This window comes from Rhinoraja longicauda, chromosome 7, assembly GCF_053455715.1.
Source record: "Rhinoraja longicauda isolate Sanriku21f chromosome 7, sRhiLon1.1, whole genome shotgun sequence".
NCBI lineage: Eukaryota > Metazoa > Chordata > Chondrichthyes > Rajiformes > Arhynchobatidae > Rhinoraja > Rhinoraja longicauda.
In genome coordinates, this window is record NC_135959.1 from 7119002 (window position 1) to 7263180 (window position 144179).

General features: G+C 48.4%; 1 protein-coding gene across 1 annotated transcript; it reads left to right on the forward strand.

Moving 5' to 3' along the window:
- Positions 1-1957: 1957 nt before the first annotated feature.
- mxra5a (matrix-remodelling associated 5a) lies at positions 1958-119950 on the forward strand. The gene is made up of 13 exons (XM_078402922.1): positions 1958-2165; positions 3044-3127; positions 16183-16237; positions 34650-34729; positions 58779-58888; positions 84909-85303; positions 87802-87931; positions 96824-97214; positions 100554-102293; positions 102450-103280; positions 103644-105968; positions 113323-114214; positions 118024-119950. The coding sequence occupies exons 1-13, from the start codon at positions 1958-1960 to the stop codon at positions 119948-119950; spliced, it is 9168 nt and encodes a 3055-aa protein (XP_078259048.1).
- Positions 119951-144179: the final 24229 nt, after the last annotated feature.

A 144179-nucleotide genomic window follows, 5' to 3' on the forward strand; every position in this document is an offset into this window, starting at 1 on the left:
ATTCTCAATCAGTACCCCGTTCCTGCCTTCTCCCCATACCCCCCTGACTCCGCTATCCTTAAGAGCTCTATCTAGCTCTCTCTTGAATGCATTCAGAGAATTGGCCTCCACAGCCTTCTGAGGCAGAGAATTCCACAGATTCACAACTCTCTGACTGAAAAAGTTTTTCCGCATCTCAGTTCTAAATGGCCTACCCCTTATTCTTAAACTGTGGCCCCTTGTTCTGGACTCCCCCAACATTGGGAACATGTTTCCTGCCTCTAACATGTCCAACCCCTTAATAATCTTATACGTTTCGATAAGATCTCCTCTCATCCTTCTAAATTCCAGTGTATACAAGCCTAGTCGCTCCAGTCTTTCAACATTCGACAGTCCCGCCATTCCGGGAATTAACCTAGTAAACCTTTGCTGCACGCCCTCAATAGCAAGAATATCCTTCCTCAAATTTGGAGACCAAAACTGCACACAGTACTCCAGTACTCAATATACTGTAAATGGCTCGATTGTAATCATGTATTGTCTTACCACTGACTAGTTCGATCACAACAAAAGCTTTTTGCTGGGCCTCAGTACATCTGACAATAAACTAAACTGTGTCTGAAACTCAAACTGAAGTCACTGAAGTGGTGTCCATTTTCTCTCCAACTGCACCAGCAATATTCAACAGACCCTCCAAGAAATTCCGGTGCAATTTCAAAACACAGCTAAAATAATAAACAAAATATAAAATTCGTCGCGGAAAATGGCGTAAAATTGGTGCCATTAAAATGGACGTCCCGATGCGCAATCCTTCTGTTTCTCTCCATTGGCTTCATTGCCATCGTAACATACCCCCACATGTTGTTTTGTTTAGAGATGTTTCGAGATACAGCATGGAAGCAGGCCCTTCGGCCCACCTAGTCCCTGCCGACCTGTTGACACTATTCAGTTATTTACTGGTATGGTACGGGCAGCACGGTGGCCCAGCGGTAGAGTTGCTTCCTTACAGCGCCAGAGATCCAGGTTCGATCCTGACCATGGGACTACTCTGTATGAAGTTTGTACGTTCTCCCTGTGACCTGGGTGGGTTTTCTCCAAGATCTTCGGTTTCCTCCCACACTCCAAAGACGTACAGGTTTGTAGGTTGATTGCCTTGGTATAAATGTAAAATTGTCCCCCGTGTGTGTAGAATAGTGTTAGCGTGCGGGGATCGCTGGTCGGTGCGGACTCGGTGGGTCGAAGGGCCTGTTTCTGCGCTGTATCTCCACACTAAACTGAAAACGAAAACATCGTACGTTAATACGCTTTTACACTGCTAGGATTTTACTACAATCTTTGCACCCTTCTGTTGTTTTGTCTCAATGATACTTTAATAGTTCAATGGTACTTTATTGTTATATGTACTGAGGAACAGTGAAATTCATTTTTTGCACACAGTTCAGTAAAACATAGTATACATAAGCACATTTGTGATTCAGCACAAGTGAATTGAAATACAACACTAAGATAGTATATCAGAGTCGCCAGGATTGGCACCATGTTCAAGCCCCAGTTGTTTAGTTTAGTTTAGAGATACAGCGTGGAAACAGGCCCTTCGGCCCACCGAGCCCGCGCCGATCCGTGATTACACACACACACACACACACACACACACACACACACACACACACACATACACACACACACACACACACACACACACACACACACACACACACACACACACACACACACACACACACACACACACACACACACACACACACACACACACACACACACACACACACACGGATACCAAGCCAATTAACCTACAAACCCATACGTCTTTGGAGCGTGGGAGGAAGCCAGAGCACCCGGAGAAAACCCACGCAGGTCACAGGGAGAACGTACAAACTCTGTACAGACAAGCACCCGTAGTCGGGATGGAACCCGGGTCTCTGGCGCTGTACGGCAGCAACTCTACCACTGCGCCACCATGCCGCTCAAAGCGCTTGTTCTGAGCATAGAGTGCTTCATCCTGGCCATGAAGGCCCGCTGGGCTGGCGGCACTGCGGGGTTGACCAGGCCAAGCGAAGCCATCGGTGTCCTCTACTCCATGCCACCACAGGTCGCGTCTAGTCCGCGCGCGCGGTTTCGTGGAGTGGCGCCCAGTCCAGCCGAGCCCCAGGCTGCTGTTGAGTTCAGTTCGGTTTAATTGATTACCACTTGTACAACGAAAGGTTTTTGTTCCATGCTAACCGGTCTGCGGAAACGCAGTACATGATTCCAATCAAGCCGTCCACCGTGTATACAGTAGATACATGATAAGGGAATAAGGTTTACCCAACATTGCATTTATTGTTGTGTTTATCGTGACTGTGTGCACACTGTTTACTCTGTGAGCATCGTGTTGTGAGTTTAGTTTAGTTTAGTTTAGAGATACAGCGCGGAAGCAGGTCCTTCGATCCACCGAGTCCGCGCCGACCAGCGATCCCCGCACATTAACACTATCCTACACTCACCAGGGACAACTTACTCTAATACCAAGCCAATTAACCTACATACCTGTACGTCTTTGGAGTGTGGGAGGAAACCGAAGATCTCGGAGAAACCCACGCGGGTCACGGGGAGAACGTACAGACAGCACCCGTAGTCGGGATCGAACCCGGGTCTCCGGCGCTGCAAGCGCTGTAAGGCAGCAACTCTACCGCTGCGCCACCGTGCCGCCTCCATTAACGTGAGCTGACAATTGCAGACGAAATCTCAAGTGGAGGAATGTACTGGAGTGTCTTCATCAGAACAAATCTCCTCACGCTGGCAATTGAATTGACTTAATGGCGGAACATTCAGAACGACACATTTTGTTCAGTGGACTGACGGAATTATTTCTCGCCGAAAATTAGCAGGTGCCAACATCTTGTGGACATTTCTTTCAGCTATAAAAATCATGTCGCAAGTTTAAGTGTTGCAGCTGCCTTTGAATGGGATTACAGAAAGAGTTTTTTAAAATAGAAACGATCTACACCAAGAAGAGAAATAGCGACGTATATAGTGATAAAACTTAAAAATCTGGCATCCAAAGGTTTTTACCCGGATGTGGTGAACATCACCGGCTACGCTTGGTCAGGCCAACCCTGCAATGCCGTCAGGACAACAGACCCCCATGGTCAGAGCAAGATCCCTGCACTTACAACTGGGACTGTCATAGAGTCATAGAGTGATACAGTGCGGAAACAGGCCCTTCGGCCCAACTCGCCCACACCGGCCAACAATGTCCCAGCTACCCTACTCCCACTTGACTGCGCTTGGTCCATAACCTTCCAAACCTGTCCTATCCATGTACCTGTCCAACTGTTTCTTAAACGTTGGGGTAGTCCCAGCCTCAACTACCTCCTCTGGCAGCTTGTTCCATACACCCACCACCCTCTGTGTGAAAAAGTTACCCCTTGGATTCCTATTAAATCTTTTCCCCTTCACCTTGAACCTATGGTCCTCTGGTCCTCGATTCCCCTACTCTGGGTAAAAGACTCTGTGCATCTACCCGATCTATTCCTCTCATGATTTTGTACACCTCTATTAGATTCCCCCTCAGCTTGTTCCATACACCCACTCCCCTCTGTGTGAAAAAGTTACCCCATTCGGATTCCTATTAAATCTTTTCCCCTTCACCCTGAACCTATGGTCCTCTGGTCCTCTATTCCCCTACTCTGTGTAAATGACTCTGTGCATCTACCCGATCTATTCCTCTCATGATTTTGTATAGTGATAAAACTTAAAAGACTTGAAAATGGCGCCAAACTGGCGACTCTGTAGAGTGTGTGGGAAGGAACTGCAGATGCTGGTTTAAACCGAAGATAGACGCAAAATGCTGGAGTAACTCAGCGGGACAGGCAGCATCTCTGTCAAAAAGGAATATCATTGTTTCAATGGTTCAATGGTCCTTTATTGTCAAGTGCACTGAGGTACAGTGAAATTTGATTTATCATATAATCACACAAAAAAAGCAACAAGATACAAAACTTCATGAACAGCCACCACAATGGCGTGTGAGAATCCCCTGGGCACACAGCTTAAGCAGAGACCCACAGCCATCAGTTCAATGTCCGGGCCACACACACGCGTGATGTGACCGGAATTGTACCGGCCGCCGTCACTCTCTCTGCAGTCCCTGTCCGCCCGAACAGTCAGAAAGTCATCCGCACTCGCACTAGACTCCGGGATGTCCTCACGGACAATAGACAATAGGTGCATGAGGAGGCCATTCGGCCCTTCGAGCCAGCACCGCCATTCAATGTGATTGTGGCTGATCATTCTCAATCAGTACCCCGTTCCTGCCTTCTCCCCATACCCCCTGACTCCGCTATCCTTAAGAGCTCTATCTAGCTCTCTCTTGAATGCATTCAGAGAATTGGCCTCCACTGCCTTCTGAGGCAGAGAATTCCACAGATTTACCACTCTCTGACTGAAAAGGTTTTTCCTCATCTCCGTTCTAAATGGCCTACCCCTTATTCTTAAACTGTGGCCCCTTGTTCTGGACTCCCCCAACATTGGGAACATGTTTCCTTCCTAACGTGTCCAACCCCTTAATAATCTTATACGTTTCGATAAGATCTCCTCTCATCCTTCTAAATTCCAGTGTGTACAAGCCTAGTCGCTCCAGTCTTTCAACATATGACAGTCCCGCCATTCCGTGAAATAACCTAGTAAACCTACGCTGCACGCCCTCAATAGCAAGAATAGCCATGTCCCCGCAAAATACCGAGATCACTGCGCTCACGGCACTCCCTCCGAGTCCTCACCAGCGCCGGCCGCATGGCCATCTTGTTTTTCGGCGACCTCACATCCCCCCATTGTGATGGAAGGCAAATAACTTAAACCTTCTCTCTCCTGAAGAAAGGTCTCGACCCGAAATGTCACCTATTCCTTATCTCCAGAGATGCTGTATACTGACCCAGTGTCCTACTATTATACACGTGCATTGTATCTCATATGATTATTTAAGATGTAAGTGCCTCTGTATAGTGATACTTGTACTGAGCTTTAGTTTAGAGATACAGCGCGGAAACAGGCCCTTTGGCCCACCGGGTCCGTGCCAACAAGCGATCCCCGCACATTTTTTTAGATTTAGATTTTAGATTTAGAGATACAGCGCGGAAACAGGCCCTTCGGCCCACCGAGTCCGCACCGCCCAGCGATCCCCGCACATTGACACTATACTATTGTGGATGATCAGCCATGATCATAATGAATGGCGGTGCTGGCTCGAAGGGCCAAATGGCCTCCTCCTGCACCTATTTTCTATGTTTCTGTTTTAAGATAGACATAAAATGCTGGAGTATCTCAGCAGGACAGGCAGCATCTCTGGAGAGGAGGACTGGGTGACGTTTCCAGAGATGCTGTCTGTCCCGCTGAGTTACTCCAACATTTTGTGCCTATCTTCGGTTAAAACCGGCATCTGCTGTTCTTTAGGAAAATAACTGCAGATGCTGGTACAAATCGAAGGTATCACAAAATGCTGGAGTAACTCAGCAGGTAAGGCAGCATCTCAGGAGAGAAGGAATGGATGACTGAAGGGTCTCGACCCGAAACGTCAAAGAAGGGTCTCGACCCGAAACGTCACCCATTCCTTCTCTCCTGAGATGCTGCCTGACCTGCTGAGTTACTCCAGCATTTTGCGATACCTTCTGCTGTTCTTCACCTTAATTACGCAAAGTCAGTGGAAGAATGGAGTTTAAAATGTTGATTGTGCATCAATGAGATTCTAAATAGCCTGAGAAACTGAAGCCAAGCATGATTGAAGCAAGCAAATGAAATCTAATGAATCATCAAGAAATTACACATTTTATAAGGAAAAGGTACAAAATAATGAATTTCAGTGACTGTGGTTGGATTTGAACCCCATGCCACAAGATTATTCATTTAGTTCAGTTTTCAAGATACAGCGTGGAAACAGGCCCTTCGGTCCACCGAGTCCACGCCGACCAGCGATCCCCGCACACTAACACTAACACTACACACACTAGGGACAATTTACAATTAAATCAAGCCACCTAACCTTCAAACATGTACGTCTTTGGAGTGTGGGAGGAAACTGGAGATCCCGGAGAAAACCCTCGCAGGTCACATTGCCGACATTTTGTGTCCATCTTTGTCCATGGGTCCTCAAACTGTGGAGCATCCTGGACAATAAGGCTCACCCCCTCCGTGACACACTGGTCAACCTGAGGAGCACCTTCAGCAACAGACTGGTCCCACCAAGATGCAGCACAGAACGCCACAGGAGATCCTTCTTCCCTGTGGCTATCAAACTGTACAACTTCCCCCTCACTGCTGTCGTGGGGTAGACTGAGTCTAAGACTGACTCCCCTCCCCAACCCCCCCCCCCCCCCCCCTACCCCCCCCCCCCCAATCTTTGCACATCCCCCAAGCCTTTCCACTCGCCACTTTCATTTCATGTTTCATGTTTGATGACTGTTGGCAGATCAATTTTCATCCTGGGATAAATAAAGTTCTATCGTATTGTATCATATCGTGAATGAATGAATGAATGAATGAATGGATGAATGAATGAATGAATGAATGAATGAATGAATGAATGAATGAATGAATGAATGAATGAATGAATGAATGAATGATACTTTATTGCCACATGTACCTAGATCTGTATGGAGTTTGTACGTTCACCCTGTGACCATGTGGGTTTTCTCTGGGTGCTTCGGTTTCCTCCCACACTCCAAAGACATACAAGTTCGCAGGTGATGTAGGAAGGAACTGCAGATGCTGGAGTACCCGAAGATAGACACAAAATGCAGGAGTAACTCAGCGGGACAGGTAGCATCTCTGGAGAGCATATCTCGGTCAGCATATGCAAGTTGGGCCGAAGAGCCTGTTTGCATACTGTGTGATTCTATCAATTTGTAACTCTAACTGGCAACATCGTTCTGCGGAATGAATTCCTCCTGTTACACCCTATGACTTCTCCATTCCAGTTTGAGAAATTAATCTTTCCCAAAGCCCTCAAAGCTCCGCCATAATCTTCTGCTAGGGAGACGGTAAAAAAAATGATCAAAATGTTGGCAAAATTGCATTTCAGCTGTTTAAATTCTGACACAATAATTTAACTTTTCTTCTGTGGTTAGACTGGATGTTGATGAAGCATCTGTGGTTTAAGGTGACTATGTGAGTTATAATATTGCCCATTATTTATATGAGGTAAGGTGTTTAGGTTGGATGTAGTCCAAGGTAAATTTAAACTTCTAACTCCAAGCAATATTAGTATTAGCTTGGGTAGATAAGAGAAATAAGGAGTGGTTGGAACTGAGGGCCATATTAGGGCGGCACGGTGGCGCAGCGGTAGAGTTGCTGCCTTACAGCGCTTGCATCGCCAGAGACCTGGGTTCGATCCCGACCATGGGTGCTTGTCTGTACGGAGTTTGTACGTTCTCCCCGTGACTGCGTGGGTTCTCTCCAAGATTTCCGGTTTCCTCCCACACTCCAAAGGCGCAAAGGTCAGTAGGCTAATTGGCTTGGCATAAGTGTAAATTGTCCCTAGTGTGTATGTGTGTAGGATAGTGTTAATGTGCGGGGATCGCTGGTCGTTGTGGACTCGGTGGGCCGAAGGACCTGTTTCTGTGCTGTATCTGTAAACTAAACTTATCTAAACTACTCCTGATTCTCTTACTCCATCTCTAAAGACAGAAGCAAAGCAATGGGTGACTATTTTAGCAACACAAGTAGATACAATGGCAGAGAAGGTATAAGACAAACTTACTCATCCGTGAAGAATTTCTTTAGCCAAAGGTTGGTGATTCTGTGGAATTCATTGCCACGGAGGTCAAGACATCGGGTATTTTGAAACAGATATTGATAGGGTCTTGATTAGCAAGCCCTTCAAAGGTTATCGGGAGAATGCAGAAGAATGGGGTTGGGAAGGCGAAAGATAGATCAGCCATGATCGAATGGCGGAGGAGACTCGATGGGACGAATGGCCCGGTGCGGCTCGGCCGCTGGACTTAACATCGCCCGGTGCGGCCGCGGGACGTTTCAGTGCCCGGCGCGGCTTGGCCGCTGGACTTAACATCGCCCGGTGTGGCCGCGGGACGTTTCGGTGCCCGGGGCGGCTCGGCCGCGGAGCCTTCCATCCCCTTGCGGGGGCTGTGCGTGTCGTTTGCCTCGGTAGGGGTCGAGCTGCCTGTCCGTGGGTGCGGGGGGAAGAGAGGGGAAGTTTTGTTGCCTCCATCACAGTGAGGGGGTGTTTGGAGTCACTGTGATGGATGTTTGTGTTGGGGTCGGGTGTCCTGTGTTCTTTTCTTTTTTGCTGTGTTTTGTGTGACTGCTGAAATTTCGTTCGGTGTAAAAAGCCGAGTGACAATAAAGTGTTGTTATGTTATGTTATGTTATGTTATTCTGCTCCTCTGTCTTATGGTCCTGTCAGGAGTGTGAAGGAATATTCTCCACTTGCCTGGATGGGTGCAGTTTCAACAACACCCAAGAAACTCAACAGTAGAAAAGGCACAGACACATCATGCTGGAGTAACTCAGCGGGATCGGCAGCATCTCTGGAGAGGAGGAACGGGTGGCGTTTTGGGTCGAGACCCTTCTTCAGACTGAGAGTCAAGGGAGAGGGAGATACATAGATAAGGAAGTGTGAGGTGTGAAGACAGGACGAAGCGGATAGAGATCAAGGAAAATATAGAATAGATCATTGTTATCTGGGAGAAGGTACGACAAATCATACAGAGATAAAATGTACTAGGGGACAGTCAGACTGTTTGGAGAACTGACTGGGAAGGGGAGGGGATGGAGAGAGAGGGAAAGCTCTCTGAATGCATTCAAGAGAGAGCTGGATAGAGCTCTTAAGGATAGCGGAGTCAGGGGGTATGGGGAGAAGGCAGGAACGGGGTACTGATTGAGAATGATCAGCCATGATCACATTGAATGGCGCTGCTGGCTCGAAGTGCCGAATGGCCTCCTCCTGCACCTATTGTCAATTGCCTATTGAAAGCAAGGGTTACTTGAAGTTAGAGAGCCCAACGTTCATACCGCTGGAATGTAAGCTGCCCAAGTGAAATATGAGGTGCTGTTCCTGCAATTTGCACTGGGCCTCACTCTGACAATGGAGGAGGCCCAGGACAGAAAAGACAGTGTACAGAGTTTGTACATTTACCCAGTGACCGCATGGGCTTTCTCTGGGTGCTTTGGTTTCCTCCCACACTCCAAAGACGTACAGGTTTGTAGGTGATGTAGGAAGGAACTGCAGATGCTGGAGAAACCGAAGACAGACACAAAATGCTGGAGTAATTCAGCGGGACAGGTAGCATCTCCGGAGCGAGGGAATGGGTGATGTTTCGGGCCGAGCCTGAAGAAGGGTCTCGACCCGAAATGTCACCCGTTCCTTCCCTCCAGAGATGCTGCCTTTCCCACTGAGTTACTCCAACATTTTGTGTCTATCTTTAGGTTTTGTGGATCAATTGGCTTCTATAAATTGTAAATTGCCCCATGTGTGTAAGATAGTGCTAGTGTACGTGGTGATCGCTGGACTCGGTGGGCCGAAGGGCCTGTTTCCACGCTGTATCTCTGAAGTCTAAAGTCTATAGGCTTTGGACACATCCTTGAAACCTTGAGTTACCTAATACTCCAATATTGCTGAGATTGCTGAGGGATTACTTGGAAAATATATTAACGATATTTGCTCTGCAGTTAATTATAGTTTAGGGGACCTACAGTATATTTTGATGTTATTTACAAGCTTTCCTCTGTAGCTTTTATTACTTCTGCTCGACTCGTAATGAAATTTGAGACTTACTATTCATTCCATTATATCCTTTACCTATTTGATCACTCCTTTTAACAATTTTATGCCGTGAGAAATATCTTAAAGCATTTCAGCCAAAGAGTTTCTTTGAAGTCGAGTTAGACACAAAAAAAGCTGGAGCAACTCAGCGGGTCAGGCAGCATCTCTGGAGAGAAGGAATGGGTGACGTTTCGGGTCGAGCCACGTCTTCAGACCGAGAGTCAGGGGAAAGGGAAATGAGAGATTTAGACGGTGATATAGAGAGCTATAGAACAAATTAGACCAAGTGGACTCGTTGGGCCCAAACCTCTCCCGCATTGGTTCAGCACCCTCTCCTCCCCCTCCCCCCTCCCCCTGACTCTCCCCCCACCCTCCCCTTCCCCCTCCTCCTCCCCTCCTCTCATTCCCACCTCCCCTCCTCCCCCTCCCCCCTCCTCCCCCTCCCACCTCCTCCCCCTCCCCCCTCCTCCCCCTCCCACACTTTATGACTCTTTAACTATGACTCTATGACATCTCCTTTAAACTTTACCCTCTGAAGTTATAGGTAGAGTTAGGGAGTTATTTCACAACATGCTGGAGTAACTCAGCGGGTCAGGTAGTATATCTGGAGAGAAGGAATGGGTGATGTTTCGGGTCGAGACACTTCTTCAGACTGATGTTAGGGGAGGGGCGGGACAAAGACAGAATGTAGTCGGAGACAGGAAGACTAGTGGGAGAACTGGGAAGGAGGAGGGAATAGAGAGGGAAAGCAGGGACTATCTGAAGTTAGAGATGTCAACGTTCATACCGCTGGAGTGTAAACTGCCCAAGCGAAATATGAGGTGCTGTTCCTCCAATTTGCGCTGGGCCTCACTCTGACAATGGAGGAGGACCAGGTCAGGAAGGTCAGATTGGAAATGGGAGGGGGAGTTGAAGTGCTGAACCACCGGGAGATCAGGTAGGTTAAGACGGACTGATCATCTGCAGTTTTTTTCCTACACCTCTGAGCTTATGACCTCTAGTCGTTGACATTTCAACCCTGAGCAAATTTGCTCAGGTTTCATTATTTATTCTATCTATACATTGCATAATTTTATATCTTTCAATCAGGTCTCCCCTCATCCTCTGCTGGTCTGGAGGAAACAATCCATGTTTGTCCAAACTCTCCTCAGAGATAGTGCCCTCCAATCCAGACATCATTCTGGTAAACCTCTCTTCTGCACCCTCTCCAAAGCCTCCACATCTTTCCAGCAACGGGCCGACCAGAACTGCACATAGTACTCCAAATGCGGCCCAACCAAAGATCTCCCGGTTGCCGAACACTTTAATTCTCCTTCCCATTCCAACATTGACCTTTCTGTCCTGGGCCTCCTCCATTGTCAGAGTGAGGCTAATCCCAAATTGGAGGAACAGCATCTCATATTTCGATTGGGCAGCCCAGTGGTATGAATATTAATTTCTCTAACTTCAAGTAACCCCGGCATTCCCTCTCTCTCTCTCTCTATCTCTATCCCTCCCCCACCCAAGTCGCACCAGCTTCTCGTTTTCACCCAACAAACAACTAACAATGGCCTGTTTCCTTCATCATCGTTACTTTTTTGCACATCTTTCATTGTTCTTTATCCCGCTACATCACCGTCTATATCTCTTGTTTCCCTTCTCCCCAAAGATGCAGCCTGTCCCGCTGAGTTACTCCAGCACTTTGTGTCTTTCTTCGGTTTAAACCAACGTCTGCAGTTCCTTCCTACACGTGCATGCAGCGTAGGTTTACTAGGTTAATTCACGGAATGGCGGGACTGTCATATGTTGAAAGACTGGAGTGGCTAAGCTTGTATACACTGGAATTTAGAAGGATGAGAGGGGATCTTATCGAAACGTATAAGATTATTAAGGGGTTGGACACGTTAGAGGCAGGAAACATGTTCCCAATGTTGGGGGAGTCCAGAACCAGGGGTCACAGTTTAAGAATAAGGGGTAGGCCATTTAGAACTGAGATGAGGAAAAACCTTTTCAGTCAGAGAGTTGTCAATCTATGGAATTCTTTGCCTCAGAAGGCAGTGGAGGCCAATTCTCTGAATGCATTCAAGAGAGAACTAGATAGAGCTCTTAAGGATAGCGGAGTCAGGGGGTATGGGGAGAAGGCAGGAACGGGGTACTGATTGAGAATGATCAGCCATGATCACATTGAATGGTGGTCCTGGAATTAACCTAGTAAACCTACGCTGCACGCCCTCAATAGCAAGAATTCTTTCCGACACACAAGTAAAGAATGTACACAGGTAATGATAAATGCATGCTTGTCAAAGATATTTCTTTTAAGCTCCACATAGAAAACGATAAATGATTTAAAATACTATGGTCAAAATTATGTGTAAATTTGGTTTCCTAACTTTGTTTTTTCTTTGATCCTTTCCCAATGACAATACTAATATTGAATTTCTTACATCCGGTTATTTCCTGGTGCGCCAGGGAATATTTTGTCAGAGTGCCAGAAAAATAGTTAGGAGGAATGCACAGGGTCTTTTACCCAGAGAAGCGGAATCAGGAACCAAAGCTCATGGGTTTAAGGTGAGAGGGGAAAGACTTAATAGGAACCAGAGGGGCAACCTTTTTCTTACAGGGGATGGTGACTATATGGAGTGAGCTGCCAGAGGAGGTAGTTGAGGCAGGTGCTATGACAGGATTTCAAAGACATTTGGACAGGTACACGGATAGGAAAGATTGAGAGGGATTAGTGCCAAATGTGGGCAGGTGAGACTAATATAGATGGGGTGTTTAGGAAGGAACTGCAGATGCTGGTTTAAACCGAAGATAGACACAAAACGTTGGAGTAACTCAGATTCTCAGACAGCATCTCGTGAGAAAAGGAATAGGTGACGTTTCGGGTCGAGACCCTTCCCCCGAAACGTCGCTGTTCCTTTCCTCCAGAGATGCTGTCTGACCCGTTGAGTTACTCCAGCTTTTTTTGCGTCGAACATATAATAATAATAATAATAATAATGCATTTTATTTATATAGCGCTTTTCATATACTCAAAGACGCTTTACAGAGATTTAGAGAACATAGGGAAATGAATAAATAGATAAATAAGTAAATAAATAAACGAACAGAGAAAGGAGACAGAAGGTGAGGAGACCTTCAGTGGTTGAAGGCAGTACTGAACAGGTGAGACTTCAGTGATGTTTTGAATGTGGTGAGTGTGGAGGAGTCTCTAACGGTTTGGGGTAGTGAGTTCCATAGGGTGGGAGCAGCGATGGAGAAAGCCCTGTCCCCCCAGGATCTGAGTTTGGTCCGGATGTGGGGGGATAGGAGATCCATAGATGGGGTATCTTGGTTGTCATGGGCAAGTTAGACTGAAGTGGCCTGTTTCCATGCTGTACGACTCTATGTGACTACATATAAGTGTACTCGTTGAATGTTCTCTAGATTTATGTTCAAGCAGACAACTCAATCCACCCGTGAAGGTTGCCTTCACGCCAAAACTGGCTCTGCATTTTGCTCGTCCGCATTCTTTGAAGTATGCCCCATGCTTAAACTGCGCACCTCCGTTTCTCTGTCTCCCCTCTTTCCATCTTTAATATCCTCCAAAAAATGTAACTCAGGGCGGCACGGTGGCGCAGCGGTAGAGTTCGGGGCCATCGAGTCCGCGCTGACCATTGATCACCTGTTCACGCTGGCTCTATTCTACACACGGGGACAATTTGCAGAACCCAATTATCCTAAAGTCTGCATGTCTTTGGGATGAAGGAGGAAATCAGAGCACCCGGAGAAAACCCACGTGGTCTCAGGTGAGAACGTACAAACTCCGTACAGATAGTACCAGTAGTCAGGATTGGACCCGGGTTTCTGGCGCTGTAAGGCAGCAACTCTACCGCTGCGCCACTGTGCGGCCCCAAAGTATCTCTCTAGTTAACACGGTTTGTTTTGATACCTTTGAGGTCGGCAGATTTGGATTTATCTGCAGTGTTACCTCAATAAAGTCTGCATAATTCTGAGAAGAGTGGGTAAGACAAAATATTATGTGTAGGAAGGAATTGCAGATGCTGGTGGAAACCGAATAGAGACACAAAATGCTGGAGTAACTCAGCGGGTCAGGCCGCATCTCTGGAGAGAAGGAATGGGTGACGTTTCGGGTCGAGACCCTTCTTCAGACTGATGTCATGGGGGCGGGACAAAGGGAGAGAAGGAATGGGTGGCATTTCCACCCAACATACGGCCATCGTTACTTTTTTGCATGCCTTTCATTCATTGTTCTTTATCTCTCTGCATCGTCGTCTATACCTCTGGCTTCCCTTTTCCCTAACTAGTCCGAAGAAGGGCCTCGACCCGAAACGTCACCCATTCCTTCTGTCCAGAGACGATGCCTGTCCTGCCCAGTTACTCCAACATTTTGTGTCTATCTTCAGACAAAATATAAGATGGTTTAACTGAATGGCGGAGGAAGTTTAAAAGGCTGAATGAGCTTTTATCTGATTTCATTCCATTCATTACCATTGTCCAATATTTATCTGGCAGCACCAGACGAGTGATTTAACGTCATTTTGTTTGTGCTCTCTGTTTTCGAGAACAATCTAAAGCGATCCAATGCTCCCACAAACAGTGAAACTTTCTCTCCTTCGCTATCCAGAAATTGCCAGAGGAAATCATCTATTTCGGTGACAATCGGACATAACTTCGCTCGGGCAACTTACATCCCAGTGCTATGAATATTGATTTCTCTAACTTCAAGTAACCTTTGCGACTCTCTCCCTCTCTCCGTCCCTCCCCTCACCCTAGCGTCAAAGTCGTCTTGTTGAGTCTCATTGTCTGAAACTCATTTTCACCTTGCCCAAACCTAACAATGGTTTTCACCTAGGCCACACCTAACAATGGCCTGTCTCCTTTATCATCGTTACTCTTTTGCACATCTTTCACTCATTTGTTCTATATCTTTCTACATCAACGTCTATATCTCTCGTTTCCCTTTCCCCTGACTCTCAGTCTGAAGAAGGGTCTCGACCCGAAACCTCAGAAGGCAGTGGAGGCCAATTCTCTGAATGCATTCAAGAGAGAGCTAGATAGAGCTCTTAAGGATAGCGGAGTCAGGGGGTATGGGGAGAAGGCAGAAACGGGGTACTGATTGAGAATGATCAGCCATGGATAGCGGTGCTGGCTTGAAGGGCCGAATGGCCTCGTCCTGCACCTATTGTCTATTGTCTATCACAATGAATGCCGGTGCTGGCTCGAAGGGCCGAATGGCCTCCTCCTGCACCTATTTTCTATGTTTCTATGTTTCTATGTCACCTATTCCCTTTCTCCAGAGATGCTGCCTGACCCACTGAGTTACTCCAGCTTTTTGTCATAAGGTCATAAGTGATAGGAATGTCTATCGTCGGTATAAACCAGCATCTGCACTTCCTTCACACACATTTCATAATGACCTCCTTGTTACGAACTCCCCAATGAAACCTCCAGAGTTTTCTTTTGAACCTTCACTAGTTCCCTTGGTGGCAATCCCACCTCTGAGATGGATTAACATTCCCATTAGCTGACCATATGGGTCATAGAGTCTTAGAGTGATGCAGTGTCGAAACAGGCCTTTCAGCCCAACTTGCCCACACCGGCCAACATGTCCCAGCTGCACTAGTCCCACCTGCCTGCATTTGGTCCATATCCCCCCAAACCTTTCTTTCCATTTCTGACTTGCATCCTCAACAATATATCGAATCACAATTTCCATACTTAATAATAATAATAATAATAATGCATTTTATTTATATAGCGCTTTTCATATACTCAAAGACGCTTTACAGAGATTTAGAGAACATAGGGAAATGAATAAATAGATAAATAAGTAAATAAGTAAATAAGTAAATGAACAGAGAAAGGAGACAGAAGGTGAGGTGACCTTCAGTGGTTGAAGGCAGTACTGAACAGGTGAGACTTCAGCGATGTTTTGAATGTGGTGAGTGTGGAGGAGTCTCTAACGGTTTGGGGTAGTGAGTTCCATAGGGTGGGAGCAGCGATGGAGAAAGCCCTGTCCCCCCAGGATCTGAGTTTGGTCCGGATGTGGGGGGTTAGGAGATTGGCAGCAGCAGAGCGGAGGGTGCAGGTGGGAGTGTGCCTGTGGAGGAGGTCGGTCAGGTAGGATGGGGCCAGGTTATGGAGGGCTTTGTAGGTTATGAGGAGGATTTTGTACTGGATTCTCTGGGGGATGGGGTGCCAGTGGAGTTTGTAAAGGACGGGGTGATATGGTCACGGATCGGGGAGTGGGTGAGTAGACGGGCAGCGGAGTTTTGAATGTATTGAATGACTTGTCCAATAAACCATTTTATTGACTCTCATCCTGTGCATGTGTGACCCAGACTCATAGAGAAGCTCTCATCTGGTGCCAATGTTCCATTGAATGGAAACCCTCATCTGGCACCTCTTCATACCCACATGTTAATCATTCAGTAATTGGATCCTAGGATTGTTACCTAAGAAGCTGGCCATTTGGCCCATCGAGTCGATGCTAGCTCCAAGGTAAGCTTGGATCCCATCGCCCCCTGCAAATCATGCTTTCTCAAGTGCTCATCTAATTGGCATTTGGATTTGGCGCTGTTGTCCAGCTGGAAAGGGTGCAGGGAAGATTTACGACGATGTTGCCAGGACTCGAGGACCTAAACTCATGCCGATATCTCACACCCTCCAGAAATCAACTTGGGCTTTGCTATCGGCAATGCATCTCAATGTGGTGGAACGTTTGATGGGGGAGGACTCTCTCCCCAATGTATCACACTGTCTCCAATTCCACATCAGGTTCCAAGATCTTCTGCTTCATTAAACTCAGCAGGGGAGGCGTGCGTTTGTCCATGTTAACAGATGTTGCTTGAAACAGCCACATCCTGAAGGACCCACGTATATCACCATTCCCTTTGTGGGTGGAGATTTCCCGTTTAACTTAATTACCTTTGTGTCCCTTATCGCCTTAGATTTCGGATAAACCGTTCCCGTTAAGAGACTCCTGTTTTTATTCTGCTCCCCAAACCCATCGTTTGGTATCTATCTTGTTCATAATGGGATTGGGAACACCCACCTTGATAAGGCACAGTGGCGCAGCGGTAGTGTTGCTGCCTTACAGCGCTTGCAGCGTCAGAGACCCAGGTTCAATCCCAACTAGGGGCGCTTGTCTGTACGGGGTTTGCACGTTCTCCCCGTGACCTGCGTGCGTTTTCTCCGAGAACTTCGGTTTCCTCCCACACTCCAAAGACGTACAGGTATGTAGGTTAATTGGCTCGGTATAAATGTAAAAATTGTCCCAAGCGTAGGGTGGTGTTAATGTGCTATGTTCGCTGGACGGTGCGGACTCAGTGGGCCAAAGGGCCTGTTTCCGTGCTGTATTTCTAAACTAAACTAAACTAAACTAAACTAAACTAAACTAAACTAAACTAAACTAAACTAAACTAAACTAAACTATAGACAATAGGCAATAGACAATAGGTGCAGGAGTAGACCATTCGGCCCTTCTCGCAACATTTTTGCAGTTGTGGTGACAATATATATTTTTTAATTCCAGATTTATCTAATCACATGAATTTATATGGCTCACGGTGAGATTCGAACTCACAATTCTTGTTTAATGGTCTAGAACTCTGGCTCCCAGTCCAGAAACTCCCCTGACATCAGTCTGAAGAAGGGTCTCAAACCAAAACGTCACCCATTCCTTCTCTCCTGAGATGTTGCCTGACTCGCTGAGTTACTCCAGCATTTTGTGTCTAACTTCCAGAAACTTGACCGCGGCGCTACCATCCTCCTGTATAACTTCAAACTTTATATACGTTGTTCAAAACAGGCAACCTTGCCCACTGATAGCCTCTCTGTGTTAATGATATGGAGATACGACATGAATTGATTGAACAATACAGCATGGAAACAAGCCCCTCAGCCCAGTTTAGTTTAGTTTAGAGATACAGCCTGGAAACAGGCCCTTCGGCCTATAGGGTCCCAGCCGACCAGCGATCCCTGCTCATTAACACTATCCTACACTCACTGTGGACAGTTTTTACATTTTACATTTATCAAGCCAATTTACCTTGCGAACCTGTACGTCTTTGGAGTGTGGGAGGAAACCGAAGATCTCAGAGAAAACCCACGCAGGTCATGGGGAGAACGTACAAACTCCTAATGAGTCCACGCTGGCCAGTGAGCACCCATTCGTACTAGTTCTACGTCATCCCATTTCCGCATGCACTCTCTACACAGTCGGGACAATTTACAGAGACCGTCTAACCTCCAAACCCGCACGTCTTTAGGATGTGGGAGGAATCCAGAGCACCAGGAGATAATCCCACGCAGTCACAGGGAGAACGTACAAACCCCACACAGGCTGCACCCATGGTCAGGATCAAACCCGGGCCTCTGGTGCCGTGAGAGACACACTGGCTCTACCTGCCTGCTGCACCACTGTGCTGCCAAGAGACTACAGAGCCTAAAATAAGGTTCCGATATATTTTCAAAAAGAAAGGGGTACTGATTGAGAATGTTCAGCCATGATCACATTGAATGGCGGTGCTGGCTCGAAGGGCCGAATGGCCTCCTCCTGCACCTATTGTCTATTGTCTATTGTCTATTGAATGGCAGGGTAGACTTGTTGGGCTGAATGGCCTAATTCTGCTCCTATCACTTATGAACTTATTAAATGAACTATGCCCATAGGCTCAATACCTTTGCTTCTTTAAGTGGTACAAGCTTACCGCCAAAGTATTTTTAGCAAATTGTTACAATTGATGCACATAGCTTCCCAGCCCAGCAATGGGGAAAATATATCTTTAATAGAAAATAAAACTGCTGGAGAAACTCAGCGGGTCAGGCAGCATCCGTGAAGGGAAATGACTCGATGATGTTTCAGGTCGGAACCTTATTTTAGGCTCTGTAGTCTCTTGGCAGCACAGTGGTGCAGCAGGCAGGTAGAGCCAGTGTGTCTGTCACGGCACCAGAGGCCCGGGTTTGATCCTGACCATGGGTGCAGCCTGTGTGGGGTTTGTACGTTCTCCCTGTGACTGCGTGGGATTATCTCCTGGTGCTCTGGATTCCTCCCACATCCTAAAGACGTGCGGGTTTGGAGGTTAGATGGTCTCTGTAAATTGTCCCGACTGTGTAGAGAGTGCATGCGGAAATGGGATGACGTAGAACTAGTACGAATGGGTGCTCACTGGCCAGCGTGGACTCATTAGGAGTTTGTACGTTCTCCCCGTGACCTGCGTGGGTTTTCTCCGAGATCTTCGGTTTCCTCCCACACTCCAAAGACGTACAGGTTCACAAGGTAAATTGGCTTGATAAATGCAAAATGTAAAAATTGTCCCTAGTGGGTGTAGGATATTGTTAATGCGCGGGGATCGCTGGGCGGCGCGGACGCAATGGGCCGAAGGGCCTGTTTCCAGGCTGTATCTCTAAACTAAACTAAGCTGAACTAAACTGGGCTGAGGGGCTTGTTTCCATGCTGTATTGTTCAATCAATTCATGTTGTGTCTCCATATCATTAACACAGAGAGGCTATCAGTGGGCAAGGTTGCCTGTTTTGAACAACGTATATAAAGTTTGAAGTTATACAGGAGGATGGTAGCGCCGCGGTCAAGTTTCTGGAAGTTAGACACAAAATGCTGGAGTAACTCAGCGAGTCAGGCAGCATCTCAGGAGAGAAGGAATGGGTGATGTTTTGGTTTGAGACCCTTCTTCAGACTGATGTCAGGGGAGTTTCTGGACTGGGAGCCAGAGTTCTAGACCATTAAACAAGAATTGTGAGTTTGAATCTCACCGTGAGCCATATAAATTCATGTGATTAGATAAATGTGGAATTTGAAAAAAAAAATCTTTGTCACCACAACTGCAAAAATGTTGTGAAAACCCACCTGACTCATTAATGTCTTTCCAGGGAAGCCAATTTGTCGACAATCCTGGCCTATATATAATTCCAGACCCACCAACATGTTTGGCTTCTAATTCACGGGTAATTGAGAGTGGGCCATAAGGTGCGGCACGGTGGCGCAGCGGTAGAGTTGCTGCCTTACAGCGCTTGCAGCGCCGGAGACCCGGGTTCGTTATCGACTACGGGCGCCGTCTGTACGGAGTTTTGTACGTTCTCCCCGTGACCTGCGTGGGTTTTCTCCGAGATCTTCGGTTTCCTCCCACACTCCAAAGGCGTACAGGTTTATAGGTTAATTGGCTTGGTAAATGCAGAAATTGCCCGGAGTGAGTTGGATAGTGTTAACATGCGGGGATCGCAGGTTGGCGCGGACCCGGTGGGCCGAAGGGCTTGGTTCCGCGCTGTATCTCTAAACTAAACTAAATCGCTGGGTTGCCCAGTCACAAATTAACCAATAATATAAATATTAATTTGAAAATCAAGCTTGATTTTAAGCTTACCTGTAAATCTGTAGTCTGGCGTCATTTGCTTACGCATTGTGCCATTGGATGTGGCCATTCTGTCCATCAGGTGCATCATCATATCATATCATATATATACAGCGCGGAAACAGGCCTTTTCGGCCCACCAAGTCCGCGCCGCCCAGCGATCCCCGTACATTAACACTATCCTACACCCACTAGGGACGATTTTTACATTTACCCAGTCAATTAACCTCATACCTGCTAGGCCAATTCTCTGAATGCATTCAAGAGAGAGCTAGATAGAGCTCTTAAGGATAGCGGAGTCAGGAGGTATGGGGAGAAGGCAGGAACGGGGTACTGATTGAGAATGATCAGCCATGATCACATTGAATGGCGGTGCTGGCTCGAAGGGCCAAATGGCCTCCTCCTGCACCTATTGTCTATTGTCTATTGTCTATACCAGCATGCTAGATACCAGCAAAGCAAACCCATTATCCGTATGTGTGGGAAGGAACTACAGATGCTGTTCTAAACTGAAGATGGACAAAAAATGTTGGAGTAACTCAGCGAGACAGAGAGAACCTCTGGAGAGAAGGAATGGGTGATGTTTCAAGTCAACAGAAGGGTCTTGACCCGAAATGCCACTAATCCCATCTATCCAGAGATGCTGTCTGTCCCGCTGAGTTACTCCAGCATTTTGTGTTCATCTCCCATTATCCAAGAGCTCTTCCCTGAATCCCCCCATAGCTCTGAAAATCATTTGTTCATCGTTTACATTACTTTAGAGATATGTTGTGGAAACAGGCTCTCTGGCCCACCGAATCCGTGCCAACCAGCGACCCCCCCCCGTATACTAGTCCTATTCTATGCACTAGGGGCAATTTACAGAAGCCAATTAACCTACAAACCTGCACATCTTTGGAGTGCGGGAGGAAACCGAAGATCTCGGAGAAAACCCACGCAGGTCACGGGGAGAACGTACGAACGCCATACAGACAGCACCCGTAGTCGGGATCGAACCTGGGTCTCTGACGCTGCAAGTGCTGTAAGGCAGCAACTCTACCACTGTGCCACCGTGCCTTCCTCAGGACGGAACCCTGATCTCTGGCGCTATGAGGCCGTAGCTCTACCACTGTGGTACTGTACCGACACTGTGGCTTATATTTCTGCATCCCAAACATGTAGCACAGTATTCAGTCAAAGAGTCATGAAGTTATCCATGCCCAAACCGAGCGACCCCCATCTAAGCTCGTCCTATTTGTCCACATTTGGCCCTTATTCCTTCAGATTGATTGATTGAGACCGAGGAAGGGTCCCGGCCTGAGACGTCACCTCTCTGTGTTCTCCTGACATGCAGCCTGGCACACTGAGTTACTCCTGCATTATGTGTCTTCAATTGTGGTAGGAAGGAACTGCAGATGCTGGTTTAAACCCCATAGACACAAAATGCTGGGGGAACTTGACTGAAGAAGGGTCTCGACCCGAAACGTCACCCATTCCTTCTCTCCAGAGATGCTGCCCGTCCCGCTGAGTTACTCCAGCATTTTGTGGCTATCTTCCGTGTCTTCAATTGATTGATTGAGATTGTTATTGAGATGACAACGCCTGAATTTTTTCACGTATAAAGCCCTAAATGGACATTCCCCCCCCACATCAAAAATCTTCTAACCCCCCTCTCTAACTCCAGGTCCCTCAGGTCGGCCGACTTGGGGCTACTCACTATCCTGCGGTCTAGGCTTAAGCTCAGGGGTGACCGCGCTTTTGCGGTTGCAGCTCCTAGACTGTGGAACAGCATCCCTCTCCCCATCAGAACTGCCCCCTCCATCGACTCCTTTAAGTCCAGGCTAAAAACCTATTTCTACTCCCTAGCGTTTGAGGCTCATTGAGGAGGCGCTGTGAACTGTTTGTGTGCTACTGTATGTTTCATTTATTTCCTTAGTACCTAATCAGATGTACAGCACTTTGGTCAACGTGGGTTGTTTTTAAATGTGCTATACAAATAAAATTGACTTGACTTGACTTGAATTAAACACTTGATTTTTATATTTCTTACAAAATAGAGCCTTTATCTAACACCACTAGAATATGGACAAGATTGGTTCCTGACAAGACACTTACTGTCAGTTTAAATATACTTTGGGATATGTTTCAAAGGAAAACAATTTCTAAACAAGGACGCGGAGGTGTGAGCTATAGGGAGAGGTTGAGCAGGCTGGGACGCCATTCCTTGGAGCGCAGGAGGATGAGGGGTGATCTTATAGTGGTATACAAAATTATGAGGAATCGATCGGGTAGATGCAGAGTCTCTTGCCCACAGTAGGGGAATCGAGAACCAGAGGACTTAGGTTTAAGGTGAGGGGAGGTGGGGGAAAGATTTAATAGCAACCTGAGAGGGTACAGAGGAGATTTACTAGAATGTTGCCTGGGTTTCAGCACTTAAGCTACAGAGAGAGGTTGAACAGGTTGGGTCTTTATTCTTTGGAGCGTAGAAGGTTGAGGGGGGATTTGATAGAGGTTTTTAAAATTTTAAGAGGGACGGACACAGTTGACGTGGGTAGGCTTTTCCCTTTGAGAGTGGGGAAGATTCCAACAAGGGGACATAACTTCAGAATTAAGGGACAAAAGTTTAGGGGTAACATGAGGGGTAACTTCTTTACTCAGAGGGTGGTGGCTGTGTGGAATGAGCTTCCGGTGGAAGTGGTGGAGGCAGGCTCGATTTTATTATTTAAGAATAAATTGGATAGGTATATGGATGGGAGGGGATTGGAGAGTTATGGTCTGAGACCAGGTAGATGAGACTAGGTCAGAGAAAGTGGTCGGCGTGGACTGGTAGGGCCGAACGGGCCTGTTTCCGTGCTGTAATTGTTATATGGTTATATGGTTATATGAGAGGTAACATTTTCACACAAAGGTTGGAGGGTGGATGGAACGGGCTGCCGGAGGAGGTATTCGAGGCAGGTACTATCACAATTTTTGAGAAACAATGTTTGGACAGGTACATGGATAGGACAGGTTTAGTGGGACATGGGCAAATGCAGGCAGGTGGGACTAGTGCAGATGGGGCATACTGGCCGGTGTGAGCAAGTTGGGCCAAAGGACCTGTTTCCACGTTGAAAGACTCTAAGACCCTATAACTCTAGAAATGAAAATGAACTGGATGACTTAGATTTTCGCAGATGTTACATTAATTTTATTATGTGTTTGGTCTGATGAAATAACAGAAATGTTTAATAAAAGCAACTTTATTATCTCAATAGCCAATATGCTGTGGACAAGTGCAATCGTAAAAAAGACTTGTGTTGTGGGAATTATATTAGTTTAATTTTGTTTAGTTTACAGATACAGCAAGGGAACAGGCCCTTCGGCCCAACGAGTCCACACTGACCAGCGATCCCCGCACATTAACACTATCCTGCACATACTCTAGGAACAATTTACATTTATACCAAGCCAATTTACCTACACACCTGTGTTTAGAGTGGGGGAGGAAACCGAAGAACTCAGAGAAGACCCATGCAGGTCACAGGGAGAACGTGCAAACTCTGCACAGACAGCACCCGTAGTCGGGATCGAACACGGGTCTCTGGCGCTGCAAGCGTTTAAGGCAGCAACGCGACTGTTTGATTGGCAGATATTTACTTTAGTTTAGTTTAGTTTAGAGATACAGTACAGAAACAAGCCCTTCTACCCACTAATTCCACACCGACCAGCGATCCGGGCACATTAACACAATCCTACACTGGGGGACAATTTGTTTACATTTATACCAAGCCAATTAACATACAAATACTGGATCTGTATTGGGTCAATGGATCTTATCGAAACGTGTAAGATTATTAAGGGGTTGGACACGTTAGAGGCAGGAAACATGTTCCCAATGTTGGGGGATTCCAGAACAAGGGTCCACAGTTTAAGAATAAGGGGTAGGCCATTTAGAACGGAGATGAGGAAAAACCTTTTTCAGTCAGAGAGTTGTGAATCTGTGGAATTCTCTGCCTCAGAAGGCAGTGGAGGCCAATTCTCTGAATGCATTCAAGAGAGAGCTAGATAGAGCTCTTAAGGATAGCGGAGTCAGGGGGTATGGGGAGAAGGCAGGAACGGGGTACTGATTGAGAATGATCAGCCGTGATCACATTGAATGGCGGTGCTGGCTCGAAGGGCCTAATGGCCTCCTCCTGCACCTATTGTAAATTGGCTTCAGTAAAATTGTCCCTAGGGTGTAGGATAGAACCAATTTATGGGTGTCTCTAAACTAAGTTAAACTAAAACTAAATTTGTGCACAGATGTCGCTCAATGGGCCAATATTCTGGCTGCTAATCTATTAATTTAATGACTAATCTAGCACACATCAGCTTGTTTTAGCCTCTGCGCTGGCAGCCAGGCACTCCTGCACTGACTCACCACACACTGAGTTTGCCTTGAAGCTAATCTTTAAAATCCGTCTTCAAATCAATCTCCAGATTCGGGGACAGTTTCTTCCCAGCTGTTATCGGGCAGCTGAATCATCAAGAGACAATAGACAATAGACAATAGGTGCAGGAGGAGGCCATTCGGCCCTTCGAGCCAGCACCGCCATTCAATGTGATCATGGCTGATCATTCTCAATCAGTAACCCGTTCCCGCCTTCTCCCCATACCCCCTGACTCTGCTATCCTTAAGAGCTCTATCTAGCTTTCTCTTGGAGGCGTATTCCCAATCACGTTGTACCCCTGGGTACAATGACAATAAAGATATATTGTATTGTATTGTATTGAATGCATTCAGAGAATTGGCCTCCACTGCCTTCTGAGGCAGAGAATTCCACAGATTTACAACTCTCTGACTGAAAAAGTTTTTCCTCATTTCCGTTCTAAATGGCCTACCCCTTATTCTTAAACTGTGGCCCCATGTTCTGGACACCCCCAACATTGGGAACATGTTTCCTGCCTCTAACGTGTCCAACCCCTTAATAATCTTATACGTTTCGATAAGATCCCCTCTCGTCCTTCTAAATTCCAGTGTGTACAAGCCTAGTCGCTCCAGTCTTTCAACATATGACAGTCCAGCCATTCCGGAATTAACCTAGTAAACCTACGCTGCACGCCCTCAACAGCAAGAATATCCTTCCTCAAATTTGGAGACCAAACCTGCACATAGTACTCCAGGTGCGGTCTCACCAGGGCCCTGTACAACTGCAGAAGGACCTCTTGTCTCCTATACTCAACTCCTCTTGTTATGAAGGCTAACATTCCATTGGCTTTCTTCACTTTCATCCTACCACAACCAGACAGCAATGCTGAACTACTATCAACCTCTTTGGTGACCCTGGGGCTATCCTTGATCGGACCTTAATGGCTTTACCTTTGACTAAATGTTATTCCCTTATCATGTATCTGATAAGCAGCTCGATTGTAATCATGCATTGTCTTTCTGCTGACTGGTTAGCATGCAACAAATGCTTTTCACTGTACCTCAGTACATGTAACAATAAACTAAACTGAAACTGAACAGTTTCATCCCAACAACTATAAGGCTTATGAACACTACAAACACCAATGACCTTATTTATGGATCAAAAGCAGGCAGGTGGGATCGATGTAGCTGGGACATGTTGGCCGGTGTGGGCAAGTTGGGCCGAAGGGCCTGTTTCCACGATGTATGATTCTGTCTCTATAACAACAGCCTGACGTTCGTGTTCCTGCTGCCCGAGTGGTCCAGCGAGCCAATGAGATCAGGCATGATCACTTTGAATGGCGGTAGTGGTTCGAAGGGCTGAATGGCCTACTCCTGCACCTATTGTCTATTGTCTATTGTCTATTGAGATCACGTTCACTGGCGATCGGTTGTAGCGGTAACTGGCTTGAAGTGGGTCATAAGGTCATAAGCTCATAAGGGATAGGAGTAGAATTAGGCCATTCGGCCCATCAAGTCTACCCCACCATTCGGCCCATCAAGTCTACCCCACCATTCAATCATGGGTGATCTATCTCTCGCTCCTAACCCCATTCTCCTGCCTTCCCCCCACAACCTCTGTCACCCTTACTAAATCAAGAATCTATCTATCTCTGCCTTAAAAATATCCATTGACTTGGCCTCCACAAAGAATTCCACAGATTCACCGCCCTCTGACTAAAGAAATTGCTCCTCACCTCCTTCCTAAAAGAACGTCCTTTAATTCTTCCAGGCTGTGACCTCTGGTCCTAGACTCTCCCACATCCACTGGAAACATCCTCTCCACATCCACTCTGTCCAAGCCTTTCACTATTCTGTATGTTTCAATGATGTCCCCCCTCATTGTTGCCAGGCCATTACTGAGGCGGGAATAGATTTGTGTCATAACCAACCCCTTGGCTCCATCAGAATGGAAATGACTGCGACGATCGGCAGTGACCGAGCTATGCCACCTTGCTATCCTTGGGCGCCAGAATCATGGATGGCCTTTTAAAGAAGGGTGGGTTTCTCCAGAAGGCAATAGTGAGAGCAGCTAAAGACATCTGCTGAAACTCCAGCCAGTTGGTCCACACGGGTTTCACGAAACATAGAAACATAGAAACATCGAAAATAGGTGCAGGAGAAGGCCATTCAGCCTTTCGAGCCAGCACTGACATTCAATGTGATCATGGCTGATCATCCAGAATCAGTACCTCGTTCTTGCTTTCTCCTCATATCCCTTGATTCCGTTAGACCTAAGCGCTATATCCAACTCTCTCTTGAAAACGTCCAGTGAATCGGCCTCCACTGCCTTCGGCGGCAGAGAATTTCACAGATTCACAACTCTCTGGGTGAAGAAGTTTCTCCTCATCGCAGTCCTAAATGGCCTACCCCTTATTCTTAAACTGTGACCCTCCCTGGTTCTGGACTTCCCCCCAACATAGGGGACATTTTTCCTACATCCAGCCTGTCCAATTCCTTAAGAACGCCAGGTACACCATCATGGTCAGACGCACTCTTTAAGATGCACTTGCATTATCTCCGCAGAGAGCCGCAAATGTGCAAATGTGTGGTTGTACACACCAGCGCCTTCGGATGCATTTTACCAGGATGCATCACAGCTTGGTGTAGGAACAGCTCCATCCAAGACCGCAAAAAGTCGCATCCAATTGTGGACGCAGCCCAGACCATCACACGAACCAACCTCCCTTCCATTGACTCCATCTACACCTCACGCTGCCTCGGCAAGGCCAGCAGCATAATCAAGGACCAGTCACACCCTGGCCACTCCCTCTTCTCCCCTCTCCCATCGGGCAAGAGGTACAGAAGTGTGAAAACACACACCTCCAGATTCAGGGACAGTTTCTTCCCAGCTGTTATCAGGCAACTGAACCATCCTACCACAACCAGAGAGCAGTCCTGAACTAGTATAAGAAGATAACTACAGATGCTGGTACAAATCGAAGGTTTTTATTCACAAAATGCTTGAGTAACTCAGCAGGTCAGGCAGCATCTCGGGAGAGAAGGAATGGGTGACGTTTCGGGTCGAGACCCTCCGCCCGAAACGTCACCCATTCCTTCTCTCCCGAGATGCTGCCTGACCTGCTGAGTTACTCCAGCATTTTGTGAATAAAAGCAGTCCTGAACTATTATCTACCTCCCAGGTGACCCTCGGACTATCTTTGATCAGACTTTATTGGCTTTATCTTGCTCTAAACATTATTCCCTTATCATGTATTCGGACAATGTGAATGGCTCGATTTATAATCATGTATCGTTTTTCCGCTGACTGGTTAGTGCACAACAATGGCTTTTCACTGTACCTCGGTACACGTGACTCTTAACTAAACTAAAGTAAACACTCCAAAGTCCATGAGCATAATCAACTAGAAACATAATGGCAGTCACTGCCAATCCATGAGTTAATGGATAGACACAAAAAGCTGGAGTAACTCAGTACTTCAGACAGCATCTCTGGAGAAAAGCAATAAATGACGTTTTGGGCGGAGGCTCTTCTTCAGTCATCAGTCTGAAGAAGGGTCTTGACCCGAAACGTCACCCATCCCTTTTCTCCAGAGATACTCCCTGACCCACTGAGTTACTCCAGCTTTTTGTGTCCATCTTCGGCTTAAACTAGCATCTGCAGTTCCTTCCCACACACGAGCTGGTGGAGTTATGTGTTGTGGTCAGACCTCCGAAATATAAAATGGCTAATGTTCTGGCAAACCATCAAAATGACAGATGATTCTTAGCAGCAATGAAATAATTACTTTTACTGAATATAGGTTCAGCGGGGTCATTTCATTTAATGGGCTCAGGAATTATTTTCCAATTAAATATGATATATGTAACTATCAAGTCAGTAGTATAACTCATTTTATTTTCTTTCTTGGAAGAGGACCAGAACAATATCGACGAAAAGAGGTTTATTCAATGCCTCCAGCCCACATCTGGGCAAGATAAAAGGAAAGCTTGAAGTCTAAGGGCTTGAGAGACTCAATGTAGCACTCTGAGTGTGAGACGCTGAGGAGACATTGTCAGTAGAGTCTCCCACTCGCATCCAAACGCACCTTCCCAGGTCGACACACGTGCTAGCACTTACATTAGCACTGCGAAGACGTAATCACCAGGCGAATTGGATAAATGGATTTCCTTTAACCCCTGGGACCTTAGCGAGTCTAGATTAAATGGGTTATGAATCAGAAACCTTGGAATCAGAGTTATGCCATTAATTATTCGGAAAGGAATGGAATAAGCATTCACCATTGCCTGTAATGGGGTGGGAGTTGCTTTACATCCTCGTCGTTCACCCTCAGTAGTTCTACGGTCCTGGCAACATTTGCAGCAAAGCGTCAACTACTGAAGCTCCAATTGCCACTTTTGACTGCTGTAGTTGACATACGAAAGAAGAAGAAAGGAGAATTGCTTGTAATCCTGCACATTACATTATAACTCCAGAGTTGCCCAAATGTTCCAGTTGAGCTCATTGTCACGTGTTTTTATAAGATCCCCTCTCATCCTTCGAAATTCCAGTGAATACAAGCCCAGTCGATCGAATCTTTCATCGTCTAGATAGAGCTCTTAAAGATAGCGGAGTCAGGGGGGTATGGGGAGAAGGCAGGAACGGGATGCAGTGAAAAGCTTTTGCTGCGCGCTAACCCAGTCAGCAGAAAGACAATACATGATTACGACCGGGCCATTCACAGTGTGTAGATACATGATAAGGGAATGACGTTTAGTGCAAGGTAAAGCCAGCAAAGTCCGATCAAGGGTAGTCCGAGGGTCAATATTTTTTCACAAGGGTTACTATACTTTCACGTCACGTCACTTCAAGAGTCATGTGTGTTTAATTGACATATGATAGACAATGGACAATAGACAATAGGTGCAGGAGTAGGCCATTAGGCCTTTCGAGCCAGCACCACCATTCAATGTGATCATGGCTGATCATTCACAATCAGTATCCCGTTTCTGCCTTCTCCCCATACCCCCTGACTCCGGTATATTTAAGAGATCTATCTAGATGACAAAGAATGGATCAACTGGGCTTGTATTCACTGGAATTTCGAAGGATGAGAGGGGATCTTATAAAAACATGTGACATTCTTAAGGGATTGGACAGGCTAGATGCAGGAAAAATGTTCCCGATGTTGGGGGAGTCCTGAACCAGGGGTCACAGTGTAAGAATAGGCCATTTAGGACTGAGATGAGGAAAAACCTTTTCACCCAGAGAGTGGTGAATCTGTGGAATTCTCTGCCACAGAAAACAGTGGAGGCCGATTCACTGGATGTTTTCAAGAGAGAGTTAGATTTAGCTCAGGGCTAATGGAATCAAGGGATATGGGAAAAAAGCAGGAATGTGTGAGGAGACCGGAGAAGCCCGTAGAAAACCCACGCGGTCACAGGGAGAATGTACAAACTCTGTGCAGACAGGACCCGTGGTCAGGATCGAACACGGATCTCTGACGCGAGAAGGCAGTAACTCTACCGCTGCGTCACTGTGCTGCCCCCAGCTTAATGGTTGTTGAGAAGAGGCTGTTCTAGAACTTGGGGGTAACAGTTTTCAGATTCCTATACCTTCTTCCCGATGGCAGGAGTGAAATGTGTGTGTGTGTGTGTGTGGCCAGGGTGGTGTGGGCCTCTGATGATGCTGGCTGCCTTTTTGAGGCAGCGCCTCCTGTAAATCCCTTTGATGGTGGAGAGGTCAGACCCTGTGATGGACCGGGCAGTGTCCACCACCACTTTCCGTCATCTCCTCCGTTGCTGGCCGTTCTTTGACTTAATTGCAAAGGATTCACTTTCTTGTGTATGAGCGAGTCTGTCAGAAGGTTGGTTAGGGTCACAGATGCAGAGATTCAAGTTTTGTCACGTTGCCTTCCCTCAGCTTTGTGTTCGCCAATTTTCTTTTACCCTTTCAAGTATTCAATCAGAACCTGTCCCATTCTCGGCTGCTCTGAGCTATAAGAAACCCGTACAAGCTTCCAGGGGCCTGGGGGCTTTTTTTATCAAAGTACTACTGGAGTGTAATTCTGAACATTGCAAGCCATTTCATTTGCAGCACACATAAAGCCATTCTACCCAACTAGAATATAGAACAGTACAGGAAAGGAACAGCCTTTTGGCCCACAAAGTCAGTGCCGAACATGATACAAAGGTGAATAATGTCACAAAATCATAAGGAATAGGAGTAGAATTGGGCCATTCTGCCCATCAGGTCTACTCGGCCATTCAATCATGGCTGATCTATCTCTCCCTCCCAACCCCATTCTCCTACCTTCTCCCGATAACCTCTGACACCCGTACTAATCAAGAATCTATCTACCTCTGCCTTAAATATATCCACCGACTTGGCCTCCACAGCCTTCTGTGGCAAAGAATTCCACTGATTCACCACCCTCTGACTAAAGAAATTTCTCCTCATCTCTCTAAAAGATCGACCTTTAATTCTGAGGCTGTGACCTCTGGTCTTGGACTCTCCCACTAGTGGAAACATCCTCTCCACATCCACTCTATCCAAGCCTTTCACTATTCTGTATGTTTCAATGAGGGTCCCCCTCATTGATTTCATCTGCTTGGGTGTGCGTGGTCCACATCTCTCCAATCCCTGCAGATCCATGAGCCCATCTAAAACCCTCTTAAACGCCACAATCTTTTTAACACTTCACTTTTTTATCTCTCGTTTATTTTATTCTTTGCCGTGTACTATGTTGTGCTGCTGCAAGTAAGAATCTCAATGTTCTATCTGGGACATGTGACAATAAAACACTGAAGAGAGACACATATTGCTGGAGTAACTCAGCGGGACAGGCAGCATCTCCGGAGAGAAGGAATGGGTGACGTTTCAGGTCGAGACCCTTCTTCAGACAATAAAACCCTCTTGACTCTTTGACTCTTGATATTTCATGATTAATATCAGCGTCACTCTGATTTGCTGTGTGTGGAAAATAAATATTTCAAAATAAATTAAAAGGCTGCGAAAAATTTTCAATTGCCAAGTTAACATAAGATAGGTACTTTGATCAAAATGTAATGACAGATGCCATTGACCACCACGTAAATGAAGGGCGGTACAGTGGAACAGCTGGTAGAGCTGCTGCCTCACAGCGCCAGAGAACCAGGTTCAATCCTGACCTCGGGTGCTGAATAGGAGTAGAATTAGGCCATTCGGTCCATCAGATTTTTTTTTAGATTTAGAGATACAGCGCGGAAACAGGCCCTTCGGGCCACCGAGTCCGCGCCGCCCAGCGATCCCCGCAATCCCCGCACTATCCTACACACACTAGGGACAATTTTTACATTTACCCAGTCAATTAACCTACATACCTGTACGCCTTTGGAGTGTGGGAGGAAACCGAAGATCTCGGAGAAAACCCATGCAGGTCACGGGGAGAACGTACAAACTCCGTACAGACGGCGCCCGTAGTCAGGATCGAACCTGAGTCTCCGGCGCTGCATTCGCTGTAAGGCAGCAACTCTACCGCTGCGCCACCGTGCCGCCCTTTACTCCGCCATTCAATCATGACTGATCTATCTTTCCCTCCTAACCCCATTCTCCCGCCTTCTCCCCATAACCTCCGACACCCGTACTAATCAAGAACTGCTTTAAAAATATCCAATGATGTGGCCACCACAGACATCTGTGGCAATGATTTCCACAGATTCACCACCCTCTGACGAAAGAAATTCCTCCTCATCTCCTTTCCAAAGAGATGTCCTTTTATTCTGAGGCTGTGGCCTCTGGTCCTAAACTTTCCTACTAGTGGAAACATCCTCTTCACATCCGCTCTATCCAGGCCTTGGTAAGTTTCAAAAATTAAAATTGGGTATAATAATTCTCACTATAAAACAGATTGATCCCTGGGATGGCAGGACGTTCATATGAAGAAAGACTGGATAGACTCGGCTTGTACTCGCTGGAATTTAGAAGATTGAGGGGGGATCTTATAGAAACTTACAAAATTCTTAAGGGGTTGGACAGGCTAGATGCAGGAAGATTGTTCCCGATGTTGGGGAAGTCCAGAACAAAGGGTCACAGTTTAAGGATAAGGGGGAAGTCTCTTAGGACTGAGATGAGAAAGTTTTTTTTCACACAGAGAGTGGTGAATCTGTGGAATTCTCTGCCACAGAAGGTAGTTGAGGCCAGTTCATTGGCTATATTTAAGAGGGAGTTGGATGTGGCCCTTGTGGCTAAAGGGATCAGGCTGTATGGAGAGAAGGCAGGTACAGGTTACTGAGTTGGATGATCAGCCATGATCATATTGAATGGCGGTGCAGGCTCGAAGGGCCGAATGGCCTACTCCTGCACCTATTTTCTATGTTTCTATGTTTAAAAAAACGAAGTCTAAAGAAGGTTTATGACCCGATACGTCACCTCTTCCTTTTCTCCAGAAATGCTACCTGACCCACTGAGTTTTTGTTTTAATTTTCGAGAACCAGCGCAGAACACAGGCTCATCGAGTCCACACTGACCAGCCTTCCCCGCACACTAACACTATCCTACACAGACTAGGAACAATTTACAATCTTACCAAGCCAATTAATCTGCAAACCGGCACGTCTTTGGAGTGTGGGAGGAAACCGGAGATCCTGGAGAAAACCCACTCAGGTCACGGGCAGAACGTACAAATGCCGTGCAGACGGCACCTGTAGTTAGAGTCGAACCTGGGTCCTTGGTGTTGTAAGGCAACGACTCTACCGCTGCGCCACCGTGCCGCCCATTTACTCCACCATTTTGTGTCTATCTTCCGTATCTTCTTTTGTGTCTCCCTCTGCAGTTCCTTCCTACTCTTAGAAAAAAATATTTGCTTGCCCAGTATATTTCTGGAGTTTAGAAGGATGAGAGGGAACCTCATTGAAGCTTACCGATTAGTGAAAGGCTTAGATAGAGTGGATGTGGAGAGGATGTTTCTACGAGTGGGAGAGTCTGGGGCTGTGGATCGCCTCAGATTGAAAGGACGTTTCTTTAGGAAGGAGATGAGGAGGAATTTCTTTCGTCAGAGGGTGGTGAATCTGAGGAATTCGTTGCCACAGAATGTTGTGAAGGCCAGGTCAATGGATATTTTTAAGGCAGATTGATAACTTCTTGATTAGTTCGGGTGTCAGGGGTTTTGGGGAGAAGGCAGGAGAATGGGGTTAGGAGGGAGAGATAGATCAGGCATGATTAAATGGTGGATTAGACTCGATGAGCTGAATAGCCTAATTCTGCTCCTATCACTTATGATCTTATATAGTTCAGTCCATAGTTATGGGAGGCACGGTGGCGCAACGGTAGAGTTGCTGCCTTACAGCGAATGCAGTGCCGGAGACCTGGGTTTGTTCCCGACTAGGGGTGCTGTCTGTGTGGAGTTTGCATGTTCTCCCCCTTGACCTGTGTGGGTTTTCTTCGGTTTCCTCCCACACTCCAAAGACGTACAGGTTTGTAGGTTAATTGGCTTGGCAAATGTTAAAAAAAATGTTCCTAGTGGGTATTAATAATAATAATAATAATATATTCCTTTATTCGTCCCACACCGGGGAAATTTACAGTGTTACAGCAGCAAAGTGGATAGAAAGAGAGCAAGAGATCATTCATTATAAATAAAAGATTCATAAATTGTCATCAGTTTTCTGTGTGTTCTTAGCTGTTATTGTTGACGTGTCTGCTGGGAGCAGTGCTGGTTGTGCAGTCTCACAGCAGCGGGAAGCAAGGACCTCCTATATCTCTCCTTCACACTTGGGGTGAAGGAGTCTGTCACTGAAGGAGCTACTCAGTGCAGTGACAGTGTCTGCATGGGGTGGGAGTCGTTGTCCAGCAGCGATAGTGTTAATATGTGGGGATCGCTGGTCAGCCCGGACCCGGTGGGCCGAAGGGCCTGTTTCCGCGCCTTTATCTCTAAACCAAACATTGAACATTATATCAAAATTGAAGAAAGTGAAATATTGTGGCTACAGGCAGAATTTTCTGGTTGTTTTTTTATGGGGACTTTAAGCTCGTACATCGCATGGAAAATACCATTCACCCCCATTAAATTCTTTCCACTGTTTTAAGATAATATGGATTGGTACGGGCTTTCAAATGCATGTGTGCCCACTTCTGCCTCCTTCAACCTACCAGAGGTTAACAGGGCTGTTGTACCGAACATCAAAAAATCCTCTTGTGCTTTGAATGATTGCCAACAGGAGTCTCGGAGTGTATTTTGAATTGATATCAGAGTTAACCAAGAGCAATAGATCAAAGAACGAAATACTTCGGAAATTTGGTACCAATCCAAATCTTTGCAAAACTCCTTAAATAGATCCATGGCAGATGGGGAATCCGAAAGGTAAATTTTTTCCCCCTCCTTTCACTGATTCATTTTATAGACTATGATGTTCAGAAAAAAATCACAGGCAGTGGCTTGTGAATCCAACTGGGTCTCTTGCGAGCACATTTCCGCGGCTTTCTTCAACTGACAGCTTAACAGGATGAAATCCAGGTGAGAGGGGAAAGATTCAGTGGGAAGTTAAGGCTAAGGGAGCTTCACTCTGAGGGTGGTGGGGAGAATGGAACCTCTGGCCTCTCTGTTCCATTATGTTGGTGTCCTTGTGCAGGTTTGTAGGTCGATTGTCCTCTGTAAGTTGCTGCAAATTGTGTAAGAAATGATCAGCCATGATCAGATTGAATGGCAGTGCTGGCTCGAAGGGCCGAATGGCCTCCTCCTGCACCTATTGTCTATTGTCTATTGAAATGTGGGATAACATAACTAGGGCGGTCACGGTGGCGCAGCGGTGGAGTTGCTGCCTTACGGCGAACACAGCGCCGGACACTCGGGTTCAATCCCGACTACCGGTGCTGCTGCCTGTACGGAGTTTGTACGTTCTCCCCGTGACCTGCGTGGGTTTTCTCCGAGATCTTCAGTTTCCTCCCACACTCCAAAGACGTACAGGTTTGTAGGTTAATTGGCTTGGTAAATGTAAAAAAGAATTGTCCCTAGTGGGTATAGGATAGTGTTAATGTGCGGGGATCGCTGGTCGGCATGGACCCGGTGGGCCGAAGGGCCTGTTTCCACGCTGTATCCCTAAACTAAACTAAATGAAACTAGTGTGAACCGGCAATCAATGGTCGGCATAGACTTAGTGGGCTTAAGGCCTTATTTCTATGCTGTATCTCTAACCTTAAACTAAATGTTGACAGGAATATTGAAGAAATATTGGTCTAAAATCACCAGTGAAAACAAATTTTCCTATGCTTAAATTGTGTCCATTAATCATGATTATGACAGGGTTAGGTTCACCCCACTTACAAGTGTGTGATGAACTAATTGGTATATTTCAGAGAATTATGTTTAATGTTTTCCACTGCTCTCCACCTATTCCCCAGAACCTTTTTCACATCGTGGGTGGTGGGCATATGAAATGAGTTGCCAAAGGAGGTCGACACAAAATGCTGGAGCAACTCAGCGGGTCAGGCAGCATCTCTGGGGAAGAGGAACTGGTGACATTTCTGGTCGAAACCCTTCATCAGACTGAGAGCCAAAGGAGTTAGTTGAGGTAGGTACTATAACTTTAACTCCTCCTCCTTATTCTCACACCGACTTTTCTGTCCTGGGCCTCCTCCACTGTCAGAGTGAGACCCAGTACAAATTGGTGGAACAGCACCTCATATTTCGCTTGGCTAGCTTACATCCCAACGATATGAATATTGACTTCTCAAACTTCAAGTAACCCTTGCTTTCCCTCTCTCTCCATCCCTCCCACTTCCCAGTTCTCCGACCAGTCTGACTGTCCCCGATTACATTTAATCTCTGTTTCCTTTGTTGTCATCTTCTCCTAGCTAACAATGATCTATTCTACATTTTCCTTGATTTCCAACTCTTTTGATGTCTCATTTTCGCTCCTTACCTTTCCTTATCTCTGTGCCTTCCTGTGCCTTCCTGCACCCTTCTTTATCTCTGTGTCTTCCTCCTTGCTGACTCTCGGTCTGCAGAAGGGTCTCGACCTGAAACGTCACCCATTCCTTCTCTCCAGAGATGCTGCCTGTCAATAGACAATAGACAATAGACAAAAGGTGCAGGAGGAGGCCATTCGGCCCTTCGAGCCAGCACCGCCATTCAATGTGATCATGGCTGATCATTCTCAATCAGTACCCCGTTCCTGCCTTCTCCCCATATCCCCTGACTCCACTATCCTTAAGAGCTCTATCTAGCTCTCTCTTGAATGCATTCAGAGAATTGGCCTCCACTGCCTTCTGAGGCAGAGAATTCCACAGATTCACAACTCTCTGACTGATCCTCATCTCAGTTCTAAATGGCCCACCCCTTATTCATAAACTGTGGCCCCTTGTTCTGGACTCCCCCATCATTGGGAACATGTTTCTTGCCTCTAACGTGTCCAACCCCTTAATCATCTTATACGTTTCGATAAGATCCCCTCTCATCCTTCTAAATTCCAGTGAATACAAGCTTAGTCGCTCCAGTCTTTCAACGTATGACAGTCCCGCCATTCCGGGAATTAACTTAGTAAACCTACGCTGCACGCCCTCAATAGCAAGAATATCCTTCCTAAACAGCACACAGTACTCCAGGTGCGGTCTCATTAGGCTCAGTCACTCCAGCATTTTGTGTCTATCTTGTGTCCATGACTGTGGTGCTAAACTTGGTAAAAAAATGAAGGTCAGCGAATTGTAAAATATTCAAACTGTGGGCACACGTACGTAAACAATCATTTGCCAGAACAATTGCAAAAAATATCCTCCTTAATATTGTGGCCAAAGAATTCAATGCCAGCCACTTAGAGGTATACAGAGTCCTAGAGCTTGGAAACAGACCCTTCAGCCCAACTTTCCCACGCCAACCAAGATGTCCTTATTCTAAGAATAAAGGGGAGGCCATTTAGAACTGAGGTGAGAAAAAACTTTTTCGCCCGGAGAGTTGTGAATTTGTGGAATTCTCTGCCACAGAAGGCAGGGGAGGCCAATTCACTGGATGAATTTAAAACAGAGTTAGATAGAGGTCTAGGGGCTAGTGGAATCAAGGGATATGGCGAGAAGGCAGGCACGGGTTACTGATTGTGGATGATCAGCCATGATCACAATGAATGGCGGTGCTGGCTCGAAGGGCCGAATGGCCTCCTCCTGCACCTATTTTCTGTTTCTATGTCTCATCTACACTACTCCCATCTGCCTGCATTTGGTCCATATCACTCTAAAACTTTCCTATCCACGTACATGTCCATATGTCTTTTAAATGCTGTATCAACTTGCATCTGGCAGCTCGTTCCATACACCCACCACCCTTAGTGTGAAAAAGTTGCTCCTCAGGTTCCTATTAAATCTTTCCTCTCTCACCTTAAACCTATGTCCTCTGGTTCTTGATAACACTACTCTTGGTAAAAGACTTCCCTCGTGATCTTCTAACCCCTCTATTAGATCACCCCTCAGCCTCCTGCGCTCCAAGTTTTATAAAATCATCGACTGCTTCATCAATCTCTCCCTATACCTCAGGCCCTCGAGTCCTGGCAATGTGCCTGTAAATCTTCTCTGCACTCATTCCAGTTTAATAAAATCATTCCCACAGCAGGGTGACCAAAGCTGTTTTTTTTTTTCGGGATAGAGTATTGGTCAATAGACAATAGACAATAGACAATAGACAATAGGTGCAGGAGGAGGCCATTCGGCCCTTCGAGCCAGCACCGCCATTCAATGTGATCATGGCTGATCATTCTCAATCAGTACCCCGTTCCTGCCTTCTCCCCATACCCCCTGACTCCGCTATCCTTAAGAGCTCTTCGGCGGCACGGTGGCGCAACGGTAGAGTTGCTGCTTTACAGCGAATGCAGCGCCGGAGACTCAGGTTCGATCCTGACTACGGGTGCTGTACTGTAAGGAGTTTGTACGTTCTCCCCGTGACCTGCGTGGGTTTTCTCCGATATCTTCGGTTTCCTCCCACACTCCAAAGACGTACAGGTATGTAGGTTAATTGACTGGGTAAATGTAAAAATTGTCCCTAGTGTGTAGGATAGTGTTAATGTGCGGGGATCGCTGGGCGGCGCGGACTTGGTGGGCCGAAAAGGCCTGTTTCCGCGCTGTATCTGAAATATGAAAAAATATATATATATGTTGACCCATGAATGCTGAAATTCATGTTCATATGTTCATAAGTTCTAGGAGCAGAATAAGGCCATTTGGCCCATCAAGTCTACTCCACCATTCAATTATGGCTGATCTATCATTCCCTCTCAACTCCATTCTCCTGCCTTCGCCCCAATAACTCCTGACAACGGTACTAATCAAGAATCTGTCAATCTTTGCCTCAACAATACCCATTGACAGCCTGCACAGCCGTATGTAGCGATGAATTCCACAGATTCACCACCCTTTGACTAAAGAAATTCCTTCTTATCTCCTTTCTAAAGGTGCATCCTGATGCTATGACCTCTGGTTCTAGACTCTCCCACTAGTCGAAAGGTCGCAGAGAAGATTAACGAGAATGTTGCCAGGACTTGAAGATCTGATCCATATGGAGAGGTTGAGTAGGCTGGGATTCTATTCGTTGGAGCACAGGAGGATGAGGGGTGATCTTGTAGAGGTGTATAAAATCATGAGAGGAATAGATCGGGTGGATGCATAGTTGCCCGGAGTAGGGGATTCGAGAATCAGAGGACATGGATTTAAGGTGAGGAGGAAAACATGTAGTAAGAATCTGAGGGGCAACTTTTTCACACAAAGGGTAGTTGGTGTATGGAACGAACTGCCCAAAGAGATGGTTGAGGCAGGGACTATCGCAAGGTTAAAGAAACATTTAGACAGGTACATGGATAGGACAGGTTTAGAGGAATATGGGCCAAACACAGGTCAAGTCAAGTCAAGTCAATTTATTTGTATAGCACATTTAAAAACAACCCACGTTGACCAAAGTGCTGCACATCTGACCAGGAAAAAAAAAGAAACATACAGTGGCAGGCAGCCAAACACAACGGCGCGGCCATCTTGAACAAAATGTTAATTCAATCACCCACAGTCCAACAATAAAAGCACTAAACAGGCACCCAAAATTACCCAACCCCAAAAACCCCCCAAAACACAGTCCAACAATAAAAGCATTAAATAGGCATTCAAATCACACACCCCAAAACCCCCAAAAACACAGTCCAACAATAAAAGCATCAAACAGGCACTCAAACCACCCAACCCCAAAAACACACAAAAAAAGAAACATCCATCAAAGAAACATCCATCACAGTGAGTCTCCTCCAGTCCTCTCTCTCCTCACTGTGATGGAAGGCCACAATGTCTTTCCCTTCTCCCGCTGTGCCTCGCTCGCAGCCAGGTTGTTGTGGTTGCAGGCCGCACCGGACGGTCCACAGCGGGCCGAGCCCAAGGCGCGTCGCGTCGCAGCCGCTCCCGCAGCCTCCGAAGACGGCCGGCTCCGCCGATGATAAGTCCGATCCGGGGCGGGCGAACACGCTGCTGCCGCTGTTGTTGCACGTCGGGGCGGTCGTGGCTCCCAACATTGAAGCCCCCGCCCAGCAGAGAAATATCCCGCGGCCATCCTAGGCCGCGCCGGACGGTGAAATGTCCGCGCCCCATGGGACTGGTTGGTATGGGCAAGTTGGGCCAAAGGGTCAGTTTCCAAGCTATATGACTCTATGTCTCTTGTGGAAACATCCTCTCCACATCCACTCTATCCAGGCCTTTCACTACTCGGTAAGTTTCAATGAGGTCCCCCCCTCTCATCCTGCTAAACTCCAGCGGGTACAGGCCCAGCGCTGTGAATTGCTATGTTCTCACAAGACATCAAGACATACTTCCCCTTTCCAAGTGTAGACCCGAGGTTCCATCCCGACTACGGGTGCCGTCTGTACTGAGTTTGTACGTTCTCCCCGTGACCTGCGTGGGTTTTCTCCGAGATCTTCGGTTTCCTCCCACACTCCAAAAGACGTACAGGTCTGTAAGTTAATTGGCTTGGTATGAATGTAGAAATTGTCCCTAGATTTTTAGATTTAGATTTAGAGATACAGCGCGGAAACAGGCCCTTCGGCCCACCGAGTCCGTGCCGCCCAGCGATCCCCGCACACTAACACTATCCTACACACACTAGGGACAATTTTTTACATTTGCCCAGTCAATTAACCTACATACCTGTACGTCTTTGGAGTGTGGGAGGAAACCGGAGATCTCGGAGAAAACCCACGCAGGTCACGGGGAGAACGTACAAACTCCGTACAGACGGTGCCCGTAGTCAGGATCGAACCCGAGTCTCCGGCGCTGCATTCGCTGTAAGGCAGCAACTCTACCGTTGTGCCACCGTGCCGCCACCGTTGAGCCTGCGCCAGCCAGCGATCACCCTGATACTACCCGAGAGTCAGAGGAAAGGGAAATGAGAGATGTAGAAGTTAAAATGGAACAAAGGAATCAAAGGTGTACAAAAAGCAACGATGATCAAGGGAAAGTGGAGCCCATAATGGTCAATAGACAATAGCAGGAGTAGTCAGGATCGAACCCGAGTTTCCGGCGCTGCATTCGCTGTAAGGCAGTAACTCTACCGCTGCGCCACTGTGCCGCCCTAGTGGGTGTAGGACAGTGTTAATGTGCGGGGATCGCTGGTCGGCGAGGACCCGGTGGGCCTGTTACCGCTCTGTACCTCTGAACCCGAGGTTCACAGCTGTGCTCAGCTTGGGCCGGAGCTGGATGAAGGCCCAGGAGAGATCAGTAGGTGTGAGGAACATCTCAATGTTTTCACTGATAAACCTGCCAAACAGTGAGCAGAGCTGTAGAGCTTCCTGCGTGCAGCAAACCGGCAGCAACGTGGTACCAGCTGGACATCTCCTCATCTGTAACCATGTTCTTGACACCCAATCCAAAGGAACATGTGTGGAACAACCGCAATAAATAAAAACGCATTAACCAAACAGTTTCAAGGCAGGAAACCTTTCCCAAAAACGAATACTATCGGGTGCAGACACAAAAAGCTGGGGTAACTCAGCGGGTCAGGCAGCATCTCCACACCTGGAGTACTGTGTGGTGTTTTGGTCTCCAAATTTGAGGAAGGAGATTCTTGCTGTTGAGGGCGTGCAGCGTAGGTTTACTAGGTTAATTCCAGGAATGGCGGGACTGTCGTATGTTGAAAGACTGGAGCGACTAGGCTTGTATACACTGGAATTTAGAAGGACGAGAGGGGATCTTATAGAAACGTATAAGATTATTAAGGGGTTGGACACGTTAGAGGCAGGAAACATGTTCCCAATGCTGGGGGAGTCCAGAACCAGGGGCCACAGTTTAAGAATAAGGGGTAGGCCATTTAGAATGGAGGTAAGGAAAAGCTTTTTCAGTCAGAGAGTTGTAAATCTGTGGAATTCTCTGCCTCAGAAGGCAGTGGAGGCCAATTCTCTGAATGCATTCAAGAGAGAGCTGGATCGAGCTCTTAAGGATAGCGGAGTCAGGGGGTATGGGGAGAAGGCAGGAACGGGGTACTGATTGAGAATGATCAGCCATGATCACATTGAATGGCGGTGCTGGCTCGAAGGGCCGAATGGCCTCCTCCTGCACCTATTGTCTATTGTCTATTGAACGGCGCATGACGTTTCGGGTCGAGACACTTCTTCAGACGGAGAGTCAGGGGAAAGGGAAACAAGAGATTATAGACGATGATATAGAGAGATATGGAACAAATGCCCTCTGTGGCAGAGAATTCCACAAATTCACAACTCTCTGGGTGAAAAGTTTTTTTTCTCATCTCAGTTTTAAATGGCCTCCCCTTTATTCCTAGACTGTGGGCCCCTGGTTCTGGACTCCCCCTCACTGGGACATTCCGTTTCAAGCAATGCCATAAAGCGGGTAGGCGAGGAGCGGTGTGGATTGAGGGGAGAGATTCCCCAGGGTGAACACTCCAGTTCACAGTTACCCAATCGTTTAACAAGATAGGTACAAATGCACGAAAGATTAACATGCAAATACTTGCTTCTGTCTTAAGTCGTTCCTTTTGCAAATAGTTTGGTGGAGCCACAAACCCATTTATAATAATCCTGGTTAACATTTCCATTAAACTTAACAGAGACAGGAGTTCAACGCATCAACAGATGAGGCGGTGACAGGAAGGAGATGGATTGCCAGAATTGGAAGACTGCTGAGATCACAGAGAGTCATAGAGTGATACAGCGTGGAAACAGGCCCTTCGGCCCAACTCGCCCGCACCGGTCAACATGTCGGCGGCACGGTGGCGCAGCGGTAGAGTTGCTGCCTTACAGCGAATACAGCGCTAGAGACTCAGGTTCGATCCTGACTACGGGCGCCGTCTGTACGGAGTTTGTACGTTCTGCCTGTGACCTGCGTGGGTTTTTTCCGAGATCTTCGGTTTCCTCCCACACTCTAAAGACATACAGGTATGTAGGTTAATTGACTGGGTAAATATAAAAATTGTCCCTAGTGGGTGTAGGATAGTGTTAATGTGCGGGGATCGCTGGGCAGCGTGGACTAGGTGGGCCGAAGGGCCTGTTTCCGCGCTGTATCTCTAAATGAAAAAAAAAATGTCCCAGCTACACTTGTCCCACCTGCCCATGTTTGACCCATATCCCTCCAAGCGTGTCCTGTACATGTACCTGTCTAACTGTTTCTGAAAAGTTGGGATGATCCCAGCCTCAACTACCTCCTCTGGCAGCTCGTTCCATACACCCACCACCCTTTGCGTGAAAAAGTTGCCCTTCAGATTCCTATTAAATCTTTTCCCCTTCACCTTAAACCTATGTACTCTGGTCCTTGATTCACCTACTCTGGGCAAGAGACTCTGTGCATCTACCGGTTTATTCCTCTCATAATTTTGTAAACCTCTATAAGATCACCCCTCACCCTCCTGCGCTCCAAGGAATAGAGTCCCAGCCCTACTCAACCAGTCCCTATAGCTCAGACCTTCCAGTCCTGGCAACATCCACGTAAATCTTCTCTGAACCCTTTCCAGCTTGACAATATCTTTCCTATAACATGGTGCCCAGAACTGAACACAATAATCTAAATGCGGCCTCACCAATGTCTTATCCAACTGCAACATGACATTCCAACCTTTAAAGAGTAGCGATGTTTAATTTGGTTTAGTTGAGATTAGATTAGTTTATTGTCACGTGTACCGAGGTACAGTGAAAGGCTTTTGTTGTGTGCTAACCAGTCAGTAGATAGGAGTTCTGGACTGCTCTCTGCTTGTGGTAGGATGGTTCAGTTGCCTGATAACAGCTGGGAAGAAACTGTCCCTGAATCTGGAGGTGTGCGTTTTCACACTTCTGTACCTTTTGCCCGATGGAGGAGGGGGGAAGAGTAAGTGGCCGGGGTGCGATTGGTCCTTGAATATGCTGCTGGCCTTCAAGATTCAAGATTCAAGATTCAAGATATCTTTATTTGTCATCCTTTTGGACGAAATTTCGTCACCCACAGTCCAATAATAAAAGCAATAAAACAAACAAATTACACAACCCCACCCAACGCACAAAAAAAGAAACATCCATCACAGTGAGTCTCCTCCAGTCCCCTCCTCACTGTGATGGAAGGCCACAATGTCTTTTCCCTTCCCCTGCCGTCTTCTCCCGCGGCCAGGCTGTTGTCGTTGCCACGTTCCAGGCCGCGCCGGATGGTGAAAGGTCCGCAGCGGGCCGACCCAAGCCGCGCGATCCGGGGCGGGCGAACACGCTGTCGCTGCCGCTGTTGCTGCACATCTGGGCGGTCGTGGCTCCGGACATTGAAGCCCCCGTCAAGCAAAGAAAAATCCCGCGGCCTTTTTCAGGCCGCGCCGGACGGTGAAATGTCCGCGGCGAGCCGACCCAAGCCCCACGATCCGGGGCGGGCGAACACGCTGCCGCTGCCGGAGCTCCCGATGTCGGCATCCACGCGGCCCGAGCCTAAGGCGAATCGCAGCCGCTCCCGCAGCCTCCGAGGAAGGCCGGCTCCGCTGATGGTGAGTCCGGTCCGCGGGCTCTGCGAACCGGAGCCCTGGAGGCAGCCAGCTCCAGGAGTTGGGCCGATGGTAGGCCGCAGCAGGAACGGAGACAACACCCAGAAAACAAAGGTCAGGTCTCCGTTCGGAAGGGACACATCTACAATTTTACAGTTCCCCCCCTCCCCCCCACATACACACATAGTACACAAACACAAAAACACCACATCACAACTACAATTAAGACAAAAAAACCCCAACAAAACACAGAGACAAATGGACCGCAGGTAAGCCGCAGCTGCTAGGGCAGCACCGCCATTTTGGGAGTGGTGCCGAGGCAGCGTGAGGTGTAGATGGAGCCAATGGAAGGGAGGTTGGTTCGTGTGATGGTCTGGGCTGCGTCCGCAACTCTCTGCAATTACTTGCAGTGTTGGATGGAGCTGTTCCCAAAACATGCTTTGATGCTTCCCGATGAAATGTTTTCTATGATGATGTTTCTATGATGATGTTATAACTCTGTTATAGGGCACAGATCCAGGGGTGGGAGCTGCTTTATGTCCTCGTCATCCACCCTGGGTAGTTCTACGGAACTGGCAAAATTTTGCAGCAAAGCGTCAACTATGGTACTCTGAAGCACCAATTGCCACTTTTGAATGTTGTAGTTGACATACGAAAGAAAGAAAGCACAGATCCAAAATTTTTAATGTGTGTGGGAAAGAACTACGGATGCTGGTTTAAATCGAAGGTAGTCACAAAATGCTGGAGTAACTCAGCGGGACAGGCAGCATCTCTGGAGAGAAGGAATGGGCGACGTTTCGGGTCGAGACCCTTCTTCAGACTCCCTCCAAAATTTTGTGTCACTCCAAAGATGTACAGGTATGTAGGTTAATTGGCTGGGCAAATGTAAAAAAAAAACATTGTCCCTAGTGTGTGTAGGATAGTGTTAATGTGCGGGGATCGCTGGGCGGCGCTGACCCGGTGGGCCGAAGGGCCTGTTTCCGCGCTGTATCTCTAAATCTAAATCTAAATCTAAAATGTGTAATGTTAAACTCTCCATAGTTTCGAAGCATGAGACATAATCTCATGAATCTCATGTGGGCTGATGGGCCTGTTCCTGGGCTGTACTGTTGTGTGTTCCATTAGATGACATAGCTGTGTGGTAAGAGGGAACAGAATTTGAGGGTGGCACAGTGGCGCAACGGTAGAGTTGCTGCCTTCACAGCGCCGGTGACCCGGGTTCAATCCTGACCTTGCCTGCTGTCTGTACAGAGTTTGCGCATTCTCCCTGTAAGCACGTAGGTTTCCTCTGGGTACTCTGCCCACATTCCAAGATGTGTATAAAATCGTGAGAGGAATAGATCGGGTAGATGCACAGAGTCTCTTGCCCAGAGTAGGGGAATCGAGGACCAGAGGACATAGGTTCCTCTGGCGAAGGGGAAAAGATTTAATAGGAAACTGAGGGGTAACTTTTTCACGCAAAGGGTGGTGGGTGTATGGAACGAGCTGCCAGAGGAGGTAGTCGAGGCTGGGACTGTAGCAACGTTTAAGAAACAGTTAGACAGTTAGGTACATCGATAGGACAGGTTAGGAGGGATATGGACCAAGCGCAGGCAGGTGGAACTAGTGTAGCTGGGACATTTTGGCTGGTGTGGGCAAGTTGGGCTGAATGGTCTGTTTCCACACTGTATCACTCTATGACTCTATGGCACTATGTGGAGAGGACATAGGTTTAAGATGAAGGGGGATAGATTTAAAAGGAACCTGGGGGGGGTAACTTTTTCACACCAATGATGCTGGGTGTATGGAATGCACTGCCGGAGGGGGAAGTTAAGGCAGGTACTATCACAACGATTAAGAAATATTTCGAAAGGTACATGGATAGGAGAGGTTTAGGTGGATATGGGCCAAACGCAGGCGGGTGGGACTAGTGTAGATGGGACACAATGGGTGGTGTTACCACACTGTAAGTCTCCATGCCTCAATGATTCTAAGTTTTGTAAGTTAATTGGCTTCTGTAAATTGTTCCCCAGTGTGTAAGGTAGATCTGGTTACAGTTTACAGTTTAGTTTATTGTCATGTGTACCGAGGTACAGTGAAAAGCTTTTGTTGAGTGCTATCCAGTCAGCAGAAAGACAACACATGATTACGGAGTTTGTACGTTCTCCCCGTGACCTGCGTGGGTTTTCTCCGAGATCTTCGGTTTCCTCCCACACTCCAAAGACGTACAGGTATGTAGGTTAATTGACTGGGTAAATGTTAAAAAAAAATTAAAATTGTCCCTAGTGTGTGTAGGATAGTGTTAGTGTGCGGGGATCGCTGGGCGGCGCGGACCCGGTGGGCAGAAGTGTCTGTTTCCGCGCTGTATCTCTAAATCTAACAAATAATCAATCGAGCCATAGATACATGATCAGAGAATAACGTTTAGTGTAAGTTAAAGCCAGCAAAGTCCGATCAAGGATAGTCCGAGGGCCAACAATGAGGTAGATAGTAGTTCAGGACTGGTTGTGTACGGGGGAGCGTTGGTTAGGGGTGCCAACTATCTCACTCCCAAATACGGGACAAGGTGACGTCACTGCCCCGCGTCCCATGTGACCTCATCCAGCCAGCGGCCACGTGCTCCCACTCCACCAATGGCAGGCCGGGAGGCGGGTTGCAACGCAACCTCTGTTAGGTGGCGCCTGGGCCTCTGGACCTAGACTGTCCGGAGCTAAAATATCGGAAACCTAGAGTGTCGGGACGTAAACTGTCGGGACCTACAGCATCCGGGCCTACAGCGTCCGGGCCTACAGCATCCGGGCCTACAGCGTCCGGGCCTACAGCACTCCCCCGGGCCTACAGCATCCGGGCCTACAGCATCCGGGCCTACAGCGTCCGGGCCTACAGCACTCCCCCGGGCCTACAGCACTCCCCCGGGCCTACAGCATCCGGGCCTACAGCATCCGGGCCTACAGTGTCCGGACCTACAGCGCCCCCCGGGCCTACAGCATCCGAGCCTACAGCATCCGGGCCTACAGCGTCCGGGTCTACAGCGCCCCCCCGGGCCTAATACGGAGCAAGGACAGTCCCGAATGGAACAAACCAATTTAGCCCAAAATACGGGATGTCCCGGCTAATACGGGACAGTTGGCAACCCTGTTGGTGGTTGGCACGGACTCGGTGGGCCAAAAGATCTTGTAGGAGCCATTTATGCTTAATTCGGTTATTATCATTGTGTTATGGCTATGTTTTAATATTTCTAGTTTATGTCCTTTTTGCCGGCTTGTGGGTGTGACTTAATGCGTAATGGGGCATGTCTAGATGGGAGGAGCCTAGCGTGTCGACAGAGCTTGTGGGTCAGTTTAGACTCGGAGGATGGTGAGCATACAGTTCTTTACCACGCGCTCGTACCATGTGCTCGCACCGGTTATATTTGTAAGAACCACACGGTAATAACTGCAAGATTTCTAGATATTGTTAGAAGAAGAAACCGTTGATAAAGTAGGGAAACTGATGAATTACTCTATGATTTGTGCTACTTTAATAAAACCAATCAATGAAGAAAAGAAGTTTGGAAGGTTCGTTTTGTCCTATCAGGGTGCGACGTGTGCGTAAGCTATAACTACATTTCATCCCCGAGAAGTAATGGCTATCGAAGTGGGATTTCGAGATGGTATAGAAACTGCCATTACAAACCTGCTTCCACGTTCTATCTCTAAAACCAAAACTAACATTCAAAGGGGATGGGCAGGGCTAGTTCTTTACACAGAGAGTGGTGGATGAAGTCAAAGGACGTAGCCAATGGTTAGCCGAACAGAAAATGGTGATTAAGTAGTGCACGAGTGAAAAGTTTCAAGAAATCTTAAAACGTTTAACCAAACCACGGAGAGAGAATGTTATTCGATGAAAACCATAAAGGGTAGAGTGCATCTATTATCGAATCCCCTAAACTACTGTAAACTTCGCATAATGCGGCCTCTGGCAATGAGAGCTGCTTTCATTAAAGTCGTATTTGTTTAACAATCCCAGCGGGAGACATGTACGCGGCAAAATGTCCCCTTGGGATGCACGCAGCTCCAGAAACGTTCCAATCAACGCATGCGGAGGGGAAGTCTTTACAAATAATATCCTCATTCGGGAAACAATGAACAGAAACACCAGTGAAGGTGGGAACTACTCCCACGGGAGAGGAGGGGTTGCACATTTTGAGAAATCCCATCTTTGCACAGAGCACACGCAAACTGGCGCAGCGGTAGAGTTGCTGCCTTACAGCGCCAAAGACCTGGGATCGATGCTGACTGCAGGGCTGTCTGTACGGAGTCAGTACGTTCTCCCTGTGACCTCGTGCGTTTTCTCCGGGTGCTTCGGGTTTCCTCCCGCACTCCAAAGACGTGCAGGTTTGTAGGCTACTTGGCTTGGTATAAGTGTTAACTGTCCCCGGTGTGTGTAGGATAATGTTAATGTGCGGGGATCGCTGGTCGGTGCGGACTCGGTGGGACGAAAGGGCCTGTTTCCGCGCTGTACCTCTAAACTAAACTGCAACAAGATAGCACGGCGGCGTAGAGGTAGAGTTGCTGCCTCATAGCGCCAGAGACCCAGGTTCGATCCGGACTACGGGTGCTCATAGAGTCCCACTGCACAGAAAGAGGCCCTTCGGCCCATCGTGTCCGCGCTGCCCGTTACCAAACACAGTCTAATTTTAATCCCATTTTCCCGCATTTGGACCGTAGCCCTGAATGTTGTAGCATTTCAAGTGCCCATCCAAATGCCTCTTAAACGTTGTGAGTGTTCCCGCCTCCACCACCACCCCAGGCAGTGAGTTCCAGACTCCAACCACTCTCTGGGTGAAAAAGTTCTTTCTCACATCCCCCCGAAACCTCCCTCCCCTTACCCTGTATCTATGTCCCCTCGTTGTTGAACCTTCCACCAGTGGAAGAAGTTCCCCGCCATCTACCTTATCTATGCCCCTCATGATCTTGTACACCTCGATCATGTCCCCTCTCAGCCTTCTCTGCTCCAGGGAAAACAACCCCAGTCTACCCAGTCTCTCCTCATAGCCGAGGCCCTTCATCCCTGGCAGCATCCTGGTGAATCTCCTCTGCACCCTCTCCAAAGCTATCACATCCTTTCTATAATGTGGTGACCAGAACATTGGGTGCTGTCTGCACGGGATTTGTACGTTCTCCCTGTGACCACGTGGGTTTTCTCCGGGTGCTCCGGTTTCCTCCCACACTCCAAAGACGTGCAGGGTTTGTAGGATTAATTGGCTTCTGTAAATTGTAAATTGTCACCAGTGTGTAGGGATAGAACTGGTGAGGGGATGATCGCTGGGTGGCACGGACCCGGTGGGCCAAAGTGCCCGTTTCCATGCTGCATCTCCAAGCTAAAGCCAAAGGAAGTGAACCAGAGGAGAAATTATGGTAGACAAGAAATGTACAAAAATAAACTTAAGTGGGAGGCATGCAGTAACATGTGTCAACTCCTTAATTTGTCAAATTCCACAAGAAGTGCCAACAAATGAGTCAAAGTTCCTCTCCAGGGCAAAGCAGCCCTGTTGCTCGGCACACCACCCAGCAAGCTAAACATTTATCCCCTCTGCTTCTAGCATAGTATGTAGCGTTTACAGAACCAACTGCAACGACTCACCAAGTCCGCATGCAATTGGGAACAGCTCCATCCAAGTCCGCAAGAAATTGCAGCGAATTGTGGACATAGAAACATAGAAACATAGAAAATAGGTGCAGCAGTAGGCCATTCGGCCCTTCGAGCCTGCACCGCCATTCAATATGATCATGGCTGATCATCCAGCTCAGTAACCTGTACCTGCCTTCTCTCCATACCCCCTGATCCCTTTAGCCACAAGGGCCACATCTAACTCCCTCTTAAATATAGCCAATGAACTGGTCTCAACTACCTTCTGTGGCAGAGAATTCTGGACGCAGCCCAGACCTTCACACAAACCAACCTCCTTTCCATTGACTGCATCTACACCTCACGCTGCCTCGGCAAGGCCAGCAGCATCATCAAGGACGAGTCGCACCCTGCCCACTCCCACTTCCCCCCTCCCCATCGGGAAAGAGGTATACAAGTGTGAAAACGCATAATTCCAGATTCAAGGACAGTTTCTTCCCAGCTGTTATCAGGCAACTGAACCATCCTACCACAACTAGAGAGCAGTGCTCACCTATCATCTGCCTCATTGGTGACCGTTGGACTATCCTTGAACAGACATCACTGGCTTCACCTTGCACTAGACGTTATTCCCTTATCATCTATCTGTACTCTGTGAATGGCTCGATTGTAATCATGTGTTGTCTTTCCACTGACTGTCGGCACGCAATCGAAAGCTTTTCACTGTACCTCAGTACACGTGACAATAAACTATACTGAACTGAACTGAAAGTCTCCTACAACCTCCCCAGCCAAGCGCACAAACCACCACCAAGGCAGTCGAGGCCACCAGTGTTTATGGAGACAGGACGACTGTTTGGCCAACCTCACCTTTCACTCAATAGACAATAGACAATAGGTGCAGGAGGAGGCCATTCGGCCCTTCAAGCCAGCACCACCATTCAATGTGATCATGGCTGATCATTCTCAATCAGTACCCCGTTCCTGCCTTCTCCCCATACCCCCTGACTCCGCTATCCTTAAGAGCTCTATCTAACTCTCTCTTGAATGCATTCAGAGAATTGGCCTCCACTGCCTTCTGAGGCAGAGAATTCCACAGATTCACAACTCACTGACTGAAAAAGTTTTTCCTCATCTCAGTTCTAAATGGCCTACCCCTTATTCTTAAACTGTGGCCCCTTGTTCTGGACCCCCCCCAACATTGGGAACATGTTTCCTGCCTCTAGCGCGTCCAACCCCATGTACAAGTTTCCAGATGACACCTCCGTGGTGGGCTGGATCGCCGAATGATGATGAGACGGACTGCAAGGAGATAGAGGACTTGGTAACACAGTGTACACAGAATGCTCGAGTAACTCAGCGGGACAGGCAGCATCTCTGGAGAGAAGGGACGGGTGACGTTTCGGGTCGAGACCCTCCTTTGGTGTCAAGGCAACAACATCTCCCCCAAGGTCAGCAATTGTTGTTTATCTCTCTACATCATCGTCTGTATCTCTCGTTTCCCTTATCCCTAACCAGTCCGAAGAAGGGTCTCGACCCGTTCCTTCTCTCCAGAGACGTTGCCTGTCCCGCTGAGTTACTCCAGCACTTTGTATCCTTTTGTGTATTAATCAGCATATGCAGTTCCTTGTTTCTAGTAGTTTGAGACTTGTTATTACTAGTTGGCGCTAGTTATCAACTTCAGGACTTATCAACTTGGGGGGTATGTTGTCGGGCGGCTGAGTGTCGTATCGGTAGAGTTGCTGCCGTACAGCACCAGAGACCCGGGTTTGATCCTGACTACGGGTGCTGTCTGTACGGAGTTTGTACGTTCTCCCCGTGACTGTGTGGGTCTTCTCCGGGGCACAGGTTACTGATTGCGGATGATCAGCCGTGATCACAATGAATGAAGGGCCAAATGGCCTCCTCCTACACCTATTTTCTATGTTTCTATGTGACACACACCAGGGACAAATTTACACACAATAGACAAAAGGTGCAGGAGGAGGCCATTCGGCCCTTCGAGCCAGCACCGCCATTCATTGTGATCATGGCTGATCATCCGCAATTTACACACACAACAAGCCAATTCGCCTGCATACCTGAACGTTTTTGGAGTGTGGGAGGAAACCGAAGATCTTGGAGAAAACCTATGCGGTCACGGGGAGAAACTCGGTACAGACTGCACCCGTGGTCGGGATCGAACCCGGATCTACGCCGTTGCAAGCGCTGGATGGCAACATCTCTACCGCTGTGCCACCGCGACCGCCCTGGTGATCGATGGTCGGCGTGGACTCAGTGCACCTAAGGGCATGTTTCCCTGCTGTATCTTTACACTAAAGTAATCTAAACTAAACTGATTGCTGCTTGCTTGGTCTTAACCAGAGGAAGCTAGTCATATAATTTAATTACAGCCATGCTGGGTAATGTACCTGATTGACAGTGATATAATGCTGATCATTTATATATGTTTACACAGTGTACATTACTGTTTTAAGACTAATTGACCTAAACTTTTCAGATCAATCAAGAGGCGATCTCATGGTAACTCTGCTAGATTCAGTTGAACAAGACAACTGTGGGCAGTGACAAGAAACTGTAAAAATAAACCACAAAGTCAAAATCATGCAAGGCAGCTAGCAAGAGTTTATTATTTCTAACTGAAACAGGAGTTAGTAAAATTTATTGTTTTAATAGCACACATTTCTTGTTATTGCTACTACCTGCATTTGCTTCTGTTGTTTAATAGGGTCTAACGTAAAAACATTCTCTGGATTGGGCGGCACGGTGGCGCAGCGGTAGAGTTGCTGCCTTACAATGCTTATGGCACCAGAGACCCGGGTTCGATCCTGGCTACGGGTGCTGTCTGTTCAGTGTGGAAACAGGCTCTTCAGTCCAACTCGCCCACACCGGCCAACATGTCCCAGCTACACGAGTCTCACCTGTCCGCGTTTGCCTCATATCCCTCCAAGCCTGTCCTATCCATGTACCTGTCTAACTGTTTCGGGATAGTCCCTGCCCCAAATACTTCCTCTGGCAGTTCGTCCCATACACCCACCACCCTTTGTGTCAAAACGTTACCCCTCAGATTCCTACTAAATCTTTTCCCCTTCACCTTAAACCGATGTCCTCTGGTGCTTGATTCACCTACTCTGGGCAAGAGACTGTGCATCCACCCGATCTAGTCCTCTCTTGATTTCATACACCTCTACAAGTCACGTCAAGTCAGGACAATTTTATTTGTATAGCACATTTAAAAACAACCCACGTTGACCAAAGTGCTGTACATCAGTTCAGGTACTAAGAAACGAACATACAATGCAACACAAACATAACAGCACATACATAAACAGTTCACAGCCCCCCCTCAGAGGGCCTCAAACGCTAGGGAGTGGAAATAGGTTTTGAGCCTGGACTTAAAGGAGTCGATAGAGGGGGCAGTTCTAATGGGGAGAGGGATGCTGTTCCACAGTCTAGGAGCTGCAACCGCAAAAGCGCGGTCACCCCTGAGTTTAAGCCTAGACCGCGGGATAGTGAGTAGCCCCAAGTCGGCCGACCTGAGGGACCTGGAGATAGAGTGGTGGGTTAGAAGATTTTTGATATGGGGGGGGGGGGGCAGCCCGTTTGGGGCTTTGTACGTGAATAGGAGGAGCTTGAAGTTGATTCTGTACTGTACTGGGAGCCAGTGGAGAGAGGCCAGATTCGGGGTGATGTGGTCCCTTTTACGGGTACCCGTCAGGAGTATCGCTGCGACGTTTTGGACCAATTGCCATTGCAAGATCACCCCTCATCCTCCTGCGCACCAAGGAATAGAGTTCCAGCCTGCTCAACCTCTCCCGAAATGTCAGCCCCTCTAGTCCTGGCAACATCCTCGTCTGAAGAAGGGTCTCGGCCCGAAACGTCACCCGCTCCTTCTCTCCAGAGATGCTGCCTGTCCCGCTGAGTTGCTCCGGCATTTTGCGTCTATCTTTGGTTTGAACCAGCGTCTGCAGTTCCTTCATACACACATCCTCGTAAATCTTCTCTGCACCTTTTCCAGGCTGGGCAACATCTTTCCTATAACATCTCCTGGGGAAAAAAGGAGCAGCAATCAAAACAGTTGCATTGAATCAACTTTTGGAAAGTCCAAGTAAAACTCCAGGCACAAGAAAGTGAATGTAAACACTGAGCAGGATTGACTGAGGTTTTGGACACATGGGGGGAGACTAGTTCTGGTATGCAGACTGTGACCACAGCACATTCAGAATAAATTGTCCTCCTTTTTATGGTTGTCTCCCCACAATGGCTTTATTCAATCTTTGCTTTCTTTTCCAACATAATTCATTTCATTATGCTTCTGCTCCCTGGTGAGCCTGAGTAGTTTTCACAGCAGTAAGTCGTTTAAAGGAAACAATTGGAGAACCTGGTAGCTACCACACTTTAGCATTAACCCCTGCACTATAACAGTGTGATCAAACTCTTCTTGGGAAAGATTTAAACCCCTGTCCCATTTAGGAGATTGTTTAGGCGACTAGGCTGTCCCCAGACGATCGCCGGGGTGTCGCCTGTACGGCCGTGAGTCATCTCCAAAGAGTCGTAGCGTTTTTTCCGGTCGCCGCTGGATTTTGAGATGTTTAACAATTTTCGGCGACAGTGGGTTTGACGCCAATGATCGTAGCACGACGTCTCCTGACGTAGGCGCTGTCGTAGGTTGTCGCCAGGTTGGCGCCAGGTGACGTAGTTTGTCGCCGGTGCTGACTTCGGTGAATTCCATTGGTGACTACCTACGTCAGGGCGGCACGGTAGCGGAGCGGTAGAGTTGCTGCCTTACAGCGAATGCAGCGCCGGAGACCCGGGTTCGATCCTGACTACGGGCGCCGCCTGTATGGAGTTTGTACGTTCTCCCCGTGACCTGCGTGGGTTTTCTCCGAGATCTTCGGTTTCCTCCCACACTCCAAAGACGTACAGGTATGTAGGTTAATTGACTGGGTAAATGTAAAAATTGTCCCTAGTGTGTGTAGGATAGTGTTAACGTGCGGGGATCGCTGGGCGGCGTGGACTCGGTGGGCCGAAGGGCCTGTTTCCGCGCTGTATCTCTAAATCTAAAAATCTAAAAAATCTGCGTCAACCGGCGACAGGTACCGGCGTCAAAACCGGAGGCCAGAAAGACGTGAATTGTCTTCAGTTGTCGCCGACAGGGTCGTAGCTTGTCGTAGCTCGTCGCGGGTAGACGTAGGTTAACTTCGGTTGTCGTAGGTTGCCACCTGTGTGGTCGTGGGTTATCGTAGGTGCGGTCGTAGGTGGACGTCCTAGGTCGCGACGATTGGGTCGCCGGTTGTCGGTAGCTTGACGTCGACTAGGTGGTAGGTTGTTGTAGCTTGTCATGGACATTGTCGTGGGGTGGGGGGTCCAGTCGCCGGTTTTTCGGCAAACTGCTATGACTATGACAGTCGCCGGCAGTCGCCTAAAAAAAATCGCCCAAGTGCGACAGGCCCCTTAGAGCCTCGCTCCATCCCAAAGAGTTGTGAACATTGCCCAGTCCATCACTGGTGCTGACCTCCCCACCATCGAAAGGATCTACAGGAGTCTCTGCATCAAAAAGGCAGCCAGCGTCATCAGAGACCCACACACCACCCTGGCCACACTTTCATTTCACCCCTGCTATCAGGAGGAAGGTACAGGAGCTTGAACACTGTAACGTCCAGGTTCAGAAACAGCTTCTTCCCTACAGCCATCAGGCTATTAAACACTACAACCTCCAAATAAGCTCTGAACTGCATAGAGTATTGTTATTATTGCACCATTATTGTTTGTTTGTTTTTTGTGTGTATATATATATATATGTGTGATCCGTATAGATGTGTATGTGTATATATATATTTACACACTGAACTTTCTTTTCCTCATTTATATTGTTTAGAGTGTACTATGTTTACATGTTCTGCTGTGCTGCTGCATGTAAGAATTTCATTGTTCTATCATGGGACGTATGACAATAAAATACTCTTGACTCTTGAACTTCAAAAAAGTTCAAATAACTTCAAAAAAGAGGAGTTGAGTATAGGAGCAAAGAGGTCCTTCTGCAGTTGTACAGGGCCCTAGTGAGACCGCACCTGGAGTACTGTGTGCAGTTTTGGTCTCCAAATTTGAGGAAGGATATTCTTGCTATTGAGGGCGTGCAGCGTAGGTTTACTAGGTTAATTCCCGGAATGGCGGGACTGTCATATGTTGGAAGACTAGACTAGAGCGATTAGGCTTGTATACACTGGAATTTAGAAGGATGAGAGAGGATCTTATCGAAACGTATAAGATTATTAAGGGGTTGGACATGTTAGAGGCAGGAAACATGTTCCCAATGTTGGGTGAGTCCAGAACCAGGGGCCACAGTTTAAGAATAAGGGGTAGGCCATTTAGAACTGAGATGAGGAAAAACTTTTTCAGACAGAGAGTTGTGAATCTGTGGAATTCTCTGCCTCAGAAGGCAGTGGAGGGCAATTCTCTGAATGCATTCAAGAGAGAGCGAGATAGAGCTCTTAAGGATAGCGGAGTCAGGGGGTACGGGGAGAAGGCAGGAACGGGGTACTGATTGAGAATGATCAGCCATGATCACATTGAATGGCGGTGCTGGCTCGAAGGGCCGAATGGCCTCCTCCTGCACCTATTGTCTATTGTCTATTGTCTAAAAAGAAGTGCTGGAGTAATTCAGCGGGTCAGGTATCGCCCCTGGAGAACGTGCATAGGTAACATTTAGAGTCATGGCCCTTCTGATCGTAGTATGGATAAAGAAAGAAAGAAGAGAGAGATGAGACCAGGACAATGTCTGGCAATTGATAGATGGATAAAGGTGGGTGAGGGGAGGGGGGGGGGGGGGGGGGTTTGAATGGGAGATGGTGGGACAAAGGCAAGAGTGCAGCGACAATGGCACAGCGGTAGAGTTGCCTTACAACGCCAGAGACCCCAACTACGGGTGCTGTCTGTACGGAGTTTGTGGGTCGAAACATATATGATTAATAAGGGGTTAGACACGTTAGAGGCAGGAAACATGTTCCCAATGTTGGGGGAGTCCAGAACCAGGGGCCACACTTCAAGAATAAGGGGTAGGCCATTTAGAACGGAGATGAGGAAAAACCTTTTCAGTCAGAGAGTTGTAAATCTGTGGAATTCACTGCCTCAGAAGGCAGTGGAGGCCAATTCTCTGAATGCATTCAAGAGAGAGCTGGATAGAGCTCTTAAGGATAGCGGAGTCAGGGGGTACGGGGAGAAGGCAGGAACGGGGTACTGATTGTGGATGATCAGCCATGATCACATTGAATGGTGGTGCTGGCTCGAAAGGCTGAATGGCCTCCTCCTGCACCTATTGTCTATTGTCTATTGTCTATCCTGAGATGCTGCCTGACCCGCTGAGTTACTCCAGCATTGTGTGTCTACCTTTGTTTTAATAGCTCAGCTGTCTTGTCCATCCCCTCAGCCCTGTGCGGGAAGGAACTGCAGATGCTGGTTTAAACCGAAGATAGACACAAAATGCTGGAGTAACTCAGCAGGACAGGCAGCATCTCTGGAGGGAAGGACTGGGTGACGTTTCGAGTCGAGAGACCCGTCTTCAGACTAGACTTTGGGTCGAGACCCTTCTTCAGACTTCAGTCTTCAGTCTGAAGAAGGGTCTCGACTCAAAACGTCACCCAATTCATTCCTTCTCTCCAGAGATGCTGCCTGTCCCGCTGAGTTACTCCTGTATTTTGTGTCTATCTCTTCACCCTTATCTGTTGCACTTGAACATGGTGTTGATCGTATAGATAGATGTACAGTATTGGGTGGAACAAGAGATGTGGAATGGTGCAAAGAGCACGTAAAGCACAGATAAAAGCAACTTTGGGAAGTTGCACTGCGAGGTCGCTACGCCTACTTTGAAGAAGTTCCCCTCCTCTCTCCGACTAGAGTTCTTCAACACCTCTCTCTCTCTCTCTCTCTCTCTCGCTGTTCCCCCTCTGTGTGATTCCTCTTGGTCTCACGCTTTAAATGCTTGTCTGTACACTTTCCACACCTCTCGTGTCCCTCTCCCCTGACTCTCAGCCTGAAGGAATGGCCTCTCACCCCGAAACGCCACCCATTCCTTCTCTCCAAGACTTGATGGATAGACTCCAGTCTATAAGGCAGACACAGAATGCTGGAGTAACTCAGCGGCTCAGGCAGTATCTCGGGAGACCCGTCGCCCATTCATTCCCCACCCCTTCTCTCCAGAGATGCTGCCTGACCCGCTGAGTTACGCCAGCATCTGAAGAAGGGTCTCGACCCGAAACGTCACCCATTCCTTCTCTCCAGAGATGCTGCCTGTCCCGCTGAGTTACTCCAGCATTTTTGTGTCTACCTTCGATTTAAACCGGCGTCTGCAGTTCCTTAAGTTCCAACACACTCTGCCTAGCGAAGGCGAGTTGCACGCTTTGCTCCACGGTGTGTGTGTTGTGTGTGTGTGTGTGTGTGTGTGTGTGTGTGTGTCTCCACCCACACACACTACAGGGAGGTCTGTACGTGTAATATAACGCTGCCCACCCCCCTCCCTCCCCTTCTGCAGCGACCAATTCTTTCCCCCTTGAGCCAACCCAGGCTGGAGGGTGTATGCACAACTCCAGCCCACACCCACCCCCTTTAGCAGCCGAACACTCCCCCTTGTCTAACAGCCTCCCCGAACCCCTCTCTCTGCCTGTTTCTACTCTGTCTTGCAAAGGCAGCGACGCAGATGCACAGAAACCCGCTTGACACACACACACACACACACCACTCTGCCTCTTACAAAAAGTTGAGTTTGCCAGCTGCCGCGTGTCTCCCCTGCTCCACCTCGCTCTGTTCACAACAGCACCGACCACTTGCAACATACGACCAACTCTCTTTGACGAAGCAACAAAAAGCCCTGCCGTTTCTGCCGCTTTGAATCTAAACGGGGGCGGCGAAGTTCTGTGCATCGAGGTATGTCCAGCGCCGGTCCACATCCGACAGGTTAATGATTCTCTTTCACCAGTTGTATACAAAAACATTGACTCCGAACTGACACAGTCGCATCTTCGCACACAGCTGCCAACTGGACATCCCACCAGGTAAACGACACCTTTGTTTTGTTCCCCCGTTTCTTTAGGCGTTGCAATGTTAAATGTCGCTTCTAAACATTTCAAACTATTTCTAGATTATTTTAAATTGGGTTTCCTTTCACATTTTGACCTATCTATTGGAAGTGTCACAAAATGCTGGAGTAACTCAGCGGGACAGGCAGCATCTCAGGGTAGAAGGAGTGGGTGACTTTTCGGGTCCAGACCCTGTGTAGAACATAACTTTACAACATATTGAGTTTATTATTGGAATGCTTTCGTCTGCACTCTGACCTATCGATCTGCAACGATCTATCGTCGTTGATTTTTGTTGTTGTTGCATATCTTTCATTCATTGTTCTTTATCTCTCCACATCCTCGTCTGTAATCTCCCCTCTCCCCTTTATCCCTGACCAGTCCGAAGAAGGGTCTCGACCCGAAACGTCACCCATTCCTTCTCTCCAGAGATGCTGCCTGTCCCGCTGAGTTGCTCCAGCATTTTGTGTCTATCTTCGATTCTATAACACAACTGTGTTACATATTAACGTGGACACAACTTTACAAACTGTTGAAGTGTTTATTATTAAGATTTTATATTTTGACCTGTCGATCTATAACTAGGTTGCAGATTAACGCGGAACATAACTTTTCAAACTTATTGAAGTGCTTACTATTTTTAAAAATGCTTTCATTTAAAATTTGACATATGGATCTATAACTATGTTACATATTAACATGAGCATAACCTTTCAAACTAGTATTGAACCTGGAGTACTGTGTGCAGTTTTGGTCTCCAAATTTGAGGAAGGATATTCTTGCTATTGAGGGCGTGCAGCGTAGGTTTACAAGGTTAATTCCCGGAATGGAGGGACTGTCATATGTTGAAAGACTGGAGCGACTAGGTTTGTATACACTGGAATTTAGAAGGATGAGAGGGGATCTTATCGAAACGTATAAAATTATTAAGGAGTTGGACACGTAAGAGGCAGGAAACATGTTCCCAATGTTGGGGGAGTCCAGAACCAGGGGCCACAGTTTAAGAATAAGGGGTAGGCCATTTAGAACTGAGATGAGGAAAAACTTTTTTAGTCAGAGAGTTGTGAATCTGTGGAATTCTCTGCCTCAGAGGGCAGTGGAGGCCAATTCTCTGAATACATTCAAGAGAGAGCTAGATAGAGCTCTTAAGGATAGCGGAGTCAGGGGGTATGGGGAGAAGGCAGGAACGGGGTACTGATTGAGAATGATCAGCCATGATCACATTGAATGGCGGTGCTGGCTCGAAGGGCCGAATGGCCTCCTCCTGCACCTATTGTCTATTGTCTATTATTAAAAATGCTGCCGTTTACATTTTACATTTTTGAACTATCGATCTGTAACTAGGTCGCAAATCAATATGATCATAACATTGCATTCAGTCTGAAGAAGGGTCTCGACCTGAAACGTCACCCATTCCTTCTCTCCTGAGATGCTGCCTGACCCGCTGAGTTACTCTAGCATTTTGTGAATAAATACCTTCGATTTGTACCAGCATCTGCAGTTATTTTCTTACATAACATTGCAAACCATTGTTTAGGATTAAAAATGCTCTTATTTACATTCTGACCCATCTATGTATAATTATGTGGTATATTGAGAACATAATACTATTTCAAAGTATTGTGTGTTTTTTTTCTTTTAAAATGATTTTGAACACGATTTGACCTATCTATTTATAAGATATATTATTAATCAAGATAAAAAGATATCTATCTAGTCTGAAGAAGGGTCTCGACCCGAAACGTCACCCATTCCTTCTCTCCAGAGATGCTGCCTGACCCGCTGAGTTACTCCAGCATGTTGTGTCTACCTTAGGTTTAAGCCTGCATCTGCAGTTCATTCCTGTACATATTTAGAACTGGCGTGGTATGTTCGCGAGAATAAGGCTTGAAATCTCTGCAATAATGCGTAAATGTTGCAAATATCTTCACGTGGGGAATCGCAAGAGCACCGCTTGGATGGCAGGAGAAAAGAGTTTGCCCCTTAAAGAAACGGGCTGGGAATTTCACACGTTAACCAAGGGGGAGAGAAGCAATTTCTTCTCTTGAGTGTGCGTGTGTGTGAGTAATGGGAATCATCTGTCCTCTTTGAACAACTATCGACGGGCTGGGGTGGAAACAAAAAAACAAAATCGCCCAGGACACATCGGCAAGTCAAGTCTCTGAACACTTGCAACTTCTCGTTTAAACCAATATTGGTGCATGAGAACCCATACCCCCAGCTGAATTTAGCTCCTGGACTTTGCCCTGCCTCACTCACTCGTCATTAGACAGTGGAGGCCAATTCTCTGAATGCATTCAAGAGAGAGCTGGATAGAGCTCTTAAGGATAGCGGAGTCAGGGGGTATGGGGAGAAGGCAGGAATGGGTTACTGATTGAGAATGATCAGCCATGATCACATTGAATGGTGGTGCTGGCACGAAGGGCTGAATGGCCTCCTCCGGCACCTATTGTCTATTGTCTATTGGGAAGAAACTGCCCCTGAATCTGGAGGTGTGCGTTTTCACACTTCTATACCTTTTGCCCGATGGGAGAGGGGAGACGAGGGAGTGGAGTGGCCGGGGTGCGACTGGTCCTTGGTTATGCTGCTGGCCTTGCCGAGGCAGCGTGAGGTGCAGATGGAGTCAATGGAAGGGAGGTTGGTTTATGTGATGGTCCGGGTTGCGTCCACAATTCGCTGCAATTTCTTGCGGTCTTGGACGGAGCTGTTCCCAAAACCGTGCTGTGATGCAGTTGTTTTTCTCTGATACCTATGTGGGCTACAAATATTTGCACGTAGATTTTATTTAAAGCGTTTGCATGAGAGTGTTCTGGCAGGCAGACTCTCCAAACCACCTAAGAAGATAATGCAATCAACATGCAAACTGAGCAGAGTAGTGAAAAACATTCAGAGAAGAGAGAGTACAAGAATATTAGATTTAAGCACCTTTCAGACCCTGAAATCAAGGATAATCAGCATAATCAAGGACGAGTCGCACCCTGGCCACTACCTCTTCTCCCCTCTCCCACCAGGCAAAAGGTATAGAAGTGTGAAAACGCACACCTCCAGATTCAGGGACAGTTTCTTCCCAGCTGTTATCAGGCAGCTGAACCATCCTACCACCAACACGAGCACGGTCCTGAACTACTATCTGCCTCATTGGTGACCGTCAATAGACAATAGATAATAGACAATAGGTGCAGGAGGAGGCCATTCGGCCCTTTGAGCCAGCACCGCCATTCAATGTGATCATGGCTGATCATTCTCAATCAGTACCCCGTTCCTGCCTTCTCCCCATACCCCCTGACTCCGCTATCCTTAAGAGCTCTATCTAGCTCTCTCTTGAATGCATTCAGAGAATTGGTCTCCACTGCCTTCTGAGGCAGAGAATTCCGTCGGACTATCTTTGATTGGACTTTACTGGGTTTATCTTGCACTAAGCTTTATTCCCTTGCCGTGTATTTGAACACTGTAAACGGCTCGATTGGAATTGTATGTTGTCTATCCGCTGACTGGTTAGCACGCAACAAAAGCTTTTCACTGTACCCCGGCACACGTGACAATAAACTAAACTTAATTAAACTAAACTACACTAAAGATCACTACTCTTTATAGGTTGGGAGGTCATGTTGCAGTTGTATGACATTGGTGAGGCTGCAGTTAGAGTATTGTGTTCAGTTCTGGGCACCATGTTATAGGACTATCCTTTGCTGGCTTTACATTGCACCAAACGTTATTCCCTTATCATGTATCTATACACCGTAAATGGAATGATTGTAACCATGTGCTGTCTTTCCGCTGACTGGTTAGCACGCAACAAAAGCTTTTCACTGTACCTCGGTACACGTGACAATAAACTAAACTGAAACGGAACGGAACTGCTCGTTAACCTGCCCTTGGTACAAGTGTCTCAAAATCCAACCCCCTCTCAGTTTGTGTGGGAAGGAACTGCAGATGCTGGTTTACACCGAAGATGGTTATACATGTATAGAAACATAGAAACATAGAAAATAGGTGCAGGAGTAGGCCATTCGGCCCTTTGAGCCTGCACCGCCATTCAATATGATCATGGCTGATCATCCAGCTCAGTAACCTGTACCTGCCTTCTCTCCACACCCCCTGATCCCTTTAGCCACAAGGGCCACATCTAACTCCCTCTTAAATATAGCCAAGGAACTGGCCTCAACTACCTTCTGCGGCAGAGAATTCCACAGACTCGCCACTCTCTGTGTGAAGAAATGTTTTCTCATCTCGGTCCTAAAAGACTTCCCCCTTATCTTTAAGCTGTGACCCCTGTTTCTGGACTTCCCCAACATCGGGAACAATCTTCCCGCATCTAGCCTCTCCAACCCCTTAAGAATTTTATATGTTTCAATAAGATCCCCCCTCAGTCTTCTAAATTCCCGTGTATAGGATGGAACTGCAGATGCTGGTTTACACCGAAGATGGACACAAAACGCTGGAGTAACTCAGCGGGACAGGCAGCATCTCCGGATAGAAAGAATGGGTGGTGTTTCGGATCGGGACACTTATTCTCCGCACGGAGTCACAATGTGGGAAGAAACCGCACATTGGTATATCTGGTCCAGGGATTGGTGTGCGGGGCAACCAGTCAGTAATTTCACCAGCAGACAGAGACCTCTAAAAAGAACGCCCTCTAAATTGACACAAAGTGCTGGAGTAACTCAGCGGGTCAGGCAGCATCTCTGGAGAGAAGGTGTGGGCGACGTTTCGGGTCGAGACCCTTCTTCAGACTTTTGACCCGAAGCGTCCCCTATTCCTTCTCCCCTGACCCACTGAGTTACCCCAGCTCTTTGTGCCTATCTTCCGTTTAAACCAGCGTCTGCAGTTCCTTTCTATGTAATCAAGAACGAGTCACTCCCTCTTCTCGCCTCTCCCATCGGGCAAAAGGTATAGAAGTGTGAAAATGCACACCTCCAGATTCAGGGACACCTTCTTCTCAGGTGATACCAGGCAACTGTAGCATACTATCAACAACTAGAGAGCAGTATAAGATTATTAAGGGGTTGGACACGTTAGAGGCAGGAAACATGTTCCCAATGTTGGGGGGAGTCCAGAACAAGGGGCCACAGTTTAAGAATAAGGGGTAGGCCATTTAGAACTGAGATGAGGAAAAACTTTTTCAGTCAGAGAGTTGTGAATCTGTGCAATTCTCTGCCTCAGAAGGCAGTGGAGGCCAATTCTCTGAATGCATTCAAGAGAGAGCTGGATAGAGCTCTTAAAGATAGCGGAGTCAGGGGGTATGGGGAGAAGGCAGGAACGGGGTACTGATTGAGAATGATCAGCCATGATCACATTGAATGGCGGTGCTGGCTCGAAGGGCCGAATGGCCTCCTCCTGCACCTCTTGTCTATTGTCTTACATCAAGCACCCTTGGACTATTTTGATCGGAGTTTATTTTACCTTGCACCAAACATTAGTCTAGTTATTCCCGTTACCATGTACCTGTACACTGTGGGTGGTTCCATTGTAATCATGTATTGTCTTTCTGCCGACTGGTTAGCACGCAATAAAAGCTTTTCCCTGCACCTCAAAATTCGAACTCATCTCCAGAGAAAAAGGACGGGTGATTTCTCAGGTGAGGACCCTTCTTGAAGTAAGTTGAAGTAGGGTCCTGACCCAAAACGTCACCCATCCTTTTCCTCCAGAGATGCTGCCCGAACTGCTGATTTACTGTAGCACTTTGTGTCTTTGGTTTTAACCAGCATTTCCTTGTTTCTGCCTTCTAAAGACATATCCTTTCAATTTGTGGCTGAAGGCCGTGGGAACTGAAGGTAGGAATGGATAAACCGTAATAAAAATGAACTGCAGATGCTGGTTTACACCAAAGACAGACACAAAGTGCTGGATTAACTCAGCGGGTCAGGCAGCATTTCTGGAGAACATGGATAGGTGATGTTTCAGATCGGGACCCTTCTTCCTTGACTCTGAAGAAGGGTCTTGACCCGAAACGTCACATCTTCCTTTTCTCCGGAGATGCTGCCTGGCCCGCTGAGTTAATCCAGCTTTCCGTGTCTGTCTTCGATGTAAACCAGCATCTGCAGTTCATTCTTACCCATTTTGTCTGCTCTACAAGGATATCTCCTCAAGATGTGCCTACTTTGGAGAAGTTCTCCTCCTCTCTCCGACGAGAGTTCTGCCACACTCTCTCTCTCGTTGCTCTCCCCTCTGTGATTCCTCCTGCTCTCCGAATCTGCCACCACGTTTTAACCCAGACTCACTACCACAGCCACATGTGTTTTCTGGGTGCCTGCGCCTCCATCTTCTGTCTCAGGAAGGAGTCTGAAGAAGGGTCTCGACCCGAAAGGACACCCATTCCTTTTCTCCAGAGATGCTGCCTGACCCGCTGAGTTACTTTCCTGTGTCTCCCTTCGCTGGAATTTAGAAGATTGAGGGGGGATCTTATAGAAACTTACAAAATTCTTAAGGGGTTGGACAGGCTAGATGCAGGAAGATTGTTCCCGATGTTGGGGAAGTCCAGAACAAGGGGTCACAGTTTAAGGATAAGGGGGAAGACTTTTAGGACCGAGATGAGAAAGTTTTTTTTCACACAGAGTGGTGAATCTGTGGAATTCTCTGCCACAGAAGGGAGTTGAGGCCAGTTCATTGGCTATATTTAAGAGGGAGTTAGATGTGGCCCTTGTGGCTAAAGAGATCAGGTGGTATGGAGAGAAGGCAGGTACAGGATACTGAGTTGGATGATCAGCCATGATCATATTGAATGGCGGTGCAGGCTCGAAGGGCCGAATAGCCTACTCCTGCACCTATTTTCTATGTTTCTTCAGACGGAACCATTGAGAAAGCGCTGCATTGCAGTTTCTATAAAGGCCCGACTTAAGCACAGAACAGTGAACCACACACACACACACACACACACACACACACACACACACACACAAGCGGCACGGTGACGCAGTGGTAGAGTTGCTGCCTTACAGCGCCAGAGACCCCAGATTTCGATCCTGACTACGGGTGCTGTCTGTATGGAATTAAATGAATGAATATGTTTATTGGCCAAGTATGTGCACGTACAAGGAATGTGCCTTGGTGCTCCGCTCACAAATGACAACACAAACATACAGTTAACAATTAAGAATAAAGCATAAACACATCAAAACAATAAGGATACAACATTACGGTCTAAACATGTGGGTGAAAATAAACCAGAGCAAAAAAGAGACTACAGCCTTTGGTTATTGAGTAGAACGACCACTGACAGGCGAAGTGAATAACATTGATTATCTTGTTACAATGGCACCTGCCAAGGGGTGGGATATGTTAGGCAGCAAGTGAACAGTCAGTTCTTGAAGTTGACGTGTTGGATGCAGGAGAAATGGGCAGGAGTAAAGACCTGAGCGACTTTGACAAGGGCCAAATTGTTATGGCCAGACGACTGGGTCAGAGCACCTCTGAAACGGCAAGGCTTGTGGGGTGCTCCCGGTCAGCAGTGGTGAGTACCCACTGACAGTGGTCCGAGGAGGGCCAAACCACAAACCGGCAACAGACAGGGTGTTGGGCGCCCAAGGCTCATCGATGTGCGAGGGCAACGAAGGCTATCCCGTCTGGTCCGAACCGACAGAAGGTCTACTGTGGCACAAGTCACAGAAAATTTTAATGGTGGTCACGGGAGGAATGTGTCATAATACACAGTGCATCGCACCCTGCTGCGTATGGGGCTGCACACGGAGGACCAACAGCATATTAGGCAGGTGGTCATAATGTTTTGGCTCATCAGTTTATAATGTTTTGGCTGATCGGCGTATAGGTCTTCAATTAGTCTGAAGAAGGGTCTCGACCCAAAACGTCACCTCTCCATGTTCTCCAGAGATGCTGAGTTACTCCAGCATTTTGTATCTTTTTTTGTAAACCAACATCTGCAGTTCTTTTTGTCTCCATCTCAAAATGCATCTTAGCCCTCAGACAGCACAGTAGACGCATAAATATTAAGGCCAGAAGTATACTGGAGGAATTTCATCTGAAAGGAGGATTTGATTTATTTGGTGTACACCGGGATAGATTTGGCAGGGCAGGGAGATCTCAGAGGAGATTGTACTGGAGCAGGTCACAAAGGTAGAAGAGGAGAGAACAGCTATTTTGAGATATATATAGTATAAGAAAATAACTGCAGATGCTGGTACAAATCGAAGGTATTTATTCACAAAATGCTGGAGTAACTCAGCAGGTCAGGCAGCATCTCGGGAGAGAAGGAATGGGTGACGTTTCGGGTCGAGACCCTTCTTCAGACTGATGTCAGGGGGGGGGGCGTGATAAAGGAAGGATATAGGTGGAGACAGGAAGATAGAGGGAGATCTGGGAAGGAGGAGGGGAAGAGAGGGACAGAGGAACTATCTAAAGTTGGAGAAGTCGATGTTCATACCACTGGGCCGCAAGCTGCCCAGGCAAAATGTGAGGTGCTGTTCCTCCAATTTCTGGTGGGCCTCACTATGGCACTGGAGGAGGCCCATGACAGAAAGGTCAGACTGGCAATGGCATCTATTTTGAGATGCTACATAAATGAGCTACACACAGTGAAAACTTTATTATCTGCATTTTACTAGGTGGTGCACTCTAATTTACTTTTAAGACTTTAGATTTTACTCTAGACTTTAGAGATACAGCACGGAAACAGGCCCTTCAGCCCACCAAGTCCACCTCGACCGGCGATCGCCCCATACACCATCACAGGGAGAACGTACAAACTCCGTGCAGACAGCACCCGTAGTCAGGATCCAACCCGGGTGTCTGGCGCTTTGAGGCAACAACACTGCTGCTGTGCCACCGAGTTAGTAGAGCTAGGTTGCCCGGAACTCAACACTTTAGCTCTCAGCCAAAACCTAACCATTATGTTGACATGAGGAACTGCAGACGCTGGAATCTTGAGCAAAGCACAAAGTGCTGGAGGAACTCAGCGCGGCATCTGTGGAGAGAATGAACAGACGACGTTTCGGGTCGGGGCCTTTCTTCAGATTCAGCCATGATCATATTGAATGGCGGTGTTAGCTCGAAGGGCCAAATGGCTTACTCCTGTACCTATCTTTTTTTCTAAAATGGGTTCTGAAGAAAGGACCCAACTCAGTCTGAAGAAATGTCTCGACCCGAAACGTCAGCCATTCCTTCTCTCCAGAGATGATGCCAGTCCCGCTTGAGTTATTACAGCTTTTTGTGTCTATCTCCAGTTTAAACCAGCATCTGTAGTTCCTTCCTACTCAAGACTCCACCTGTCCCGCTGAGTTCCTCCAGTACTTTGTCTTTTCTTTTAACCATTATGTCATTGTTCCAAGTGACATAAGGATGACATTTGGGCATAGGTAAGAATAGTTCATTGGAACACAAAATATCCGTACAATAAAAGAGTCAAATGTTGAACTTTGAGGAGTTTGTCCATTTTCATAATAAATCTTGACATCCGACATATGGTTAACATGTGATGAGCGTTTGACAGCACTGGGCCTGTACTTGCTGGGGTTTAGAAGGGTAAGGGGGGGGACCTCATTGAAACTTACCGAATAGTGAAAGGCCTGGATAGAGTAGATGAGGAGAGGATGTTTCTACTAGTGGGAGAGTCTAGGACCAGAGAGCATAGCATCGGAATTAAAGGACTTAGCTTTGGAAAGGAGATCAGGAGGAAATTCTTTCGTCAGAGGGTGGTGAATCCGTGGAATTCATTGCCACAGGCGACTGTGGAGGCCAAGACAGTGGATATTTTTAAGGCGGAGATTGATAGATTCTTGATTAGCAGATTAATACGGGTGTCAGGGGTTATGGGGTGAAGGCCGGAGAATGGGGTTGAGAGGGAGAGATAGATCAGCAATGATTGAATGGCGGAGTAGACTTGATGGGCCGAATGGCCTAATCCTGCTCCTATAACCTGTGAACTTCATGAACTCATGAACTCTACCACTGCACCACTGTGCGGCCCTATCCATATTCTCCAGAGATGCTCCTAGAACTTAACTTGACACGGGATAGCAATGGAAATGCAAGGCATTTTGCGATACCAAGCAAACGGCCATGAATGCAGAAATGTCTGTCCTTTTGTTATGACTGCAAGAGTTCATGTTAGTTCAGAATTTCGCTTTGATGTTTAGGTTTATTGCTGCCACATGTACTGAGGTATAGTGAAAAGCTTTGTTTTGCATGCTATCCATACAGATCAGATATAATATACATAGGTACAATCAGTTCAAACTCAAGTACAATAGGTAGAGCAAAGGGGGAGATACAGAGTACAGAATCTACACCGATCAGCCAAGACATTATGACCACCGACAGGCCAAGTGAATAACATTGATTATCTTGTTACAATGGCACCTGTCAAGGAGTGGGGTATATTAGGCAGCAAGTGAACAGTCAGTTCTTGAAGTTAATGTGTTGGATGCAAGAGAAATGGACAGGAGTAAAGACCTGAGCGACTTTGACAAGGGCCAAATTGTTATGGCCAGACGACTGGGTCAGAGCATCTCTGAAACTGCAAGGCTTGTGGGGTGCTCCCGGTCAGCAGTGGTGAGTACCTACCGACAGTGGTCCGAGGAGGGACAAACCACAAACCGGCGACAGACAGGGTGTTGGGCGCCCAAGGCTCATCGACGCGCGAGGGCAACGAAGGCTATCCCGTCTGGTCCGAACCGACAGAAGGTCGACTGTGGCACAAGTCACAGAAAGTTTTAATGGTGGTCACGGGAGGAATGTGTCACAATACACAGTGCATCGCACCCTGCTGCGTATGGGGCTGCACACGGAGGACCAACAGCATATTAGGCAGGTGGTCATAATGTTCTGGCTAATCAGTGTAGTTTTCAGTAACCCATCAGTTCCGTAGACAATGTCCAATGTCCTCAAAGGGTTGGAGATGAATTTGAACTGTACATGCGCTGCCAAAGTTACAAAGCACCCCGGCTTCTCCTTTTGTTCTCTCCCCCCCCCCCCCCCCCCATTGTCCAATGTTCTTCCCCCCCCTACATGACGGTCCCTCCATGACGGATCCCCCATTGTCCTCCCCCTGCCCCACGACGGTCCCTCCATGCCAGGTCCTCCATTGCTTCCCTCCCCCCACCACTCTCGGCGATCCCTCCATGTTGGGTCCTCTGTTGCTCCCCCCCCCCCCCCCCCACCTCACGACGGTCCACCCATGCTCTCGTCGATCGCGGGTCGACCCGCGAGGCATTGTCGACTCCGCGAGGCCTCACCGCCGCCCAACTCCCCACCGCCGCGAGGCTTGATCGCTGCCGATGCCCCACTTCACGCGTCCGTCCTCGTCCGTCGGTCGGCACCACCGTTAGCCGCCACGCCGACCTCCCCACGCCCCCCCTGAGGCCTCCGCATTGCCGACCCAGCCCCCCGGGCGCGGGATCTGTCGGCCGTCCTGCCAACACGGGTTCCGACCCGCGCGGCTCCCCTGACCGGGGAGGCCCCAGCCGGGCTCTGACCCAGGTTTCCCCACGGCAATCCGGGAGGCATCACCACCGCGGCCCCTCAATAAACGCCACCGGCCGCGTTCCCAGTCCGCAGCTCCGGCCCGGCGGGAAGCCTTCTGGCCGCGCAGCCCAGCGAGACGTGAACAGTTGCCCCTCAGATTCTTATTAAATCTCTCATCCAAAGCCTGTGCCAATAGACAATAGACAATAGGTGCAGGAGGAGGCCATTCGGCCCTTTGAGTCAGCACCGCCATTCAATGTGATCATGGCTGATCATTCTCAATCAGTACCCCGTTCCTGCCTTCTCCCCATACCCCCTGACTCTGCTATCCTTAAGAGCTCTATCTAACTCTCTCTTGAATGCATTCAGAGAATTGGCCTCCACTGCCTTCTGAGGCAGAGAATTCCACAGATTCACAACTCTCTGACTGAAAAAGTTTTTCCTCATCTCAGTCTTAAATGGCCGACCCCTTATTCATAAACTGTGGCCTCTTGTTCTGGACTCCCCCAACATTGGGAACATGTTTCCTGCCTCTAACGTGTCCAACCCCTTAATAATCTTATACGTTTCGATAAGATCTCCTCTCATCCTTCTAAATCCCACTGTATACAAGCCTAGTCGCTCCAGTCTTCCAACATATGACAGTCCCGCCATTTGGTTCTTTATTCTTTACACATCCCTACAACATTATCCCACATCCTTCTGCGCTCCAAAGAATATAGTCCTAGCCTGGACAGCCTCTACCTATAGCTCATGCCTTTACATTCAGGCAGAACATCATCATAAATCTTCCCTGCACTCTTTCCAGCTTAACAACATCTTGCCTATAGCAGAGTGACTAAAAGTGAACACAGTGCTTCAAATGCTGCCTCGATACTTATCTTCACAAATTCTAGGAGCGGAATGAAGCCATTCATCAAGTCTACTCCGCCATTCATTCAGAGAAACATAGAAAATAGGTGCAGGAATAGGCCATTCGGCCCTTCGAGCTAACACCACCATTCAATATGATCAGGAATTCTCTGCCTCAGAAGGCAGTGGAGGCCAATTCTCTGAATGCATTCAAGAAAGAGCTAGATAGAGCTCTTAAGGATAGCGGAGTCAGGGGGTATGGGGAGAAGGCAGGAACGGGGTACTGATTGAGAATGATCAGCCATGATCACATTGAATGGTGGTGCTGGCTCGAAGGGCCGAATGGCCTCCTCCTGCACCTATTGTCTATTGATCATGACTGATCATCAAAAATCAGTACCCCGTTCCTCATTTTTCCCCCATATCCCCTGATTCCGTTAGCCCTAAGAGCTAAATGTAACTCTCTCTTGAAAACATTCAGTGAATTGGTCTCCACTGCCTTCTGTGGCAGAGAATTTGGTGACAATCTATAGCTGAGATTCTGTCCACAATGAGTTAAGATCTACTTCTACACCTTAGAGACAAAAAGCTGGAGTAACTCAGTGGGACAGGCAGCATCACTGGAGAGAGGGAATGGGTGACCTTTCCGGTCGAGACCCTTCTTCAGACCCGTCTCGACCCGAAACATCACCCATTCCTTCTCTCCAGACATGCTGCCTGTCCCGCTGAGTGACTCCAGCTTTTTGTGTCTATCTTCAGGTTTAAACCAGCATCAGCAGTTCCTTCCGACACATTTCTCTCCACAGCTTCATGTACATTAGTTCATTAATATCCATTACCTCAGGATTTGCCAAGCATGCTTTTAAAATCTCTCTTAGGGACTGCTGCAAAACAGGGAGTGAGAAATACCATGGAGCTAAATTCAGTCAACCAACGAAATTACTATCTGGAGACCATCAATCATTTCAAATCAGAAGTAAAATACTTCACATACTTCACTTGTACTTCTGCGAAGTTAGTATAGTGCATTCAATATGTAGGAACAAGGAACTGCAGAGGGCGGCACGTTGGCGCAGCGGTAGAGTTGCTGCCTTACAGCGCTTGCAGCTCCCGAGGCCCGGGTTCGATCCCGACTACGGGTGCCGTCTGTACGGAGTTTGTACGTTCTCCCCGTGACCTGCGTGGGTTTTCGCCGAGATCTTCGGTTTCCTCCCACCCTCTAAAGACGTTCAGGTTTGTAGGTTAGTTGGCTTCGTATAAATGTAAATTGTCCCTAGTGTGTGTATGATAGTGTTAATGTGCGGGGATCGCTGGATGATGTTGTAGGGTCGGCCTGGCCAAGCATAGGCATGGTGTCTGAAGTCTGACGAAGGGACTCAATCTGAAACGTCACCCATTGTTTCCCTCCAGAGGTGTTGCCTGTCCCGCTGAGGTACAGCATTTTGTGTCTATCTTCGGTTTAAACCAGCACCTGCAGTTCCTTCTTGCACATATTGTTATACACTGTTCTGCATAATGTACAAATTGACCTAATTGGATCACTAAACTATAGAGATGAAGAACGGTGTGCAGTCCAATTGGAGCCCTAGAGTTGTGCAGCACTGAAACAGGCCCTTCGGCCCTTCTTGTCCATGCCAACCAAGTTGGCATACTGGGCTAGTCCCATTTGCCTGTATTTGGCCCATAGCCCGCTAAGCTCTTCCTTTCCATTCTTCCTTCCTATCGATGTGTGGCATGGTGGTGCAGCAGCAGAGTTGCTGCCTTACAGCGAATGCAGCGCCGGAGACCCGGGTTCGATCCTGACTACGGGTGCTGTCTGTGCGGAGTTTGTACGTTCTCCCCGTGACCTGCGTGGGTTTTTTCCAAGATCTTCGGTTTCCTCCCACACTCCAAAGACGTGCAGGTTTGTAGGTGAATTGGCTTGGTAAATGTAAAAATTGTCCCTAGTGGGTGTAGATTAATGTTATTGTGCGGGGATCGCTGGTCGGCGCGGACCCGGTGGTCCGAAAGGGCCTGTTTCCGCGCTGTATCTCTAAACTAAACGAAACTAAACTAAACATTGCTATTCTTCATTCAGTGGAACCTGCAACCATGGAAGATATCTACCCTGTAAAATCATACAGAACAGAAGAAGGCCATTCGCCCCATCGTACCCGTGCCTGCTAGTCCCACACTTCCCACTCGTTCTTTGTTCTGCAAATGTTTCCTTTTCAAGGTAACCTCTTCCTGAGTGTTGCTACTCAATATGCTCCCCCCTCTCTTTCAGGCTACGCATTCCATGTCAATTCAACACACTGCATTAAAAGTAAACTCCTCTCCCATCTGGATTTTTCGTCAGGGGTGCCTGTGAAAGACAAAATGCATAACCTTTCAACGTTTCCAGCAATCTTTGGGTATAAATCTCCCTCAGATCCTTCGCTCAGTCCGCCTAGACCTACCTGATCTCCCAGTTGCTAAACACTTTAATTCTCCTTCCCATTCCCACACTGACCTTTCTGTCCTAGGTCTCACTTGTCACAGTGAGGCGAAACTCAATTTGGAGGAACAGCATCTCATATTTCACTTGGGAAGCTTGCAGGCCAGTGGTATGAATATTGATTTCTCTAACTTCAAGTAACCCCTGGCATTCCCTCTCTCTCCATCCCTCCCCCATCCAAGTCGTTTTCAACCAACGAACAGGGCGGCTCGGTGACGCAGTGGTAGAGTTGAAGCCTCGCAGCGCCAGAGACCCAGGTTCGATCACGACCACTGCTGCTGTCTGTTCGGAGTTTGTACGTTCTCCCCGTGACCTGCGTGGGTTTTCTCAGGGTGCTCCGGTTTCCTCCCACACTCCAAAGACGTCCAGGTTTGTCGGGCAATTGGCTTGGTATAATTGTAAATTCTCTCTAGTGTGTGTAGGATAGTGTTAGTGTGCAGGGATCGCTGGTCGGTCGAAGGGCCTGTTGCCGCGCTGTATCGCCGAAGATACACTCTCCTTACACTGAGGAAGGGTCCCGGCCCAAAACATCACCTAGTTCCTTTTCTCCAGAGATGCTGCCTGACCCGCTGAGTTACTTCAGCACTTTGTGTCTATCAGTCGGAGATTTTTCGAAGTTGTTTAAACAAGTTTGACGGGTGGGTTGGACAGCTGCTTTTCATAAATGGTTCCTTTGCCAATGATTGATGGAGACAGTGCCATATCCTGGCTACGTTTGTCGTGTTTGGCTCCAGCGTCATCTATTATGTTGGTCGTTGAAGGGCCCAAACCAGCCTCCTGTGGAATCTGTGGAATTCTTTGCCACAGAAGGCTGTGGAGGCCAAGTCAGTGGATACTTTTAAGGCAGTGATAGACAGATTCTTGATTAGTACGGGTGTCAGAGGTTACGGGGAGAAGGCAGGAGAATGGGGTTGGGAGGGAGAGATAGATCAGCCATGATTGAATGGCGGAGTAGACTTAGTGGGCCGAATTCTACTTATGATCTTATGATAACCAGAGTGCAGAATAGAATGTTGCAACATTATTTGTTTAGTTTAGTTTGGAGATACAGCACGGATACAAGCCCTTCGGCCCACCGGGTCCGCGCCGACCAGCGATCCCCGCACACTAACACCATCCTACACCACACTGGGCACAATTTTACACTTATACCAAGCCAATTAACCTACAAACCTGCGTGTCTTTGGAGAGTGGGTGGAAACCGGAGATCTCGGAGAAAACCCACGCAGGTCATGGGGAGAACGTACAAACTCCTTACAAGCAAGCACCCCTAGACGGGATCGAACCCGGTGGGGTGGGGGGAGGGGGAGGTTCTCTCTCACTGTAAGGCAGCAACTCTAGTGCTGCACCTCCATGCCTTTCCTACACTTATCGTTACATACTATATACATAAGTACATTGGATAATGCGAAAGAAAAAAACGGAGTGAAATATATTGTGTAGGAAGGAACTGCAGATGCTGGTTTACACAGAGGGTAGAAACAAAACGCTGGAGTTGCTCAGCGGGTCAGACAACATCTCAGGAGAAAAGGAATAGGTGAAGTTTTGGGTCGAGACCCTTCTGCAGACTGGCACTACTCATGCTTTGTTCCCATAGAATCCAATGCATTTCTAATGCTTGTAACACAGCGTTGTAAAGCGGAGAGCAGGGAATGATATAGTTGATGTACTGTATCGAAAAACAGAAAAATAAATACTAGAAAATGCAACAATTAGTATCTGAATGAAGACTAGATCAATGGGCATCGGTGGAGTTGCAGCCTTACAGCGTCAGAGAACCGGGTACGATCCTGACTACGGGCGCTGTCTGTACGGAGTTTGGACGTTCTCACCGTGACCTGCTTGGGTTTTTCTCTGAGATCTTCAGTTTCCTCCCACACTCCAAATACGTACAGGTTTGTAGGTTAATTGGCCGACCCAAGCCCCACGATCTGGGGCGGGCGAATAACATTGATTATCTTGTTACAATGGCACCTGTCAAGGGGACGTGTTGGGCCAAAGGGCCTGTTTCCGTACTGTATGATTCTATGCTTTTATTTACTTGCTGAGATGCTTCTTAAACATTCAGCTCTCTGCACAGGTCGAATCTCTTATCCTCCATTACCACATTAGAACGCCAGAGGAGATCCTGTGGCCATCAAACTGTACAACTCCTCCCCCTTCTGTCATGGGGTAGACTGACTCCTCCTCCTCCCCAATCTTGGCACACCCTTCCAAACCCTGGACTTTCCACTCGTCACTTTAATTTCACGTTTCACGTACCTTGTTGTGTTTTATGGCTGTGGCAGACCAATCTGAGACCGCACCTGGAGCACTGTGTGCAGTTTTGGTCTCCAAATTTGAGGAAGGATATTCTTGTTATTGAGGGCGTGCAGCGTAGGTTTACTAGGTTAATTCCCGGAATGGCGGGACTGTCGTATGTTGAAAGACTGGAGCGACTAGGCTTGTATACACTGGAATTTAGAAGGATGAGAGGGGATCTTATCGAAAGGTATAAAATTATTAAGGGGTTGGACACGTTAGAGGCAGGAAACATGTTCCCAATGTTGGGAGAATCGAGAACCAGGGGCCACAGTTTAAAAATAAGGGGTAGGCCATGTAGAACTGAGATGAGGAAAAACTTTTTCAGTCAGAGAGTTGTGAATCTGTGGAATTCTCTGCCTCAGAAGGCAGTGGAGGCCAATTCTCTGAATGCATTCAAGAGAGAGCTAGATAGAGCTGTTAAGGATAGCGGAGTCAGGGGGTAAGGGGAGAAGGCAGGAACGGGGTACTGATTGGGAATGATCAGACATGATCACATTGAATGGCGGTGCTGGCTCGAAGTGCCGAATGGCCTCGTCCTGCACCTATTGTCTAATGTCTATTGTCTATCTCCCTCCTGGGATGAATAAAGTTTTATCGTATCGTATAATGGGCCTTAAAGGCCTGTTCCACTTAGGTGACTTTTTAGGCGACTGTCGACGACTGTCAGAGTCGTAGCAGGTGGCAGAAAAACCGGCGACTGGACCCCAAGACAATGTCTACAAGAAACTACATCAACCTACCACCTAGTCGACGTCAAGCTACGGCAAGCTACCGACAACCGGCGACCCAATCGTCGCGAGTAGGACGTCCACCTACGATCGCACCTACGACAACCCACGACCACGCAGACGACAACCTACGAAGACCGTAGTCAACCTACGTCTACCAGCGACAAGCTACGACAAGCTACGACCCTGTCGCCGGTTGACGTGGGCCGTCGCCAATGGAATTCACCAAAGTCGGCACCGGCGACAACCTAACACAGCACCCACGTCAGGAGACGTCAAGCTACCATCATTGGCGTCAAACCAACAGTTGCCTAAACATTTCAAAATCCAGCGGCGACCGGAAAGACGCTACGACTCTTTGGAGACGACTCACGGCCGTACAGGCGACACCCCAACGACCGTGTGGCGACGGCCTAGTCACCTGTAGTCGCCTAAACAATCGCCTGAGTGGGACAGGGGCTTTAGCAAACTGAACCAATTCACCATGCCGCTCAGCCAAAGCCAACAGATCGGTAAATGTAGATATCCCAACACTGAAACATAGTGTCTGTAGAAGGGTCCCGACCCAAAACGTCATGGTCGGCAAAGTGGCGCAGTGGTTGAGTTGCTGCCTCACAGCGTAGAGACCCAGGTTCAATCCTGATTACGGGTGCTGTCCACTTGGAATGTGTACCTTTCTCCCTGTGACAGCGCAGGTTTTCTCCGGGTGCTCCGGTTTCCTCCCATGTTCCAAAGACGTGCAGGTTTGTAGGTTAATTGTCGTCAGTGTATTGACCCTAGTGCATAGGATACAGCTAATGTAAGGGGTGTTCGTTGATCGACGTGGACACGATGGGCCGATGGGCCTCTTTCTACGCTGTAATTCTAAAGTCTATAAATTTGAATTGAAAATCACCTATCCGTGTTCTCTAGAGATGCTGTCTGACCCGCTGCCATCGGACATTGGAACTGTTGAGAATCTCAATTACACGCCCTGGGTACTGATGAATAATATCTTAATTCAGACTTCTGCATCCAAATACTTTGATTGGATTATTACTACGATTACTCCAAAATAACTGACCCGTTACTAAATTACTATTGAATAATCACAAACAGATTTCTATTCTTCTCCGTTGCACATGCAACTGATTTTTTTCCAAATGTCTTTTCTTTATTGGACTTGCACAGCCAGAATCTTGGGCAGACTTTAATTTATGTTCCTGAGATGTTGCAGATCTGTATTGAGAAAGTTACTTCGTAGGTTCATAGGTTCTAGGAGCAGAGGTAGGCCATTCGTCAAGTCAAGTCAAGTCACTTTGGCCCACCGAGTCCGCGCCGACCAGCGATCCCCGCACACTAACACTGTCCTACACACACACAAGGGATAATTTACAATTATACCAAGCCAATTAGCCTACAAGCCTGTTCGTCTCTTGGAGTGTGGGGGGAAACTGGAGAAAACCCATGCGTTCACGGGGAGAATGTACAACCTCTGTACAGCCAAGCACCCATGGTCAGGCTCGAACCCGGGTCTCTGGCGCTGCAAGGCAGCAAATCTACCGCTGCGCCACTGTGCCGCACAAACATTACATCAATATCTATTTCCCAATAAGGGCGGCACGGTAGCGCATCGGTAGAGTTGCTGCTTTACAGCGAATGCAGCGCCGGAGACTCAGGTTCGATCCTGGCTACGGGTGCTGCACTGTAAGGAGCTTGTACGTTCTCCCCGTGACCTGCGTGGGTTTTCTCCGAGATCTTCGGTTTCCTCCCACACTCCAAAGACGTACAGGTATGTAGGTTAATTGGCTTGGCAAATGTAAAAATTGTCCCTAGTGGGTGTAGGATAGTGTTAATGTGCGGGGATCGCTGGGCGGCACGGACTTGGTGGGCCGAAAAGCTTGGTGGGCTGTATATATATGATATGATATGATAATAATAAATGGCACTACTTTGAAATGAAGAGTGAAAATCTATGTACTAAAACTCTCGTTTGTTTGTTTGTTTGTTTGTTCCTGAACTACAGCCAAAACGGTACACGATAGCGCGACAATTTTAGGCCCACCGTACTCACCGTCGTCCCTTTGGTGCTAATGGAAGAAGTTTCATTGAAATCAGTGTTATATTTTGAAAGTTTTTCTCATTTTAAAGTTTAAATCTATCTCCTAGGGAGGGAGGTGGGAGGGAGGGAGGGGGGTGGAAGGGTGGGAGGAGGGAGGGAGGACAATTATGGTTAGGGATGGAGTGGGCGGGAGGGGAAGGGGGGTAGGGGAAGGGGAGGGGGGGTGAGGGGGAGGGGGATGGAGGGAGGGGGGGAGGGAGGGAGGGGGAAGGGGAGGGGAGGGGGAGGGGGGGTGAGGGGGAGAGGGAGGGAGGGGGAAGGGGAGGGGAGGGGGAGGGGGTGGGGAGGAGGGAGGGGGGAGGGGGAATGGGAGGGGGTGGGGAGGGGGTGGGGAGGAGGGAGGGGGAGGGGAGGGGGAGGGGGAGAGGAGAGGGTGTTGCACCAATGCAGAAGAGGTTTACGCCCAACAAGTCCATTTGGTCTAGTTTCCGATAAAAATCAGAGTAAAGGGCCTGGAGGTTGTCATCCTTCATTAGTGGTGTCAGAGCCAAAGTAGTAATAAGGTAGCAAACTATTTCAGAGAGTAATATTTCCTGAATGGATTTGGCAGAGACTCCGCTGAGAAAGTTAGTTTAAAAATTAGGACATTGGAACTGTTGAGAATCTCAATTACACGCCCTGGGTACTGATGAATAATATCTTAATTCAGACTTCTGCATCCAAATACTTTGATTGGATTATTACTACGATTATTCCAAAATAACTGACCCGTTACTAAATTACTATTGAATAATCACAAACAGATTTCTATTCTTCTCCGTTGCACATGCAACTGATTTTTTTCCAAATGTCTTCTCTTTATTGGACTTGCACAGCCAGAATCTTGGGCAGACTTTAATTTATGTTCCTGAGATGTTGCAGATCTGTATTGAGAAAGTTACTTCGTAGGTTCATAGGTTCTAGGAGCAGAGGTAGGCCATTCGTCAAGTCAAGTCAAGTCATTTATTTGTCACAAACACATAAATGTGCAGTGAAATGAAAGATTACCCACAGTCCAACAACAAGAGCAATAAAAATAAGCAATAACACACACAATCAAACAAAATGAACCAGAAAAAAACATCCATCACAGTGAGTCTCCTCCAGTCACCTCCTCACTGTGATGGAAGGCCAGAATGTATTTTCTCTTCCCCTGCCGCCTTCTCCCGCGGTCAGGCTGTTGTAGTTACCATGTTCCAGGCCACGCCGGACGGTGAAAGGTCCACAGCGGGCCGACCCAAGCCCCGCGTTCCGGGGCGGGCGAAGACGCCGCCGCTGCCGCTGCACGTCGGGGCGGTCGGGGCTCCCGACATCGAAGCCCCCGCCGGGCAGAAAAAATCCCATCCCAGTCTACTCCGCCATTCAATCACGGCTGATCTGTCTTTCCCTAATCAACCCCCATTCTCCTGCATTCACCCCATAACTCCTAATCAAGGGACACCTTTAGAATTGGACAGATGACGTTTCGAGTCTGGACTCTTCTTTAGACTGCTGAATTAGATGTGAGAAAGCTGATTAAGAGAGGTGAATGGAATGGGTAGTGTTTGCCTCCCGCCTTCCCCTCATGTACTTGTACCAATTTTCTCCCGTCTAGTTTAGTTTAGTTCAGTTTAGGTTACTGTCACGTGCCCTGAGGTACTATCAAGTCAGTGGAAATTGTCATTTCGTGCTATCAAGTCAGTGGAAATACTATACATAGTTACAATCGAGCTGTCCACAGTGTACATCTACAGGATAACGGGAATAAAGCTTAGTCCAAGATAAAGTCCGGTAAAGTCCGATTAAAGATAGTCCGAAGGTCTCCAACAAGGTAGATGGTAGCTCAGAACTGCTCTCTAGTGGATGATAGGATGGTGATGGTACATTTCCCTGATAACAGCTGGGAAGGAACTGTTCCTGAATCTGGCCTTCCATCACAGTGAGGAGGTGACTGGAGGAGACTCACTGTGATGGATGTTTCATTTTGTTTGATTGTGTGTGTTATTGCTTATTTTGTATTGCTCTTGTTGTTGGACTGTGGGCAATCTTTCATTTCACTGCACATTGACTTGACTTGACTTGGAGGTATGCGTTATCACACTGCTGTACCTCTTGCCCGATGGCAGCGGGTCAAAGAGGAAGTGTCCCAGGGTGAGACCCATCCTTGATTATGCTGCTGGTCTTGCTAAGGCAGCGTGAAGTGTAGATGGAGTCAATGGAAGGGAGGTTGGTTTGAATGATGGTCTAGACTGCGTCCACAATTCTCTGCAATTTCTTGCGACCTTGGGAAGGGTCTCAACCTTCTTCTTCTTCTTGCGTTTGAGGCGGCAGAAGTTATGAAGCTGCTTCTCCTTCTGCTGTCTCTGTTTGTTGTCGTTCGCCTGACTGAGGTCAGTTGACAGGGCTCACCACGGGGGAGGTCGACAATGTGAGCCTCGGTCTCAACCTGAATTGGCACCTGTCCATTTAACCTCCGCGGGGAGCCTCCTGAGTTCTTCCACCGCTTTGGTTTTTTGCTCAGGGTTCCAACATCTTCATTAGAAACATAGAAACAAAGAAAACGTATAAGATTATTAAGGGGTTGGACATGTTAGAGGCAGGAAACATGTTCCCAATGTTGAGGGAGTCCAGAACAAGGGGCCACAGTTTAGGAATAAGGGGTAGGCCATTTAGAACTGAGATGAGGAAAAACTTTTTCAGTCAGAGAGTTGTGAATCTGTGGAATTCTCTGCCTCAGAAGGCAGTGGAGGCCAATTCAAGAGAGAGCTGGATAGAACTCTTAAGGAGAGCGGAGTCAGGGGGTATGGGGAGAAGGCAGGAACGGGGTACTGATTGACAATGATCAGCCATGATCACATTGAATGGCAGTGCTGGCTCGAAGGGCCGAATGGCTTCCTCCTGCACCTATTGTGTATTGTCTATTGTCTAAAATAGGTGCAGGAGGAGGCCATTTGGTCCTTCGAGCCAGCACCACCATTCATTGTGATTATGGCTGATCATCCACAATCAGTAACCCGTGCCTGCCTTCTCCCCATATCCCTTGATTCCGCTAGCCCCTAGAGCTCTATCTAACTCTCTTTTAAATTCATCCAGTGAATTGGCCTCCACTGCCTTCGGTGGCAGAGAATTCCACAAATTCACAACTCTCTGGGTGAAAAAGTTTTTTCTCATCTCAGTTTTAAATGGCTTCCCCTTTATTCTTAGACTGTGGCCCCTGGTTCTGGGCTCCCCCAACATTGGGAAGATTTTTCTTGCATCTAGCTTGTCCAGTCCTTTTATAATTTTATACGTTTCTATAAGATCCCCTCTCATCCTTCTAATCTCCAGTGAATACAAGCCCAGCCTCTCCAATCTTTCCTCATATGACGGCCCAGCCATCCCGGGGATTAATCACGTGAACCTACGCTGCACTGCCTCAATCGCAAGGATGTCCTTCCTCAAATTAGGAGACCACAACGTCACGCAATACTCCAGACTGCACACAATTCTCCTGTGTATCCTACAGTATTGCTCGTACTGCTAGGTTAGCCATTATTCCATGTAACATGCAGTATAACATTCTGCTGCTGAGGCCAAACCACATCCCAAACATGCCACAAGCTGTCATATGTACAAGCAGGCAGCAATGGCACAGTGTGGGCAGCACGGTGGCGCAGTGGTGGAGTTGCTGCCTTACAGCGCTTACAACGCCAGAGACCTGGGTTTGACCCCGACTACGGGTTCTGTCGGTACAGAGTTTGTTCGTTCTCCCCGTGACCTGCGTGGGATTTCTCCGGGTGCTCCGGTTTCCTCCCACACTCCAAAGACGTGGAGGTTTATAGGTTAATTGACTTGGTATAAATGTATAAAGTGTCCCTAGTGTGTGCAGGACAGTGTTTTGTGCTCAGGGATCGCTGGTCAGTTCGGTGGGCCGAAGGGCCTGTTTCCACGCTGTAACCCTGAACTAAACTAAAATGAACCGACGTTAGTGGCTATCATGGCACCTTCAATCAAAACAAGCAAGAGAGAAAAGAGAGAAGGAGGTCAGAGAGTAAAACAATGAAACAGAGATAATGAGAAGGTAAAAAAGAGAGAGACAACGGATTGCCATGGTGAAAGTTGTACTAGCAAGGCAAGATCACAGCAATTGGCCCTGACCTTACTCTCTTATCCCTTCTAGAACTTCCCTACCCATTCATTCAAGAGTCCTTTGCAATTTCTCCTGTATTCGCTTCCCCTTTAACTCCATCTTCATATTCCCAATTTGTCAACCCCTCCCCCCCACCACTTAGTTTAAACCCACACGTGTAGCACTAGCAAACCTGCCTGCCAGAATGTTGGTCCCCCTGCTGTTAAGGTGCAACCCGTCCCTTTTGTACAGGTCACCCCTACCCCAGAAGAGATCCCAGTGGTCTAGAAATCTAAATCCCTGCTCCCTGCACCAGCCCCTCAGCCATACATTCATATCCCCGATCTCTCTAAGCCTGCCCTCACCAGCACGAGGTACAGGTAGCAGTCCAGAGACAACCACCTTTGACGTCCTACTTTTCAGTCTTCTTCCTAACTCTCTAAACTCACGTCGCAGTATCTCCTTCCTCTTCCTCCCGACATCGTTCGTGCCCACGTGCACAACTACTTCCGGTTGATCGCCTTCCCTCGCTAGGATGTTCTGAAGCCGCCCCGTGATGTCTTGAACCCTGGCACCAGGGAGGCAACAGACCATCCTCGAGTCCCGGCTGTCGCCACAGAATCTACTGTCCGTACCTCGGACAATGGAGTCACCCACTACTATGGCTAGATAGAGCTCTTAAGGATAGCGGAGTTAGGGGGTTTGGGGAGAAGGCAGGAACGGGGTACTGATTGTGAATGATCAGCCATGATCACATTGAATGGCGGTGCTGGCTCGAAGGGCCGAATGGCCTCCTCCTGCACCTATTGTCTACTGTCTATAGCGTTGCTGCCTTACAGCGCCATAGAACCAGTTTTGATCCTGACCGCGGGTGCTGTCTGTACAGAGTTTGCACATACTTCCCTGCGACCGCGTGGGTTTTCTCCGGGTGCTCCGGTTTCCTCCCACATTCTGAAGACGTGCTGCTTTGTAGGTCGATTGTAAATTGCCCTGTAAATTGTCATTCGTGTGTAGGATAGAATTAGTGTACAGGTGATCGCTGGTCAGCACGCACTCGGTGGGCCGAAGGGCTTGTTTCCACGCTCCATCTCTAAAACTAAAATTTTTAAAAATCTTAAGTAATGAAATCATCTACAAACTAAAACTCTCGTTCGTTTGTTTGTCTGTTTGTTCCTGAACCAATGCTAAAACGGTACACGACAGCGCGACAATTCTAGGCCCACCTTACTCACCGTCCTCCCTTTGGTGCTAATGGAAGACGTTTCATTGAAATCGGTGTTATATTTTTTAAGTTATTCACATTTTAAAGTTTAAATCTATCTTCGAGGGAGGGAGGGGGGAGGGAAGGGGGGAAGGGGGAGGAGGGAGGATAAGGGAGGTTGAGGGGGATGGAGTGAGGGGGAGAAGGGGAGGAGGGGAAGGGGAGGGGATGGGAGGGGGAGGGGGGTGGAGGGAGGGGGAGGGGGAGGGAAGGGGTTGGGAGCAAGGGGGGAGATGGGGGAGGGGGGACTGGGGGAGGGGAGGGTGCTGCCCCAATGCAGGAGTGGTTTGGGCCCAACGGGTCCACTTGGTCTAGTAATTTCCAGTGCTTATTTCAGTGCTTATGAGAGCTTTTGATGTGGAAGAACATTGAGCGTTGATCAGTGGATTTTATTCACAAAATGCTGGGGTAACTCAGCAGGTCAGGCAGCATCTCGGGAGAGAAGGAATGGGTGACGTTTCGGGTCGAGACCCTTCATCAGTCTGAAGAAGGGTCTCGACCCGAAAGGTCACCCATTCCTTCTCTCCCGAGATGCTGCCTGACCTGCTGAGTTACTCCAGCATTTTGTGAATAAGTACCTTCGATTTGTACCAGCATCTGCAGTTAATCTTCTTATACTACTTGTTGATCAGTGGATAAATGGTTTCTTCTTTCTCTCTCAACAGAATGAGCCGGAATTGTATGTAACACTTTTGAAAAGCATCCGTCTTGTCGAAGCGCTCGTCGTTTGCCAGAGTTACAACACCCACAACACAGATAAATTTCCGGAGGAAAGCTTGGTAGAGTGTCCTCCGCTCGAGGAGCTTACAACATCCAACGCCGTACCTCGTTCTGCCCTCCGCACCAAAGGAAGGGCAAAGATGTTTGAGGCGTCATTCCACATGGTCCCTGTGGTAACTCTCCCCATGGTACTGATGTTGTCCCTGAGATATCCAAGCCTCACCCTCTCTTGTCCACAACCCTGCGCCTGTTACTTCTCCACTGAAGTCCACTGCACCTTTCGATCTCTGACAGCTGTGCCATCAGGAATACCAAAGATGGTGGAGAGGATCAATTTTGGGTGAGCACTTGGTTCCATCATCAGCGTGATTTCTTAAATCCACAAGGCATGCTTACTCCATAGCTGGAGTATCTACTAAGCAACATGTATTTTTTAATTCTGCAGGCCAAAGTATATAAGATCATGAAAGGAATAGCAGCAGGTCAATGCACGAAGTCAAAAATGTCAAAAGTGTTTATTGTCATATGTCCCGAAACAGAGCAATTAAATTATTATTTACAGCAGATCAATAGATGTATAAACATAATACTCTGTAAAACCTACAATAAACAACAAAAACCGTTCTGTATAGACTGTAATCAACCTCCAAATAAGCTCTGAACAACAAACAACAAGAAAGGTTCTGTATATATATATATATATAAGAACCTTTTTTGTTGTTTATAGTTCAAGATCGTTCCGAGTCAGCATGGATTTACGAAGGGGAAATCGTGCTTGACTAATCTTCTGGAATGTTTTGAGGATGTAACTAGGAAAATGGACAGGGGAGAGCCGGTGGATGTAGTGTACCTTGACTTTCAGAAAGCCTTCGACAAGGTCCCACATAGGAGATTAGTGGGCAAAATTAGAGCACATGGTATTGGGGGTAGGGTACTGACATGGATAGAAAATTGGTTGGCAGACAGGAAGCAACGAGTGGGGATAAATGGGTCCCTTTCAGAATGGCAGGCAGTGACTAGTGGGGTACCGCAAGGCACGGTGCTGGGACCGCAGCTATTTACAATATACATTAATGACTTGGATGAAGGGATTAAAAGTACCATTAGCAAATTTGCAGATGACACAAAGCTGGGTGGCAGTGTGAATTGTGAGGACGATGCTATGAGGTTGCAGGGTGACTTGGACAGTCTGTGTGAGTGGGCAGATGCAGTTTAATGTGGATAAATGTGAGGTTATCCACTTTGGTGGTAAGAATAGGAAGGCAGATTATTATCTGAATGGTGTCAAGTTAGGAAAAGGGGACGTACAAAGAGATCTGGGTGTCCTAGTGCATCAGTCACTGAAAGGAAGCATGCAGGTACAGCAGGCAGTGAAGAAAGCCAATGGAAGGTTGGCCTTCATAACAAGAGGAGTTGAGTATAGGAGCAAACAGGTCCTTCTGCAGTTGTACAGGGCCCTAGTGAGACCGCACCTGGAGTACTGTGTGCAGTTTTGGTCTCCACATTTGAGGAAGGACATTCTTTCTATTGAGGGCGTGCAGCGTAGGTTCACTAGGTTAATTCCCGGAATGGTGGAATTATCGTATGTTGAAAGACTGGAGCGACTAGGCTTGTATACACTGGAATTTAGAAGGATGAGAGGAGATCTTATTGAAACATATAAGATTATTAAGGGACTGGACACGTTAGAGGCAGGAAACATGTTTCCAATGTTGGGGGAGTCCAGAACCAGGGGCCACAGTTTAAGAATAAGGGGTAGGCCATTTAGAACGGGGATGAGGAAAAACCTTTTCAGTCAGAGAGTTGTAAATTTGTGGAATTCTCTGCCTCAGAAGGCAGTGGAGGCCAATTTTCTGAATGCTTTCAAGAGAGAGCTAGATAGAGCTCTTAAGGATAGCGGAGTCAGGGGGTATGGGGAGAAGGCAGGAACGGGATACTGATTGAGAATGATCAGCCATGATCACGTTGAATGGCGGTGCTGGCTCGAAGGGCCGAATGGCCTACTCCTGCACCTATTGCCTATTGTCTATTCAAGATTCAAGATCAATTTATTGTCACATGTACTAATTAAGGTACTGTGAAATATGAGTTACCATACAGTCACACTATGTGAAAAGCAACAAGACGCACAGCCACATAAAGTCAAATTTAACATTAAACATCCACCACAGCAGATTCCACATTCCTCACTGTGATGGAAGGTAATAAAGTTCAACCATCTTCCTCTTTGTTCACCCGCGGTCGGGGCTGTGGAACCGTCCGCAGTCGCCGCTGCCGACGGTCCGAGCCTTCGCGCCGGGATGATCGAAACTCCCCGCGTCGGGACGGTTTAAACTCTCTCCGCGGCATGGAGCTCCCGAGTCGGCCTCTACTTACCAGAGACCACGGGCTTCACGATGTTAAAGTCCACAGGCCCCGCTTGTGAGCTTATTTGGAGGTGGTGGTGTTTAATAGCCTGCTGGTTGTAGGGAAGAAGCTGCCCCTGAACCTGGACGTTACAGTTTTCAACTTATGGACAACAAATGTCAATTGTCCCTAATGTGTGTAGAATAGTGCCAGTGTGCGGGGATCGCCGGTCAGCGCGGACTCGATGGGCCGAAGGGCCCGTTTCCGCGCTGTATCTCCAAACTAAACTAAACCAAAAGAAGAGAGAGTGAGATCTTTGACTTCCATAAAGCTCATAAGGAATAGGAGTAGAATTAGGCCATTCGGCCCATCAAGTCTACTCCGCCATTCAATCGTGGGATGATCTATCTCTCCCTCCTACCCCTGTAAAGCACTGCATTAGTCGGCTCTTCTAAGTGGATCATGGGAGTGATATTCTTCTGTGTTGTGCAGCTTCAACAACATACAGAGTGTGCGTAAGGAATTCTTCGAAGGTCTGCAGCGACTGGAACTATTGATGCTTCACGGCAATGACATCCAAAATCTTCCAGATAAAGTCTTCAAAAACCTGAGTTCACTGCAGGTAGTGCCTGGTTCTTGGTACATTCTTCATATCGTATAAGCTGTTTAAAACTGCATTTATGTTTTCTTTTGCAAAAGAATGAATGCAAGGTATAACGATGAGCTTTTGACGGCACTGGGCCTGTACTCGCTGGAGTTTAGACGGGTGAGGGGAGACCTCGTTGAAACTTACCGAACGGTGAAAGGCCCGGATAGGGTGAACATGGAGAGGATTTTTTCCACCAGTGGGAGAGTCTAGGACCAGTGGGAACAGCCTCACAATAGAAAGCGAATGGTATGTTGGAGAAAGTGGATGATGGTATGTTGGCATTCATAGCAAGAGGATTTGAGTTTAGGAGCAGGGAGGTTCTACTGCAGTTGTACAGGGCATTGGTGAGACCGCACCTGGAGTATTGTGTGCAGTTTTGGTCTCCTAATCTGAGGAAAGACTTTCTTGCCTTAGAGGGAGTACAGAGAAGGTTCACCAGATTGATCCCTGGGATGGCGGGACTTTCATATGAAGAAAGACTGGATAGACTAGGCTTGTACTCGCTGGAATTTAGAAGACTGAGGGGGGATCTTATAGAAACATATAAAATTCTTAAGGGGTTGGAGAGGCTAGATGCGGGAAGATTGTTCCCGATGTTGGGGGAGTCCAGAACCAGGGGTCACAGCTTAAGGATAAGGGGGAAGTCTTTTAGGACCGAGATTAGAAAACATTTCTTCACACAGAAAGTGGTGAGTCTGTGGAATTCTCTGCCACAGAAGATAGTTGAGGCCAGTTCATTGGCTATATTTAAGAGGGAGTTAGATGTGGCCTTTGTGGCTAAAGGGATCAGGGGGTATGGAGAGAAGGCAGGTACAGGTTACTGAGCTGGATGATCAGCCATGATCATATTGAATGGCGGTGCAGGCTCGAAGGGCCGAATGGCCTACTCCTGCACCTATTTTCTATGTTTCTATGTTTCTAAAACGACTTACCTTTAGAAAGGAGATGAAGGGGAATTTCTTTAGTCAGAGGGTGGTGTGGTATCGGTGGAATTCATTGCCACAGACGCCTGTGGAGGCCAAGTCATTGGGTATTTTTAAAGCGGAGGTTGACTGATTATTGACCAGATTTTAGACTTAAGAGACTTTAGAGACACAGCGCAGATACAGACCCTTTGGCCTACCAAGTCCATGCCGACCAGCGATCACCCCGCACACTAACACTATCCTACTCACTAGGGACAATTTGCAATTGGACTTTACCGGACTTTATCAGGCACGAACTGTTATTCCCCCTATCATGGTTCTGTACACAGTGGATGGCTCAATTGTAATCATGTATAGAAACATAGAAAATAGGTGCAGGAGTAGGCCATTCGGCCCTTCGAGCCAGCGCCGCCATTCAATATGACCATGGCTGATCATCTAAAATCAGTGCCCCGTTCCTGCTTTTCCCCCATATCCCTTCATTCCGTTAGCCCTAAGAGCTAAATCTAACTCTCTCTTGAAAACATCATATATAGTTTTTCCACTGACTGGTTAGCACGCAACAAAAGCTTTTCTCTGTACCTCGGTACACGTGGCAATAAACTAAACTAAACTAAACTAAACTGAAAAGGTTTTTACTCATATTCTTCCTGTATCTTCTGTGCAGAATGTTAAATCAGTTTATCCTGCTCATAGCTAAAGGGCACCGATTACCTCTATTTAACGATTTTATTCACCTCCATCAAATCTCCTTTCAAACGTCTGTGCTCCAAAGTAAACAACCCTAGCTTCTTTGATTTAACCCTGAGACTAAAATTGTTCAGTCTTCTAACCAATTTAGTCATAGAAACATAGAAACATAGAAAATAGGTGCAGGAGTAGGCCATTCGGCCCTTCGAGCCTGCACCGCCATTCAATGTGATCATGGCTGATCATCCAACTCAGTATCCCGTACCTGCCTTCTCTCCATACCCCCTGATCCCTTTAGCCACAAGGGCCACATCTAATTCCATCTTAAATATAGCCAATGAACTGGCCTCAACTACCTTCTGTGGCAGAGAATTCCACAGACTCACCACTCTCTGTGTGAAAAAAAACGTTCTCATCTCGGTCTTAAAAGACTTCCCCCTTATCCTTAAACTGTGACCCCTTGTTCTGGACTTCCCCATCATAGGGAACAATCTTCCTGCATCTAGCCTGTCCAACCCCTTAAGAATTTTGTAAGTTTCTATAAGATCCCCCCTCAAACTTCTAAATCCCAGCGAGTACAAGCCGAGTCTATCAAGTCTTTCTTCATATGAAAGTCCTGCCATCCCAGGAATCAATCTGGTGAACCTTCTCTTTACTCCCTCTATGGCATCTTTTACTGTTCCCTTTCCAGGACCTTCATGTCCTTCTTCAAGTTAAGTTTAGCTCTTAAGTTCATCAGTGATAGGAGCAGAATTAGGCCGTTGTCTACTCAGCCATTCAATCATGGCTGATTTATCTCTACCTCGTAACCCCATTCTCCTGCCTTCTCCCCATAACCTCTGACACCCATACTAATCAAGAATCTATCTATCTCTGCCTTAAAAATATCAACTGACTTGGCCTCCACAGTCTTCTGTGGCAATGAATTCCACAAATTCATCACCCACTGACGAAAGAAATTCCTCCCTCATCTCCTTCCCAAAGGAACGTCCTTTAATTCTGAGGCTGTGACCTCTGGTCCTAGACTCTCCCACTGGTGAGAACATTCTCTCCACATCCACTCTATCAAGCTGTCAGTTTGAAATATTAAAAAAAATATTAAGCCACAAATCATCAAAGCTTGCTCATTATTTCTCTTGCGAAATGGTGATAAAACCTTTTCTGACACTGGAATGACTTGCTAGGCCTCTGCAAACGGGTGGTTACGTCAACCACTTTAAGAGACTGGGTAAAGTTGACAGAACATCTTGACTTACGAACATTAGACTTTAGACTTTAGAGAAACAGCGCGGAAACAGGCCCTTCACTCCATGCCAACACTAGCACTATCCTACACACCAGGGCTAAATTACAATTTACAGAAGCCAATTAACCCACAAACCTTTACGTCTTTGGAGTGTGGGGAGTAAACTGCAGCATCTGGAGAAAACCCACACGGTCACTTGCTGGGTGGAATTTGTGGAATTCTCTACCACGGAGGGCAGTGGAGGCCAATTCACCGGGTGAATTTAAAAGAGAGTTAGATAGAGCTCTAGGGGCTAGCGGATTCAAGGGATAAGGATAAGGGGGAAGTCATTTAGGACCGAGATGAGAACGTTTTTTTTCACACAGAGAGTGGTGAATCTGTGGAATTCTCTGCCACAGAAGGTAAATTTAGTTGAGGCCAGTTCATTGGCTATATTTAAGAGGGAGTTAGATGTGGCCCTTGTGGCTAAAGGGATCAGGGGGTATGGAGAGAAGGCAGGTACGGGATACTGAGTTGGATGATCAGACATGATCATATTGAATGGCGGTGCAGGCTCGAAGGGCCGAATGGCCTACTCCTGCACCTATTGTCTATGTTTTCTATGTTTCTATGATATGGGGAGAAGGCAGGCACGGGTTACTGATTGTGGATGATCAGCAATGATCACAATGAATGGTGGTGCTGGCTCGAAGGGCCAAATAGCCTCCTCCTGCACCTATTGTCTACGTTTCTGTGTTTCTATGGTCACGAGGAAAAAGGTGCAAACTCTGTACTGACAGCATCCACTATCGGGATGGAACCCGGGTTTTGGCGCTGTGAGGCAGCAACTCTACCGCTGCGCCACCCTCCCTCCCTGTTTTTTTTTGGGCGACCCATATATTATTTCTTACATTTTACATACATACGATTACATTTAGAAGAATGAGAGGGGATCTTATCAAAACGTATAAGATTATTAAGGGGTTGGACACGTTAGAGGCAGGAAACATGTTCCCAATGTTGGGGGAGTCCAGAACAAGGGGCCACAGTTTAAGAATAAGGGGTAGGCCATTTAGAACTGAGATGAGGAAAAACTTTTTCAGTCAGAGAGTTGTGAATCTGTGGAATTCTCTGACTCAGAAGGCAGTGGAGGCCAATTCTCTGAATGCATTCAAGAGAGAGCTGGATAGAGCTCTTAAGGATAGTGGAGTCAGGGGGTATGGGGAGAAGGCAGGAACGGGGTACTGATTGAGAATGATCAGCCATGATCACATTGAATGGCGGTGCTGGCTCGAAGGGCTGAATGGCCTACTCCTGCACCTATTGTCTATTGTCTATTGTCTATAGTGGCCCAGAACTCCTTCATTCAAGTTTGGCAGAGGAGGAATCCCATTGGTGACTAATTCAATAACTGCCACGAAAAAATAATTTAAAGATAAAGATATCCAATTCCTTACTTTAGTAGATAGTTCCCTCGGTAGCCTTGTAACTATTACATTTCTTTTACAGTTTAGTTCATTGTCACATGTACCGAGCGAGGTACAGTGAAAAGCTTTTGTTCCGTGCTAACCAGTCAGCGGAAAGACAATACATGATTACAATCGAGCCATTTACAGTGTACAGATGCATAAGGGAATAACGTTTAGTGCGAGGTAAAGCCAGTAAAGTCCGATCAAGAATAGTCTGAGGGTCACCAATGAGGTAGACAGCAGATCAGCATTGCTCTCTGGTTGTGGTAGGATAGACAATAGACAATAGACAATAGGTGCAGGAGTAGGCCATTCAGCCCTTCGAGCCAGCACCGCCATTCAATGCGATCATGGCTGATCACTCTCAATCAGTACCCCGTTCCTGCCTTCTCCCCATACCCCCTCACTCCGCTATCCTTAAGAGCTCTATCCAGCTCTCTCTTGAAAGCATCCAACGAACTGGCCTCCACTGCCTTCTGAGGCAGAGAATTCCAAACCTTCACCACCCTCTGACTGAAAAAGTTCTTCCTCATCTCCGTTCTAAATGGCCTACCCCTTATTCTTAAACTGTGGCCCCTTGTTCTGGATTCCCCCAACATTGGGAACATGTTTCCTGCCTCTAATGTGTCCAATCCCCTAATTATCTTATATGTTTCAATAAGATCCCCCCTCATCCTTCTAAATTCCAGTGTATACAAGCCCAATCGCTCCAGCCTTTCAACATACGACAGTTGATTCAGTTGCCTGATAACAGTTGGGAAGAAATTGTCCCCGAATCTGGATGTGTGCATTTTCACACTTCTATACCCTTTGCCTGGTGAGAGAGGGGAGAAGAGGGAGTGGCCAGGGTGCGACTGGTCCTGCTGGCCTTGCCGAGGCTGCGTGAGGTAAAAATGGAGTCAATGGAAGGGAGGTTTACCTTCATTTCATGCTTACTTTTACTAATAACGTTATAATCATAGAGACATAAAGCGTGGAAACATGCCCTTGTCTGAACTATAACGCACGACTCACATCACGTTACTGTGAATAAATTATCAAGTTTGTTGGATGCAATTTTGGATAATTTTCTGATCCAAGTGCTCCATTCTTCCCAACTGCAGGCTTAACCATTTAGAACGGAGATGAGGAAGAACCTTTTCAGTCAGAGAGTGGTGAAGGTGTGGAATTCTCTGCCTCAGAAGGCAGTGGAGGCCAGTTCGTTGGATGCTTTCAAGAGAGAGCTGGATAGAGCTCTTAAGGATAGCGGAGTGAGGGGGTATGGGGAGAAGGCAGGAACGGGGTACTGATTGAGAGTGATCAGCCATGATCGCATTGAATGGCGGTGCTGGCTCGAAGGGCTGAATGGCCTACTCCTGCACCTATTGTCTATTGTCTATTGTCTATTGTCTATTAAGGTGAGAGGGGAAGTATTTAGTGGGAACCTGAGGGGAAACCTTTTCACTCAGAGGGTGGTGCGTGTATGGAACAAACCGCCAAAGAACTGCAGATGCTGGTTTATACCAAAGAGGCACATAAAGTGCTGGAGTAACTCTGTGAGTCAAGCAGCATCTCTGGAGAGGCAGGATAGGTGACGTTTCGGGTCAGGACCGTTCTACAGACAAAAAGGTCTCGACCCGAAACGTCACCTATCCTTTTTCTGACTGGCCCGCTGAGTTACAATAGACAATAGACAATAGGCAATAGGTGCAGGAGTAGGCCATTCGGCCCTTCGAGCCAGCACCACCATTCAATGTGATCATGGCTGAACATGTTTCCTGCCTCTAACGTGTCCAACCCCTTAATAATCTTATATGTTTCGATAAGATCCCCTCTCATCCTGGGTAAATGGAACGAGCTGCCAGAGGAGGTAGTTGAGGCTGGGATTATCCCAACGGTTAAGGAACAATTAGAGAGGCACAAGAGTTGGAGGGATCTGGGCCAAACGCAGGCAGGTGGGACTAGTATAAATGGGACATGTCGGCTGGTGTGGGCAATAGACAATAGACAATAGGTGCGGGAGGAGGCCATTCGGCCCTTCGATCCAGCACTGCCATTCAATGTGATCATGGCTGATCATTCTCAATCAGTACCCCGTCCCTGCCTTCTCCCCATACTCCCTGACTCCGCTATCCTTAAGAGCTCTGTCTAGCTCTCTCTTGAATGCATTCAGAGAATTGGCCTCCATTGCCTTCTGAGGGAGAGAATTCCACAGATTCACAACTCTCTGACTGAAAAAGGTTTTCCTCATCTCAGTTCTAAATGGCCTACCCCTTATTCTTAAACTGTGGCCCCTTGTTCTGGACTCCCCCAACATTGGGAACATGTTGGGGGTGAGGGGCCTGTTTCCACGCCGTATCGCTCTATGACTCTGTTCTTCTACATGCATAAGGTTGCACAGATCCAAGATGGAACCAAAGCCAGGCGACACACTACGCAGCTGGTCCCAGAAGTGGATCTGCAATCATTCACTACAGTCGCTCCACTCTTTTAAATCTTTATTTCTGTGCGCGGCGGACAGCTTGATTATAATCATGTGTAACCTTTTCACTGACTGGATAGCACGATACAAAAAAAAGCCTTTTGCTATATCTCGGTGCACGTGACAATAATAATTAAAGAACTGCGTTGAAAGGAATTGTAGAGGTGCTGGTTCACATCTGCCTCCTGATATCCAGACACCTGGATAGAGTGGATGAGGAGAGGATGTTCCCACGAGTTGGAGAGTCTAGGACCAGAGGTCATAGCCTCAGAATTAAAGGATGTCCCTTTAGGAAAGAGATGAGGAGGAATTTCTTTAATATGAGGGGGGTGAATCTGTGGGATTCATTGCCGCAGAAGGTTGTGGAGGCCACGTCAATGGATATTTTTAAGCCAGAGATTCTTGACTGATTTTTTAGATTTTTTTTAGATTTAGATATACAGCGTGGAAACAGGCCCTTCGGCCCACCGGGTCCGCGCCGCCCAGCGATCCCCGCACACTAACACTATCCTACACCCACTAGGGATATTTTTTACATTTTCCCAGCCAATTAACCTACATAGCTGTACGTCTTCGGAGTGTGGGAGGAAACCGAAGATCTCGGAGAAAACCCACGCGGTCACGGGGAGAACATACAAACTCCGTACAGACGGCGCCCGTAGTCAGGATCGAACCTGAGTTTCAGACGTTGCATTCGCTGTAAGGCAGCAACTCTACCTCTGCGCCACCGTGCCACCCTGGTACGGGTGTCAGGGGGTTATGGGGAGAAGGCAGGATAATGGGGTTAGGGTGGGAGAGATAGATCAGCCATGATTGAGTGGCGGAGTAGACCTGATGGGCCGAATGGCCTAGTCTCTGCTCCTGCCACTCCTGAACCTATGAACTTACGCCGAAGATAGAAGAAAAGCTGGAGTAACTCAGCGGGACATGCAGTATTTCTGGAGGGAAGGAAATGGGTGACGTTTCTGGTCGGGCCTGAAGAAGGGTCTTGACCCGAAACGTCACCCATTCCTTCTCTCCAAAGTAAATAAACCATTGGCTCCAGTTCCAGTTCTCTGTCCATTTTTCCTCCTTTCTCGATTAGCCCAGGTATTAGAGCTTATAGGGAGAAGACAGGAGGAATGGAGGGAGTTAGGAAGGGAGAGATGGATCAGCCAGATTGAAGGGCAGAGTAGACTTGATGGGGGGGACAGGGCTTTCTCCATCGCTGCTCCCACACTCTGGAACTCACTACCTCAGACCATCAGAGACTCCTCCTCACTCACCACATTCAAAACATCACTGAAGTCTCACCTGTTCAGCACTGCCTTCAACCACTGACCGTCACCTCACCTTATTTTTCCTTTTCTGTTCATTTACTTATTTATCTATTTTTTTAAAAAATCAAAAATAAATCTATGTTTTAGTAAACCCTGTAAAGCGCCTTTGAGTGTTTAGAAAAGCGCTATATAAATGTAATGCATTCTTATTATTATTATTATTATTATTATTATTATTATGGGCCGAATGGCCTAATTCTACTCCGATAGCGCGGCACGGTAGCGCAGCGGTAGAGTTGCTGCTTTACAGCGAATGCAGCGTCGGAGACTCAGGTTCGATCCTGACTACGGGTGCTGCACTGTAAGGAGTTTGTACGTTCTCCCCGTGAACTGCGTGGGTTTTCTCCGAGATCTTCGGTTTCCTCCCACACTCCAAAGACGTACAGGTATGTAGGTTAATTGGCTGGGTAAATGTAAAAATTGTCCCTAGTGGGTGTAGGATAGTGTTAATGTGCGGGGATCGCTGGGCGGCACGGACTTGGAGGGCCGAAAAGGCCTGTTTCTGGCTGTATATATATGATATGGCCTTCTGACCTCCGTCTCCCATAATTCCTCAAACCTCCCAAGATAATTGAATAAAGTCCAACAATTCCCTGTGGGAAACACAGGACTAGTCGCCTCAACAGTGTGCGAATACTCTGCGTGTGCTGCTTGTTAATGTAAAGCCGTGGCAATTTGGACGAAGACTTTCCTGCATCTTGAACTGATTTAAGTGTTCGTTTTGGGATTGCCTCGTTTCAGTCAATGTAATTTTTTTTTTCCCCTTCTCTTCCAGGCGCTGAAAATGAGCTACAATAAAATGACTGCCATAACAGGAGCTACTTTCCAGGGACTGGTGAATCTGCAACGGTTGCACTTGGACCACAACAAGATAGAATTCATTCAGCCCGGCGCATTCTACGGCATGACGTCCCTGGCCCTCGTGCACCTGGAAGGGAACCAATTGCAACAGGTCCACCCCAACACCTTTGTCACCTTCTCGTTCCTGCAGCATTTCAAGTTCTCGTCAATAAAGCACCTCTTCCTGGCCGATAACTCCATCCACACGCTGCCCGAGAAAATGCTCAGTCAGCTGCTGCAGCTGGACAGCATCTACCTGCACGACAACCCGTGGTCTTGTGACTGCAGGCTACAGTGGATGCTCAACTGGGGAAAGGAGGCTGGAGGTAATCACCGAGCTTTGTGAAGCAAGAATGTAGAAACGTGGGTGGAGTCGCTGCCTCACAGCGCCAGAGTTCGACCCTGACCACGGGTGCTGTCAATAGGCAATAGACAATAGACAATAGGTGCAGAATTAGGCCATTCGGCCCTTCGAGACAGCACCGCCATTCAATGTGATCATGGCTGATCATTCTCAATCAGTACCCCGTTCCTGCCTTCTCCCCGTACCCCCTGACTCCGCTATCCTTAAGAGCTCTATCTAGCTCTCTCTTGAATGCATTCAGAGAAATGGCCTCCACTGCCTTCTGAGGCAGAGAATTCCACAGATTCACAACTCTCTGACTGAAAACGTTTTTCTTCATCTCCGTTCTAAATGGCCTACCCATTATTCTTAAACTGTGGCCCCTGGTTCTGGACTCCCCCAACATTGGGAACATGTTTCCTGCCTTTAACGTGTCCAACCCCTTAATAATCTTATACGTTTCGATAAGATCCCCTCTCATCCTTCTAAATTCCAGTGTATACAAGCCTAGTCGCTCCAGTATGAAGAAGACTGTCCATTTCCCTCCACGGATACTGCCTGCTACTGAGTTCCTCCAGCGGTTTATTGTTTTAATGACTTAGTGGAACAGACATCAGGGTTGATGTTTTGAGGCTTCTAAGGACCTGATCTCACAGACTCCTCGAAATCCCTAACTCTAGACTGAGCTATAGGGAGAGGTTGAGCAGGCTGGGACTCTATTCCTTGGAGCGAAGGAGGATGAGGGGGTGATCGTATCGAGGTGTACAAAATCACAAGAGGAATAGGTCTAATAGATGCACAGAATCTCTTTTGTACAGAGTAGGGGAATCGCGAACCAGAGGACATAAGTTCAAGGTGAGGGGGGGAAAGATTTTATAGGAATCTGAGCGGTAATTCTTTAACACAAATGGTGGGGGGTGCATGGAACGAACGGCCAGAGGAGGTAGTTGAGGCTGGGACTATTGAAATGTTTACGAAACACATGGATAGGACAGGTTTGGAGGGATATGGGCAAAAGGCAGGCAGGTGGGACATGGGTAGCTGGGACATGTTGGTCGTTGTGGGCAAGTTGGGCTGAAGGGCCTATTTCCACTCTGTAAGACTCTATGACATTAATTATGAAGTCATTGCTTATGTTTGAGATTAATTAGCTCCCTTTCTTAAAACATCAGACACCGACTGGCAGTGGAGGCCAATTCTCTGGATGCATTCAAGAGAGAGCTAGATAGAACTCTTAAAGATAGCGGAGTCAGGGGGTATGGGGAGAAGGCAGGAACGGGGTACTGATTGAGAATGATCAGCCATGATCACATTGAATGGCGGTGCTGGCTCGAAGAGCCGAATGGCCTCCTCCTGCACCTATTGTCTATTGTCTATTGTCTACTGTCTATTGTCTATTGTCTACTGTCTACTGTCTACTGTCTACTGTCTACTGTCTACTGTCTATTGTCTACTGTCTACTGTCTACTGTCTACTGTCTATTGTCTATTGTCTACTGTCTACTGTCTACTGTCTACTGTCTATTGTCTACTGTCTACTGTCTACTGTCTACTGTCTATTGTCTATTGTCTACTGTCTACTGTCTACTGTCTACTGTCTATTGTCTACTGTCTACTGTCTACTGTCTACTGTCTATTGTCTACTGTCTATTGTCTACTGTCTACTGTCTACTGTCTACTGTCTACTGTCTACTGTCTACTGTCTACTGTCTATTGTCTATTGTCTACTGTCTATTGTCTACTGTCTACTGTCTACTGTCTATTGTCTATTGTCTACTGTCTACTGTCTACTGTCTACTGTCTATTGTCTACTGTCTATTGTCTATTGTCTACTGTCTACTGTCTACTGTCTACTGTCTACTGTCTACTGTCTACTGTCTACTGTCTACTGTACTGTCTACTGTACTGTCTACTGTCTACTGTCTATTGTGTACTGTCTGTTGTGTACTGTCTGTTGTCTACTGTCTACTGTCTACTGTCTATTGTGTACTGTCTGTTGTCTACTGTCTACTGTCTACTGTCTACTGTCTACTGTCTATTGTCTACTGTCTATTGTCTACTGTCTACTGTCTACTGTCTACAGTCTATTGTCTATTGTCTACTGTCTACAGTCTACTGTCTATTGTCTACTGTCTATTGTCTACTGTCTACTGTCTACTGTCTACTGTCTACAGTCTATTGTCTATTGTCTACTGTCTACAGTCTACTGTCTATTGTCTACTGTCTACTGTCTACTGTCTACTGTCTACTGTCTACAGTCTATTGTCTATTGTCTACTGTCTACAGTCTACAGTCTACTGTCTATTGTCTACTGTCTATTGTCTACTGTCTACTGTCTACTGTCCATTGTCTATTGTCCATTGTCCATTGTCTATTGTCTATTTATTGTCTGCTCCAACATTTTGTGTCTACCTTCGGATTAAACCAGAATCTGCAGTTCCTTCCTGCACATTGCTAGCTGTTTGTTGGGCGAGAACGAGAAGCTGGTGCGACTTGGGTGGGGGAGGGAGGGATGGATGGGGAGAGAGGGAGCGAGAGGGAGAGGGAGCTATATGGACCCCGTCTTCCCCCCCCCCCCCCTCGGTCGGCCGCCCTTGTCTTACAAAGTTCTTAAGGCATTGGACAGGCTAGATGCAGGAAGATTGTTCCCGATGTTTTGGGAAGTCCAGAACAAGGGGTCACAGTTTAAGGATAAGGGGGAAGTCTTTTAGGACCGAGATGAGGAAGTTTTTTTTTCACACAGAGAGTGGTGAATCTGTGGAATTCTCTGCCACAGAGGGTAGTTGAGGCCAGTTCATTGGCTATATTTAAGAGGGAGTTAGATGTGGCCCTTGTGGCTAAAGGGATCAGGGGGTATGGAGAGAAGGCAGGTATGGGATACTGAGTTGGATGATCAGCCATGATCATATTGACAATAGACAATAGACAATAGGTGCAGGAGTAGGCCATTCAGCCCTTCGAGCCAGCACCACCATTCAATGCGATCATGGCTGATCACTCTCAATCAGTACCCCGTTCCTGCCTTCTCCCCATACCCCCTCACTCCGCTATCCTTAAGAGCTCTATCCAGCTCTCTCTTGAAAGCGTCCAACGAACTGGCCTCCACTGCCTTCTGAGGCAGAGAATTCCACACCTTCACCACTCTCTGACTGAAAAAGTTCTTCCTCATCTCCGTTCTAAATGGCCTACCCCTTATTCTTAATGGCGGTGCAGGCTCGAAGGGCCGAATGGCCTACTCCTGCACCTGTTTTCTATGTTTCTATGTTTCTATGTTTCTATGTCTCAAATCCTTTTTCTTTCTCCCCCCCCCCCCCCCCCCGCAGACGTGGTGAAATGTAAGAAGGACCGCTCCAACCCCAGGGGCCGGGTTTGCCCCGTCTGTACCGACCCCAAGCTGCTGAGCAAGCGGGAGCTGTTCACCATGAGCTCCAGCGAGATGGCCTGCGCCAAGCCCACCATCAAGTCCTCGCTGGGCAAGTTCCCCGGCGACGAGTGGGAGGTGGAGGACGGCGCGGACGCCCGGCCGGAGGACTACCAGAAGCCCCTCGGGAGGATGAGCCTGAACCTGACCGACCAGCAGGGTAACCAGAACGACGTGGTGTGCCAGGCCCACGGCCTGAGGACCAACAGGCAGAGCCAGTGGCGCCGGCTGAGCGACCAGGACATCGCGGTCAACGTCAGCTGCGCCGTGCAGTTGACCTGCTCCATGACCCAGGAGGGGATGGAGAGGCTGTGGAGGCTGATCGCCTACTACAGCGAGACCCCAGTGAAGCTGAGGAAGACCCTGGTGGTGTCCAACAGCCCCCCCTGCTTCGAGTACCGGCAGGCGGTGGACAACAACTCCTACTACTACACCGACGTGAGGGCCAACATCTCGGCCATGCCCACCTGGCTGATGCAGGACGACGTGACCATCAAGCTGGACAGGAAGCTGACCATCGCCAACAACGTGGTGCTGGAGTTCTCCCTGCAGCTGTCCCAGCAGATCCCGGTGCTGAACGCCACCAGGGAGAAGACCAACTGGGTGATGATCAAGGCGGTGGACAGGAGCAAGCAGGTGCACGTCCTGGTGGCCGGCAACATGCTGCAGATCAAGTGCCAGGTGATGGCTTCGGAGAGGCCGTCCATCAGGTGGGTTCTGCCCGGGGGAGGGCAGTTGACAGCCCCCTATGCCAGCGAGGACAACCGGGTGTCGGTGTCCAACACGGGGAAGCTGGTGGTCAAGGCGGTGGAGGTTCACGACTCCGGGCTGTACCAGTGCGTGGCGTCGGTGAAGGAGGACATGGACACGGCCACCTACAGGGTGTCGGTCCAGCCGGGCCAAGCGGACAAGTCTCAGGCCGGGGACAAGGGTGTGACCGTGCCCTACGGCAACGCCATCTCCCTGCCCTGCACGGCCTCCTCGGTTCCCGACGCCCAGCTCAGCTGGATCCTGCCCAACGGCAGCGTGCTGATCGCCCCCAAGGCGACCAAGGGCGGCACGGTGCTGGCCAACGGCACCTTGGTGGTCGAGGGTGGGCATGACGGCAACAGCGGCTACTACAGGTGCGTGGCGGCCAACCGCTACGGGCTGGACCTGCTGACGGTCAGCGTGGCGGTGGTCAGGAAGCTTCCCACCCAGAAGGTGAAGAAGAAGGTCAAGCCGTCGCCCAAGTTCTACTTCAGGCCGGGCTTCCAGAAGGAGGCCGAGCTGGAGGGGTCAGGGGACGAGGCGCCCTTCCTGGGCCACGGGCAGGGCCTGGGGTCGCACGACTCGCCCAGGCCTGCCAGGCCCTCGGGAGGCAGGAGGAGGAAGCTCCACGCCGACGGGGCCCACCACGGCCCCAGGGGGGAGCGCCCCAGGGCGGCGCACACGAGGAAGAGGGGCCGAAGCTCCATGGCAGCCGCCGAGGGCAGGAGGCGACTGGACTCCCGCCGGCGGCTCAACCTGACCAGCAGGAAGATCGACCCGCACAAGTGGGCAGACATCCTGGCCAAGGTGAGGAGCAGGTCTCCCCCCAAAACCTCCTCCCCCTCCTCCCCTTCCCCCTCCTCCTCTCCATCCTCCTCCCCATCCTCCTCCTCCCCATCCTCCTCCTTCTCCCCCGAGGACGCCGCTCGACGAGGGTCTTCCCCAGTGACGGGGGTGGCACCACAGAAATATCAACAACAACAACAAGAACATCGACAACAACAACAGCAACCACAAGAGCAACAGCAACAACAGCAACCGATCAGCCCCGACCCCTCCTCCGGTATCGACGAGGACGACTCCTCGGGCAACGGTGACCTGAACTTCTCCGACGACCAATTGATCCACGTCAGCCCTCCCCCGCACGGGGGTCCGCCGGCGGAGGTGGGCATGGACCAGCCGAGACCCCCGAAGCCGCCCGTTGTCCGCATCGAGGCGCAGGTCCGGCCGCAGGAAGCCCCGATCCAGCAGTGGCCCATCTCCACCCCTCCTCCTCCTCCTCCTCCTCCTCCCCCTCCCCCTACGCCACAACCCCCCAAGAAGGCAGCCCAGTCACCCACAGAGCCCCCGCCGCCTCCCCCTCCCCCGCTGCCCCCACCCCCACCAAGAGAAGCGGAGGTCCCTGCTCCGGCCAGCACCCCTCCACCACATGTGGAGATGCACCCAAGCGAAGCCACGGGTATGTTCATCAACTTCAACCTGACCCTCGGTGATGTTGGCATCGACGCCAAGCAAGGGATCCTCCACAAGCTGAACGCCGACGAGTACATCGTGAAGAGCTGGGTGGCGAAGAGTCTCGACCACCCCCTGCTCAACCACCACGGCACCAGGTCGATGCTGGACTCCCCGGCTCCAGACGGCGACAAGGAAGCTGTTGTATCTGCCAGAAGGAACAGCACCATGGACAGCAACGACCCGGCAACGGCGACCACACCTGGAGCCACCGCGGTGGGCAACACCTTGAGCAGAACCACACCTGGCACAACCACCGTCACCAGACCTGGTACAATCACGGTCACTACACCTGGCACAACCACCGTCAACACACCTGGTACAACCACGGTCAACAAACCTGGTATAACCACGGTCAACAAACCTGGTGGTCCAATCACGGTCAACAAACCTGGTGGTCCAATCACGGTCAACAAACCTGGTGGTCCAATCACGGTCAACACACCTGGCACAACCAAGGTCAACAAACCTGGTGGTACAATCACGGTCACCACACCTGGCACAACTACGGTCAACAAACCTGGTGATACAACCACGGTCAACAAACCTGGTACAACCACGGTCAACAAACCTGGTACAACCACGGTCAACACACCTGGCACAACAACGGTCAACAAACCTGGTACAACCACCGTCAACAAACCTGGTACAACCACCGTCAACACACCTGGCACAACCACGGTCAACACACCTGGTACAACCACCGTCCACCCCGGCACTGCAAAGCAAGCCTCCAACTTTGGAACGACCACGGCCGCCCTCCCCACCTCTTCAGCCCGAGCGTCCACAGCTAAGGCGCTGGGGTCCAACACGACCACCATGACCACCACCGCCTCCACCGCCAACTCCAACGCGCAGATGGTGGAGGGGAGACGCCTGGCTCTTCGGAGGCACGGCAAGAGAAGGCGCCCCGGCCGGAGGTATCGGCTCCAGAGATTCAGGCAGGGCAATCGCCCTCCACCCAGGGCCAAGGCCGACCAGACGTCGACCGCCGTTGCTGCTCCAACCACGAAGGCCAAGGCGACGGCAGGAGACGAGGGCTTGACCACTGAGCGGTCGGCGAGGGTACTGGTCGCTGTGAAGTCCCAACGCCCTGGCAAGACCCCGGCCTCGCCCTCCCTCTGGGCGCCGCTGGGGCCGAGTCCATCTCCAGCCGGCGCCATCCCCACCCATCACCCACATCTGCCCAAGACCCTGCTCATACACACCCACCTCGAGCTGCGCTACGGCCCGAAGTCAGCAGCGACCACCCCCGCCGCCACCTCCCCTCTCATCGTGAAGCCCACCGCCAAACCACCCCGCACTCCAGGGTCGAGTCACGTACCGACACCGAGCACGGCGACCACGACCGTGGTTAGACCCAAACAGCCCAAGGGCGCGGGGGGCAGCGGAATATCGCCAGGCCTCACCCTAAGACCACCGGCCAAAGTTACAGAACTCCCCGCAAGAGTCCAACCGACCTCAAAACCTGCGCCAAATTACATGGTGGCGTCAACCACTGCTCCTAATGTAAAGGTATCTCGGAGTCCTCCAGCAGCGAGCTCAGTTGTAAGACTACCAACGACAACTCTTCTGGGGAATTACAGGACAGCTTCAACCACTCCTCCTAATATGAAGGTATCTAGGAGTCCTCCAGCAGCGAGCTCGGTTGTAAGACTACCAACGACAATTGTTCTGGGGAATTACAGGACCGCAACAACTACTGCTTCTCATATGAAGGTATCTAGGAGTCCTCCAGCAGCGAGCTCGGTTGTAAGACTACCAACGACAATTGTTCTGGGGAATTACAGGACATCTTCAACCACTGCTTCCAATATTAAGGCAACTGGGAGTCCTCCAGCAGCGAGCTCAGTTGTGAGGGTGCCAACGACAACTGTCCTGGCGAGTCGTCCTCAATCGCCAGTGCTTCCTCCGTCAGTTGGGAGTTCCGGAGCTCAGGACCACAGAGTGGACGTTCCCTCAAGGATACCTGCCCTTCCCCACGTTAACGCTCTGGCTTCACTGCCCGCCGCCGTGAACAAGACCACGAAGGGGACGGGGGACGAGAACATTGTGCCGCAGACGCAAGGGGCCGTTGGAACCCCGGCCAAGGTTGCCTGGACAGGGGGCAAACCGGGTGGAGTCGCCTCCGAGGACTCGACTCAGAGTCCTTCCTCTCCCACGCAGGCGGGCGCAGGGAAGAAGGAACAGGAAGGAGACAGGTTGAACGCTCTGCCGGACAGGATCCTCCCCAAACACTTCACCAAGGGCTGGCAGAGACTGCAGGGGAAGCAGACCTGGCCTGAGAGCAACTCCACGTGGGGCAGGGTGCAACTCAGGACCACTGACGCCCGCCACAAAGCCCCCAAGTACGTGCGTGTGGAGATGACTCAGAAGCACCTGGTGCCCACGGTGATGGGCAGCCCTTCCTCGCCGTCCAACGACGGAGAGCATGGGGTCGGCGTCAGGCAGGCGTACCCCTCAACCACCGTCCCGCAGAACGTGTCGTTGCCTGGAGAGCCCCTCAACACGACCACCTCGACCACCACAACCACCTCCACCACTGCCGCGCCGCCAGTGCGGACCATCCCGGTGGTGTTCAACAAAGCGGGCAGTAAAGTGCTCCCAGACCCAAGCAACAGCGACAACCACATACCACCCTTGAAGGAGTCCATCGCCCAGAGGTCCAAAGTCAGCCGGGGCAACCCCAGGTACCACTACGTGAAGATCCCGGTGAGGTTCAACAACGTCAAGGGCCAGGCGGCCTCCGCGAGGGTCACAGGTGAGCCCGCACCTGCGGCGCCCACCGACTCACCTGAGCCCACGACAACCACCACCGTCCAGCCGGTCAACAGGAGGGTCTATTACTCGGTGGACTTCATCAGCAGGGCGGGGAAAGAAGGCTCGCCCTCCGTCACCCCGCCGTCTCCCAGCTTCAGAGCCACCAAAACCAAGCCGAAAATACTCACCGGCAACTCGCCCACCGTGTCGGTGAAAGCAGAGATGGACGTGTACCTGCCCTGCGAGGCTAGTGGGGAACCCAAGCCCGTTATCACCTGGTCGAAGATAACAACAGGTAAGGGATATTCCGTGGCCCCCTCGTTTGTTTACTAGGTTAATTCCCGGAATATATTAGGTTAATTCCCGGAATTTACTAGGTTAATTCCCGGAATGGCAGGACTGTCATATAGAAACATAGAAACATAGAAAATAGGTGCAGGAGTAGGCCATTCTGCCCTTCGAGCCTGCACCGCCATTCAATATGATCATGGCTGATCATACAGCTCAGTAACCTGTACCTGCCTTCTCTCCATACCCCCTGATCCCTTTAGCCACAAGGGCCACATCTAACTCCCTCTTAAATATAGCCAATGAACTGGCCTCAACTACCTTCTGTGGCAGAGAATTTGAAAGACTGGAGCGACTAGGCTTGTGCACACTGGAATTTAGAAGGATGAGAGGGGATCTTATCGAAACGTATAAGATTATTAAGGGGTTGGACACGTTAGAGGCAGGAAACATGTTCCCAATGTTGGGGGGGAGTCCAGAACAAGGGGCCACAGTTTAAGAATAAGGGGTAGGCCATTTAGAACTTAGATGAGGAAAAACCTTTTCAGTCAGAGAGTTGTGAATCTGTGGAATTCTCTGCCTCAGAAGGCAGTGGAGGCCAATTCTCTGAATGCATTCAAGAGAGAGCTAGATAGAGCTCTTAAGGATAGTGGAGTCAGGGGGTATGGGGAGAAGGCAGGAACGGGGTACTGATTGAGAATGATCATCCAGGGTCGTGGGAACTTACCGAATAGTCAAAGGCCTGGATAGAGTGTGGAGAGGATGTTTCCACTAGTGGTCGAGTCTAGGACCAGAGGTCACGGCCTCAGAATTAAAGGATGTTCTTTTAGGAAGGAGATAATGAGGAATTTCTTTAGTATGAGGGTGGTGAATCTGTGGAATCTGTGGAGGCCAAGTCAATGGATATTTTTAAGGCAGAGATAGATAGGTCCTTGATTAGTGCGGGTGTCAGGAGTGATGGGGAGAAGGCAGGAGAATAGGGTTAGGAGGGGGAGAGATAGATCAGCCATGAATAGGGGTTGCCAACTATCTCACTCCCAAATGCGGGACAAGGTGACGTCACTGCCCCGCTCCCCACCTGGCCTCACCCAACCAGCGGCCACGTGCTCCCGCTCCACCAATGGCGGCCGTCCGGGCCGGGAGGCGGGTTGCTACGCAACCTCTGTCAGGCGATGCCCGGGCCTACACTGTCTGGAGCTAAAATGTCGGAAACCTAGAGTGTCAGAACCTAAACTGTCGGGGCCTACAGCGTCCAGGACCTACAGTGTCAGGGACTACAGCGTCCGGGCCTATAGCATCCCCCAGGCCTACTGTGTCGGGGACTACAGCGTCCGGGCCTACAGCATCCCCCAGGCCTAATGCGGGACAAGGGCGGTCTGGTACGGGACAAACCAATTTAGCACAAAATACGGGGTGTCCCGGCTAATACGGAACAGTTGGCAACCCTAGCCATGAGAGAATGGCAGAATACACTTGATGGGCCGAATGGCCTAATTCAGCTCCTATCACTTATGGCCTTATGGCAATTGAGCCGTCCATAGTGTACAGTTACAGGATCGAGGGAGCAACATTTAGTGCAAGGTAAAGTCCGATTAAAGGTAGTCCACGGGTCTCCAACGTGGTAAATAGGAGCTGAGAACCACTCTCTAGTTGTTGATAGGACGGTTCGGTTGCCTGATGGGAAGAACAGCTGGGAAGAAACTGTCCCTGGATCTGGAGATGTGTGTTCTCATACCTCTGTACCTCTTGCCTGATTGGGAGGGGAGAAGAGGAAGTGAGACTGGTCATTGATTATGCCGGTGGCCTTGCTGAGGCAGATTGAGATGGAGTCAGTGGAAGGGAGGTCGGTTTGTGTGATTTTGTTGCAAATCCTCCATTTCAGTGCAATTGGATGGAACTGTCCAAACCGTGCTGTGACGCACCACGATAAAATGCTATCTAGCATAAAGCATAAATTGAATTGAATTGAATACATTTTATTAGCCAAGTATGTACACATACTTGTATGTACACAACTTGCCTTGATGCTCCGCTCGCAAGTAACAACATGAACATACAGCCGACAGTTAAGAATAAAACATAAAACATTATAAATAAGACATTATAGTTTAAACATGTGAAGAATGAAATAAAAGAATAACAATTTACATCATTAAGTACGAAGTTAGTGCAATGGTTAATTGGCTGGACTTGTAACCAAGAGACTGGAACCTGAGTTCAAATCTGACCGCAGCAGTTGAATTTTCAATTCTGTTTATAAGATGTGGCACATGGGTAGGAAAGGTTCACAGGGATAAGGGCCAAACAAATGCAGATGGGATGAACTTAGCTTGGGTAGAGTCACAGAGTCTTAGAGTCTTGCAGCGTGCAAAAGGGCCCTTCAACTCAACTTGCCCACACCGGCCAACATGTCCCATCTACACTAGTCGCACCTGCGTGCGTTTGGCCCACATCCCTCTAACCCATGTAACTTGGTTATCACGGTTACCACGGACCAGATTTTTTTATTTTTAATCAAAAAACACTTTATTTAAGAAATAAATACCTACAAAACATGTTCCTTCCAAAACTCTGTCCAACATTCTCGGAGGCTATACATACATTCAATACAGATATTCAAAACACCAATTACATAAAATTACCCCACCCCCCCACCATTGCCAATCATGTGGCCCACTGACGTGGAATCTCTTCCCTTATTTTGAGAGGTGTCTCCACCATACCCTGCCCCCCCCCATGTCCAGCAGCGGAAGGACCCTAGACTGTGGTCCTCCCCCACAGAGCCTTGGCGCTGACTGCACCAAGCTTCAGTGCGTTCCTCAGCACGTACTCCTGCAGTCTGCAGCGGGCCAGTCGGCAACATTCCCCCACGGACATCTCGCTCGTGGACTAGATGGGCCGAAGGGCATGTTTCCATGCTGTGTGACTCTCACTCGAATTGGTACTTGGTCTGCAGTGCTGGTGTTATAAGTAGAGCTTTTAAAAAATTCCTGGTTTCGTTACAAGACATTTTAAAAACTTGCTTTTAAATTGCTGTAAATTACAAGGCCATAAACTTAGTAAGTGCCTATAATCTTTATGATCTTTCAATCGCCCAATCCTTACCAAGTCGTGGCAAGCAAATGTTCTTCTCATTCCAGACATTTCCCATTTTCTCCCTGAATAAAGCTCAACTATTTCTTCCATCTTAGTTAAGTCAAGTTTAGAGATACAGCACGGAATCAGTTTCAGTTCAGTTTCACTTTAGTTTATTGTCACGTGTACCAAGAAACAGTGAAAAGCTTTCGTTGCGTGCTAACCAGTCAGTAGAAAGGCAACACATGATTATAATCGAGCCATTTACAGTGTACTGATACATGATAAGGGAATAACGTTTAGTGCAAGGTAAAGCCAGTAAAGTCTGATCAAGGATAGTCCGAGGGTCACCAAAGAGGTAGATAGTAGTTCAGGACTGCTCTTTGGTTGTGGTAGGATGATTCAGTTGCCTGATAGCAGCTGGGAGGCCGACTGAGTCCGTACCGAACAGTGATCCCCGCACATTAACACTATCCTACACACTGGGGACAATTTACACATACTCCAAGCCAATTAACCTACAAACCTGTACGTCTTTTGAGTGTGGGAGGACACGGATGATCTCGGAGAAAACCCACGCGGTCACGGGGAGAACGTACAAACTCCATACAGACAGCACCCGTAGTCAGGATCGAGCCCTGGTCTCTGATGCTGTAAGCACTGGAAGGCAGCAAATTCTACCGCTGCGCCACCGTGCTAGGAAACAAATTTCAGTTGTGCTGGCCTTCATTACAACTTTACAAAAATGTTGTCCGTATTATTGTTATGTCTAAAGCACAAAGTGCTGGAGTAACGCCGCAGGTCAGGCAGCATCTCTGGAGGACATGGATAGGCTGAAGCTAAACTGTTGCCACAAGGAACTGCAGATGCCGGTATACAAACAAAAAAGCACAAAGTGCTGGAGTAACTCAGCTAGCCAGGCAACATATCTGGAAGACATGGATCGGTGGCGTTTTGGGCCAGCATCCTTCTTCAGATGGATTGTAGTGGGAAGAAAAAGCTGGAAATACAGAGAGGGTTGGACAAATCCTGGCAAGTGACGGCTGGGTATAGGTGAACTGGGGTTTAATTGGCAGGTGGGTGGACGAAGGCTAGAGATTGAAAGGAGAACAAAGGGTGTCAGACAATGAGAAAGGAGGTGGGAAATGTGAAGCCAGAGGAAAGGATACAAGTGGAAAGGAACAGTGGAACGGGATGGTGTGATAGTGGGAGAAATGGATGTGCTGCCTGGATTCTCCATATTGTTGACATAAACCACAAGCAGCAGCGGGCCCAGCGCCGATCCCTGAGGCACACCACCAGTCACAGGCCTCCAGTCTGAAAAACAACCTTCCACCATCACCCTCTGCTTCCTTCCATGATGCCAATTCTCTATCCAGTCAGCTGAAGGTCCACCGATAGACAATAGACAATAGATGCAGGAGGAGGCCATTCGGCCCTTCGAGCCAGCACCGCCATTCAATGTGATCATGGCTGATCATTCTCAATCAGTACCCCGTTCCTGCCTTCTCCCCGTACCCCCCTGACTCCGCTATCCTTAAGAGCTCTATCTAGCTCTCTCTCGAATGCATTCAGAGAATTGGCCTCCACTGTCTTCTGAGGCAGAGACTGTCTTCTGAGGCAGAGGCCTATCCATTCTAAGTATGGAGGTGGCAGGTTCCTTCCAGGGGGGGGGGGGGGGGGGGGGAACTGAACTGCTCAGAACACATTTGGAACATTGTGAGCAGTTTTGGGCCCCCATATCCGAGAAAGTATGTGCTGGCATTGGGGAGGGACCAGAGGAGATTTACGGGAATGATCCCAGGAATGATTGGGCCAATGTATGATGAGCGTTTAAAGGCACTGGGCCTGTACTCGCTGGAGTTCAGAAGGATGGGGGAGGGGGTGGGGGGGGGGGGGGGCACTGCATTGAAACTTACTTAATAGTGAAAGGCCTGGATGGAGTGGATGTGGAGAGGATGTTTCCACTAGTGGGAGAGTCTAGGACCAGAGGACACAGCTTCAGAATAAAACCTTTAGAACGATGAGGAGGAATTTCTTTAGTCGGAGGGTGGTGAATCTGTGGAATTCACTGCCACAGAAGGCTGTAGATATATTTAAGGCAGATATAGAAAGGTTCTTGATTAGTACAGGTGTCGGGGGTTATGGGGAGAAGACAGGAGAATGGGGGTAGGATGGCGTGATAGATCAGCCATGATTGAATGGCGGAGTAGACTTGATGGGCCGAATGGCCTAATTCTACTCCTGTTCCTGATGACATTATGACCTCCCTGCCCATGATTCCCATTTATAGGCTGTTGAGGCCAAGTCGGTGGATATTTGTAAGGCAGAGATTGATTGGTTCTTGATTAGTACGGGTGTCAGGGGTTGTGGGGAGAAGGCAGGAGAATGGGGTTGGGAGGGTAGAGATAGACCGGCCATGATTGAATTTCGGAGTTCACCTGATGGGCCGAATGGCCTAATTCTTCCCCCAAGAACTTATGAAACAGATGATAAAAATAAAAATGTGCAAAGCCATGAAAAAAGGGCTACAGATCATACATGTCATTTTAAGAAGAAGGAAGCTCTATGCAAAAAAGTCATTGGTACAAAACACAATTGGAAACCATGCGATGGCTCGGTCGATTAATTGGCCCTCTGGTAAATTCCCCCTCGTACATTGGGTGTGGAGAGAAAGTGGGATAACGTAGAACTAGGCCGAACGAGTGATCGATGGCCAGCATGGACCCAGAGGGCCAAAAGGCCTGTTTCCAAGTTGTATCCCTAAACTAAATTTGGGGCGGCCCAGTGGTGCTCCCACCCAACAGTTGCAGAGACCCAGTTTCAATCCTGACCATGGCTGCTGTGTGCATGCAGTTTTGCAAGTTCTCCTTGTGACCGCGTGGTTTTTTTTTCTCTCTCTACGTGTTTGGTCTCCTCCAACACTCCAAAGATGTACAGGCTTGTAGGTTAATTGGTTTCTGTAAATTGTAAATTGTGCCTACTGTGTAGGATAATGCTGGTGGGGATCACTGATCGGCACGGACTCGGTCGGTCAAGCTGAATCTATAAAGTCTGAAGTTGTCAAGGTAGGATCAGGATTCAGTGTTGTGAATGTGTCTATGAGAATGTCTATGAGATCTTATAAAGGTGCATAAAATCATGAGAGGAATAGAGGCGCACAGAGTCTCTTGCCCAGAGTCGGGGAATAGAGAACTGAGAGTCAAGGGAAAAGGGAACGAGAGATATAGACAGTGATATAGGACAAATGAATGAAAGCTATGCAAAAAGACAATAGAATGCCAATTCTCTATCCAGTCAGCTGAAGGTCCACCAATAGACAATAGACAATAGGTGCAGGAGGAGGCCATTCGGCTCTTTGAGCCAGCACCGCCATTCAATGTGATCATGGCTGATCATCCACAATCAGTACCCCGTTCCTGCCTTCTCCCCATACCCCCTGACTCCTCTATCCTTAAGAGCTCTATCTAGCTCTCTCTTGAATACATTCAGAGAATTGGCCTCCACTGCCTTCTGAGGCAGAGAATTCCACAGATTCACAACTCTCTGACTGAAAAGGTTTTTCCTCATCTCAGTTCAAAATGGCCTACCCCTTCTTCTTAAACTGTGGTCCCTTGTTCTGGACTCCCCCAACATTGGGAACATGTTTCCTGCCTCTAACGTGTCCAACCCCTTAATAATCTTATACGTTTCGATAAGATCTCCTCTCATCATTCTAAATTCCAGTGTATACAAGCCGAGTCGCTCCAGTCTTTCAACTTATGACAGTCCCGTCATTCCGGGAATTAACCTAGTAAACCTACGCTGCACGCCCTCAATAGCAAGAATATCCTTAGTCAAATTTGGAGACCAAAACTGCACACAGTACTCCAGGTGCGGTCTCACTACGGTCCTGTACAACTGCAGAAGGACCTCTTTGCTCCTATACTCAACTCCTCTTGTTATGAAGGCCAACATTCCATTGGCTTTCTTCACTGCCTGCTGTACCTGCATGCTTCCTTTCAGTGACTGATTTAATCCAGCATCAGAAGGCAGTGGAGGCCAATTCTCTGAATGCATTCAAGAGAGAGCTAGATAGAGCTCTTAAGGATAGCGGAGTCAGGAGGTAGGGGGAGAAGGCAGGAACGGGGTACTGATTGAGAATGATCAGCCGTGATCACAGAGAATGGCGGTGCTGGCTCGAAGGGCCGAATGGCCTCCTCCTGCACCTATTGTCTATTGTCTATTGCTGACTCTGCGTGATTAAGTGGTTGAAAGGCTACACCCTCTCTTTGTGTTTCTTGCAGGGGCAGTGGTGACCGCCAGCAGGAGGTTTGAAGTCCTGCCCAGTGGGATGCTCAGTATCCGCGGGGCGGAGGTGCAGGACCGGGGGCAGTACATGTGCGAGGCGCAGAACGCCCACGGCACGGACAGGATCACGGTCACGCTGGTGGTGCTGGCCCAGCAGCCGCGGATCGCCGGCGCCCGTTACCGGGAGGCCACCAGTTACCTGGGCGAACCCTTCACGGCCGAGTGCCGGGCTCAGGGGATGCCCGGTCCTCAGATGGCCTGGATCCTGCCGGGGCGGGGGATGCTGCGGGCGCCGGGCGACGCCGGCCGCGGGGTGACCATCTCCGCCAACGGCACCCTGGCCATCCGCCAGACCGTCTTCTCCGACCGGGGCGTGTACAAGTGCGTGGCGGGCAACGCGGTGGGGGCGGACACGGTGGCCGTCCGACTCCACGTCCTGGCCCTGCCGCCCCGCATCCTGGAGCAGGGCCTGGAGAACATCTCGGCGGCAGCGGGCAAGGGGGTCCATGCCCACTGCACCGCCCGCGCCGCCCCTCCGGCCAACATACGGTGGATACTGTCCGACGGCCTGCAGATCCGGCCCTCCCAGTTCATCAACGGCAACCTCTTCGTCTTCCCCAACGGGACCCTGTACGTCCGCAGCCTGTCCGCCCGCGAGGTGGGCACCTACGAGTGCCTGGCCAGCAACGTGGTCGGCGTGGCCAGGAGGACGGTGGGCATCGCCATCCACAGGACCCCGGCCGTGGTGAAGGTCGCGCCCTCGGCCGCACGACGGGTGGACATCGGCTACGGCGGTCTCCTGCGACTAGACTGCCAGGCAGCGGGGGAGACGGGGCTTCGAGTGCTCTGGAGGCTGCCTTCCAAAGTGGTGGTGGACTCACGCTACAGGTACGGGCAGCGCGGCAACCGAGACGAGTAGGGGAGTCTAGCACCTGAGGTCATAGCTCAGAACTAAAGGGCGTCCCTTTAGACAGGAGAGCAGGGTTGAGTATAGAATCTGGGAGGTCACGTTGCAGTTGTGCAAGACGTTGGTGAGACCGCATTTAGAATATTGTAAGTAGTCACAAAATGCTGCAGTAGGTAGCTGGAATATTGTCGGTGGTCACAAATGCTCAACCTTTCAAAGGATGAAAGACTGGAGCGACTAGGCTTGTATACACTGGAATTTAGAAGGGTGAGAGGAGATCTTATCGAAACGTATAAGATTATTAAGGGGTTGGACACGTTAGAGGCAGGAAACATGTTCCCAATGTTGGGGAAGTCCAGAACAAGGGGCCACAGTTTAAGAATAAGGGGTGGGCCATTTAGAACTGAGATGAGCAAATAAATTTTCAGTTGGAGAGTTGTGAATCTGTGGAATTCTCTGCCTCAGAAGGCAGTGGAGGCCAATTCTCTGAATGCATTCAAGAGAGAGCTGGATAGAGCTCTTAAGGATAGCGGACTCAGGGGGTATGGGGAGAAGGCAGGAACGGGGTACTGATTGAGAATGATCAGCCATGATCACATTGAATGGCGGTGCTGGCTCGAAGGGCCGAATGGCCTCCTCCTGCACCTATTGTCTATTGTCTATTGTCTCATTCGGGCCAGGCAGCATTTCAGAAGAGAAGGAATGGGAGACCTTTCGGGTCGAGACCCTTCTTTTAGGATATTGTGTTCAGTTCTGGGCTCCATGTACGCGCTGGAATTTAGAAGATTGAGGGGGGATCTTATAGAAACTTACAAAATTCTTAAGGGGTTGGACAGGCTGGATGCGGGAAGATTGTTCCCGATTTTGAGGAAGTCCAGAACCAGGGGTCACAGCTTAAGGACAAGGGGGAAGTCTTTTAGGACGGAGATGAGAAAGTTTTTTTTCACACAGAGAGTGGTGAATCTGTGGAATTCTCTGCCACAGAAGGTAGTTGAGGCCAGTTCATTGGCTATATTTAAGATGGAGCTAGATGTGGCCCTTGTGGCTAAAGGGATCAGAGGGTATGGAGAGAAGGCAGGTACAGGTTACTGAGCTGGATGATTAGCCATGATCATATTGAATGGCGGTGCAGGCTCGAAGGGCCGAATGGCCTACTCCTGCACCTATTTTCTATGTTTCTATGTTTTTATGTTGGTGAGACCGCATTTAGAATATTGTAAGTGGTCCCAAAATGCTGGAGTAACTCATTCGGGCCAGGCAGCATTTCGGGAGAGAAGGAATGGGTGACGTTTCGGGTCGAGACCCTTCTTTAAGAATATTGTGTTCAGTTCTGGGTACCACGTTGTAGGAAAGATATTGTCAAGCTTGAAAGGGTTCAGAAAGGATTTACGAGGATGTTGCCAGGACCAGAGGGTGTGAGCTATAGGGAGAGGTTGTGTAGGCTGGGACTCTATTCCATGGAGCGCAGGAGGATGAGGGGAGATCTTATAGAGGTGTACAAAATCATGAGAGGAATAGATCGGGTAGATGCATAGATCGAGTCTCTTTTCCAGAGTAGGGGAATCGAGGACCAGAGGACCTAGGTTCAAGATGAAGGGAAAAAGATCTAACAAGAATCCGAGGGGTAACTTTTTCACACAGAGGGTGGTGGGTGTATGGAACAAGCTGCCAGACGAGGTAGTTGAGGCTGGGACTATCACATAGTTTAAGAAACAGTTGGACAGGTACATGGATATGACGGGTTTGGAGGGATATGGACCAAGCGCAGGCAAGTGGGACTAGGGTAGTTGGGACATTGTTGGCCAGTGTGGGCAAGTTGGGCCGAAGGGCCTGTTCCACACTGTATCACTCTATGACTCTAGGAGGAGTTTCTTTAGTCGGAGGGCGGTGAGTCCGTGGAACTCATTGCAGCTATAGGCTGTGGAGGCCAGGTCAGTGGATATTTTTAAGGCAGAGATAGATAGATTCTTGATTAGTGCGGGTGTCTGGCGTTATGGGGAGAAGGCAGGAGAATGGGGTTGAGAGGGAAAGGTAGATCACCCATGTTTGAATGGCGGAGTAGACTTGATGGGCCGAATGGCCTAATTCTGTTCCCATCACTTATGAAGCAGATAATAACCTCTGTGGTGGCTGTGATATCATAGCATCGTAGAGTCAAACAAGTCTTCAGCACAACCTGCCCATGCCAACCAATGTGTCCCATCTACACTAGTCTCACCCGCCTGCATTTGGTCCATATCCTTCTAAACCTTTCCTATCCCCATACCTGTCCAAATATCTAGTAAATGTCATTATAGTACCTGCTTCAATCACCTCCTCTGGCAGCTCATTTGAGGAAGGATATTCTTGCTATTGAGGGCGTCCAGCGAGGTTTACTCCCACACTCCAAAGATGCACATGTATAAAATTATGAAAGGAATGGACAAGCTAGATGCAGGAAAAATGTTCCCAATGTTGGGGGAGTCCAGAACCAGGGGCCACACAGTCTAAGAATAAAGTGGAGGTCATTTAAAACTGATGTGAGAAAAAACGTTTTCACCCAGAGAGTTGTGAATTTGTGGATTTCTCTGCCACAGAGTGCAGTGGAGGCCAATTCACTGGATGAAGTTAAAAGAGAGTTAGATAGAGCTCTGGGGGCTAGTGGAATCAAAGGATACGGGGAGAAGACAGCCACGGGTTACTGATTGTGGATGATCAGCCATGATCACAATGAATGGCGGTGCTGGCTCGAAGGGCCAAATGGCCTCCTCCTGCACCTATTTTCCATGTTTCTATACAGGTTCATTGGCTTGGTGTAAATGTAAAATTGTCCCTAGTGTGTGTAGGATTGTGTTAACGTGTGGGGATCGCTGGTCGGTGCGGACTCGGTGGGCCGAGTTTGAATCTGTGGAATTCTCTGCCACAGAAGGCAGTGGATGCCAATTCACTGGACGTTTTCAAGAGAGAGCTAGATTTAGCTCTTGGGGAAAAAGCAGGGACGGGGGGGCAGCACTGATTTTGGATGATCAGCCATGATCAATCATCTTATCGAAATGTATAAGATTATTAAGGGGTTGGACATGTTAGAGGCAGGAAACATGTTCCCAATGTTGGGGGAGTCCAGAACAAGGGGCCACAGTCTAAGAATAAGGGGTAGGCCATTTAGAACTGAGATGAGGAAAATCTTTTTCAGTCAGAGAGTTGTGAATCTGTGGAATTCTCTGCCTCAGAAGGCAGTGGAGGCCAATTCTCTGAATGCATTCAAGAGAGAGCTAGATAGAGCTCTTAAGGATAGCGGAGTCAGGGGGTATGGGGAGAAGGCAGGAACGGGGTACTGATAGAGAATGATCAGCCATGATCACATTGAATGGCGGTGCTGGCTCGAAGGGCCGAATGGCCTACACCTGCACCTATTGTCTATTGTCTATGTTGAAGGGCGGTGCTGGCTCGAAGGGCCGAATGGCCTACTCCTGCACCTTTTTTTCTATGTTTCTATGTTTCTAAACTCTAAGTAGTGTAAGAAAATAACTGCAGATGCTGGTACAAATCGAAGGTATTTATTTCACAAAGTGCTGGAGTAACTCAGCGGGTGAGGCAGCATCTCAGGAGAGAAGGAATGGGCGACGTTTCGGGTCGAGACCCTTCTTCAGACTGATGGAAGGGTCTCGACCCGAAACGTCACCCATTTCCTCTCTCCTGAGATGCTGCCTGACCCGCTGAGTTACTCCAGCACTTTGTGAATAAACTTCTTCAGACTGTTTGTCATTAAACTCGAACTGTCTTTTGGCTTTTTTGTTTTTGTTTCTCGCAGCTACAGCAAGAGGATCAGAGTTCATGGCAACGGGACCCTGGTGGTTGACTCGGTGACGGAGAGAGACGCTGGGGGTTACGTGTGTGTGGCCAGAGTGAGCAAGGGGGGCGACTTCACAGTCCAGGAGGTCAACGTGATGACCAAGCCAGCAAAGATTGAGCACAGGCAACAAGAGGGCGGCCACAAGGTGATGTCGGGCAGGGACCTGAGGGTGGACTGCTTGGCGTCGGGGCTGCCCGACCCGGAGGTCTCGTGGGCCCTGCCGGACGGCACCATGGTCAACCAGGCCAGCGGGACCAGGGCTCGCCGGTACACCGTCTTCGGCAACGGCACCCTGTACTTCAACGAGGTGGGCCCGAAGGACGAGGGGGACTACACGTGCTACGCCGTCAACCGCATGGGCAAGGACCAGATGAAGGTGAGCGTGAAGGTGCTGGCCGAGCCGCCGGCCTTCAGGGGCCACTGGCCCTCGCTGGTGGAGGTGGCGCACGGTGGCTCCGTGGCCATCAGGTGCCAGGCCAAGGGCCAGCCCGCCCCCAGCATCGCCTGGCACTCCCCGGCCAACAGGCCCATCTCCACGTCGTCCTCCAGGCACCAGGTGAGCGGCGACGGCACCTTGGTTGTCCACAAGGTGCGGTGGTCAGACGGGGGCAACTACACCTGCACGGCCAGCAACGCCGCGGGCCAGAGCAGGAGGGTGGTGACCTTGCGGGTGGTGGTGGAGGCGCCCAGCATCAACGGGCGTCGGAGGGCCAACACGGTGGTCACGGAGACGGCCACCAGGGACGGCCGCAAGCTGATCGACTGCAAGGCCCAGGGGGTCCCGGCCCCTCGCATCATGTGGGTGCTGCACGAGAACGTCATCCTGTCCGCCCCTTACAACGGGGACAGGATCAGGGTTCACCCCAACGGCACCCTGGACATCAAGAGCCTGAAGCAGTCCGACGGCATCCAGTTCGTCTGCATCGCCCACAACGAGGGAGGGGAGGCCCGGCTCACCGTGCAGCTGGAGGTGAGGAACCACCTGGAGAAGCCCTCCTTCACCAACCCGCTAAGCGCCGGGGTGGCCCTGGTGATGGGCAGTGGCGTCAACCTCAACTGCTCCACCAAGGGCAACCCGGCTCCAGAGGTGACCTGGGTCTTGCCCAGCGGCAAGAGGCTGCCCAGCGGCCAGCAGCTGCCCAGGATGTTCCACGGGAGAGACGGCACGTTGCACATCCGAGGCCCCACCGCCGCCGAGGCCGGCTCCTACCGCTGTATCGCCAGCAACGCCCTGGGCACGGTGGAGAGGCTGGTCACCCTGGAGATCGGCCGCAAGGAGCCTGACGTCCTCCAGCGCTACACCAGCCTGGTCAAGGTCCTGCCCGGCGAGAGCATGAGGCTGGACTGCCTGGTCGGCGGTGGCCCTCCCCCCTCCCCATCCCAATCCACATCCCAGCGGCTCTCGTGGGTCCTGCCGGATGGCTCGGTCCTCAGCAAGCCCCAGACGGTCGGCCGCTTCTCCCTACTGCCGAATGGCAGCCTGTCTGTGCGCGAGGCGTCGGTGTACGACCGGGGCACCTACCTGTGCCGGGCGGCCAACGAGCTGGGCATCACCCTGATGAGCGTGGCTGTGATAGTCATCTCCTACCCTCCCCGCATCACCAGCGGCCCGGCGCCGGTCACCTACGCCCGGCACGGCACCTCGGTGCAGCTCAACTGCGTGGCCCTGGCCATACCCAGGGCCGAGATCTCCTGGGAGATGCCCGACCGCTCGCGTCTCACCGCCACCGCCTCTCAAGCCCGGCTGGTCGGCAACAGGTTCCTGCATCCCCAGGGCTCGCTGGTCCTCCAGAACCCCACCAACAGAGACACTGGCTTCTACAAATGCACCGCGCACAACCTGCTGGGCAGGGACTCCAAAACCACCTACGTGCACGTTTACTGAAGGAACACAAGGAACATAGGTGCAGGAGTAGGCCATTCGGCCCTTCCAGCCAGCGCCGCCATTCAATGTGTTCATCCAATGGCTTATCATCCAGAATATGATCATTATCATCATTCAATGGCTGGTCATCCAGAATCAGTACCCCGTTCCTGCTTCCTCCCCCCCACCCATATCCAATGGCTGATCATCCAGAATATGATCATTATCATCATTCAATGGCTGGTCATCCTGAATCAGTACCTCGTTCCTGCTTTCCCCCCCCCCCCCCCCATATCCAATGGCTGATCAACCAGAAGATGATCATTATGATCATTCAATGGCTGATCATCCAGAATCAGTACCCAGTTCCTACTTTCCCCCCCCCCTATCCAATGGCTGATCAACCAAAATATGAACATTCAATGGCTGGTCATCCAGAATCAGTACCCCGTTCCTGCTTTCCCCCCCCCCACCCCCCATATCCCTTGATTCCGTTAGCCCTAAGAGCTAAATCTAACTCTCTCTTGAAAAACATCCAGTGAATTGGCCTCCACTGCCTTCTGCGGCAGAGAATTCCACACATTCACAACTCTCCGGGTGAAAATGGGGGAGTGAAACTGATATCTTGAGACAACAGAACAGGCATGGGTTGGTGTGGCATGGTGGCACAGCGGTAGAGTTGCTGCCAAACAGCGCCACAGATCCGGGTTAGATCCCGACTGTGGGCGCCGTCTGTACGGAAGTTTGTACGTTTTCCCCGTGACCTGCGTGGGTTTTCTCCGGGTGCTCCTGTTCCCTCCCACACTCCAAAGTCGCACAGGTTTGTAGGATGTGTAGGGGGGGGAAAAAACTTCAGATGCTGGTTTAAATCGAAGGTAGACACAAAATGCTGGAGTAACTCAGCGGGTCAGGCAGCATCTCGGGAGAGAAGGAATGGGTGATGTTTCGGGTGGAGACTCTTCTTTAGACTGATGTCAGGGGAGGGGGCGGGACAAAGATAGGATGTAGACTGAGAAAGGAAGACTAGTGGGAGAACTGGGACGAGGGGGGGGGGGGGGGGGTAGGGAGGGGAAACAGGGAGTACCTGAAGTGGGAGAAATCAATGTTCATACCGCTGGGGTGTAAACTGCCCAAGCAAAATATGAGGGGGTAAACTAATGATTCGTAATGATGACCAGAATGTTCACCAGATTGATTCCTGGGATGGCAGGACTTTCATATGAAGAAAGACTGGGTAGACTCGGCTTGTACTCGCTGGAATTTAGAAGATTGAGGGGGGATCTTATAGAAACTTACAAAATTCTTAAGGGGTTGGACAGGCTAGATGCAGGAAGATTGTTCCCGATGTTGGGGAAGTCCAGAACAAGGGGGTCACAGTTTAAGGATAAGGGGGAAGTCTTTTAGGACCGAGATGAGAAAGTTTTTTTTTCACACAGAGAGTGGTGAATCTGTGGAATTCTCTGCCACAGAAGGTAGTTGAGGCCACTTCATTGGCTATATTTAAGAGGGAGTTAGATGTGGCCCTTGTGGCTAAAGGGATCAGGGGGTATGGAGAGAAGGCAGGTACAGGATACTGAGTTGGATGATCAGCCATGATCATATTGAATGGCGATGCAGGCTCGAAGGGCCGAATGGCCTACTCCTGCACCTATTTTCTATGTTTCTATGAATGCAGTGCTTTGTAAAACGAAGCACAAAGCGCTGGAGGGACTCACCCAGCAGAGATAGGGTAGGTTCTTGAAGGCAAAGATAGGGTAGATTCCTGATTAGTACAGGGTGTCAGGATGGGGTTATGGGGAGAAAGGCAGGAGAAATGGGGTTAGGAGGGAGATATAGATCAGCCGTGATTGAAAGGCGGAGGAGACTCGATGGGCCGAATGGCCTAATTCTACTCCTATTTCCATTATGGACATATTATGACTCAGTCGGTCATTGAGACGGCGCAGAAACAGGACCCCTTCATCCCACCCAAGTCTGCACCGACCGGCATTATCCCCAAAAAACCAGGGCCAATTTACAATTTTATATTAATAAGTATAAAAAAGAGAGACATTAGACTTTAGAGACGCAGCAGTGAAACAGGCTCTTTGGCCCACCGAGTCCGTGCTGACCAAACTCTGGACTTTAGAAGGATGAAAGGGGATCTTATTGAAACATATAGGATTATTAAGGGATTGGACACGCAAGAGGCAGGAAACATGTTCCCGATGTTGGGGGGAGTCCCGAACCAGGGGCCACAGTTTAAGAATAAGTGGTAGGCCATTTAGAACGGAGGTGAGGAAAAACCTTTTTCACTCAGAGTTGTTGTGAAGCTGTGGAATTCTCTGCCTCAGAAGGCAGTGGAGGCCAATTCCCTGGATGCTTTCGAGAGAGAGTGAGTTAGATAGAACTCTTAATGATAGCAGAGTCAAGGGGGTATGGGGAGAAGGCAGGAACGGGGTACTGATTGTGGATGATCAGCCATGATCACGGTGAATGGCGGTGCTGGCTCGAAGGGCCGAATGGCCTCCTCCTGCACCCATTGTCTATTGACCAGCGATCGCCCTGTGCACAAGCACTATCCTATACTCTAGGAATAATTAACAGAAGCCAATTAACCGATAAACCTGTACGTCTTCGGAGTTTGGGGGAAAACCGGAGCTCCCAGGAGGTAACCCACGCGGGTCACGTGGTGAACGTACAAACCCCGCACAGACGGCACCCGAGGTCAGGATCGAACCTGGGTCTCCGGCGCTGTAAGGCAGCAACTCTACTGCAAGGAGCTCCACTGCTCAGCCACTGTGCCGCCACCAAAAACGTCACCCGTCCACTCCCTCCACAGATATCGCCTGGACCTGTTGAGTTATCCCAGCACATTCGTGTTTGGCGGAAGATTCAAGCCCTTTTGCGGTTCATTGTGCTTCCGTTTTTCTAAAAGGAACGTTTCTTATCAGGTTGTTTCCCAATGAAATGCCCGATCACCTGCCTCCGATTCACAGTTCACACTGTCAGCCAAGATGTTGACTCACTGGCCTTCACGAGTTTAATGGAAAATGCACACAAGATGTTGCTTTCATGTTCCTTCAAGTGATTTCAGTCGGAAATTCGTTTTAGATACAGTTGCACATATACTTACTAACTTATGCCTTAAAAGATGGGGGCATGGGATGGGAATGTTTGATTTAAAAAATCTGTGTTAAATTAAAATATTTGGATAATTTCAAGCATTTGAATGTCTTCAGCTCCACAGCCTTAGAACGATCGGTCGGCAGATACGATACGATACGATATGGTAGAAATTTATTTATCCCAGGAGGGAAATTGATCTGTAAAGTGCTGCACTATTGTTAAAAGCATTCCAGCGTAGTGTTAGCCAAAGGGGATTCTGTCAAAGTGGCAAACGCACATTGTTTGCATCTAAAATCATTGCGATTATGAAAAAAATATAACTCAATACGGTGGCGCAGCGGTAGAGTTGCTGCCTCGTGGCGCCAGTGGCCCGGGTTCGATCCTGACCGTGGGCGCCGTCTGTACGGAGTTTGTACGTTCTCCCCGTGACCTGCGTGGGTCTTCTCTGAGGTCTTCGGTTTCCTCCCACACTCCAAAGACGTACAGGTTTTAAGGTTGATTGGGTTTGTGTAAATGTAAAATCGTCCCCAGTGTGTGCGTAGGGTAGAGTTAATGTGCGGGGAACACTGGTCGGTGCGGACTTGTTGGGCCGAAGGGCCTGTTTCCATGCTGTATCTCTAAACTAAGGCAGTCTTAGTTCAGTTTAGTTTAGAGATGCAGCTTGGAAACTGGCCCTTCGGCCCACCGAGACCATGCCGACCAGCGATCAGTCGCTCGCACCAGTTTTATCCCTCATGCCAGGGACAATTTTACAGAAGCCAATTAACCTACAAACCTGCACAACATTGGAATGTGGGAGGAAACTGGAGCACCGGAAAACCCATGCGGTCACGGGGAGCACGTACAAACTCCGTACGGACAGCACCCGCGGTCAGAATCGAACCCGGGCCCCTGGCGCCGTGAGGCAACTAACTCTGCCTACTATGCCGCTGGCAATGAATGCTTTGGCCGCGAATTCTCCTCTTAAGGTTGATTTTGTTCATAAAGTTGTCTGCAATTATTGATCATTTATTGGTTGGGTGACTAAAAAGTTAGGAAAGGTGTGATCAGTGGTCGATGTGGACTCAGTGGGCTGAAGGGCATGTTTCCATGCAGTCGCTCCAAACTCAAACCAAACTAAAACTGTAATATAAAACAGCACAGCACAGGAACAGGCTCATCAACCCACAATATCCGTGCCATACGTGACTAGTCTCCAGTGCCTGCACATGATCAATACGAGTCTAGAGATTGGAAGGTCATATTGCAGTTGTATAACACGTTAGTGAGGCCGCATTTAGAGTATCGTGTTCAGTTCTGGGCACCATTCTGTAGGAAAGATATTGTCAAGCTGGAAAGGGTACAGAGAAGGTTTACGAGGATGTAACCAGGACTAGAGGGTCTGAGCTACAGGAAGAGGATGAGCAGGCTGGGACTCTATTCCTTGGAGCGCAGGAGGATGAGGGGTGATCTTATTGAAGGGTATGAAATCATGAGAGGAATAGATCGGGTAGATGCACAGTGTCTTGCCCAGAGTAGGTGAATCGAGGACCAGAGGACATAGATTTAAGGTGAAGGGGAAAAGATTTAATAAGAATCTGAGGGGTAACTTTTTCACACAGAGGGCGGTGGGTGTATGGAACGATCTGCCAGAGGAGGTAGTTGAGGCTGGGACTATCCCAACGTTTGAGCAACAGTTTGACAGGTATATGGATAGGACAAGTTTGGAAGGAAATGGACCAAACGCAGGCAGGTGGGACTAGTGTAGATGGGACATGTTGGTCGGTGTGGATAAGTTGGGTCGAAGGGCTTGTTTACAGCTGGATCCCTCTATTCCTCCATTCTCTGCATATCCAACTGCCTATCCAAAAGCCTCTTAAATGCCACTGTTGTGTGTGCTTCCAGCGTCGCACCTGGCTGTGCATTCCAGGCACTCACCACTCCAAAGGCAGACTAACCGCGGTCTCATAGAGCTGCACCGTGACTTCCTGAACAAGTCCCAAAACAACATACTCAGGCCACAAGGAATTACCACTAGATCTCACCCTTGTCAGCAATGTCTCTTCCCAGGTATGAGGTTAAAAGCATTAAGAAGTCAAGCAGAGCACCTGTTGACGGAGGTTATTTCTGTGCTTCATAAGGTTCATAAGTGACAGGAGCAGAATTAGGCCATTCGGCCCATCTGGTCTACTCCGCCGTTCAATCATGGCTTATCTATCTCTCCCTCCGTACTCCATTCTCCTTCCTTCTCCCCATAACCCCTGACACCCGCACTAACCAAGTGTGTGTTTGTAGCTTAGTTCTGTGTTCAACTGCGTGCAATATGAAATCTGCACATACATGTGGAATGTGTCATCGGTACAAATGTGCTGTTTGCATGTATGAATGCACCATCGTGTATGTTGTACGCAGTTGAACACAGAACCAAACATACAAAACTACACACACACGCTTGATTAGTACAGGTGTCGGGAGCGATCGGGGAGAAGGCAGGGGAATGGGGTTAGGCGGGAGAGATAGATCAGCCACGATTGAATGGCGGAGTAGACCTGATGGGCCGAATGGCCCAATTCTGCCCCTATCACGTATGACCTTATGATCGCACACGCAAACACACACAAACACACACAAAACCTACTGACAGGCAAACAGACAATGCAAGGAACAAAAAAAAAAAAAATGCTGGGGGAATAAATGAATGAATGATGCTTTATTTTCACAGTGAAATTCCTTGTAACGCACAGTGTATGCAACGGGTCGGCACGTAAAGGGCGCCGACAGAGTTACAAAGTGCTCAATGTAGTCGGAACTCACTCAGCCTGTCAGGCAGCATCTGTGGAGGGAATGGATAGGCGATGTTTCGGGTCGGTTTAGGTTGAAAGATAATTATCGTCACCTGTACCAAGGTACGGTAAAAAAAAAATTGTTTTGCATGCTATCCAAACAGACCAAATATACTGTAAATTGATACACACGATCGAGGCAAACTCAACTGCAATCGATAGAGCAAAGGGGAAGATACAGAGTGTAGAATACAGATTCCAGCATGGCGAGAACACATCGTACCATACAGTAGAACTTTATTGATCCCAGGAGGAAAATTGGTTTGCCACAGTCATGGAACACAACAAGATACACGAAACATAAAAGTGACGAGTGGAAAGTCCAGGATCGGGAGATGTGCAAAGATTGGGTAGGGGGTCGGGGGGAAGGAAAGGGAGTTGTACGTTCTCCCTGTGACCTGTGTGGGTTTTCCCCGGGTGCTCTGGTTTCCTCCCATAATCCAAAAGACGTACAGTCCACCCCACGTCAGAAGGGGGGAGGAGTTGTACAGTTTGATAGCCGCAGGGAATAAGGATCTCCTGTGGCGTTCTGTGCTGCATCTTGGAGGAACCAGTCTGATCCTGAAGGTGCTCCTCAGGTTGACCAGCGTAGCGCATCAGTTCCATAGTTCAGTCCTCATTGGGGTAGAGGTGAATCGGACAGTACCCTAGCTTATGGAAGGGGACCCTCCTTCAGATTCAAACTGAACAGGGGGGTCCTGACCAGACACGTCATCTGTCCACTCCCTCCACAGATGCCGCCTGTCCCGCTGAGTTCCCCCAGCGCTTTGTCGTTTTTCTGTTCTGGATTCCAGCATCCGCAGTCTCTGGTGGCTTCAGACAATGCAAGGAACGTGGGATGCACTGGTTTGCGAAACACTAGGCTCTGTGTGTTTGTTTAGTGAGGCTTGAGGTGGGGAATCTTTTGCATAGGTTGAAGGATCCAACAGACAGCATGGTTGAGAGAGCACGGATCACATCCCAGCTGGATAAAATGGACCCATGGATTGTCCCATCTGAGTCTTGTCGCACTTCCATCTATTCGGATGTTTAAGTGGTAATGAAAATCAAAATGGAAAAAAAAAAAATGCTAAGAAAATAAAAGTTGCACTTAAACGTAAGTTGCTAATAAGTACCAAGATAGTACTGGAGCTAATAGCACATATGAAGCAGACCCCACTGATGTATAGTTATGTTTATAATGTTAATTCAATTTACTGTACATCTTGTAATAAAGAATATTTTACCACAAAATACATGAGTAGTATTATGATGCAGATTCTTAAGATCGTATGTGATAGGAGCAGAATCAGGCCATTCGGCCCATCAAGTCTACTCCGCCATTCAATCATGGCTGATCTATCTCTCCCTCCTAACCCCATTCTCCTGCCTTCTCCCCATAAATCCTGACACCCTGATTTGATTCAATTGGTTTAGCTGATACAAGCAGGGCACGGTGGCGCAGCGGTAGAGTTGCTGCCTTGCAGCGCCAGACACACGGGTTTGATCCTGACTACGGACGCCGTCTGCACGGAGTTTGTACGTTCTCCCCGTGACCTGTGCGGGTTTTCCCCGGGTGCTCTGGTTTTTTAGATTTAGATTTTAGAGATTCAGTGCGGAAACAGGCCCTTCGGCCCACCGGGTCCGCGCCGCCCAGCGATCCCCGCACATTTACACTGTCCTACACACACTAGGGACAATTTTTTTTACATTTACCCAGTCAATTAACCTACATACCTGTATGTCTTTGGAGTGTGGGAGGAAACCGAGGATCTCGGAGAAAACCCACGCAGGTCACGGGGAGAACGTACAAGCTCCGTGCAGACGGCGCCCGTAGTCAGGATCGAACCTGAGTCTCCTGCACTGCATTCGCTGTAAGGCAGCAACTCTACCTCTGCGCCACCGTGCCGCCCTCCAACACTCCAAAAGACGTACAGTTTTGTAGGTTAATTGGCTTGGCATAAATGTCAATTGTCCCCGGTGTGTGTAGGAAAGTGTTAATGTGCAAGCATCGCTGGCCAGCGTGGGCCAAAGGGCCTGTTTCTGTGCTGTATCTCTAAACTAAACTAAACAAGCAGTGAATAGTTGCCAGGGATCCATTTTGCAACATGAATGCCCATTTTAGTCCATAAATATACCAGGGGATTGAGGATTGGTAGTTAATGGGCCTCTGTAAATTGTCCAAAGAGTACAAAGGGGCAGATGGGAAAGTGGAGTAACCTGGACCTAGTGTGAACAGGTGGTTGATGGTTGGTGTGGTTTCGGAGGGCTGAAGGGCCAATTAACCTACAAACAACCTGTGTGTCTTTGGGATGTGTGAGGAAACCGGAGCACCCAGAGCAAGCCCAAGCATGCGGTCAGAGGGAGAGTGTACAAGCCCCACACACAAGCAGCAGCCGAGGTCAGGATCGAACCCGGGTCTCTGGTGCCATGAGGCAGTGATCCCTACCTGCTGCATCACCACTAAACCATCAGATAAAACCCGGGAAATATCCAAAGGGGGATAATTGATGATTGGAAAACATGAAAGAAAGATCAAAGATTTGCTGTCAGTGGAGTTTTCAATACCATTCCTGCTTTCCCCACTCACAGTGTGTTAGTTTTTAGGTTTAGCTTAGAGATACAGCGTGGAAACAGGTCCTTCGGCCCACCGAGCCCGCACCTACCAGCGACCCCCGCACACTAACACTATTCTACGCTCACACACTAGGGCCAATTTTCTATTTTACCAAGCCAATTGACCTACAAACCTGCACGTCTTCGGTGCGTGGGAGGAAACCGGAGAAAAACCCACGCAGGTCACGGGGAGAAGGTTAAAAACCCCCTACAGACAGCACCCGTAGTCGGGATCGAACCTGGCTCTCCGGCGCTGTAAGGCAGCAACTCTACCGCTGCGCCACCGTGCCGCTCAAAACAGTCATGATGAGGCGACAGGCCCTTCCTGACCAGCCATCCCTGCACATTAACACTTTCCTACACACACTGGGGACAATTGACATTATGCGCAGTCACATAGTGAGCGTCGTGTAATGAAGAAAAGTGAACACATTTGTTTCAGGGGGTGAAAGAGTTTGTCTTTGAAATGTAACAATTCTCAGTCCTGGATCCAATAGACAATAGACAATAGGTGCAGGAGGAGGCCATTCATCCCTTCGAGCCAGCACCGCCATTCAATGTGATCATGGCTGATCATTCTCAATCAGTACCCCGTTCCTGCCTTCTCCCCATACCCCCTGCCTCCGCTATCCTTAAGAGCTCAATCTAGCTCTCTCTTGAATGCATTCAGAGAATTGGCCTCCACTGCCTTCTGAGGCAGAGAATTCCACAGATTCACAACTCTCTGACTGAAAAGGTTTTTCCTCATCTCAGTTCTAAATGGCCTACCCCTTATTCTTAAACTGTGGCCCCTTGTTCTGGACTCCCCCAACATTGGGAACATGTTTCCTGCCTCTAACGTGTCCAACCCCTTAATAATCTTATACGTTTCGATAAGATTCCCTCTCATCCTTCTAAATTCCAGCATATACAAGCCTACTCGCTCCAGTCTTTCAACATATGACAGTCCCGCCATTCCGGGAATTAACCTAGTGAACCTACGCTGCATGCCCTCAATAGCAAGAGTATCCTTCCTCAAATTTAGAGACCAAAACTGCACACAGTACTCCAGGTGTGGTCTCACTAGGGCCCTGTACAACTGCAGAAGGACCTCTTTGCTCCTATATTCAACTCCTCTTGTTATGTTATGAAGGCCAACATTCCATTGGCTTTCTTCACTGCCTGCTGTACCTTGAGAGTGAATCTGGAGTGTTGGAGATTGAGGGATAGATTTGATAGAAGTGTATAAAATTATGAAAGGCTGTAATAGGCTAGCTTGGGGTCTGATGATGTGTCTTGACCTGAAACGTCACCTATTCCTTCTCTACAGAGGTGCTGAGAAGTGACCCTTGCAATCCCTCTCCCTCCATCCCTTCCCCACCCTAGCTTTCCAGCTAGTTTCACTGTAGCATATACCTTCGTTATCACCTCCTCCACAGCCAACAATGGACCATTGTGGGCTTGTTGGCCATCGATGCCAGCTCTGATCTGTTCTGCACCTTTTCATACCTCTAGTTTCCCTCTCCCTTGACTCTCAGCCTGATGGCACTATTCCTTTTCTCCAGGGATGCTGCCTGAACCACTCCGGCATTTTGTGTTTATCTTCGGTTTAAACCAGCATCTGCAGTTCCTTCCTGAACTAAAAATGTGCGCATGCCAGCGGGCAGCTGTCTTTGCCATTAATATTCCCCCCTGGGGGGACACCCGTAGCCTCTGACACAGACACTGTGCGGCTCCTCTTACACATGGAGAACATAAAAGAACTTGGGTGCAGAGTGGCTATAAAACACCATTAAAAAATACTTGCCTCTGTGGATCCCATATTATTCTTTTATTGCTCTCATTTTTTTCCAAATAAAGGATCCAGCTATTATTAGTTTTAGTTTAGCTTACACATCCAGCGCTGAAACAGGCCCTTCGGCCCACCGGGTCCGCGCCGACCAGCGATCGCCGCAAGCTAGTTCCAATCTACACACTGGGGACAATTTGCAGAAGCCAATTAACCTGAAAACCTGCAAGTTAAGTTAAGTTAAGTTTAGTTTAGTTTAGTTTAGTTTAGTTTAGTTTAGTTTAGTTTAGTTTAGTTTAGTTTAGTTTAGTTTAGTTTAGTTTAGTTTAGTTTAGTTTAGTTTAGTTTAGTTTAGTTGAGTTGAGTTGAGTTGAGTTGAGTTGAGTTGAGTTGAGTTTAGAGATACGGCGCGGAAACAAGTCCTTCGGCCCACCGGGTCCGCGCCGACCAGCGATCCCCGCACACTTACAATATCCTTCCTACACGAGGGACAATTTACAATTTTACCTAAGCCAATTAACCTACAAAGCTGCACTTCTTTGGAACGTGGGAGGAAACCGGAGCACCCGGAGAAAACCCACGCAGTCACGGGGAAAACGTACAAACTCCGTGCAGACAGCACCCGTGGTCAGGATCGAACCCGGGTCTCTGGCGCTGATACCACCGCACCACTGTGCCGCCCTCTTGGTTGGGGGGATAATTTGGAATGAACCTCCCCTCCAAACTCAAAAGAATGCGTCTGATGTTTGTGACCATTACGCGTTGCAGTAGCAATTTTTAACAAGCTCCTTAAATTTGTTCAGCCAAGCCCGTGAAAATACTGTTTTAGTAATAACTCCATCATATTTGACGCGGTGCATGGAATACAAGGTCAACTGGAGAGTGCAACCAGATGCCACAGGTTAACGAGTGCTAGTCCTCTCTGAAATACTGAGGTGGGGTCGCAAAGGTGTAAGAAAGATTTTCACCAGTTTAACCTTCATCACCATCTCAATTCTGATCCTCTGGATGCCAAAATTAGATCAGTTTAGATTAGTTTAGATTAGTTTAAACCAAAGATAATAGAGCAGAGCAAGACCATTCCACCCTAAAAACCGTAGTCTGTCATGGCGCCATTTTAGTAGGCAGAAACTTGCAGAAACATTTTAAAAGAAAAATAACAAAAATCTGTGTAATGATAGACGAGATATACTCTGCATTTTAATGGTATCATCACGCATACTGTAGATAAGTGATGAAGGAATAACGTGTAGTGCAAGATAGAGCCAGTAAAGTCTAATCAAAGATAGTCCGAGGGTCACCAATGAGGTAGACAGTAGTTCAGGACCGCTCTCTAGTTGTTGGTAGGATGGTTCAGTTCAGATGCCTGACAACAGTTGAACAGTTGTGTCTGATGCATGGTCTTGACCCGAAACATCACCCATTCCTTTTCTTCAGAGATGCTGCCTGTCCCACTGGTTCTCGATTCCCCTACTCTATTTTTCACACGTCCAGATTCAGGGACAGTTTCTTCCCAGCTGTTATCAGGCAACTGAACCATCCTATCACAACCAGAGAGCAGTGCTGAACTACTATCTACCTCTTTGGTCACCCTCAGACTATCCTTGATCGGACTTTGCTGGCTTTACCTTGCACTAAAGTTTCTTCCATTATGATAGACAATAGACAATAGTCAATAGGTGCAGGGGTAGGCCATTCGGCCCTACGATCTCCTCTCATCCTTCTAAATTCCAGTGTTTACAAGCCTAGTTGCTCCAGTCTTTCAACATATGACAGTCCCGCCATTCCAGGAATTAACCTAGTAAACCTACGCTGCACGCCCTCAATAGCAATATCCTTACACCAATTTGAGGACGATATACTGTAAATGACTCGATTGTAATCACGTGTTGTCTTTCCGCTGACTGGGCAGCACGCACCAAAAAGCTTTTCACTGTACCTCGGTACACGTGACAATAAACTGAACTCAAACAGCTCATAAATCTCAGCGAAGGCTCCTGCAATTTCCTCTCACAATGCCTTTGGATATGCTGTATCTGATCAGGCCCGGGAGGTTTGTCTATGTTCAAAAACGCGTCCAGACCTTCGGTACATCTGCAATCATAATACTGACGTAATACTGGAGATGCTGCCTGACCCGCTGAGTTACTCCAGCATCTGTGCCACCTTTCCTTCAGAAGGGGAGCATAAGTGTTTGATTGAACAGGCCAATGCAGATCAAACAGTTGATGTCCCAAGGCAAGCTGCCTGCCTATATGTTATTGGACTCACCTGTTTATGATGTAATTAGAAGAGAGGGAAATAGCTTCAGTTACCTGGAAAGCATCCAAAGAGAGGAAATAGAAGACAATAAAACAGACTTGCAGCCAGATGCGGGATGTCGAGGATTGCTTATATTAAGAATGTAAGGTGGAACCAGGCTAACATGATTTATAGACACAAAATGCTGGAGTAACTCAGGGGGCCAGACAGCATCTCTGGAGAAAAGGAATAGGCGAGGTTTTGGGTCGAGACCCTTCTTCAGACTGAGAGTCAAGGGAAAAGGGAAAAGGGAACGAGAGATGTAGACAGTGATATAGGACAAATGAATGAAAGCTATGCAAAAAGACAATAGAATGCCAATTCTCTATCCAGTCAGCTGAAGGTCCACCGATAGACAATAGACAATAGGTGCAGGAGGAGGCCATTCGCCCCTTCGAGCCCGCACCGCCATTCAATGTGATCATGGCTGATCATTCTCAATCAGTACCCCGTTCCTGCCTTCTCCCCATACCCCCTGACTCCGCTATCCTTAAGAGCTCTATCTAGCTCTCTCTTGAATGCATTCAGAGAATTGGCCTCCACTGCCCTCTGATGCAGAGAATTCCACAGATTCACAACTCTCTGACTGAAAAAGTTTTTTCTCATCTCCGTTCTACATGGCCTACCCCTTATTCTTAAACTGTGGCCCTAGTCACGGTAAAAGGTAAAAGGTAACGGTGATAAAGGAAACAGGCCATTGTTAGCTGTGGGCTAGGTGAAAACGAGTTACAGACAATGAGACTCAACGAGACGACTTTGAAACTTGTATTCCGACTTGGGTGGGGGAGGAATGGAGAGAGAGGGTTAGAAACATAGGAACATAGAAACGTAGAAAAATAGGTGCAGTAGCAGGCCATTCGGCCCTTCGAGCCAGCACCGCATTCAGTATGATCATATCATATATATACAGCCGGAAACAGGCCTTTTCGGCCCACCAAGTCCGTGCCGCCCAGCGATCCCCGTACATTAACACTATCCTACACCCACTAGGGACAATTTTTACATTTACCCAGCCAATTAACCTACATACCTGTACGTCTTTGGAGTGTGGGAGGAAATCGAAGATCTCGGAGAAAACCCACGCAGGTCACGGGGAGAACGTACAAACTCCTTACAGTGCAGCACCCATAGTCAGGATCGAACCTGAGTCTCCGGCGCTGCATTCGCTGTAAAGCAGCAACTCTACCGCTGCGCTACTGTGCCGCCATGGCTGATCATCTAAAATCAGTAGGAAAAAAAACTGCAGATGCTGATTTAAATCGAAGGTAGACACAAAATGCTGGAGTATAAGAAAATAACTGCAGATGCTGGTACAAATCGAAGGTATTTATTCACAAAATGCTGGAGTAATTCAGCAGGTCAGGCAGCATCTCGGGAGAGAAGGAATGGGTAACTCAGCGGGTCAGGCAGCATCTCAGGAGAGAAGGAATGTCTGACGTTTTGGGTCGAGACCCTTCTTCAGACCCAAAATCGGTACCCCGTTCCTGCTTTTTCCCCGTACCCCTTAATTCCTTTAGCCCGAAGTGCTAAATCTAACTCTTGTTACTTGAAGTTAGAGAAGTTAATTTCATACCGCTGTGTTATAAGCTGCCCAAGTGAAATATGAGGTGCTGATTTATGTTCAGCTCCAAGATAATCTAATGTGGATACAATTAAAACAATATTATCCTGATGTTTGTGTGAGATTGGAGAGGACCAATAGGTTTCAGACTGCCCCATGACTGATGAAATCCTGAAACCAGTTTTTCGGATGTTGAAGCCAACATGATACAGGAAATAACCCCGATGACAAATTTATATAATGACATTAATTATCAAAATATGCCAGAGCATATTTAGAGGAGCTTTGATCAAACAATGGGGCACAGAAATAAATATTGGAACAGATGACTGAATCAGCCATGATTGAATGGTCAGAGGCTGGTGGAACTGTGGAATTCATTGCCACAGAAGGCTGTGGAGGCCAAGTCAATGGATATTTTTAAAGTGGAGATTCAACCATGGCAGTTCTATTTTTCCCTCTCAACCCCTTTCTCCTGCCTTCTCCCCATAACCCCTGACACCCGTACTAAACAAGAATCTATCAATCTCTGCCTAAAAATTATCCATTGACCTGGCCTCCTCAGCCTTCTGTGGCAATGACCTCCACAGATCCACCATCCGGCTAAAGAAATTCCTCCTCACCTCCTTCCTAAAGGTCGCCCTTTTGTTCTGAGGATATGGCCTCTGGTCCCAGACTCTCTCACAAGTGGAAACATCTTTTCCACATCCACTGTATCCAGGCCACTCCATCTGTCAGCAGGGGAATAGACGCTGAAGAATGGTGGAGGTAGAACGAGGATGAGAGAGGAGATGTTGTAGACGTAGTCAACGCCAGATGAAACGGTCGTGAAGCAAGATTAATACAACAATGAAACTTTAGTTTAGTTTAGTTTAGTTTAGAGGTACAGTGCAGAAACAGGCCCATTGGCCGACCGAGTCTGCCGACCAGCGATCCCCGCACACTAACACTATCAAACACACACTGGGGGCGATTTACATTTACACCAAGCCGATTAACCTACAAACCCGTACGTCTTTGGAGTGTGGGAGGAAACTGAAGATCCTGGAATAAACCCATGCGGTTCCGGGGGAGAACGTACAAACTCCGCACAGACAGCACCCAGGGGTATGAATATTGATTTATCTAACTTCAAGTAACCCTTGCATCCCCTCTCTCTCCGTCCCTCCCCCACCCCAGTTGTTGTACTCGTTACAATGTCGTCCCGGTGAGTCTCATTGTCTGTAACTCGTTTTCACCTGGCCCACAGGTAACAATGGACTGTTTCCTTTATCGTCGTTACTTTTTTTACATATCTTTCATTCATTTATTCTATATCTCCCTACATCACCGTCTACTGTATATTTCACGTTTCCCTTTCACGTGACTCGGTCTGAAGAAGGGTCTCGACCCGAAACCCCACCTCTTCCTTTTCTCCACAGATGCTGTCTGACCCACTGAGTTACTCCAGATTATTGTGTCTATCTTGAGTTCTTCCAGTCCTCTGTTTCTTATTACTGATTCTTGCAGCTGCAGTCTCCTTCGTCTTCATTCTCACAGGGCAGATTTGTTTGAGAATTCAAGAACTTTGACTCAGCGAGTGGTGAAGAAATAGATACAAAGTGCTGGAGTAACTCAGCGGGTCAGGCAGCATGTACGAGAACGTATCGGCATCATTTTGGGTTGAGTCTGAAGAAGTATCTCGACCCGAAACGTTGCCTGTCCGTGTGGTGTAGAGATAGCCATGGAGTCAATAGAGTTTAAAACAGGCCCTTCACCTGCCTGCAATTGGCCCATATACCTCCAAACCTGCCCTATCCATGTACCCATCTAATTGTCTCTTAAATGTTGCAATAGTCCCTGCCTCAACTAACTCCTCTGTCAGCTCGTTCCATATATACCCACCATCAATTTGTGCAAACAAGTTACCCCTCGGGTTCCTCTTAAATCTTTCCCCCCCTCACTTCAGACCTATGTCCTCTGGTCCTCGATCCCTCCACTCTGGGCAAGAGACCCTGTGCGTTTACCCGGTTTGTTTCTCTCATGATTTTATACACCTCGATAAGATCACCCCCTCATACTCCTGCGCTCCAAGGAATGGAGATCCAGCCTGCTCAACCTCGCCCGATAGGTCAGACCCTCGAGCCAAGGTGACATCCTCGTAAATCTTCTCCGTTTCCTGTCCATCTTTGACCATGGTGCACAGGACTAAACACAATACTCCAAACGTGGCCTCACCAACGTCTCACACGATTGCAACATGACCTCCCAACGTCTGCACTCAATACTCTTGACACAAACCTGCAGACGCTGCCCGACCTGTTGAGTTACTCCAGCACTTTGCGCCCTTTCGCGTATTAACCGGCATCTGCAGTTCTTTGATTCTACTAAGGATTATATTTGCAGGTCAGCATTTTGAGAGAAAACTAACTCTTGTGGTTTTCTTATGAACCCACTGACACAGGAAGGCTCAGGGAAAGTAGAAACAAAAAATCTTAAGGAATTTCAGGGAGAAGTTGGATAAGTTCTGAGAATTAACAGAAATTCACCAAGGGGATACGATGAAAAGGTAAGCCTTTTATTTTCTTCAGTCTGAACCTGTTGCTCCGATATTTTGCACCTTTTGCAGAAATATCAATGCGCATTGTGTCTCTTGTTATCGATAGCGAGTCTAGACGTTAAGTTATTTTTACAAGCTTGGCAATCAGTGATCTGATTCTTGTGGTGTGTGTCGTGGAATGTAGTCCGGAGGGAGTGGCAGAGGCGGAGGAGAGAGTGAAGGAAACGGAGCCCGCGGTGGAAAGGAATGACGTGCAGAGAGAGAGAGAGAGAGAGAGAGAGAGAGAGAGAGAGAGAGAGAGAGAGAGAGAGAGAGAGAGAGAGTGTAGGGCTAGGATAGCACAGATGTGGAGTGAGCATTAGAGGAGCAAGATGCTCTTCGATCTGCCCGAGCTTTGTTGACCTCCCAGCGGAGCGAGATGTCCCTTGGGGAATGTTGCCGACTGGCCCGCTGCGGAGTGCAGGAGTACGTGCAGGAGGCCTTCATAACGAGAGGATTTCAGTATAGGAGTAAAGAGGTTCTTCTGCAGTTGTACAGGGCCCCGGTAAGACCACATCTGGAGTATTGTGTACAGTTTTGGCCTCCTAATTTGAGGAAGGGCATCCTTGTAATCGAGGCAGTACAGCGTAGGTTCACGAGATTGATCCCTGGGATGGCGGGACTGTCATATGATGAAAGATTGAAAAGACTAGGCTTGTATTCACTGGAGTTTAGAAGGATGAGAGGGGATCTTATAGAAACATATAAAAATTTAAAAGGACTGGACAAGCTAGATGCAGGAAACATGTTCCCGATGTTGGGCGAGTCCAGAACCAGGGGCCACAGTCTTAGAATAAAGGGGAGGCCATTTAAAACTGAGGTGAGAAGGAACTTTTTCAACGTGAGAGTTGTGAATTTGTGGAATTCTCTGCCACAGTGGGCAGTGGAGGCCAAATCACTGGATGGATTTAAGAGAGAGTTAAATAGAGCTCTAGGGGCTAGTGGAATCAAGGGATATGGGGAGAAGGCAGGCACAGGTTATTGATTGTGGGCAATCAGCCACGATCACAATGAATGGCGGTGCTGGCTCGAAGGGCCGAATGGCCTCCTCCTGCACCTATTTTTTATGTTTCTATGTGCTGAGGGACGCACTGAAGCTCGGTGCAGCCAACGCCAAGGCCCTGTGGGGGAGGACCACAGTCTAGGGTCCTTCCGCTGCTGGACAATGGGGGGCAGAGTGTGGTGGAGACGCTCCTCAAACAAGGGAAGAGCTTTCACACCAGGGGGCCCACATGAGTAGCAAGGGCGTGGGGTACAATTGTATGATTTGTATAAACACTATTGCATGTACATACAGCGTCCAAGAACGTCGGAAGAATTTTCTGCACAGTTTAGTTTAGTTTAGGTTAGAGATATAGCACGGAAACAGGCCCTTCGGCCCACTGAGTCTGCACCGACCAGCGATCCCCGCACATCCCCTACACACACTAGGGGGGCATTTTACACTTGCAGCAAGCCAATTAACCTACAGGTCTTTGGAGTATGGAAGGAAACCGAAGATCTCGGAGAAAACCCACGCAGGTCACGGGGAGAACGTACAAACTCCGTACAGACAGCGCCCGTAGTCGGGATCGAACCCGGGGCTCTGGCACTGCAAGAGCTGTAAGGCAGCTACTCCACCGCTGTGCCAACGTGCCGCCCTGAATCCTGTGTTTGACATATTTTTAACTTGAATAAAGTTTATTTTGAAGTTTAAAAAAATTAGAGGAAGAAGTGAGACATAAAACTAAACCAGGTGAAGCAGACTTAGAGATGGCTTACACGTCTCTGGAAGTCGCTCTCTCTAAACTCTGCAAACAAGCTTTTCTTTCCTCGATCCGCTGAGTTATTCCTGCATTTTGTGTCTATCTTGGGTATAAACCATCATCTGCAGTTCCTTCCTACACATTTTGTTCGCTCCACTGTGAAATCTCCTACTATGAAGAAGTTCTCCTCCTCTCTCCGACGAGGGTTCTGCAACATCCTCTCTCGCTGCTCACCCCCTCTGTGATTCCTTCTGCTATCCCACTCCACGCCACATTTTACTCATTAGCACCTTCCCCACAGCCAACAATGGACCATTGTGGGCTCCACCTGGCCTTGGTCATCGTTGCTGTCTTTGATCTGTCTTTTGCATATCTTTCTTTAATTTGCTCTATGCACATTTTCATATCTCTCGTTTCCCTTTCCCTGACTCTCATTCTGAAGAAAGGTCTCGACCCGAAACGTCGCCTATTCTTTTTCTCCAGAGATGCTGCCCGACCCGCTGAGTACTTCAGCTTTATGTGTCTGTCTTCGGTGTACAAACCAGCATCAGAAGTTCCTTCGTAAACAAGCTTGAGAATGATCAGCCATATCATATCATATCATATCATATCATATATATACAGCCGGAAACAGGCCTTTTTGGCCCTCCAAGTCCGTGCCGCCCAGCGATCCCCGTACATTAACACTATCCTACACCCACTAGGGACAATTTTTACATTTACCCAGCCAATTAACCTACATACCTGTACGTCTTTGGAGTGTGGGAGGAAACCGAAGATCTCGGAGAAAACCCACGCAGGTCACGGGGAGAACGTACAAACTCCTTACAGTGCAGCACCCGTGGTCAGGATCGAACCTGAGTCTCCGGCGCTGCATTCGCTGTAAAGCAGCAACTCTACCGCTGCGCTACCGTGCCGCCCTTTGCCATGATCACATTGAATGGCGGTGCTGGCTCGAAGGGCCGAATGGCCTCCTCCTGCACCTATTGTCTATTGTCCATTGTCAACCTTTGCTCTTTCTCTAGAGTTTCAATATCACAGAGTCACAAGGATCATACAACATGGAGGTAGGCCCCTTTTGAGATTTTAAACCCTAGTGAAAATGGAGGACATTTAATGCTACATTTTCAATGGTAGTAAACCAAAGTTTGTCTCATCTATCAGCTGGGCATGTGTTGTAGAGGAAAGAATGGCAGAAAGTGGTGAACACTGCCCAGTCCATCACGGGTACTGACCACCCCACCATCAATGGGATCTACAGGAGTCACTGCCTCAAAAAAGACAGAGGTATCATCAGAGACCCACACCACCCTCTCATTTCACCCCGACCATCAGGAAGAATGTACAGGAGCCTGAAAACTGCAACGTCCAGGTTCAGGAGCAGTTTCTTCACGACAACCATCAGGCTATTGAACACCACAACCTCCAAATAAGCTCTGAACTACATAGACTTGTGGGGCTTTGGTTTTGTTTTTTTGGACTATTATTGTTTGTTAGGTTTTATGTCTATGTATGTGTGTGTATTTATGGGTGTATAAATGTGTGTGTGTGTGTGTGTGTGTGTGTGTGTGTGTGTGTGTGTGTGTGTGTGTGTGTGTGTGTGTGTGTGTGTGTGTGTGTGTGTGTGTGTGTGTGTGTGTGTTTGTGTGTATGTGTGTGTATGTATGTATGTGTACGTGTATGTGTGTGCATATGTTTGTGTGTGCGTGTGTATGTTTGTGTGTATGTATGTATACGTGTATGTGTGTGTATATGTTCGTGTGTGTGTGTGTGTGTGTGTGTGTATATGTGCATGTGTTTGTGTGTGCGGGTGTGTATAGTTACTTACAAGTTTCAGGAACTTCATTGATTGTTATAGTGTGCACCCATCCTTGTAACTGAAAATTGGATCTACTGAGAGTCCAGAGTCAACAGTGTATTATTGTCACACATCCCAGATAGAACAATAACATTCTTACTTGCAGCAGCACAACAGAATATGTAAAAAAACATAGTACTCTGTAAATAATAGAATAAATGAGAGACAAAAAAAGTTCAGTGTGTGCGTATATATACACATACTCACAAATACACATATATATGGATCATATATAAAGGTTTCAAAGATCTTTTATTGTCACGTGCACCAATTAAGGTATAGTGATATTCGAATTACCGTACAGCCATACGAAAAAAAAAGCAACAAGACACACAACTACATGAAAGTTACCATAAACATCCATCACAGTGGATTCCCCATATTTCTCACTGTGATGGAAGACAATAAAGTCTATCTTCTTCCCTCTTTATTCTCCCACAGTCGGGGCAGTCGAACCATCCGTCCGGGTGATCGAAGCTCCCTCGTCGGGGCGATCGAAGTTCCCATGTTGGGGTGGTCGAAGCTCCTGCGGCTTGGAGCTCCCGAAGTCGTTCCCTAACCGGGGACTGCGAGCTCCACGATGTTAAAGTCCCGCAGGCTCCCACGGTTGGAGCTCCCGAAGCCGGTCTCCAGCAGAGGCTGCCAGCTCCTCAATGTTAGGCCGCAGTGCGGACGGAGGGAGATACGATACGGAAAAAAATCGAATCTCCTTCGAGCTAAGAGATTAAAACAAGTTTCGCCCAACGTACACATACGTACACACAAAAATCAAACAAACAATATTGTCAGAGTTAGACTTGTAGATAATCATCTTATTCTGTAATCAAGACCTAGTATGTCACCTAATTAAGTCTTGCCTAATTCACTCTGTAATCACCACCTAATGAGTAATCTGCCAGTTACTTTGAACACCAACTACGTTTGGCCTTTCCATTTGCTCCTCCAGTACTAACAACTGCATCCTACTCTTTTGAAGAGTAAAACAATGTTTGGAGAATTTTGATCAATATCTACCCTTCATTGAACATAACTTTACATGAAAACTAGACCAAGTGGACCCGTTGGGCCCAAACCTCTCCTGCATTGGTGCAGCACCCTCCCCTCCCCTCTACCCCCCTCCCTCCCTCCCTCCCTCCCTCCCTCCCTCCCTCCCTCCCTCCCTCCCTCCCTCCCTCCCTCCCTCCCTCCCTCCCTCCCTCCCTCCCTCCCTCCCTCCCTCCCTCCCTCCCTCCCTCCCTCCCTCCCTCCCTCCCTCCCTCCCTTCCCTACCCATTCCCTCCCTCTATCCTCCCCCTCCCTCACCCCCCTCCCCCTCCCCCTTCCCCTTCCCCTTCCCCTTCCCCTTCCCCTTCCCCTTCCCCTTCCCCTTCCCCTTCCCCTTCCCCTTCCCCTTCCCCTTCCCCTTCCCCTTCCCCTTCCCCTTCCCCTTCCCCTTCCCCTTCTCCTCCTCTCTCCCCCTTCCCCTACCCCCCACTCCATCCCCCTCAACCTCCCCTTATCCTCCCCCTCCCTCCCTCCCTCCCTCCCTCCCTGGGAGATAGATTTAAACTTTAAAATGAGAATAACTTTAAAAATATAACACCGATTTCAATGAAACTTCTTCCGTTAGCACCAAAGGGACGACGGTGAGTAAGGTGGGCCTAAAATTGTCGCGCTATCGTGTACCGTTTTGGCTGTAGTTCCGGAACAAACAAACGAACAAACGAGAGTTTTAGTACATAGATATACTGCCCACCACATTATAAATTTAAATGCAATCACAAGGAACACCAGATGCTGGTTTAAAAAAAAGACATAAAGTGATGGAGTAAGTTAACGGGTTTGGCAGCATCTCTGGAGAACATGGGTAGGATCCATAATAGCTTCCACAGATACTGCCTGACCCACTGAGTTACTCCAACTCTTTGTGTCTTTCGCTGATTAACTAAAAGTTGTTTGTGAGACGTTACTCTGTGCAAATTCACTGCTGTATTTCGTGCACTGAATTAGTAACTACTTTTCAAACTTTTTCCATAAATTGTAAAGTAGTTTTGGGTATTCTGATTTCATGAAAACATCTGTACAAAATCATGAGAGGAATAGATTGGGTAGTCACACAGATTCTCTTGCCCAGAGTAAGTGAATCGAGGACCAGAGGACATGGGTTTGTGAGGGGGGGGGGGGAAGATTTAATAGGAACCTGAGGGGTAACCTTTCACACAAAGGGTGGTGGTTGTATGGAACGAACTGCCAGAGTGGTAGTTTAGGCAGATATTATCGCAACGTTTAAGAACCATTTAGACAGGCACATGGATAGGACAAGTTTAGAGGGATATGGTCCAAACGCAGGTAGGGGGGATTGGTGTAGATGGGGCACGTTAGCCGGTCTGGGCAAGTTGGGCCGATGGGCCTGTTTCCACGCGGTAAGATTCTATGACTCTACGACTCTGTGCCACGAAAAATCCTTCATCCCTTAGCCTCTGAACGATGCAATATTTCTAGGGCGGCACGATGGCGCAACGGTAGAGATGCTGCCTTGCAGCGCCAGAGATTTAAGTTCGATCCTGACCACGGGTGCTGTCTGTACGGAGTTTGTACGTTCTCCCCGGGACCTGCGTGGGTTTTCTCCAGGATCTCCGGTTTCCTCCCACACTCCAAAGACGTACAGGTTTGTAGGTTAATTGGCTTGGTATAATTGTAAATTGTCCCTGGTGTGCGTTGGACAGCGTTAGTGCGCAGGGATCGCTGGTGGGCGCGGACCCGGTGGGCCGAAGTGCCTGTTTCCGCGCTGTATCTCTAAATTAAACTAAACTTTATCAGCTCCTAGATGCTGCCTGACCTGCTGAGTTACTCCAGCATTTTGTGATACCTTCGATTTGTACCAGCATCTGAAGTTATTTTCCTACTAAACTCTATACAAAACTGGCTTCTAAACTAAAGAAAGGACAAAAATTGCACTTCCATACTGTTCACGTGGCCTTTCAACCACCAATCTCACTTTCACGCCAGGAATATGGGCCCTGATGTCATCTGGGCCACGATGTGTCTCTTGCAAACACAGAGCTTGACGCTGATTTCTGACACAGGTGTCAACTAGTAGCTGCCGAAATTCCTTCAACATTGAAGGACAGAACTGTGATTGCTGTGTTCTAAGATGTGTGAGTAAGAGCTCTCATGCAGAGATGCTTATCTTCACACGAGATCCCAAACAGCTCCACGTAGAAATATGAACCTCGAGGTTAAATCAACAAGGTGGTATGTTCCGAGGAATCTCGCAAACCCATGGGGTAAGATTGGTTATTTACTTATGAAAGGCGCTTTAGTAGGTAAGGTCAATCTCTCTGAAACGTTACTGACCTCCACCCGGTCTCACAGGTTTGTGAGGCTCAATTCTAAAACAACACACCATGCCCGCGTGGCCTTTGAAAGTGTTTGCTGTTGAAAGTGCTGCATTTGACGTTTGGGGAATGAAGGGGGGAATGAAACAGATGAAGAAAGATAAATCGGTCTACTGGGTGATTGGTACCATATGAGATCATAATTAACTTAACGCCGCTGTACCTACCATGTCATAGAGTAATAAAATCATAGAGTGATACAGCGTGGAAACAGGCCCTTCGGCCCAACTTGCCCAACATGTCCCAGCTACACTCGTCCTACCTGCCAGCATTTGGTCTATATCCCTCTACACCTGTCCTAGCCATCTACCTGTCTAACTGTTTCTTAAGCGTTGGGATAATCTCAGCCTCAACCACCTCCTCTGGCAGCCTGTTCCATACACCCGCCACTCTTTGTGTGAAAACGTTACCCCTCAGATTCCTATTAAATCTTTTCCCCTTCCCCTTGAACCTATGTCCTCTGGTCCTTGATTCCCCTACTCTGGGCAAGAGACTCTGTGCATCTGCCCGATCTATTCCTCTCATGATTTTATACAC

Coding starts and splice junctions, on each gene's coding strand:
- mxra5a (XM_078402922.1), top strand. CDS start 1,958: ATGCCGCTCAAAGCGCTTGTTCTGAGCATAGAGTGCTTCATCCTGGCC. Junction 58,889..84,908: donor GCGAAGTTCTGTGCATCGAG/GTATGTCCAGCG, acceptor CTCTCTCAACAG/AATGAGCCGGAATTGTATGT. Junction 97,215..100,553: donor CTGGGGAAAGGAGGCTGGAG/GTAATCACCGAG, acceptor CCCCCCCCGCAG/ACGTGGTGAAATGTAAGAAG.